Source organism: Pristiophorus japonicus, unplaced genomic scaffold (assembly GCF_044704955.1).
Source record: "Pristiophorus japonicus isolate sPriJap1 unplaced genomic scaffold, sPriJap1.hap1 HAP1_SCAFFOLD_907, whole genome shotgun sequence".
NCBI classification, from domain to species: Eukaryota; Metazoa; Chordata; class Chondrichthyes; family Pristiophoridae; genus Pristiophorus; species Pristiophorus japonicus.
In genome coordinates this window covers 1-128625 of record NW_027254832.1, presented here as the reverse complement: position 1 = coordinate 128625, position 128625 = coordinate 1, and the positions used below count along the sequence as shown (strand labels likewise).

Below are 128625 nucleotides of genomic sequence, written 5' to 3'. Positions count from 1 at the left end.
AAACAAGTTTCTTACAGAGGTGATATAACGTTAACAGTTTGTTGGAGCATAACAAATTGCGTGCTCTATCAAAAGCCCTTTCCTGGCTGTCCCCCCAGACCCAATCGCGACCTTTGCGTAGGAGCACATGTAGCGGCTCTAACAGCGTGCTCAATTTGGGAAGAAAGTTACCAAAATAGTTCAGGAGCCCCAGGAATGAACGCAGCTCCATCGTGTTACGGGGTCCTGGTGCTCTCTGGATCACTTCCGTTTTGGACGCAGTAGGTCTGATCCCGTCTGCTGCTACCCTCCTCCCCAGAAATTCTACCTCTGGAGCTAAGAAGACGCACTTCGCCTTTTTCAGTCGCAGCCCTACCCGGTCCAGTCTGCGTAGCGCCTCCTCCAGGTTGTGGAGGTGTTCTTCAGTATCGTGACCCGTGATGAGGATGTCGCTTGAAAAACCACCGTCCTTGGAATCGACTTGAGGAGGCTTTCCATATTTCGCTGAAAGATCGCGGTGGCCGAGCGAATCCCGAACGGACATCTTTTTATACTCAAACAACCCCTTGTGTGTCATGATGGTGGTCAGCTTCTTCGACTCACTCGCCATCTCCTGGGTCATGTAAGCTGAGGTCAGGTCCAATTTTGAAAAAAGTTTGCCACCGGATAGCGTCGCAAAGAGGTCCTCCGCTCTCGGTAGCGGGTACTGGTCTTGGAGTGACACCCGATTGATGGTGGCCTTGTAATCGCCACATATCCTGACCGGCCCATCCGCCTTGAGCACCGGGACGATTGGGCTTGCCCAGTCATTGAATTCAACTGGCGAGATGGTGCCTTCCCTCAGCAGGCGGTCCAATTCGCCTTCTATCTTTTCCCACATCACGTACGGCACTGCTCTGGCCTTGTGGTGTACTGCCCTGGCGTCCGGGTTTATGTGAATCATTACCTTGGTTCCCATGAAAGTGCTGATGCCGGGTTGAAATAATGAGTCAAATTTGTCCAGAATTTGTGAGCATCATACTTCCTCCACAGAAGAAATTGCATTGACAGCGCTCCATTTCCAGTTCATGACAGCAAGCCAACTCCTCCCCAGTAGTGCGGGATCGTCCCCCGGGACAATCCAGAGTGGCAACCTGTTCTCCGAATCTTTGTGGGTCACGACTACCATGGTGCTGCCTAGCACCGGATTGATCTCCTTTGTGTATGTCCGTAGCTGTGCGTCAATCGGCAATAATTTTGGCCTCCTGGCCTTGGACACCCACAACCTTTCGAACTGTTTGATACTCTTCAGGGACTGGCTGGCCCCGTGTCTAGCTCCATTAATACTGGGATTTCCTCCAGTATTCATTTGGCCTCATAGGGCTTACATCGGGCCCGTCCTCCTCATAAATCAACCTGGCTGCAGGCTTCCTGCACATACGCGCCAAGTGACCATTGACGTTGCAGTTTCTGCAGGTATATTGCTGATACCTGCAAGCTCTGGCTGGGTGTTTGCCTCCACACCTCCAGCATGAGCTGGAGGCCCCATTGTTGAAAACAAAAGGTCCATTACCAGTCGATCGTCTCTGGCTGTCTCTGTAACTGTCCTTAAGCGCATCATTAACAGGTGTTGATGGCCGCATTGTCCATTGCGATGGCATGAATCAGCGTTCAGCTAGCCATTATCTCTGTTGAATTCCCCCTTTGAGTTCGACTACATGCTCTGGCATGTCTGATTGCCCTTGTCTGCCTGGAGAACTGTGTGCCGCGTTAACAATGTTGACTCCCTGGTCGTTTGCTGCATTTGAGCCAAGATTTTTGTCATACATCATTCTGGTCTCTTCCTCCCCTGAGATAATAGTCTGGGCTATCAGAGCCGCCGCTTCCAAGGTCAAGTCTTTGGTCTCAATCAGTTTCCTGAAAACCCCAGCGTGCCCGATGCCCTCAATAAAAAAAGTCTCGCAGCATCTCCGCTCTGCATGCATCTGGGAACTTACATAGGCTCGCCAGTCACCGGAGATCTGCCACAAAGTCTGGAACACTGCTCTTCTCGCCGCCGGTGCGTGTAAAACCGGTGTCTCGCCATGTGCATGCTGCTCGCCGGTTTAAGGTGTTCCCCGATCAACTTACTGAGCTCTTCAAACATCTTGTCCACCGGCTTCTCTGGCGCTAGAAGGTCCTTCATCAGGGAGTACGTTCTGGATCCACAAACCGTCTGGAGATGAGTCCTGCGTTTGTCGGCCGAATCCTGTCCCAACCATTCCTTAGTGACAAAACTTTGCTGTAGTCTCTCAATAAAGTCGTCCCAATCATCACCAACACAGAACCTCTCTTCTGTGCTGCCAGTGGCCATGCTCGCGTGGTTTAAATCCTAGTTTCTCGTTGCCAATGATATATCCTTACTATACAGTATAAATGCACATGAGGCCCATACTTGAGAGAAGGTCGCTCTGTGACCAATTACCTTTATTACCAAGACCTCAATTGATGAAGTGATGGGTGGAGCTTCCCCTTTTATACCTGAAAGTCCAGGTTAGGAGTGTCTCCCACAAATTTGCCCCTTGTGGTCAATGTTCTCAAGGTGTACAACTTAGGTCAGCTTATACGTGGGTTACAATGATAGTTGAATACATGACAAATAGGTTGCTGCCAATTCCATGCACTCCCATTTTTGCTAACAGTCTCTTATGTGGAACCTTATTGAATGTCTTCTGGAAGTCCATATAACTAACATCCATAGACACTTATTTACCTACAACGTTAGTTACCTCCTCAAAAAATTCAACGAGCTTCATTAGACATGACTTATCCTTTTTAAACCCATGCTGGCTCTCTCTGTCAGCTCATAGTTGTCCAAATGCTCAGTCAATCTATCTCTCTCGTAACTTCCCCACAACAGACGTTAGACTAATAGGCTGATAATTTCCTAGTTTATCTCCTACTCTTTGTAAATAATGGTGTGACATTGGCAATTTTGCAATCCAAGGGGACAGTTCTTGAAGAGAGAGTTTTGGAAAATCATGACTAAAGCATCAACAATTTCCTCGCTTATTTTTAATACCCTGGGGTGGAAACCATTGGGTCCTGGAGATTTGTTGTTCTTTAATCCCTTAATTTTCTCCATCACCATTTTCTTACTTGTATCAAATCTAGTTAGTTCCTCCCATTGATGTTTTAGTTTTCCTTGTATCTCTGGTATTTTGTGCTCATCCTCTACTGTGAAAACCGGCAGAAAGTGAGTATTTAGCAAGTCTGTCATTTCCTGATTTTCAATTCCTGTCATTAAGGGGCTCATATTACTCTGAGCAACCCTCTTTCTCTTCATAGATGTGTAAAAACCTTTAGTGTTGTTCCTAATATCCCTTGCAAGCTTTTTCATGTATTCCCTTTTTGCAACTCTCTGTTTGCTCTGTATTCCTTTGCTGTTCTTTATATCTCTCCTAGTTCGCGGGTTATCTTCTGTTCTTTGCATTCGTGTAAGTCCTTTTAGGAACATTGAAATCCATAGAAGTTAAACATGGAACCAGGCCCTGGAATCACGGTGAAACCCAGTACAACTTCTGGACAGGGGAACCTATCCCACACACCATCATCTCCATCATTTTCACTGGACGGTCTCTCCACCTGCTCTCCTGGCTCTGTCTGTTACTAGTCCTGTATGCCCCTCACCACTTGTTGCAGGTCCTGTCTGCACCTCACCACCTGCTCCTTCGATCATCCTCTTCACCTCCTGGAGCGGTCTCCCCCAGGGCCCCAGGCCGGTCTCCCCTGGGGCCACGGGCCAGTCTCCCCCAGGCTCCTGGTCCATGCTGCACCTCTCCTTAGTTGTTTGAATCTTTTGTACTTCCTGCCAGTGCATTAGCGCATCGGTTGCCACCAGCGTTGGTTCCTGGATTCACTCCTTCCCTGGTTGCCTACGAATGGCTCCTCTCGCTGTTGTTGGCTAATCTGGCTTCTCCCACCATCTGCAAGTGTTCCTCATTCCACTGCTATCTCCATTTTAAGAGTCTGGACTGTTTTAGATCTTGTATGTCATTCTGAGTGAGGGTATATTCAATCCACCTTTTGAAAGGAGAATTAAGTGATGGCCTGTCGGACATTCCAGTAGCTGGTATACTGTTACGAACCCTAATTCTTGCGATCGATTACCTGGATATTGAGCAGAAAAGAGTGCACTTCGGTTCATAGGAGACACAAGATCCACTATTGGAAGTGGCCAGTGAGGCTGAACTTGAGATGTTATTAAAGGAAAGTGGATACATTTTTTCAAAGCACAAAAATTGAGAGGGTCTGGGGAATGGGTGAATGGCTCCATTCTGTTGGTCCAAAATCCCTCGGAGGTGCTGGCAATCTCCCACTGTAACTCCACCAGAAGCCCCATTAAAATGACACAGGCTGGACCCAGTGCCGGATCTCTAAATACTAGGCATTCCTGCTCTTGATGCACAGTCTGGTACCAGTGCTTGTGTGAAGGCAGGTAGCCTGACTGAGTGGAGGTGAACCAACCTCTCAAGGGCACGGCAAGCAATCTGGATCTCCAGAGACTTTAACATTTAAAGAAAATCCAAGCACATTGGGCCCCTTGGTCAGGAGAAGGTGGTCCGCGGTGGGGATAAACGGCTGCGTTTTCTTGGGCATGAGGCAGAGAAGCAGCTGGACTCTCTGCCACCATGCTAATGAGGTGCACAAACTGGTGGGGCCAGTACAGGGGGGCACTGGCAACGCAACCGCACCACTGTAACGCAATCAGACTTCATCTCTCTCATCTGGAGGGAGGAGAGCATGCCAGGAGATCTCAGAGATGCAGTGATTGTGACCATTTTTAAAAAGGGGGGCAAGTCCGACTGCAGTAACTACAGGGGAATCTCCCTGCTTTCAGCCACTGGGAAAGTTGTCGCTCGGGTTTCCTCAATCGTCTTCTCCCTGTGGCCGAGGAGCTCCTCCCAGAATCACAATACGGATTTTGTCCCCTATGGGGCACAACAGACGTGATCTTTGCAGCGCCAGTTGCAGGAAAAATGCAGGGAGCAGTGCCAGCCCTTATACATGGCCTTTTTCGATCTTATAAAGGCTTTTGACACTGTCAACCATGAGGGTCTATGGAGCGTCCTCCTCTGTTTCAGATGCCCCCAAAAGTTTGTCAACATCCTTCGCCTGCCTCACGATGACATGCAGGCCGTGATCCTTACCAACGGATCTATTACAGACCCAATCCACGTCCGGACCAGGGTCAAACAGGGCTGCGTTGCTGCTCCAATCCTCTTCTCAATCTTCCTCGCCGCCATGTTCCACCTCACAATCAACTGGAGTGGAACTAAACTACAGAACCAGTGGGAAGCTGTTTAACCTACGCCGTCTCCAGGCCAGGTCCAAGATCACCCCAACCTCTGTCATTGAGCTGCAGTACGCGGACGACGCCTGCGTCTGCGCACCTTCTGAGACTGAACTCCAGGATATAGTCAATGTATTCACTGAGGCATATAAAAGCATAGGTCTTACACTTAACATCCGTAAGACAAAGGGTCCTCCACCAGCCTGTCACCGCCGCACAGCACTGCCCTCCAATCATCAAGATTCACGGCGCGGCCCTGGACAACGTGGACCATTTCCCATATCTCGGGAGTCTCTTATCAACAAAGGCAGACATTGATGCGGAGATTCAGCATCACCTCCAGTGCACCAGTGCAGCCTTCGCCCGCCTGAGGAAAAGAGTGTTCGAAGACCAGGCCCTCAAATCTACCACCAAACTCATGGTCTACAGGGCTGTAGTAATACCCGCCCTCCTATATGGGTCTGATGATGTACAGAAGGCACCTCAAGTTGCTGGAGATATATCACCAACGATGTCTCTGCAAGATCCTGCAAATCCCCTGGGAGGACAGATGCACCAACATCAGTGTCCTTGACCAGGCCAACATCCCCAGTATTGAAGCACTGACCACACTCGATCAGCTTCGCTGGGCAGGCCACATAGTACGCATGCCAGATACGAGACTCCCTAAGCAAATGCTTTATGCGGAGCTCCTTCATGGTAAACGAGCCAAAGGAGGACAGTGGAAACATTATAAGGATACCCTCAAAGCCTTCCTGGTAAAATGCGACATCACCACTGACACCTGGGAGACCCTGGCTGCAGACCGCCCGAGCTGGAGAAAGTCCATCCGGTAGGGCCTTGAGCTCTTTGAGGCTTGACACAAGGAGTGTGAAGAGACCAAGCGCAGGCAGCGGAAGGAGCACGCGGCAAACCAGTCCCACCCACCCCTGCCCCCGACGAATGTATGTCCCACCTGTAACAGGGTCTGTGGCTCTCGTATCGGACTGTTCAGCCATCAAAGAACTCACTTTGGGAGTGGAAGCAAATCCTCCTCAATTCCAAGGGACTGCCTATGATGATGATGATGAACTGCCAGTGTCACGTTCTGAGGAATTTGAGGGTCTTTGGGTGTATATCAGCCTGTGCCCGATTGCCCCTCTCCCTCCCAATCGCCCCCTCTGGGTAGCCCCTCTCCCAGCCAATTACTTCTCCCAGGATCTACATGAGGACCACTATCAGAGACGCAGCAGTTCAAAATTGAAATGTACGTCTCTGGTGAGCTGCCAGGTCTCAGCCTTGTTCAGGTAAAGTCCGTCCATCCTGTACACACCTGCCCCGAACTGGTCCCACTTCCAGCTGTCATCATCATCATATACTTGCTTCCACTCCCAAAGTGAGTTTTTTGATGGCTAAACAGTCCGATATGAGAGCCACAGACCTTGTTACAGGTGGGACAGACATTTGTCGGGGGAGGGGGTCAGTAGGGCTGGTTTGCCACGCGCTCCTTCCGCTGCTTGCGCTTGGCCACTTCATGCTCTTTGCGTTGAGACTCGGTCCAAACTCCCAAGGCCCCACCACACTCCTGGCCAAGAACGGGGAAACACTCATCAAGGACACCAAGGCTGTCAGGGCCCGATGGAAGGAACACGTCGAAGATCTCCTCAATCGAGACTCTGCCTTTGACTCGGGTGTTCTCGATTCCATCCCGCAGCATGCGACCCACCACCAACTCAGTGAAACTCCAATGTTGCATGAGGTAGGCAAAGCCATAAAACAGCTTAAGAATAACAAGTCTATGGGTGCAGATGGAATCCCTGCAGAGGCGCTAAAATATGGCGGAGAGGCAATGTTGGCGCGGATACATGACCTCATCTCTCTCATCTGGAGGGAGGAGAGCATGCCGGGAGATCTCAGAGATGCAGTGATTGTGACCATTTTCTAAACTGTAGGTTCCCTTCCAAACCATGAATGCCCTTCCTTCATCATCGCTGGGTCAGAATCCTAGAATTCCCTATCAACAACACTGGGAGTACCTTTCTCACACGGACTGAAGCGGTTGAAGAAACAAAAGAACAGGAGGAGGTCATTCAGCCGCTCAAGCCTGTTTGACCATCCAACTAGATCACGCCTGATCTGTATTTAAACTCCATTTATCCGCATTTGCTCTGTAATCCTTTGATACCCGTGGCGAGCAAAAACCTATCCGCCTTAACTTCCAGTGATCCCCAGCATTCACAGCCTTCTTTTCAAAGGTGGTCAATAAATGTGGCCTTACCAGCATTGCCCACATCCTGAAAACAAATAAAACAAACTGGTTCTCAGAATTCTTCCTCCACCCTCCCCCACTGCTGCCTTATAATCTGGCGGCTTTGATTATGAAGAATTTTCATCTCTTTGATCCTGCGTATTGGTCTCTGATTTGGAACATGTCTAAATGTGGCAACATTACACTACAATTGGAGCTGTTAACACCCAGGGAATGTTAGCAGTGGGTTTGGAAATAGTGAAATACAAATTTTTAGTTAATTCCAACAGAATGAGTCACATTTTTAAATCAACATGTATGATACAATTACAACCTCAGACAATACTGAAATTAGAGCAGACCTGGAGTTGGGCTGCAGCCTGATTGCAGAGGTAAGTAATGGCAGATCCACTGGAGAAGGCCACACACAGTACCCCCGCCCTCCCCCCGGCACCCCCCCCCCCCCCGCCATGAAAAAGGCTCAAACAGTCACTAGGAATTTGTTTTGCCTTGGCTTAGTGGTAGCACACTTTACCCTGAGTCAGAAGGTTGTGGGTTCAAGCCCACTCCAGGACTTGAGCACATAATCTAGGCTGACACTCCCAGTGCAGTTCACAAAAGAGAGGGACGATGTAGACACTGCTATCAAGGAGGAGGAGTATGAAATATTAGATGAAATAAACATAGTGAGAGAGGAGGTATTAAGGCGTTTGGCAGCTTTGAAAGTGTATAAGTCACCAGGCCTAGATGAAATGTATCCCAGGCTGTTAAGCGAAGCAAAAGATGAAATAGCAGAGGTTTTGACCACTTTCCAATCCTCTCTGGCTTCAGGTGCGGTGCCAGAGGTCTGGAGGACTGCGAATGTTGTACCTTTGTTTAAGAAGGGAGAAAGGGATAGAGCGAGTAATTCCAGGCCAGTCAGCCTAACCTCGGTGGTGGGAAAATTATTGAAAAAAAATCCTGTAAAACAGGATAAATCTTCATTTACAAAGACACAGATTAATCAAGGACAGTCAGCATGGATTTATTAAGGGAAGGTCGTGTCTGACTAACTTGATTGAATTTTTCGAGGAGGGTCGATGTGTATGATGTAGTGTATATGGATTTTAGCAAAGCTTTTGAAAAGGTCCCACATGGCAGACTGGTCACGAAAGTAAAAGCCCAGGGGATCCAGGGCAAAGTGGCAAGTTGGATCCAAAATTAGCTCAGAGGCAGGAAGCAAAGAGTAATGGTTGATGGGTGTTTTTGTGACTGGAAGGATGTTTTCAGTGGGGTTCCACAGGGCTCAGTACTAGGTCCCTTGCTTTTTGTGGTATGCATCAATGATCTAGACTTGAATATAGGGGGTATATTAAGAAGTTTGCAGATGATACTAAAATCGTCTGTTTGGTTGATAAAAAGAAAGCTGCGGACTGCAGGAAGATATCAATCAATTGGTCCGGTGGGCAGAACAGTGGCAGTATTTCATCTGGAGAAGTGTGAGGTAATGTATTTAGGCAGGGCTAATAAGGAAAGGATATACACATTAAATGGCAGAACACTGAGAAGTGTAGAGGAACAAAGGGACCTTGGAGTGTATGTCCACAGATCCCTGAAGGTAGCAGGCCAGGTAGATAAGGTGGTTAAGAAGGCATACGGAATGCTTGCCTTTATTAGCCGAGGCATAGAATACAAGAGCAGGGGGATTATGCTTGAACTGTATAAAACACTGGTTAGGCCACAGCTGGAGTATTGCGTACAATTCTGGTCACCACATTACAGAAAGGACATGATTGCACTGGAGAGGGTACGGAGGAAATTTACGAGGGTGTTGCCGGGAGTGGAGAATCTTAGCTATGAGAACAGATTGGATACGCTGGGTTTGTTCTCCTTGGAACAGAGGAGGCTGAGGGGAGACCTCATTGAGGTATATAAAATTATGAAGGGCCTAGATATAGTGGATAGAAAGGGCCTATTTTGCTTAGCAGACGGGTCAACAACCAGGGGGCATAGATTTAAAGTAATTGGTAGAAGATTTAGAGGGGATTTGAGGGGAAATTTCTTCACCAAGAGGGCGGTGGGGGTCTGGAACTCACAGTCTGGAAGGGTGGTAGAGGCATAAACCTTCACCACATTTAAAAAGTACTTGGACGGGCACTTGAAATGCCATAACCTGCAGGGTTACAGACCGAGAGCTGGAAAGTGGGATTGGGCTGGATAGCTCTTGATCGGCCGGCGCGGACACGATGGCCCGAAATGGCCTCCGTCTGTGCTGTAAACTTGTATGATTCTATGAGGCAATGCTGCACTGTCGGAGGTGCTGTCTTTCGGATAAGACATTAAACCGATATCCTGTCGGCCCTCTCAGATGGACGTAAAAGATTCCATGGCACTATTCAAAGAACAGGGAGTTTTCCCCCAGTGTCCAGGCCAATATTTATCCCTCAGCCAACATCACTATCGAGGCAGTTATCACATTGCTGTTTGTGGGGCTTTGCTGTGCACAAATTGGCTGCAGCGTTTCCTACATTATAACAGTAACTTCATTGGCTGTGAAACACTTTGGGACATCCTAAGATTGTGAAAGGCACTGTATGCAAATGATTTATTTCTCTTTAAAATCTTCACACCAAGCTCGGGGTAGGAACTTTAAAGTTTGTTTGAGGTACGTTTTGATGGGGAAACTATTTTAGGAGGTTGTTTGGATGGATGCTGATGGAGAAGCCACAACCCAGTGCAACTCCAGTGTACTGTCTCACCTAACAACAACAACTTGTATTTATATAGCACCTTTAACGTAGTAAAATCTAGTTTAAAAGGTGTTAAGGGTCTGAAGACCACCCCACCGTGCTTCGGCCCTCGCTCCCTGGGGCCAGGACACAGGGCTCTCTCAGGTAAGCGGGCACTGAGTGTTGGAACACTCTCCACCCAACCAATTGTGGGGACCACCTCCTGCACAAGCACATTACCACTTTAAGGTGAAAGGTCAGAGGGCGTCCTTCCCAACATGGCGGCCCGGGCTCCCCGTTGCCCAGCGAGAGGCAGCGTGTGACCGTCTGCCCGAGCCCGAGCGGAGGCTGCTCGACCCCCGGCACCCTCTCTATGGCTTCAGGCTGGAGCCGGCTGGCGGCCCGGGGGCTGCGCGGGGCCGGGGCCGGGGCCGGAGCCGGAGCCCAGGCCCAGGAGCCGGGCCCGGTGTTCCGCTACATGGGCAAAGGCCGCAGGAGGAGCCGCGTGTTTGCCTGGGGATTCGCCCACACTGGGGCCCTGGGCCTCCCCGCGCTGGTGCTGCCCGCCAGCGGCAGGCACAGGGCCAAAAAAATGCAGCTGAGACCGTGCGGCCTGGAGCTGGAGCAGCGGGTGAGGAGAGGCTCTGGCACCACAATCACCTGCATTTCTATAGCGCCTTTGCCGACCACAGCTTTACAGCCACTTGTAATGTCGGAACACGGGTCGCTCGCGGCCTTCCGCGAGAGGTGGGCGCTGGAGGGACTGGAGTGCATCATCACCCCGGCAACCAAATTTTAATTTGATCCATTAACGTCAAAAGTTTAATTGGTTTATTTTGTCGGTTTTAGTGCCTCCCTTTAATCAGGGGGCACTTGATTTGGGTTCTACCAAAATAGTTGTAATGTGGGCAACGCGGCAGCCAATTTGCGCACAGGAAGCTCCCACAAGCAGCAATGTGATAATGACCAGATCATCTGTTTTTTTAATGTTGATTGAGGATAAATATTGGTCAGGACACCGGGGATAACTCCCCTGCTCTTATTCGAAGTAGTGCCGTGGTATCTTTCACATCCACCTGTGAGAGCAGACAGGGCCTTGGTTTAACGTCTCATCTGAAAGACGGCACCTCTGACAGTGCGGTGCTCCCTCAGCACTGCACTGCAGTGTCAGCCTAGATTTATGTGCTCAAGTTCCTGGAGTGGGACTGGAACCCACAACCTTCTGACTCAGAGGCGAGTTTGCTACCCACTGAGCCACAACTAACACTGTAACACAGTAAAACATCCCAAGGCACATCACAGGAGCGATTATCAAACAAAATTTGATACCGAGCCACATAAGGAGAAATTAGAGCAGATAACCAAAAGCTTGGTCAAAGAGGTAGGTTTTAAGGAGCGTCTTAAACCATAACATGATTGAATTCTTTATTAAGATGGAAAGTGAAGTAGTCCAATCTGAAACTAGGGTCCTAAACATAAACAAAGGGAACTACGAAGGTATGAGGAATGAATTGGCTATGATAGATTGAAAGATTCATTAAAAGGCATGATGGTGGATAGGCAGTGGCTAATATTTAAGGAACGAATGCATGAATTGCAACAGTTATACATTCCTTTCTAGCGCAAAAACACAAAAGGAAAAGTGGCCCAACCATGGCTAACAAAAGAAATTAAGGATAGTATTAGATCCAAAGAGGAGTTATACAAAGTTGCCAGAAAAAGTAGCAAGCCTGAGGATTGGGAGCAGTTTACAATTCAACAAAAAAGGACCAAGATTAAGAGGGGAAAAATAGAGTATGAGAATAACTTGCAAGGAACATAAAAACTGATGGCAAAAGTTTCTACAAGTACGTAAAAAGAAAAAGATTAGTGAAGACAAATGTAGGTCCTTTTCAGTCAAAAACGGGAGAATTTATAATTGGGAACTAGGAAATGGCAGAACAATTAAATAAATACCTCGGTTCTGTCTTCACGGAAGAGAACACAAATAACGTCCCAGAAACGCTCGGGAACCAAGGGTCTAATGAGCAGGAGGCATTAAAGGAAATGATTATTCATAAGAAAATAGTGCTGGAGAAACTAATGGGACTGAAAGCCGATAAATCCCCAGGGCCTGATAATCTGCATCCCAGAGTACTAAAAGTGGTAGCCATGGAAATAGTGGATGCATTGGTTGTCATCTTCCAAAACTATAGATTATGGAACAATTCCTGCAGATTGGAGGGTGGCAAATGTAACCTCGCTATTTAAAAAAGGAGGGAGAGAGAAAACAGGGAATACAGACCGGTTAGCCTAACATCAGTAGTAGGGAAACTGCTAGAGTCTATTGTAAAGGATGTGATAACGCCACACTTAGATAATATCAACGGGATTAGACAAAGTCAACTTGGATTTATGAAAGGAAAATCGTGTTTGACAAACCTACTGGAGTTTTTTAAGGATGTAACTGATAGAATAGATAAGGGAGAACCAGTGGATGTAGTGTATTTGGATTTTCAGAAGGCCTTTGATAAAGTCCCACGTAAGAGGTTAGTGTGCAAAATTAAAGCACATAAGATTGAAAATTGGTTAACTGACAGGAAACAGAGAGTAGGAAAAACGGGTCTTTTTCGGGGTGGCGGGCAGTGACTAGTGGGGTACTACAGGGAGCAGTACTTGGGCCCAGCTAGTCGCAATATATATCAATGATTTGGATGAGGGAACCAAATGTAATATTTCTAAGTTTGCTAACGACACAAAACTAGGTGGGATTGTGAGTTGTGAGGAGGATGCAAAGACGCTGCAAGGCGATTTAGATAGGTTGAGTGAGTGGGCAAACATATGGCAGATGCAGTATGATGTGGATAAATGTGAAGTTATCCACTTTGGTAGGAAAAACATAAGGACAAAGTATTATTTAAATGGTGATGGCTTGGGAAGTGTCGATGTACAGAGGGACCTGGGTGTCCTTGTACACCAGTCATTGAAAGCAAACATGCAGGTGCAGCAAGCAGTTAGGAAGGCAAATGTTGGCCTTCATTGCAAGAGGATTTGAGTACAGGAGCAAGGATGTCTTACTACAGTTATACAGGGCCTTGGTGAGACCACACCTCGAGTATTGTGTGCAGTTTTGGTCTCCTTACCTAAGAAAGGATATACTTGCCACGGAGGGAGTGCAGCGAAGGTTCACCAGACTGATTCCTGGGATGGCAGGACTGTCGTACGAGGAGAGATTGGGTCGACTAGGCCTGTATTCACTAGAGTTTAGAAGAATGAGAGGGGATCTCATTGAAACATATAAAATTCTGATGAGGTTGGATAGACTGGATGTGGGGAGGATGTTTCCCCGGGCTGGGAAGTCTAGAACAAGGGGTCACAGTCTCAGAATATGAGGTAGGAAATTTAGGACTGAGATGAGAAATTTTTTTACTCAGAGGGTGGTGAACCTGTGGAATTCTCTACCACAGAAGGCTGTGGAGGCCAAGTCACTGAATATATTTAAGAGGGAGATAAATAGATTTATAGACACAAAAGGCATCAAGGGGTATGGGGAGAAAGCGGGAATATGGTGTTGAGATAGAGGATCAGCCCATGATCATATTGAATGGTGGTGCAGGCTCGAAGGGCCGAATGTCCTACTACTGGCTCCTATTTTCTATGTTTCTATGAAAGGTTTAGGGTGGGAATTCCAGAGCTTGGGGCCGAGGCAACAGAAGGCACAGCCACCAATGGTTGAGCGATTAAAATCAGGCATGTTCAAGAAGGCAGAATTGGAGGGGGTGCAGATATCTCTGGCAGGGGGGATGTGGGGCTGGAGGAGATTATAGAGATAGGGAGGGACGAGGCCGTGGAGGGATTTGAAATCAAGGATGAGAATTTTAAAATTGAGGCAATGTAGATCAGCGAGCTCAGGGGTGATGGGTGAGTGGGACTTGCTGCGAGTTAAGACATGGGCAGCAGAGTTTTGGATGACCTCAAGTTTACGGAGGTTGCAAGATGGGAGGCCGGCCAGGAGAGTGTTGGAATAGTCAAGTCCAGAGGTAACAAAGGCATGGATGAGGGTTTCAGCAGCAGAAGAGTTGAGGCAGGGGCGAAGTCGGGCGATAACAATCCTGGAGAATTGGCAACCCTGAGTGGGGTCAAAGGCAATGGTTTCGGTCTTCCTAATAGAGGAAATTTCTGCTCATCTAATACTGGATGTCGGACAAGTAGTCTGACAATTCAGAGGCAGTGTAGGGGTCGAGAGAGGTGCTGGTGAGGTAGAGTTGGTTGTTGTCATGTGGAAACTAATGCCGTGTTTTCGATGATGTCAACGAGGGGCAACATGTAGATGAGAAATAGAAGGGGGCCACGGATCCTTGGTGGACTCCAGAACTAACGGTGCAGGAGCGAGAAGAGAAGCTGTTGCAGGTGATTCTCTGGTTACAACTGGATAGATAAGAATGGAACAAAGTGAGTGCAGTCCCAGCCAGCTGGCCCAACGGAGGAGAGATGTTGGAGGAGGATGGTGTGGTCAACTGTCAAAGGTTACAGACTGGTCGAGAGGATGAGCAGGGATAGTTTACCACAGTCACAGTCGGATAGCATGTTATTTGTGACTATGGTTAGGGCAGCTTCAGTGCTGTGACGGGGCGGAAACCTGATTGGAGAAATTCAAACACCAATTTGCGAAAGGGATGGCCACGAATTTGGGAAGCGGCAACACGTTCAAGGACTTTGGAGAGGAAAGCGGGGTTGGATATGGGGCAGTAGTTTGCAAGGACATAAGAGCAAAGGAACATAAGAAATAGGAGGTGTAGGCCATGCAGCCCTTCAATCCTGCTCCACCATCAATAAGATCATGGCTGATCTTCGACCTCAACTCCACTTTCCTGCCTGATCCCCATATCCCTTAGAGTTCAAAAATGTATCGATCTCAGCCTTGAATATACTCAACAACTCGGCATCCACAGGCCTCTGGGGCAGAGAATTCCAAAGATTCACCACCCTCTGAGTGAAGACATTTCTCCTCATCTCAGTCCTAAATGGCCGACCCCTTATCCTGAGACTGCCCCTTGTTCTAGACTCTCCAGCCAGAGAAACATCCTCCCTGCATCTACCCTGTCAATCCCCCTCAGTATGTTATATGTTTCAATGAGATCACCTCTGATTCTTCTAAACTCTAGAGAATATAGGCCCATTCTACACAATCTTTCCTCCAAGGAAAACCCCCTCATCCCAGGAATCACTCTAATGAACTTTCATTGCATCCCCTCTAAGGTAAGTTTATCTTTCCTCAGATAAGGAGACCAAAACTGTGCACGGTACTCCAGGTGTGGTCTCTGTACAATTGAAGCAAGACTGCCTTACTCTTATACTCTTATACTTTGTAATAAAGGCCAACAGGCCATTTGCCTTATTGCTTGCTGTACCTGCATGCTAGCTTTCTGTGCTTCATGTACAAGGACTCCCAGATCCCCCTGAACACAAACATTTAATAGTTCTCACCATGTAAAGAATATTCTGGGGCCGAACTTTCCCTCCGCCTCACACAGGGAGCACTTACTATTTTTTGAGTAGAGAGATATTCAGCTTTAAATTTTTTAGTGTTGGTGTGGTGTTCCAGGCGGCTGCGGGGCCGTCGGGTCGGGTCATCAGCGCCGTGCTGATGTGTCACAACGTCCCCCCCCACTTCAGTTAAAGGGAAGCTCTGCGACCGCTTCAGTAACACCCACTGGGCCGGGGAGAGTATCGGCTGGGCCAGCGGCCCGGTACCCAAGAGGTTGGCAAACCCATAGCTGTCATTGTCGGTCTGACTTTGGAGTCGGCTGGCAATTAAAATATAATGGCGGCTGCGCCCTTTAAGGGCGGATGAGCCACAAGAAGCTTCTCGCCGGGGAAAGCTGTTGGGGGCACCGAGTGGCGGCCGATTCACTATTGCGGGGCGCTCCAAAAATAAAGAATGGCAATTTAGAAAATGTCGGCCCCTCCGCGTCGACCATGGCGGTGACGGCTCTTTAAAAAAAGGGGTCATTTCGGCCCCTCTTTTTCTATTCTTCCTACCAAAGTGAATAACCTCACATTTCTCCACATTATACTGCCACCTTACTGCCCACTCACTGAACCTGTCTATAGCCTTTTGTGTCCTCACAGCTTACTCTCCCATCTAGCTTTGTGTCTTTTTTCAGGATACTTGGATGCATTACACTCGGCCCCCTCATCTATGTCATTAATATAGGACCGAGGGGTCAAGGGTGAGTTTTTTGAGGAGGGGGATGATGATGGTAGATTTGAGGAGAGGGAACCATGAACAATATCGGCTAATGTGGTGCTCATAAAGGGAAGTTGGGTGGTTAGCAGTTTGGTGGGAATAGGGTCGTGGGAGCATGGAGCTCGGAGGGGGTTTGAGGGGAGATAGGAGAGAAACTAGAGAAAGATGCAAGTTCAGGGCTAGGCCAGGGGGCAATTTGGCCCGGCATGAAACATAGAAATTTACAGCGCAGAAGTGTCCGTGCCAGCCGACAAAGAGCAGCACTGCTATTGGTCAGCAGCCCTAAAGGTTACATATAAACCGATGAACAATGACGGAAAGGCAAAGAGCACCCAGCCCAACCGCCTCATACAACTGCGAAACCCCTTATACTGAAACATTCTACACTCCACCTCAATCGGAGCCATGTGATCTCCTGGGAGAGGCAAAAACTAGGTAAAAACCCAGGCCAAATTAGGGAGAAAAAATCTGGGAAAATTCCTCTTCGACTCATCTAGGCGATCGAAACTAGTCCAGGAGATCACCCTGGCCATGTTCTATTCCCTGCAGTACTTACCATTATATCTGCTCTGTCCAACAAAAGGTCATCCAGTCTAATCCCAATTACCAGCTCTAGGTCCGTAACCCTGCAGGTTACTGCACTTTAAGTTCCCATCCAACCATCTCTTAAAAGTGGTGAGGGTTTCTGCATCCACCACTCTTCCAGGCAGCGAGTTCCAGACCCCCACAACCCTCTGTGTAAAGAAGCCCCACCCCCCCTCAAATCCCCTCTAAACCTTCCACCAACCACCTTAAAACTATGCCCCCTCATAATAGACCCCTCCATCAATGGAAATAGGCCCCTCTAGGGGAGGGAGGGAAGCGGCAGCTGAACAGATGATCCCAATCTTAGTGACAAGGAAGTCCATGAGCTCCTCGCGCTTGTTGGAGGTGAAGGTGGAGGAGGCAGGAGTTTCAGAAGACAGTTTGTAGCATAGAAGAGAAGCCGGGGGTTATCTTATTCCAGGATGATCCTACAATAGTGTGCAGATTTTGCAGAGGAGAGCAGGACTCTGAGTTTTATGTGGTCCAGTTAGATCTGGCAACCTGGATGGCGCTGGGCAATGTATGTGTTGGGGGGGGGAGAAGGACCTCTCCCTGGATGGTGCTGGGCAGTGTGTGTGTTGGGGGGGAGAAGGACCTCTCCCTGGATGGTGCTGGGCAATGTGTGTGTTGGGGGGGGGAGAAGGACCTCTCCCTGGATGGCGCTGGGCAGTGTGTGTGTTGGGGGGGGAGAAGGACCTCTCCCTGGATGGCGCTGGGCAGTGTGTGGGGGGTGGACCTCTCCCTGGATGGCAGTGGGCAGTGCCAGGTTCAGTGACCAGACTCAGCCAAGGATGCCAATTCCCACTCAGCGGGTGAGAGCTGGCTTCAGATGGACCAGCCGCACTGAAACTCAAACGGCCTGGCATGGGTAGCCTGTGTGGGCATGGCGATTGTGTTTAAACCGGTTTGATTTAGGTTTTGTGCCATTAATTATTTTATCAAATATGCCGTTAGAAATCGATGTAGCAATGTTAAACTTGGTGAGTTTGCGGATACACAATACAAACTCTGTCTGTCTTGTTAACAGATCTCGTCTGCAGCCTGTGGCTATGGTTTCACTTTGCTGGCTTCACAAACCAGTGACATTACCAAGGTGTGGGGAATGGGTCTGAACACAGATTCCCAGATTGGATTTCACCGGAGTCGGCGGGACAGGAGTGAGTTGCTGTGTTTGGTTCTACGCGATTGGAGACTTGAGTTGGTTGTGTGGTGTTCAGCGGCTCACGGGATTACATCAAATGTACAGCATGGAAACAGACCACTCGGCCCAACGGGTCGGTGTGGGGTTTATGCTCCACACCAGCGTTTATCCAGCTTCCCCTTAAATGCATCGATGCTATTCGCCTTGGTAGCAAGTTCCACATTCTCACCACTCTCTGGGTAAAGACATTTCTCCTGAAATCTTATATTTATGGCCCCTAGTTTTGGTATCAAGTGTTGACTTTCCACACGGTACATTAGCATACCCTTGGCAATCGTCAGTACTCCAGTGTGCTGTCTCCTGAAGGGCTCGTATGAGGTTTCAAGTCCATTAACTGCCGCAGAGGTACTGAACTCGCTTGTGCTGTCGGGAGATGCAATCACTCGTGTTAGACATTTCAGCTCTGCCTCAGATATTGCCTCAGGTTAGTGTCACTGAACCCGGTGAGCAGAATCCCGTCCTTCACGATCAGGGATTTACATTTGCTCCCTAATATACAGATAGTGGATATGACTGCAGAACCCGGGGTGGAACAGAGATGTCGTGATCTTCATTTCTCCCATCCTCAATCGGTGGACTGATGGAACACTCTGGTGAGACGAGGTCCATGTAAAATTGACAAGCAGAATACGCATGACTGGACAAAGTAGCAATCCCAGATCTTTTTAACTTCTATAACATTTCCCATGATGCGCTATCCTGAACAGCAGGCGAATCCTCCCTCTGTTTCCTTTGTGATCCCGTCAGCATCTTGATGTAAAACTATCGGCTATATCGGGCAGCCCAGACCATAACCTGCCTCTCACAGTCTGTCATTGGAACTGGCCTCAACATATTTCACTCTCTTTTTCTTCCTTGTGTTCACAGGAAGGCGGGGAGGGGGGCTCGACCACTGACCACCCCCTGTCCAGCAGTTGGTCAGTACAGCTCATAGCTATACTATCGATAGCAATACCATCCCCCACCCTCAGTTGCGAGCTCCGTAGAACCAACCATTGCCGTTTACTGAAGGAATGTTAATATCCCAACACTCTGAGCTTGGATGGCAGGGAACGATGGTTTAATGATTCCCCCAAGTGTTCCAGACCATCATTCTCATTAACATACCGACCCTTGGTCTCAGTACCTGCATCATTTCCCTATGTAAAAACTGATGGGAGTGCTGAAGCAGAGTTCTTATCAGGAGGGTGCTAAAGTTTATAACACAAATCCCTCCCAGGTGAAATGATCAGTGATTGTGGCAGGGTGAATTCCCTGAGCCAGGGCAGACTGTACCGTGGGGTGACAGTGTTTGGAGTGGCTGAATATGAAAGGATGCCCTACATCTGCTCCAGTTGTACATGTTCTTATCTATCTAATCGTAGCCAGAGAATCACCTGCAACGACTTCTCCTCCCGACCCGCATCGTTACCTCTGGTGCCCCCCAAGGATCTATCCTTGGCCCCCTCCTATTTCTCATCTACATGTTACCCCTTGGTAACATCATCCGGAAACACAGCGTCAGTTTCCACATGTACGCTGACGACACCCAGCTCTACCACTTCTCTCGACCGCTCCTCGGTCTCTAAATTGTCAGACGGCTTGTCCGACATCCAGTTCTGAATTAGCAGAAATGTTCTCCAATTGAATATTGGGAAGACCGAAGCCATTGTTTTCGGTCCCAGCCACAAACTCCGTTCCCTAGTCACCGACTCCATCCCTCTCCCCAACTTTTGTCTGAGGCTCAACCAGACTGTTCACAACCTTGGTGTCATATTTGACCCTGAAATGAGCTTTCAACCACATATCAGCAGCATAACTAAGACCGCCTATTTCCACCTCCGTAACATCGCCCGTCTCTGTCCTTGCCTTAGCTCATCCACTGCTGAAGCCCCCATCCATGCCTTTGTTACCTCTAGACTTGACTATTCCAACGCACTCCTGGCTAGCCTCCCACATTCTACCCTACGTAAACTAGAGGTGATCCAAAATTCGGCTGCCCGTGTCCTAACTCGCACCAAGTCCCACTCACCCATCACCCTCTGTGCTCGCTGACTTACATTGGCTTCCGATTAAGCACCGCCTCGATTTCAAAATCCTCATCCTTGTTTACAAATCCCTCCATGGGCTCGCCCCCTCCCTATCTCTGTAATCTCCAGCCCCACAACCCCCCGAGATATCTGTGCTCCTCTAATTCTGCCCTCCTGAGCATCCCTGATTATAATCGCTCAACCATTGTTGCCTAGGCTGTAAGCTCTGGAACTCCCTCCCTAAATCTCTTCGCCTCTGTCTCTCTTTCCTCCTTCAAAACGCTATTTAAAACCTACCTCTTTGACCAAGCTAATTGGTCACCTGTGCAAATTTCTACTCATGCGGCTCGGTGTTAAAGTTTTAATCTCATAATACTCCTGTGAAGCGCCTTGGGACGTTTCACTACGTTAAAGGCGCTATATAAATACAAGTTGTTCTTACTGTGCTGTTATCACTAATCCCGTTTCAGCTAAGGGTTACGAATACGTCCTGGAACCGTCGCCAGTCCCACTGCCTCTGGAGAAACCTCAGGAGACGCGCGTGGTGCAGGTGTCTTGTGGGAGAGCACACTCACTACTGCTGACTGATACCGAGGGAGGTGAGTACCTGTTCTTGCACCCTAAACACAGTTAGCCTCCATTCTCTTTGCGTAATACACAAATCTAGCAGGGGTTTGTTCTTTGAACCTGTGGCTGCTTGTTTTATTTGGATGGTTTCAGTTTCAGCAGACGCTGTTATTTCATGGAGGAATAATCCCAAACTGTTTTTAAACAGCTGAAGGTGACAAATTCATAGAACCTCAATACCAGGAGCAGTGGAGGCCACTTTGGGTCACATTTACAAACATCACAAACGCAAGAGAGCACGGCACTAAAAAGGACCACAGTCTATCGGGCTGGTCACAGAATGACATCCCTCAATTACCCGCTCCCTCAGATAACCATCCAATTCTCCCCAGCATTTCCCACTTTCCACAGCCCATTCCCACTCTCTGCCCCACAGCCCATTCCCACTCTCTGCCCCACAGCCCATTCCCACTCTCTGCCCCACAGCCCATTCCCACTCTCTGCCCCACAGCCCACTCCCAGTCTCCGCCCCACAGCCAACCCCCACTCTCCACAGCCCACTCCTAGTCTCTGCCCCACAGCCCACTCCCAGTCTCTGCCCCACAGCCCACTCCCAGTCTCTGCCCCACAGCCCACTCCCACTCTCTGCCCCACAGCCCATTCCCAGTCTCTGCCCCACAGCCCATTCCCAGTCTCTGCCCCACAGCCCACTCCCAGTCTCTGCCCCACAGCCCACTCCCAGTCTCTGCCCCACAGCCCATTCCCACTCTCTGCCCCACAGCCCACTCCCAGTCTCTGCCCCACAGCCCACTCCCAGTCTCTGCCCCACAGCCCACTCCCAGTCTCTGCCCCACAGCCCATTCCCACTCTCTGCCCCACAGCCCACTCCCAGTCTCTGCCCCACAGCCCACTCCCAGTCTCTGCCCCACAGCCCACTCCTAGTCTCTGCCCCACAGCCCACTCCCAGTCTCTGCCCCACAGCCCATTCCCACTCTCTGCCCCACAGCCCACTCCCAGTCTCTGCCCCACAGCCCATTCCCACTCTCTGCCCCACAGCCCACTCCCAGTCTCTGCCCCACAGCCCACTCCCAGTCTCTGCCCCACAGCCCACTCCTAGTCTCCGCCTCACAGCCCACTCCCAGTCTCTGCCCCACAGCCCACTCCCAGTCTCTGCCCCACAGCACATCCCCACTCTCCCACAGCCTATTCCCCACTTGTACATCCACCACTCTGCTCCACAGCCCATCTGCCATTCTGCCCCCGCATGCCTCGACAGCCCTGTCTCCATCCCTGGGCAGCCCGTCCCAGGGAGGGGCTGTGGACAATTTCCCTCCCCACCCCCCGCCCCCCTCACTGTCAGCAGCCAGTCACCCCACAGCCAATCCTTGGGCAGCCCACCCCTCCCTGGGCAGGCTGGCTGCTTCTGGCCCCTCCCTGGGCAGCCCACCCCTCACTGCGCAGCCCATCCCCCCGCCCCCTGCCCTGGATAGCTCGCCCCCCCCCCCCCCACCCGGGGCAGCCCAGCCCCTCCCCCCTGCCCCGGTCAGCCCAGCCCCTCTCCCCACCCTCTGCCCCTTGCCCCCTGCCCCGGGCAGCCCAACCCCCCCTGCCCGCCCCGGGCAGTCCACTCCCCACCCCTCCCTGGGCAGGCGTGTTTCACTTGCTCACTGTGCTTCTACCAGTATCCAATCCCAGGCACTTCACCCTCTGCCCAGAGCTTGCTGCCTTAAGCTGGGGAACTGTTTGATTGCCCTTGGAGTAAATGTGTTGGTCCATCCCGACAACAAATAACATCTGCGTGTTTAATCCTTTTTTTCAGAATGCTGTCTAATACTTTACCCACAACAGATCATAGGGATTCATTCAGCCCATCGTGCATGTGCTGGCTCTGTGAAAACGCTATCCAACTAGCCCTTTCCCCACAGCCCTGTAAATTTTCCTGTTAAAGTATTTATCCACTTCCCTTTTTGAAAGTTACTACAGTATTAAATCTGTTTCCACCGCCCTTTTAGGTAGTGAATTTCAAAAAAATAATTATTCTCATCTCCCCTCTGGTTTTTTGCCAGTTGTCCTCTGGTTACCAACTCTCCTGCCTCTGGGAACACTTCCTCATTAATCCTTCATGATTTTGAAAGCCTCTATTAAACCCTCGCCTAAACCTTCTCTGATCTGAGGAGAACAATCCCAGCTTCTCCACTCTCCACGTAACTGAAGTCCCTCATACGATTCTCGTAAATCTCTTTTGCACCCTCCCCAAGCCCTCGACATCTTTCCCAAAGTGCGGTGCCCAGAATTGGACACAACACTCCAGCTGGGGCCTAACCAGTGTTTATAAAGGTTTAGCATAACTTCCGTGCTTTTTTAACAGCCTTAGCAACTTGTTCTGCCACCTGCCCCAGGTCTCTCTCTTCCTGCGCCCCCTTTAAAATTGTGGGGCCATTTAGTTTATACTGCCTCTCCTCATTCTTCCTACCAAAATGGATCACTTCACACTTCTCTGTGTTAAATTTCATCTGCCATGTGCCTGCCCATTTCACCAGTCTGTCTATACCTCCTGAAGTTTGCTATTATCCTCGTTGTTTACATTTCTGGGTTAGACTCTCAAGCCTGTTGTTTTGTAGCTTGTCCCTATCCCTGGGTTACTCTGTGTAAACGTTAGCTGTTTCCCAGTCTTCTTTTTGAATGATTCCTGAATGATTTTACCAGCCACTTCTTTAAGTTCCTGCTGCTGCAGCCTTTTTCGGAAAGGATCCATTGTGCTGATCTATGATCTGACATTTTCCTCCATTAAATACTGAAACCACAGTGCTGTCAGCCGTGGGAAGGATGTATTTATAGGGCTGAAGTAAGGTTATTGGTGTTGGGTTTTGCTGCAAAATTGTTTAAAAGCAGGGACTTTGTAAGGGACGTGCTTGTTTCAAAATTCACTGAGATGCTGAGGAAAGTTGCAGTTCAATGCTTGACAGACGTCTCTGACCCCGACACTTGCACAGGGCTCGATACCAGTCAAAGAGGTGGCTTTTAAAGATGGTCGTAATGGAGCAGAGGAAGTGGGAGAGAATTCCAGAGCTTAGGGTCCAGGCAGCTGAAAGCACAGCGCCAATGGCGGAGAGGGGAGGCAGGGTGGAGGTGGGGGGGAGATGAGGATAGGCCAGAGTCAGTGGAGTAGAGTTTAGGAGGGCGTGGGTGGGGAGTATTGTAAGGCTGGAGTAGATTATGGAGACGGGGAGGAGTGATGCCATGAAGGGATTTAAATATGCGAATGCTTCAAAGGTATTGTATCATTATTTATAATATGAGAGAGACTGAGTACTGGGAATTGCCAGGGGAGAGCTCCCATCACCCATCCTCGTCCCCTCCCCATCCCCCCCGTCCCCCTCCCCCACCCCCTCCTCGTCCCCTCCCCCACCGCCGATGAGAGAGACTGAGTACTTGGGAATTGCCAGGGGAGAGCTCTCCTTCACCCTTCCTGCCTCGTCCCATCCCATCCCCCCGTCCCCCTCCCCCACCCCCCTCCTCGTCCCCTCCCCCACCGCCGCCCCCTCCCTGCCGCCGCTCCCCGCCCCCTCCCTCCCCGTCCCCCTCCCCCCTCCCCCTCCCCTCCCCCCCTCCCCGTCCCCCTCCCCTCCCCCGTCCCTCCCCTCCCCGTCCCTCCCCTCCCGTCCCTTCCCCCTCCCGTCCCTTCCCCTCCCCCTCCCTCCCCTCCGCCCCGCCCGCCCCTCCCCCCCCCCCCCCGCCCCTCCCCCGCCCCCTCCCCTCCCCCCTCCCCCTCCCCCTCCCCCCTCCCCCTCCCCCCTCCCCTTCCCCCTCCCCCTCCCCCTCCCTCCCCATCCCCGTCCCCCTCCCCCCATCCCCATCCCCCTCCCCCCCATCCCCGCCCCCTCCCCCCATCCCCGCCCCCTCCCCCCCATCCCCGCCCCCCTCCCCCCATCCCCGTCCCTCCCCCCCATCCCCGTCCCATCCCCGTCCCTCCCCCCATCCCCGCCCCCTCCCCCCATCCCCGCCCCCTTCCCCCCATCCCTCGCCCCTCCCCCCCATCCCCCGCCCCTCCCCCCATCCCGCCCCTCCCCCCATCCCCGCCCCTCCCCCCCATCCCCGCCCCTCCCCCCATCCCCGTCCCCTCCCCCCATCCCCCGTCCCCTCCCCCCATCCCCGTCCCCTCCCCCCATCCCCGCCCCCGCCCCCCCATCCCCGTCCCCTCCCCCCATCCCCGACCCCTTCCCCCCATCCCCGCCCCCCCATCCCTGCCCCCTCCCCCCCATCCTGCCCCCTCCCCCCCATCCCCGCCCCCTCCCCCCCATCCCCGCCCCCTCCCCCCCATCCCCGCCCCCTCCCCCCCATCCCCGCCCCCTCCCCCCCATCCCCGCCCCCTCCCCCCCATCCCCGCCCCCTCCCCCCCATCCCCGCCCCCTCCCCCCATCCCCGCCCCCTCCCCCCATCCCCGCCCCCTCCCCCCATCCCCGCCCCCTCCCCCCCATCCCCGCCCCCTCCCCCGCCCCCTCCCCCCATCCCCGCCCCCTCCCCCCATCCCCGCCCCCTCCCCCCATCCCCGCCCCCTCCCCCATCCCCGCCCCCTCCCCCCATCCCCGCCCCCCATCCCCGCCCCCTCCCCCATCCCCGCCCCCTCCCCCCCATCCCCGCCCCCTCCCCCCCATCCCCGCCCCCTCCCCCCCATCCCCGCCCCCTCCCTCCCCCGATCCCTCTCCCTCCCCCACCCCCATCCCATCCCATCCCATCCCCCTCCCCTCCGCCATCCTCGGACACTCCTTTAGGGGAACGATTGTTACTCCTGCCACATGTTGGTGTTTTTCTGATGAAGTGTTGGTCGACTGCTGCTGGATCTGGTTTGTGTTTTGTTGCAGTTTTCAGTATGGGGAACAATGCCTATGGACAGTGTGGGAGGCGTATCGTGGATAGTGAAATTTACAGGTGAGCTGCCTTTTACCCCATCAGCCACATTCCACAGTTGGCTGCAGCTTAGTGCTGGTCAGCAGTTGAATGAGCTTAAACTATCAGCAGGAGTTAGGGGAGGTAGAGACTTATCACCGCTCCGGGTGTAAGAGAAGACGTCCAACAGAATCTTTGAATGCCTGCTTGTTACCGGGGCGCAGGGGTTACACGTGTGGAGACAGAGTTCAGAAGTTAGATTTTTCTGGAAGACATGAGAAGGGTAAAGGGCGACGTAATGCAGTGGTTCTGAAACTGGGCTCCTCGGACCCCGGGGCTTCCGCGAAGGCCTCCGGGGGGGGGGTCTGCAAAATGGTGACCAATTATTGTTTGGAGAAGACTGAAAAATTGCAGAGTGTAAAAGTGAACTAGTGAGGGTTGGGGAGGCGGCACCAGAGTGTTCACATTTGGGCTCCTTCCAATGACCTGATTGGTGTCTGTGGGAGGAGAGCAGAGGCTGACTGGCTTATCATCATAGGTGGTCCCTCGAATGAGGATGACTTGCTTCCACACCAAAAGGGATGAGTTCACAGATGTTTCAATGAAGGACCCGATGTTCCAGTCCTGAACTCCAGGGGTGGAAGATGCCTGTGCGTGGATTTTTTTAATGTGTGGTGACCGTTGCACATCAGCCATCACACGGGCTTGACAGAGCTAGGTCTTTATCCAGTGGCAAGGGTTAACCAGGACGACTGGAGACCTGCTCTGCTGCACGGACCTAGTGCACACATAGAAACATAGAAAATAGGTGCAGGAGTAGGCCATTCGGCCCTTCTAGCCTGCACCGCCATTCAATGAGTTCATGGCTGAACATTCAACTTCAGTACCCCATTCCTGCTTTCTCGCCATACCCCTTGATCCCCTAGTAGTAAGGACCTCATCTAACTCCTTTTTGAATATATTTAGTGAATTGGCCTCAACAACTTTCTGTGGTAGAGAATTCCACAGGTTCACCACTCTCTGGGTGAAGAAGTTCCTCCGCATCTCGGTCCTAAATGGCTTACCCCTTATCCTTAGACTGTGACCTCTGGTTCTGGACTTCCCCAACATTGGGAACATTCTTCCTGCATCTAACCTGTCTAACCCCGTCAGAATTTTAAATGTTTCTATGAGGTCCCCTCATTCTTCTGCACTCCAGTGAATACAAGCCCAGTTGATCCAGTCTTTCTTGATAGGTCAGTCCCGCCATCCCGGGAATCAGTCTGGTGAACCTTCGCTGCACTCCCTCAATAGCAAGAATGTCCTTCCTCAGGTTAGGAGACCAAAACTGTACACAATACTCCAGGTGTGGCCTCACCAATGCCCTGTACAACTGTAGCAACACCTCCCTGCCCCTGTACTCAAATCCCCTTGCAATGAAGGCCAACATGCCATTTGCTTTCTTAACCGCCTGCTGCACCTGCATGCCAACCTTCAATGACTGATGTACCATGACACCCAGGTCTCTTTGCACCTCCCCTTTTCCTAATCTGTCACCATTCAGATAATAGTCTGTCTCTCTGTTTTTACCACCAAAGTGGATAACCTCACATTTATAAACCTGGTAATGCTGCGAAGGGCGACTGAGAAATAGAAAAGTTTCGTCAGGAGTTAAATTTTAAAGTTCACCCAAGTTGCGAGTCACCATCGTTCCCCGTGTGTCTCCTGCTGGTTTCGTGCGGTCTGTTCGAAGGCTTTTATTTGTCGTGCAAACTTTTCCCGAAACAGTTGTGTGGGATAATCTTGGATCATTAATGTCCGCGAGTTGAAGCCGCCACGATGCCGAAACGAGCCGAGATCCTGTTACCGCGGCAGCACTAATTTTGTGACCCGGAAAGTTGTGGCAGAGTTGCGCGGTGGAGGGAGCAGGACTGTTGGAGACTCACGGCCCATCCATGTCATTTACTTACCATCTTATTGTTTCTTTTTAACCAGTGGCAGCCAAATTATTCACCGTATTGAAGAATTGGATAGCAGAGTTGTTGAGGTGAGGTCTGAAATCTTTGTTGTCCTCTTAATTTGATGAATGGTCCTATGTGACTATGAAAGAGCACAAGAAAAATGCCTCCAAACACTGATTAAAGATTGTCACAGTTTGTACCTGTCATGTCTAATTGGGATTTAACTTGGATGACAAGCACAAAATGGATGAAGCATTTTTGTCTTGGCAATGGTTCTTTTAATTCAGACACAAAACATAGGATTACGTGGGATATACGGCACAGAAACAGGCCACTTGCCCAACCAGTCCATGCCGGCGTTTATGCTCCACTCGAGCCTCCTCCCATCTTTCCTCATCTAAATCTATCAGCATAACCCTCTATTGTTGGGGGTATGATTAAGAAGTTTGCAGATTACACTAAAATAGGTTGAGACAAATGGGTATGATCTGATAGCCATTACAGAGACGTGGTTGCAAAGTGACCAGGACTGGGAATTAAATATCCAGGGGTATTTGACAATCCGGAAGGACAGACAGAAAGGAAAAGGAGGTGGGGTAGCTTTATTAATAAAAGATGGAATCACTGCAATAGTGAGAAACGATATATGCTCAAAGGATCAAGATGTTGAAACAATAAGGGGAAAAAGTCACTGGTGGGCGTAGTCTATAGCCCCTACCAGTAGCAACTCTGTTGGTCAGAGCATAAACCAGGAAATAGTGGGGGCTTGTAAAAAGGGAACAGCAATAATCATAACTGATTTTAACCTCCATATTGATTGGACAAATCAAATTGGTCAGGGTAGCCTTCAGGAAGAGTTCATTGAGTGCATAAGGGAAGGGTTTCTTGAGCAGTATGTAACGGAACCAACCAGGGGGCAGACTATCTTAGATCTGGTCCTGTGTAATGAGACAGGATTAATAAACAATCTCCTAGTAAAGGATCCCCTCGAAATGAGTGATCATAGCATGGTTGAATTTCAAATTCAGATGGAGGGTGAGAAAGTTGGATCTCTAACCAGCGTACTAAGCTTAAATAAAGGAGACTATGAAGGTATGAGGGCAGAGTTGGCTAAAGTGGACTGGGAAAACAGATTGAAGTGTGGGACAGTTGATGAACAGTGGTGTACATTTAAGGAGTATATTTCACAACTCTCAAGAAAAATATATTCCAGTGAGGAAGAAAGGCTGCAAGCGAAAAGAAAGCCATCCGTGGCTAACTACAGAAATAAAGGATGGTATCCGATTAAAAACAAGGGCATACAAAGTGGCCAAAACTAGTGGAAGGACAAAAGATTGGGAAACTTTTAAAAGCCAGCAAAGAATGACTAAAAAAATGATTAAGAAAGGGAAGATAGTCTATGAAAGTAAACTAGCACAAAATATAAAAACAGATAGTAAGAATTTTTATAGGTATATAAAAAGAAAAAGAGTGGCTAAAGTAAATGTTAATTCCTTAGAGGATGAGACTAGGGAATTAGTAATGGGGAACATGGAGATGGCAGAAACTCTAAACAAGTATTTTGTATCAGTTTTTACGGTAGAGGACACTAACAATATTCCAACAGTGGATAGTCAAGGGGCTATAAGGGGGGAAGGAACTTAACACAATCACTAAGGAGGTGGGACTAAAGGCAGATAAATCCCCTGGACCTGATGGCTTGCATCCTAGGGTCTTAAGAGAAGTAGCGGCAGGGATTGTGGATGCATTGGTTGTAATTTACCAAAATTCCCTGGATTCTGGGGAGGTCCCAGCAGATTGGAAAACTGCAAATGTAATGCCCTAATTCAAAAAGAAGCAGACAAAAAGCAGGAAACTATAGACCAGTTAGCCTAACATCTGTGGCTGGGAAAATGTTGGGAGTCCATTATTAAAGAAGTAGTAACAGGACATTTGGAAAAGCAAAATTTGGTCAGGCAAAGTCAGCATGGATTTATGAAGGGGAAGTCATGTTTGAAAAATTTGCTGGAATTTGGGGATGTAACGAACAAGTTGGATAAAGGGGAACCAGTGAATGTGGTGTATTTGGACTTCCAGAAGGCATTTGACAAGGTGCCACACAAAAGGTTACTGCACAAGATAAAAGTTCACGGGGTTGGGAGTAATATATTAGCATGGATAGAAGATTGGCTGACATGGTTGCCAATCAGTAACGAGTGGGGTGCCGCAGGGATCAGTGCTGGGACCCCAACTATTTACAATCTATATTAACGACTTGGAAGAGGGGATTGAGTGTAACGTAGCCAAGTTTGCTGACGATACAAAGATGGGAGGAAAAGCAATGTGTGAGGAAGACGCTAAGAGGCTGCAGGGTGACTTGGATAGGTTAGGTGAGTGGCCAAATACGTGGCAGATGCGGTATAATGTGGATAAATGTGAGGTTATCCACTTTGGTGGTGAAAAAAGGAGGGCTGATTATTATCTGAATGGTGACATTTGGTAAAGGGGGAGGTGCAACGAGACCTGGTTGTCATGGTACATCAGTCATTAAGGTTGGAATACAAATGGCATGTTGGCCTACATAGCGAGAGGATTTGAGTATAGGAGCAGGGAGGTCTTGCTGCAGTTGTACAGGGCCTCGGTAAGGCCACACCTTGAATATTATGTATAGTTTTGGTCTCCTAATCTGAGAAAGGACATTCTTGTTATTGAGGGACTGCAGCGAAGGTTCACCAGACTGATTCCCGGCATGACAGGACTGACATATGAAGAAAGACTGGAGTTTAGAAGAGTGAGAGGGGATCTCATAGAAACATATAAAATTCTGACGGGATTGGACAGGTTAGATGCAGGAAGAATGTCCCTTATGTTGGGGAAGTCCAGTACCAGGGGTCACAGTCTAAGGATAAGGGGTAAGCCATTTAGGACCGAGATGAGGAGAAACTTCTTCACTCAGAGTTGTGGGCATGTGGAATTCTCTACCACAGAAAGTTGTTGGGGCCAGTTCCTTACGGCTAAAGGGATATGGAGAGAAAGCAGGAATGGGGTATTGAAATGCATGATCAGCCGTGATCTTATTGAATGGTGGTGCAGGCTCGAAGGACCGACTGGCCTACTCCTGCATCTATTTTCTATGTTTCTATGTAAAAGGATAGTATGCAGGTACAGCAAGTGATCAGGAAGGCCAATGGAATCTTGGCCTTTATTGCAAAGGGGATGGAGTATAAAAGCAGGGAAGTCTTGCTACAGCTATATAAGGTATTGGTGAGGCCACACCTGGAATACTGCGTGCAGTTTTGGTTTCCATATTTACGAAATGATATACTTGCTTTGAAGGCAGTTCAGAGAAGGTTCACTAGGTTGATTCCGGAGATGAGGGGGTTGACTTATGAGGAAAGGTTGAGTAGGTTGGGCCGCTACTCATTGGAATTCAGAAGAATGAGAGGTGATCTTATAGAAACGTATAAAATTATGAGGGGGCTTGACAAGATGGATGCAGAGAGGATGTTTCCACTGGTGGGGGAGACTAGAACTAGAGGGCATGATCTTAGCATAAGGGGCCGCCCATTTAGAACTGAGATGAGGAGAAATTTCTTCTCTCAGAGGGTTGTGAATATGTGGAATTCGCTGCCTCAGAGAGCTGCGGAAGCTGGGACATTAAATAAATTTAAGACCGCAATAGATAGTTTCTTAAACGATAAGGGGTTATGGGGAGCGGGCAGGGAAGTGGAGCTGAGTCCATGATCAGATCAGCCATGATCTTATTGAATGGCAGAGCTGGCTCGAGGGGCCTTATGGCCTACTCCTGCTCCTATTTCTTATGTTCTTATAATGAAGAAGAAAGCTGCGGACTGCAGGAAGATATCAATGTACTGGTCAGGGTGGGCAGAACAGTGGCAAATGGAATTCAATCCGGATAAGTGTGCGGTAATGCATTTGGGGAAGTCTAACAAGGAAAGGGAATACACATTAAATGGTACGACACCGAAAAGTGTAGAGGAACAAAGGGACCTTAGGGTGCAGGTCCACAGATTCCTGAAGGTAGCAGGCCAGGTAGATAAGGTGGTTAAGAAGGCATATGGAATACTTGCCTTTATAAGTCGATGCATAGAATACAAGAGCAAGGAGGTTATGCTTGAACTGTATAAAACACTGGTTAGGCCGCAGCTGGAGTACTGTGTACAGTTCTGGTCACCACATTACAGGAAAGATGTGATTGCACTGGAAAGGGTGCAGAGGAGATTTACAAGAATGTTGCCTGGACTGGAGAATTTTGGCTATGAGGAAAGATTGGAGATGCTGGGTCTGTTTTCTTTGGAACAGAGGAGGCTGAGGGGAGATCTGACTGAGGTGTATAAAATTATGAGGGACCTGGATAGAATGGATAGGAAGGACCTGTTTCCCTTGGCAGAGAGGTCAACAACCAGTGGGCATTACATAGAAACATAGAAAATAGGTGCAGGAGTAGGCCATTCGGCCCTTCTAGCCTGCACCGCCATTCAATGAGTTCATGGCTGAACATGCAACTTCATTACCCCATTCCTGCTTTCTCACCATACCTCTTGATTCCCCTAGTAGTAAGGACTTCATCTAACTCCTTTTTGAATATATTTAGTGAATTGGCCTCAACAACTTTCTGTGGTAGAGAATTCCACAGGTTCACCACTCTCTGGGTGAAGAAATTCCTCCTCATCTCGGTCCTAAATGGCTTCCCCCTTATCCTTAGACTGTGTCCCCTGGTTCTGGACTTCCCCAACATTGGGAACATTCTTCCTGCATCTAACCTGTCTAACCCCGTCAGAATTTTAAACGTTTCTATGAGGTCCCCTCTCATTCTTCTGAACTCCAGTGAATACAAGCCCAGTTGATCCAGTCTTTCTTGATAGGTCAGTCCCGCCATCCCGGGAATCAGTCTGGTGAACCTTCGCTGCACTCCCTCAATAGCAAGAATGTCCTTCCTCAGGTTAGGAGACCAAAACTGTACACAATATTCCAGGTGTGGCCTCACCAAGGCCCTGTACAACTGTAGCAACACCTCCCTGCCCCTGTACTCAAATCCCCTCGCTATGAAGGCCAACATGCCATTTGCTTTCTTAACCGCCTGCTGTACCTGCATGCCAACCTTCAATGACTGATGTACCATGACACCCAGGTCTCTTTGCACCTCCCCTTTTCCTAATCTGTCACCATTCAGATAATAGTCTGTCTCTCTGTTTTTACCACCAAAGTGGATAACCTCACATTTATCCACATTATACTTCATTGATTTAAAGTAATTGGGGGGCGGTTTGGAGGAGATATGAGGGGAAATCTCTTTACCCAGAGGGGGGGGGGGGTGGTGGCGGTCTGGAACTCACTGCCTGAAAGGGTGGTAGAGGCAGAAACCCTCACCACATTTAAAAGATACTTGGATGTGCACTTAAAGTGCCGTAACCTACAGGGCTACAGACCAAGAGCTGGAAAGTGGGATTAGGCTGGATAGCTCTTGGTTGGCCGGCGCAGACACGATGGGCCGAAATGGACTCCTTCCGTGCTGTAAATTTCTATGATTCTATGATTCCCTTCTCCCTCATTTGCTTGTCTAGCCTTCCCTTAAATGCATCGCTACTATTCACTTCAACCACTCCTTGTTTTGCATTCTCACCACTTTTTGGGTGAATAATTTTCTTCTGAATTCCCTATTGGATTTCTTGGGTGACGATCTTATATTGATGGCCTCTAGTTATGCTCTTCCCCACAAGTGGAAACATTCTCTCTGTCTCCATTGTATCAAAACCTTTCATAATTTTAAAGACCTCTATTAGGTCACCCCTCAGCCTTCTTTTCTCAAGACAAAGGAGACCCAGCTTATTCATCGTTTCCTGCTAAGTATAACCTCGCATTTCTGGTATCATCCTTGTAAATCTTCTCTGCACCCTCTCCAGTGTCTCTATATCCTTTTTATAATATGGCGACCAAAACTGCACGCAGTGCTCCAAGTGTGGTCTAACCAAGGTTCCATACAGGTTTAGCATAACTTCCCTACTTTTCAATTCTATCCCTCTAGAAATAAACCCCAGTGCTTGGTTTGCTTTTTATGGCCTTGCTAACCTGTGTCGCTACTTTTAGTGATGTGTGTATTTGTATCCGAGATCCCTTTGTTCCTCTACCCCACCCAGACTCACACCCTCCCAGTAATAAGTGACCTTCCTATTCTTCCTACCAAAATATAATACCTCACATTTATCTGTGTTGTACTTCATTTGCCAATTATATGCCCACTCTTCAAGTTTATTAATATCCCCCTGTAATTTATTGCTGTCCTCCTCAGTATTGGCTATCCCCCAATTTGGTGTCATCCGCAGATTTAGAAATTGTGTTTTTGATTCCAAAGTCTAAATCATTAATAGAAATTGTGAACAACAGTGGTCCCAGCACTGATCCTTGTGGAACACCACTACCCACCTTCTGCCACTCTGAACAGTTACCATAGAATCATAGAAGTTTACAGCACGGAAGGAGGCCATTTCGGCCCATCGTGTCCACACCAGCCAACAAGAGGCTATCCAGCCTTATCCCACTTTCCAGCTCTAGGTCCATAGCCCTGCAGGTTACAGCACTTCAAGTGCACATCCAAGTAATTTTTAAATGTGGTGAGGGTTTCTGCCTCTACCACCCTTTCAGTGAGTTCCACACCCCCACAACCCTCGGGATGAAAAAAATTTCCCCTCAAATCCCCTCTAAACCTTCTACCAATTACTTTAAATTTATGCCCCCTGGTTGTTGACCCCTTTGCTAAGGCTATATCTAGGCCTCTCATAATTTTATATACCTCAATGAGGTCTCCCCTCAGCCTCCTCTGTTCCAAGGAAAACAAACCCAGCCTATCCAATCTTTCCTCATAGCTAAGATTCTCCACTCCCAGCAACATCCTCGTAAATCTCCTCTGTACCCTCTCCAGTGCAATCACATCCTTCCTATAATGCGGTGACCAGAACTGTACGCAGTACTCTAGCTGTGGTCTAACTAGTGTTTTATACAGTTCAAGCATAATCTCCCTGCTCTTGTATTTTATGCCTCGGCTAATAAAGGCAAGCATTCTGTATGCCTTCTTAACCACCTTATCTACCTGACCTGCTACCTTCAGGGATCTGTGGACATGCACTCCAAGGCCCCTTTGTTCCTCTACACTTCTCAGTGTTCTACTATTTAATCCGTATTCCCTTTCCTTGTTAGCCCTCCCCAAATGCATTACTTCTATGGATTGTATTCCATTTGCCACTGTTCTGCCCACCTAACCAGTTGATTGATATCTTCCTGCAGTCGATTTTTGTATCATCTGCAAACTTCTTAATCTTACCCCCTATATTCAAGTCTAGATCATTGATGTATACCACAGAAAGCAAGGGACCTAGTACTGAGCCCTGCGGAACCCTACTGGAAACAGACTTCCAGTCACAAAAACACCCGTTGACTATTACCCTTAGCTTCCTGCCGCTGAGCCAATTTACCCTGGATCCCATGGGCTTTTACTTTTGTGACCAGTCTGCCATGTGGGACTTTATCAAAAGCCTTGCTAAAATCCATATACACTGCATCTTACGCACTGCCCTCATCGACACTCCTCAAAAAAGTCAGTCAAGTTAGTCAGACACGACCTTCCTTTTACAAATCCGTGCTGAATGTCCTTGATTAATCCATGTCTTTCTAAATGAAGATTTATCCTGTCTTTAAGAATTCTTTCCAATAGTTTTCCCACCACCGAGGTTAGGCTGACTGGCCTATAATTACTCAGTCTATCCATTTCTCCCTTCTTAAAGAAAGGTACCACATTGGCAGTCCTCCAGTCCTCTGGCACCACACCTAAAGCCAGAGAGGATTGGAAAATAATGGTCAAAGCCTCTGCTATTTCCTCTTTTGCTGCGCTTAACCACCTGGGACACATTTAATCTGGGCCTGGGGACTTATCCACTTTCAAAGCTGCTAAATCCCTTAATACCTCCTCTCATTATGTTTATTTCATCTAATATTTCACACACCTCCTCCTCGATAGCAGTGTCTGCATCGCCCCTCTCTTTTGTGAAAACAGATGCAAAGTATTCATTAAGAACCACACCCAGATCTTCTGCCTCCACACACAAATTACCCTCATGGACTCCAATAGGCTCTACCCTTTCTTTAGTTATCCTCTTGCTCTTAATATATTTATAAAACATCTTTGGGTTTTCCTTGATTTACTTGCCAAGAATGCATATTAAAGTCACCCATGATAACTGCTGCACCTTTATTGCATGCACCCCTAATTTCCTGTTTGATGCCCTCCCCAACATCACTACTACTATTTGGTGGCCTGTACACAACTCCCACTAGCGTTTTCTGCCCCTTGGTATTCCGCAGCTCCACCCATATCGATTCCACATCATCCAAGCTAATGTCTTTCCTTACAATTGCCTTAATTTCCTCTTTAACCAGCAACGCCACCCCACCTCCTTTTCCTTTCTGTCTATCTTTCCTAAATGTTGAATACCCCTGGATGTTGAGTTCCCAGCCTTGGTCACCCTGGCGACATGTCTCCGTGATGCCAACCACATCGTATCCGTTAACTGCTATCTGCACAGTTAATTTGTCCACCTTATTCCGAATACTCCTTGCATTGAGGCACAGAGCCTTCAGGCTTGCCTTTTTAACACACTTAGACCCTTTAGAATTCTGCTGCAAAGTGGCCCTTTTTGTTTTTTGCCTTGGGTTTCTCTGCCCTCCACTTTTACTCATCTCCTTTCTGTCTTTTGCTTCTGTCTCCATTTTATTTCCTTCTGTCTCCCTGCATTGGTTCCCATCCCCCTGCCATATTAGTTTAACTCCTCCCCAACAGCACTGGCAAACACTCCTCCTAGGACATTGGTTCTGGTCCTGCCTAGGTGCAAACCATCCGGTTTGTACTGGTCCCACCTCCCCAGAACCGATTCCAATGTCCCAGGAATTTGAATCCCTCTCTGCTGCACCACTCCTCAAGCCACGTATTCATCTGAGCTATCCTGCGATTCCTACTCTGACAGTTTCTTAAACGATAAGGGAATAAGGGCTTATGGGGAGCGGGCAGGGAAGTGGAGCTGAGTCCATGATCAGATCAGCCATGATCTTATTAAATGGTGGTGCAGGCTTGAGGTGCTGTATGGCCTACTCCTGTTCCTATTTCTTATGTTGTTTCTCTGAGCTGGAGAGTCTAGAACTAGGAGATATAGTCTCAGGATAAGGGGTCGGCCATTTAAGACATTAGATGAGGAGGAATGTTTTCACTCAGGGTTGTGAATCTTTGGAATTCTCTGCCCCAGGGGGCTGTGGAGTATATTCAAGGCTGAGATCAATAGATTTTTGAACACGAAGGGAATCAAGGGATATGGGGATATGGCAGGAAGGTGGAGTTGAGGTAGAAGATCAGCTATTATCTTATTGAATGGCAGAGCAGGCTCGAGGGGCTGAATGACCTACTCCTGCTCCTAATTCTCATCTTACCAGCAGTTCTCTGGTGGCATTGCTCATGGTGAACCCTCTGCCTGGGAAACCTTTTCCTCTCGTGCTCTGTCCCTCCAATATGGTCTCTCTCTCCCTGCAGCTTTCCTTCTCTCTGGGCCTGAAATGTGTCTCCCTATGCCAATCTCAGCAGTGTTTCAAGGAGCAGGGCACGGGAGAGGCAGTGTGTGAATGGCCTGTGTATCTGAGGGAGCAGGGCACAGGAGGGGCAGTGGGTGAATGGCCCAGGTATCAGGGCACGGGGAGGCCCGTGTATTTGAGGGAGGAGGGAATAGGAGGGGGCTGTGGGTGAATTAAAAAAAAATTCATTCAAGGGATATGGGCATCGCTGGCAAGGCCAGGATTTATAAACTGAGATAATAAGGTCTGCTGTTAGTCATGAAGTACCTGTTGAGTGACAGCAGCCAAAGAAAGGTTTTCTGTTCATTATCCTGGGCATGCTGTCAGAACCGTATCTAGATGTCAGATTCAGTGAAGATACAGCCTGCCATTGGGAGCTGAGAATCACCAGCAAGAGCAGCGAAAATATCTGCAGTAAGAAGGCAAAAAAATCTAAAAATGGAACACACCCGACTACCAGGTAAAAGTACAAAAATAACAAGTCCTTCAGATATTATGAAATGAAAAACATTATTTCCCATTCTTTAAATATTCTGATTATACAGAATGACTATATTGAAGTTCCGGTGTAGAAGGGTGAGCACTGTTTCTACAGTTTGAAAGCCATTCACACCATCAATGTGCTGTCTGTGATTTACAGGTTAAATGTGGACAGGATCACAGCCTCTTCAGAACAGAGAAGGGCGAGATCTACGCCTGTGGGTGGGGAGCTGACGGCCAGACAGGTGAGGGTGTCTGATGACCCAGAGTTTGAAGCTCTCCTCAGTTCCACTGCAACTGTATCTTTCAGGCTTCAGCTCAGCAACTTGTGATAGTTGTATATAACAAAGTATCAAATCCAGACATTTATTTATTTACTTACCTACAGAACTCTGAAGGTGGCAGGACATGTTGAGAAGGCGGTTCAAAAAAACATGAGGGATCCTGGGCTTTATAAATAGAGGAATAGAATACAAAAACAAGGGAGTTATGGTAAATCTTTATAAAACACTGATTAGGCTCCTGCTGGACTATTTTGCCCAATTCTGGGCATCACACTTTAGAAAGGATGTCAAGGCCTTGGCGGGGGTGCAGACAAGATTTACTAGAATGTTTGCAGAGATGAGTTATGTGAAGAGACTGGAGAAGCTGAGGTGGTTCTCCTGAGAGCAGACAAGATTAAGCGGGGCTGTTAATGGAGGTGTCCTGCTTCCACTGGCAGAAGGGCCATCAGCGGTGGTCACAGATTGAAGGTAATTGGCAAAAGGTGAAATGAAGATATGTTTTTATGCATCGAGTTGTTGTGATCGGGAATGCACTGCCTGAAAGGGTGGTGGAAGCAGATTGAATAGTAACTTTCAAAAAGATTTGGATAAATATTTGAAGGGGAGAAAATTGCAGGGCTATGGGGAAAGAGCGGGCTAATGCGATGGATACGTTTTCTGAGAACCAGCACAGGCACAATGGGTCGAATTGCCACCTCCTGTGCAGGCCACCTTCCCAACCACGAGGAATGCTAACTCCATGTTCAGCAAGAAATTTGGGAAATTCCTTCCGAAGCCCTAAGCTTCAGGTGCCTGGTGACCGATATGTTAGGAGTAGTATCCAACTCCTTCCCGTAGTATCTAACTCCTCCCCATTTCAGAACATTGGGCCGGCCTCACACTTCAAAACAATATGCTGCTCACCTCCTCCCCGTAGCATCTAACTCCTCCCCGTAGTATCCAACTCCCCTCCCCGTAGTATCCAACTCCCCCCCGTAGTATCCAACTCCCCCCCGTAGTATCCAACTCCCCCCCGTAGTATCCAACTCCCCCCCCCCCCCCCCGTAGTATCCAACTCCCCCCCCCCCCGTAGTATCCAACTCCCCCCCCCGTAGTATCCAACTCCCCCCCCATAGTATCCAACTCCCCCCCCCCCGTAGTATCCAACTCCCCCCCCCCCGTAGTATCCAACTCCCCCCCCCCGGTAGTATCCAACTCCCCCCCCCCCCGTAGTATCCAACTCCCCCCCCCCCGTAGTTTCCAACTCCCCCCCCCCCGTAGTATCCAACTCCCCCCCGTAGTATCCAACTCCCCCCCCCCCCCGTAGTATCCAACTCCCCCCCCGTAGTATCCAACTCCCCCCCTCCCCCCCCCCCGTAGTATCCAACTCCCCCCCGTAGTATCCAACTCCCCCCCCCCCCCCGTAGTATCCAACTCCTCCCCCCCCCCCGTAGTATCCAACTCCGCCCCGTAGTATCCAACTACCCCCCCCCCCCCCCCCGTAGTATCTAACTCCTCCCCGTAGTATCTAATTCCTCCCTGTAGTATCTAACTCCTCCCCAAAGTATCTAACTCCCCGCCGTAGTATCCAACACCCCCGCTCCCGTCGTATCTAACTCCCCCCCCGTAGTATCCAACTCCCCCCGCGTAGTATCTAACACCTCCCCGTAGTATCCAACTCCTCCCCGTAGTATCCAACTCCTCCCCCTAGTATCCAACTCCTACTGGTACTATCTAACTCCTCCCCGCAGTATCCAACTCCTCCCCGTAGTATGCAACTCCCTCCCGTTGTATCCAACTCCCCTCCGTGTTATCTAACTCCTCCCCGTGGTATCTAACTCCTCCCCGGAGTATCCAACTCCTCCTCGTAGTATCCAACTCCTCCCGTAGTATCCAACTCCCCCCCCCGTACTATCCAACTCCCCACCCGTAGTTTCCAACTCCCCCCCCGTACTATCCAACTCCCCCCCCCGTACTATCCAACTCCCCACCCGTAGTATCCAACTCCTCCCCGTAGTATCCAACTCCTCCCCGTAGTATCCAACTCCTCCCGTAGTATCCAACTCCCCCCCCCGTACTATCCAACTCCCCACCCGTAGTATCCAACTCCTCCCTGTAGTATCCAACTCCCCCCCGTACTATCCAACTCCCCACCCGTAGTTTCCAACTCCCCCCCCGTACTATCCAACTCCCCCCCCCGTACTATCCAACTCCTCCCCGTAGTATCCAACTCCCCACCCGTAGTATCCAACTCCTCCCCATAGTATCCAACTCCTCCCCGTAGTATCTAATTCCTCCCGGTAGTATCCAACTCCTCCCGGTAGTATCCAACTCCTCCCGGTAGTATCCAACTCCTCCCCGTAATCTAACTCCTCCCCGTAGTATCCAACTCCTCCTCGTGGTAACCAACTCCCCCCCTTAGTATCCAACTCCCCCCGTAGTATCCAACTCCCCCCGTAGTATCTAAATCTTCCCCATAGTATCCAACTCCCCCCCGTAGTATACAACTCCCCCATCATAGTATCCAACTCCTCCCCATAGTATCCAACTCCTCCCCATAGTATCCAACTCCTCCCCGTAGTATCTAATTCCTCCCGGTAGTATCCAACTCCTCCCCGTAGTATCCAACTCCTCCCCGTAGTATCCAACTCCTCCCCGTAGTATCCAACTCCCCACCGTAGTATCCAACTCCTCCCGGTAGTATCCAACTCCTCCCGGTAGTATCCAACTCCTCCCGGTAGTATCCAACTCCTCCCGGTAGTATCCAACTCCTCCCGGTAGTATCCAACTCCTCCCCGTAGTATCCAACTCCTCCCCGTAGTATCCAACTCCTCCCCGTAGTATCCAACTCCTCCCCGTAGTATCCAACTCCTCCCCGCAGTATCCAACTCCTCCCCGCAGTATCCAACTCCTCCCTGTAGTATCCAACTCCTCCCCGTAGTATCCAACTGCTCCCCGGAGTATCCAACTCCCCCCCTGTAGTATCCAACTCCTCCCCCCGTCGTATCCATCTCCTCCACGTAGTATCCAACTCCTCCCCGTAGTATCCAACTCCTCCTGTAGTATCCAGCGCCCCCCCGTACTATCGAATTCCCCTCCGTAGTATCCAACTCCTCCCCGTAGTATCCAACTCCTCCCCGTCGTATCTAACTCCTCCCGGTAGTATCCAACTCCTCCCCGTAGTATGCAACTCCTCCCCGTAGTATCCAACTCCTCCCCGTAGTATCCAACGCCCCCCCGTACTATCGAATTCCCCTCCGTAGTATCCAACTCCTCCCCGTACTATCCAACTCCTCCTCCGTACTATCCAACTCCTCCTCCGTAGTATCCAACTCCTCCCCGTAGTATCCAACTCCTCCCCGTAGTATCCAACTCCTCCCCGTAGTATCCAACTCCTCCCCGTAGTATCCAACTCCTCCCCGTAGTATCCAACTCCTCCCTGTAGTATCCAACTCCTCCCTGTAGTATCCAACTCCTCCCTGTAGTATCCAACTCCTCCCCGTAGTATCCAACTCCTCCCCGCAGTATCCAACTGCTCCCCGGAGTATCCAACTCCCCCCCTGTAGTATCCAACTCCTCCCCCCGTCGTATCCATCTCCTCCACGTAGTATCCAACTCCTCCCCGTAGTATCCAACTCCTCCCGTAGTATCCAGCGCCCCCCCGTACTATCGAATTCCCCTCCGTAGTATCCAACTCCTCCCCGTAGTATCCAACTCCTCCCCGTAGTATGCAACTCCTCCCGGTAGTATCCAACTCCTCCCCGTAGTATGCAACTCCTCCCCGTAGTATCCAACTCCTCCCCGTAGTATCCAACGCCCCCCCGTACTATCGAATTCCCCTCCGTAGTATCCAACTCCTCCCCGTACTATCCAACTCCTCCTCCGTACTATCCAACTCCTCCTCCGTAGTATCCAACTCCTCCCCGTAGTATCCAACTCCTCCCCGTAGTATCCAACTCCTCCCCGTAGTATCCAACTCCTCCCCGTAGTATGGAACTCCTCCCCGTAGTATGGAACTCCTCCCCGTAGTATGGAACTCCTCCCCGTAGTATGGAACTCCTCCCCGTAGTATGGAACTCCTCCCCGTAGTATGGAACTCCTCCCCGTAGTATGGAACTCCTCCCCGTAGTATGGAACTCCTCCCCGTAGTATGGAACTCCTCCCCGCAGTATGGAACTCCTCCCCGTAGTATGGAACTCCTCCCCGTAGTATCCAACTCCTCCCCGTCGTATCCAACTCCTCCCCCTGGTATCCAACTCCCCCCCCCGTGGTATCTAACTCCTCCGTGTAGTATCCAACAACTCCCCGTCGTATCCAACTCCTCCCCGTCGTATCCAACTCCTCCCCGTCGTGTCCAACTCCTCCCCGTAGTGTCCAACTCCTCCCGTAGCATCCAACTCCCCCCTGTACTATCCAACTCCCCACCCGTAGTTTCCAACTCCTCCCCGTAGTATCCAACTCCTCCCGTAGTATCCAACTCCCCCCCCCGTACTATCCAACTCCCCACCCGTAGTATCCAACTCCTCTCCGTAGTATCCAACTCCACTCCGTACTATCCAACTCCCCACCCGTAGTATCCAACTCCTCCCCATAGTATCCAACTCACCACCCGAAGTATCCAACTCCTCCCCGTGGTATCCAACTCCTCCCGTAGTATCCAACTCCCCCCGTACTATCCAACTTCTCACCCGTACTATCCAACTTCTCACCCGTAGTATCCAACTCCTCCCCGTAGTATCCAACTCCTCCCCGTATTATCCAACTCCTCCCCGTAGTATCCAACTCCTCGCCGTAGTATCTAACTCCTTCTCGTAGTATCCAACTCCTCCCCGTAATCTAACTCCTTCTCGTAGTATCCAACTCCTCCCCGTCATATCCAACTCATCCTCATCGTATCCAACTCCTCCCCGTAGTATCCTACTCCTCCCCGTATTATCTAACTCCTCCCCGTAGTATCCAACTCCTCCCCATAGTATCCAACTCCGCCCCGTATTATCCAACTCCTCCCCGTAGTATCCAACTCCGCCCCGTAGTATCCAACTCCTCCCCGTAGTATCCAACTCCTCCCCGTATTATCCAACTCCTCCCCGTAGTATCCAACTCCTCCCCGTAGTATCCAACTCCTCCCCGTAGTATCCAACTCCTCCCCGTAGTATCCAACTCCTCCCCGTAGTATCCAACTCCTCCCCGTAGTATCCAACTCCTCCCCGTAGTATCCAACTCCTCCCCGTAGTATCCAACTCCTCCCGGTAGTATCTAACTCCCCCCCGTAGTATCTAACTCCTCCCCGTAGTATCCAACTCCCCCCCGTAGTATCCAACTCCCCCATCGTAGCATCCAACTTCTCCCCATAGTATCTAACTTCCCCCCCCCTCCCCCGTTGTATCTAACTCCTCCACGTAGTATCCAACTTCTCCCCATTATATCCAACTCCCCCCCCCCCCCCCGTAGTATCCAACTCCTCCCCGTAGTATCCAACTCCTCCCCGTAGTATCCAACTCCTCCCCGTAGTATCCAACTCCTCCCCGTAGTATCCAACTCCTCCCCGTATTATCCAACTCATCCCCGTAGTATCCAACTCATCCCCGTAGTATCCAACTCATCCCCGTAGTATCCAACTCATCCCCGTCGTATCCAACTCCTCCCCGTCGTATCCAACTCCTCCCCGTCGTATCCAACTCCTCCCCGTAGTATCCAACTCCTCCCCGTAGTATCCAACTCCTCCCCGAAGTATCCAACTCCTCCCCGTAGTATCCAACTCCTCCCCGTAGTATCCAACTCCTCCCCGTAGTATCCAACTCCTCCCCGTAGTATCCAACTCCTCCCCGCAGTATCCAACTCCTCCCCGTAGTATCCAACTCCTCCCGGAGTATCCAACTCCCCCCCGTACTATCCAACTCCCCACCTGCAGTATCCAACTCCTCCCCGTAGTATCCAACTCCCCCCCATACTATCCAACTCCCCACCCGAAGTATCCAACTCCTCCCCGTAGTATCCAACTCCTCCCGGAGTATCCAACTCCCCCCCCGTACTATCCAACTCCCCACCCGTAGTATCCAACTCCTCCCCGTAGTATCCAACTCCCCCCCCGTACTATCCAACTCCCCACCCGAAGTATCCAACTCCTCCCCGTCGTATCCAACTCCCCCCCGTCGTATCCAACTCCTCCCCGTAGTATCCAACTCCCCCCCGTAGTATTTAACTCCCCCCCGTACTATCCAACTCCCCACCCGTAGTATCCAACTCCTCCCCGTAGTATCCAACTCCTCCCGTAGTATCCAACTCCCCCCCGTACTATCCAACTCCCCACCCGAAGTATCCAACTCCTCCCCGTAGTATCTAACTCCTCCCGGTAGTATCCAAATCCTCCCGGTAGTATCCAACTCCTCCCCGTAGTATCCAACTCCTCCCCGTAGTATCCAACTCCTCCCCGTCGTATTCAACTCATCCCCGTGTTATCCAACCCCTCCCCGTAGTATCCAACTCCTCCCCGTGGTATCTAACTCCTCCCCGTGGTATCAAACTCCTCCCCGTAATCTAACTCCTCCCTGTAGTATTGAACTCCTCCCCGTAGTATTCAACTCCTCCCCGTAGTATTCAACTCCTCCCCGTAGTATTCAACTCCTCCCCGTAGTATCCAACTCCCCACCCGTACTATCCAACTCCCCACCCGTAGTATCCAACTCCTCCCCGTATTATCCAACTCCTCCCCGTAGTATCCAACTCCTCCCCGTATTATCCAACTCCTCCCCGTAGTATCCAACTCCTCCCCGTAGTATCCAACTCCTCCCCGTAGTATCCAACTCCTCCCCGTAGTATCCAACTCCTCCCCGTAGTATCCAACTCCTCCCCGTAGTATCCAACTCCTCCCCGTAGTATCTAACTCCCCCCCGTAGTATCTAACTCCTCCCCGTAGTATCTAAATCCCCCCCGTAGTATCCAACTCCCCCATCGTAGCATCCAACTTCTCCCCATAGTATCTAACTCCCCCCCCCTCCCCCGTTGTATCTAACTCCTCCACGTAGTATCCAACTTCTCCCCATTATATCCAACTCCCCCCCCCCCCCCCCCCCGTAGTATCCAACTCCTCCCCGTAGTATCCAACTCCTCCCCGTAGTATCCAACTCCTCCCCGTATTATCCAACTCATCCCCGTAGTATCCAACTCATCTCCGTAGTATCCAACTCATCCCCGTCGTATCCAACTCCTCCCCGTCGTATCCAACTCCTCCCCGTCGTATCCAACTCCTCCCCGTCGTATCCAACTCCTCCCCGTCGTATCCAACTCCTCCCCGTCGTATCCAACTCCTCCCCGTAGTATCCAACTCCTCCCCGAAGTATCCAACTCCTCCCCGTAGTATCCAACTCCTCCCCGTAGTATCCAACTCCTCCCCGCAGTATCCAACTCCTCCCCGTAGTATCCAACTCCTCCCGGAGTATCCAACTCCCCCCCGTACTATCCAACTCCCCACCTGCAGTATCCAACTCCTCCCCGTCGTATCCAACTCCCCCCCGTCGTATCCAACTCCTCCCCGTAGTATCCAACTCCTCCCCGTAGTATTCAACTCCCCCCCGTACTATCCAACTCCCCACCCGTAGTATCCAACTCCTCCCCGTAGTATCCAACTCCTCCCGTAGTATCCAACTCCCCCCCCGTACTATCCAACTCCCCACCCGAAGTATCCAACTCCTCCCCGTAGTATCTAACTCCTCCCGGTAGTATCCAAATCCTCCCGGTAGTATCCAACTCCTCCCCGTAGTATCCAACTCCTCCCCGTAGTATCCAACTCCTCCCCGTAGTATCCAACTCCTCCCCGTCGTATTCAACTCCTCCCCGTGTTATCCAACCCCTCCCCGTAGTATCCAACTCCTCCCCGTGGTATCTAACTCCTCCCCGTGGTATCTAACTCCTCCCCGTGGTATCTAACTCCTCCCCGTAATCTAACTCCTCCCTGTAGTATTGAACTCCTCGCCGTAGTATTCAACTCCTCCCCGTAGTATTCAACTCCTCCCCGTAGTATTCAACTCCTCCCCGTAGTATCCAACTCCCCACCCGTAGTATCCAACTCCCCACCCGTAGTATCCAACTCCCCACCCGTACTATCCAACTCCCCACCCGTAGTATCCAACTCCCCACCCGTAGTATCCAACTCCTCCCCGTAGTATCCAACTCCTCCCCGTAGTATCCAACTCCTCCCCGTAGTATCCAACTCCTCCCCGTAGTATCCAACTCCCCACCCGTAATATCCAACTCCCCACCCGTAGTATCCAACTCCTCCCCGTAGTATCCAACTCCTCCCCGTAGTATCCAACTCCTCCCGTAGTATCCAACTCCCCACCCCGTACTATCCAACTCCCCACCCGTAGTATCCAACTCCTCCCTGTAGTATCCAACTCCCCCCCCCCCCCCGTACTATCCAACTCCCCACCCGTAGTATCCAACTCCACCCCGTAGTATCCAACTCCTCCCCGTAGTATCCAACTCCCCACCCGTAGTATCCAACTCCCCACCCGTAGTATCCAACTCCCCACCCGTAGTATCCAACTCCTCTCCGTAGTATCCAATTCCTCTCCGTAGTATCCAACTCCTCCCGGTCGTATCCAACTCCTCCCCGTAGTATCCAACTCCTCCCCGTAGTATCCAACTCCTCCCCGAAGTATCCAACTCCTCCCCGTAGTATCCAACTCCTCCCCGCAGTATCTAACTCCTCCCCGCAGTAGCCAACTCCTCCCCGTAGTATCCAACTCCTCGTCGTAGTATCCAACTGCTCCCCGGAGTATCCAACTCCCCCCCCGTAGTATCCAACTCCCCCCCCCCGTAGTATCCAACTCCCCCGCCCCGTCGTATCCAACTCCTCCCCGTCGTATCCAACTCCTCCCCGTCGTATCCAACTCCTCCACGTAGTATCCAACTCCTCCCGTACTATCCAACTCCCCCCCGTACTATCCAACTCCCCACCCGTAGTATCCAACTCCTCCCCGTAGTATCCAACTCCTCCCCGTAGTATCCAACTCCTCCCCGTAGTATCCAACTCCTCCCCGTAGTATCCAACTCCTCCCCGTAGTATCCAACTCCTCCCCGTAATATCCAACTCTTCCCCGTAGTATCCAACTCCTCCCCGTAGTATCCAACTCCTCCCCGTAGTATGCAACTCCCTCCCGTCGTATCCAACTCCCCTCCGTGGTATCTAACTCCTCCCCGTGGTATCCAACTCCTCCTCGTAGTATCCAACTCCTCCCCGTAGTATCCAACTCCTCCCAGTAGTTTCCAGCTCCCTTCCATAGTATCCAACTCCCCCCGCAGTATCTAACTCCTCCCCGTAGTATCTAACTCCTCCCCGTAGTATCTAACTCCTCCCCGTATTATCAAACTCCTCCCAGTAGTATCCAACTCCTCCCCGTAGTATCTAACTCCCCCCCCCCCCGTGGTAACCAACTCCCCCCGTTAGTATCCAACTCCCCCCGTAGTATCTAACTCCCCCCGTAGTATCTAAATCTTCCCCATAGTATCCAACTCCCCCACGTAGTATACAAATCCCCCATCGTAGTATCCAACTACTCCCGGTAGTATCCAACTCCTCCCCGTAGTATCCAACTCCTCCCCGTAGTATCCAACTCCTCCCTGTAGTATCCAACTCCTCCCTGTAGTATCCAACTCCTCCCCGTAGTATCCAACTCCTCCCCGCAGTATCCAACTCCTCCCTGTAGTATCCAACTCCTCCCCGTAGTATCCAACTCCTCCCCGCAGTATCCAACTGCTCCCCGGAGTATCCAACTCCCCCCCCTGTAGTATCCAACTCCCCACCCGTAGTTTCCAACTCCCCCCCCGTACTATCCAACTCCCCCCCCCGTACTATCCAACTCCCCACCCGTAGTATCCAACTCCTCCCCGTAGTATCCAACTCCCCACCCGTAGTATCCAACTCCTCCCCGTAGTATTCAACTCCTCCCCGTAGTATCCAACTCCCCACCCGTAGTATCCAACTCCCCACCCGTACTATCCAACTCCCCACCCGTAGTATCCAACTCCCCACCCGTAGTATCCAACTCCTCCCCGTAGTATCCAACTCCTCCCCGTAGTATCCAACTCCTCCCCGTAGTATCCAACTCCTCCCCGTAGTATCCAACTCCTCCCAGTAGTATCCAACTCCTCCCCGTAGTATCCAACTCCCCACCCGTAATATCCAACTCCCCACCCGTAGTATCCAACTCCTCCCCGTAGTATCCAACTCCTCCCCGTAGTATCCAACTCCTCCCGTAGTATCCAACTCCCCACCCCGTACTATCCAACTCCCCACCCGTAGTATCCAACTCCTCCCTGTAGTATCCAACTCCCCCCCCCCCCCGTACTATCCAACTCCCCACCCGTAGTATCCAACTCCACCCCGTAGTATCCAACTCCTCCCCGTAGTATCCAACTCCCCACCCGTAGTATCCAACTCCCCACCCGTAGTATCCAACTCCCCACCCGTAGTATCCAACTCCTCTCCGTAGTATCCAATTCCTCTCCGTAGTATCCAACTCCTCCCGGTCGTATCCAACTCCTCCCCGTAGTATCCAACTCCTCCCCGTAGTATCCAACTCCTCCCCGAAGTATCCAACTCCTCCCCGTAGTATCCAACTCCTCCCCGCAGTATCTAACTCCTCCCCGCAGTAGCCAACTCCTCCCCGTAGTATCCAACTCCTCGTCGTAGTATCCAACTGCTCCCCGGAGTATCCAACTCCCCCCCCGTAGTATCCAACTCCCCCCCCCCCGTAGTATCCAACTCCCCCCCCCCGTCGTATCCAACTCCTCCCCGTCGTATCCAACTCCTCCACGTAGTATCCAACTCCTCCCGTACTATCCAACTCCCCCCCGTACTATCCAACTCCCCACCCGTAGTATCCAACTCCTCCCCGTAGTATCCAACTCCTCCCCGTAGTATCCAACTCCTCCCCGTAGTATCCAACTCCTCCCCGTAGTATCCAACTCCTCCCCGTAGTATCCAACTCCTCCCCGTAGTATCCAACTCTTCCCCGTAGTATCCAACTCCTCCCCATAGTATCCAACTCCTCCCCGTAGTATGCAACTCCCTCCCGTCGTATCCAACTCCCCTCCGTGGTATCTAACTCCTCCCCGTGGTATCTAACTTCTCCCCGTAGTATCCAACTCCTCCTCGTAGTATCCAACTCCTCCCCGTAGTATCCAACTCCTCCCAGTAGTTTCCAGCTCCCTTCCATAGTATCCAACTCCCCCCGCAGTATCTAACTCCTCCCCGTAGTATCTAACTCCTCCCCGTAGTATCTAACTCCTCCCCGTATTATCAAACTCCTCCCCGTAGTATCCAACTCCTCCCCGTAGTATCTAACTCCCCCCCCCGTAGTATCCAACTCCCCCCCCCCGTCGTATCCAACTCCTCCCCGTCGTATCCAACTCCTCCACGTAGTATCCAACTCCTCCCGTACTATCCAACTCCCCCCCGTACTATCCAACTCCCCACCCGTAGTATCCAACTCCACCCCGTAGTATCCAACTCCTCCCCGTAGTATCCAACTCCCCCCCGCCGTAGTATCCAACTCCCCCCCCCCGTCGTATCCAACTCCTCCCCGTCGTATCCAACTCCTCCACGTAGTATCCAACTCCTCCCGTACTATCCAACTCCCCCCCGTACTATCCAACTCCCCACCCGTAGTATCCAACTCCTCCCCGTAGTATCCAACTCCTCCCCGTAGTATCCAACTCCTCCCCGTAGTATCCAACTCCTCCCCGTAGTATCCAACTCCTCCCCGTAGTATCCAACTCTTCCCCGTAGTATCCAACTCTTCCCCGTAGTATCCAACTCCTCCCCGCAGTATCCAACTGCTCCCCGGAGTATCCAACTCCCCCCCCTGTAGTATCCAACTCCTCCCCCCGTCGTATCCATCTCCTCCCCGTACTATCGAATTCCCCTCCGTAGTATCCAACTCCTCCCCGTAGTATCCAACTCCTCCCCGTCGTATCTAACTCCTCCCGGTAGTATCCAACTCCTCCCCGTAGTATCCAACTCCTCCCCGTAGTATCTAACTCCTCCCCGTAGTATCCAACTCCTCCCCGCAGTTTCCAAATGCTCCCCGGAGTATCCAACTCCCCCCCTGTAGTATCCAACTCCCCCCCCTGTAGTATCCAACTCCCCCCCCCCCCCCCCCCCCCCCCGTTGTATCCATCTCCTCCACGGAGTATCCAACTCCTCCCCGTAGTATCCAACTCCTCCCGTAGTATCCAACGTCCCCCGTACTATCGAATTCCCCTCCGTAGTATCCAACTCCTCCCTGTAGTATCCAACTCCTCCCCGTATTATCTAACTCCTCCCGGTAGTATGCAACTCCTCCCCGTAGTATGCAACTCCTCCCCGTAGTATCCAACTCCTCCCCGTAGCATCCAACTCCTCCCCGTAGTATCCAACGCCCCCCCGTACTATCGAATTCCCCTCCGTAGTATCCAACTCCTCCCCGTACTATCCAACTCCTCCTCCGTAGTATCCAACTCCTCCCCGTAGTATCCAACTCCTCCCCGTAGTATGGAACTCCTCCCCGTAGTATGGAACTCCTCCCCGTAGTATGGAACTCCTCCCCGTAGTATGGAACTCCTCCCCGTAGTATGGAACTCCTCCCCGTAGTATGGAACTCCTTCCCGTAGTATGGAACTCCTCCCCGTAGTATCCAACTCCTCCCCGTAGCATCTAACTCCTCCCCGTAGTATCCAACGCCCCCCCGTACTATCGAATTCCCCTCCGTAGTATCCAACTCCTCCCCGTACTATCCAACTCCTCCTCCGTAGTATCCAACTCCTCCCCGTAGTATCCAACTCCTCCCCGTAGTATGGAACTCCTCCCCGTAGTATGGAACTCCTCCCCGTAGTATGGAACTCCTCCCCGTAGTATGGAACTCCTCCCCGTAGTATGGAACTCCTCCCCGTAGTATGGAACTCCTCCCCGTAGTATCCAACTCCTCCCCGTAGTATCCAACTCCTCCCCGTAGTATCCAACTCCTCCCCGTCGTATCCAACTCCTCCCCCTCGTATCCAACTCCTCCCCCTGGTATCCAACTCCCCCCCCGTGGTATCTAACTCCTCCGTGTAGTATTGAACTCCTCCCCGTAGTATTCAACTCCTCCCCGTCGTATCCAACTCCTCCCCGTCGTGTCCAACTCCTCCCCGTCGTGTCCAACTCCTCCCCGTAGTGTCCAACTCCTCCCGTAGCATTCAACTCCCCCCTGTACTATCCAACTCCCCACCCGTAGTTTCCAACTCCTCCCCGTAGTAACCAACTCCTCCCCGTAGTATCCAACTCCTCCCGTAGTATCCAACTCCCCCCCGTACTATCCAACTCCCCACCCGTAGTATCCAACTCCTCCCCGTAGTATCCAGTCCTCCCGTACGATCCAACTCCCCCCCGTACTATCCAACTCCCCACCCGTAGTATCCAACTCCTCTCCATAGTATCCAACTCCCCACCCGAAGTATCCAACTCCTCCCCGTAGTATCCAACTCCTCCCGTAGTATCCAACTCCACCCCGTACTATCCAACTCCCCACCCGTAGTATCCAACTCCTCCCCGTAGTATCCAACTCCTCCCCGTAGTATCCAACTCCTCCCCGTAGTATCCAACTCCTCCCCGTCGTATCCAACTCCTCCGCGTAGTATCCAACTCCCCACCGTAGTATGCAACTCCTCCCCGTAGTATCCAACTCCTCCCCTTAGTATCCAACTCCTCCCCGTAGTATCCAACTCCCTCCCGTCGTAACCAACTCCCCCCCGTGGTATCTAACTCCTCCCCGTGGTATCCAACTCCTCCCCGTAGTATCCAACTCCCTCCCGTCGTAACCAACTCCCCTCCGTGGTATCTAACTCCTCCCCGTGGTATCCAACTCCTCCCCGTAGTATCTAACTCCCCCCCGCCCCCCCCCCCCCCGTTGTATTTAACTCCCCCCCCGTAGTATCCAACTCCTCCCCGTAGTATCCAACTCCTCCCCGTAGTATCCAACTCCCTCCCGTCGTAACCAACTTCCCCCCCCGTGGTATCCAACTCCCCTCCGTGGTATCTAACTCCTCCCCGTAGTATCCAACTCCTCCTCGTAGTATCCAACTCCTCCTCGTAGTATCCAACTCCTCCTCGTAGTATCCAACTCCTTCCCATAGTATCCAACTCCTCCCAGTAGTATCCAGCTCCCTTCCATAGTATCCAACTCCCCCCGTAGTATCTAACTCCCCCCGTAGTATCTAACTCCTCCCCGTAGTATCTAACTCCTCACCGTAGTATCTAACTCCTCCCCGTAGTATCCAACTCCCTCCCGTCGTAACCAACTCCCCTCCGTGGTATCTAACTCCTCCCCGTGGTATCCAACTCCTCCCCGTAGTATCTAACTCCCCCCCGCCCCCCCCCCCCCCCCCCCGTTGTATTTAACTCCCCCCCCGTAGTATCCAACTCCTCCCCGTAGTATCCAACTCCTCCCCGTAGTATCCAACTCCCCCCCCGTAGTATCCAACTCCCCCCCCGTAGTATCTAACTCCTCCCCGTAGTATCTAACTCCTCACCGTATTATCCAACTCCTCCCCGTAGTATCCAACTCCTCGCCGTAGTATCTAACTCCTTCTCGTAGTATCCAACTCCTCCCCGTAATCTAACTCCTTCTCGTAGTATCCAACTCCTCCCCGTCATATCCAACTCATCCTCATCGTATCCAACTCCTCATCGTATCCAACTCCTCCCCGTAGTATCCTACTCTTCCCCGTATTATCCAACTCCTCCACGTAGTATCCAACTCCTCCCCGTCGTATCCAACTACTCCCCGTAATCTAACTCCTCCCCGTAGTATCCAACTCCTCCCCATAGTATCCAACTCCTCCCCGTATTATCCAACTCCTCCCCGTAGTATCCAACTCCGCCCCGTATTATCCAACTCCTCCCCGTAGTATCCAACTCCTCCCCGTAGTATCCAATTCCTCCCCGTATTATCCAACTCCTCCCCGTATTATCCAACTCCTCCCCGTATTATCCAACTCCTCCCCGTAGTATCCAACTCCTCCCCGTAGTATCCAACTCCTCCCCGTAGTATCCAACTCCTCCCCGTATTATCCAACTCCTCCCCGTAGTATCCAACTCCTCCCCGTAGTATCCAACTCCTCCCCGTAGTATCCAACTCCTCCCCGTAGTATCCAACTCCTCCCCGTATTATCCAACTCCTCCCCGTATTATCCAACTCCTCCCCGTATTATCCAACTCCCCCCGTAGTATACAACTCCCCCATCGTAGTATCCAACTCCTCCCCGTAGTATCTAACTCCCCCCCGCCCCCGCCCCCCTCCCCCCCCCCCCCCGTAGTTTCCAACTCCCCCCCCGTAGTTTCCAACTCCCCCCCCGTACTATCCAACTCCCCACCCGTAGTATCCAACTCCTCCCCGTAGTATCCAACTCCTCCCCGTAGTATCCAACTCCCCACCCGTAGTATCCAACTCCCCACCCGTAGTATCCAACTCCTCTCCATAGTATCCAACTCCTCCCCGTAGTATCTAATTCCTCCCGGTAGTATCCAACTCCTCCCCGTAATCTAACTCCTCCCCGTAGTATCCAACTCCTCCCCGTGGTAACCAACTCCCCCCCGTAGTATCCAACTCCCCCCGTAGTATCTAACTCCCCCCGTAGTATCTAAATCTTCCCCATAGTATCCAACTCCCCCACGTAGTATACAACTCCCCCATCGTAGTATCCAACTACTCCCGGTAGTATCCAACTCCTCCCCGTAGTATCCAACTCCTCCCCGTAGTATCCAACTCCTCCCCGCAGTATCCAACTCCTCCCCGTAGTATCCAACTCCTCCCCGTAGTATCCAACTCCTCCCCGCAGTATCCAACTGCTCCCCGGAGTATCCAACTCCCCCCCTGTAGTATCCAACTCCTCCCCCCGTCGTATCCATCTCCTCCCCGTACTATCGAATTCCCCTCCGTAGTATCCAACTCCTCTCCGTAGTATCCAACTCCTCCCCGTAGTATCTAACTCCTCCTCACAGTATCCAACTCCTCCCCGTAGTATCCAACTCCTCCCCGCAGTTTCCAACTGCTCCCCGGAGTATCCAACTCCCCCCCCCTGTAGTATCCAACTCCCCCCCTGTAGTATCCAACTCCCCCCCCCCCCCCCCCCCGTCGTATCCATCTCCTCCACGGAGTATCCAACTCCTCCCCGTAGTATCCAACTCCTCCCGTAGTATCCAACGTCCCCCGTACTATCGAATTCCCCTCCGTAGTATCCAACTCCTCCCTGTAGTATCCAACTCCTCCCCGTATTATCTAACTCCTCCCGGTAGTATGCAACTCCTCCCCGTAGTATGCAACTCCTCCCCGTAGTATGCAACTCCTCCCCGTAGTATCCAACTCCTCCCCATAGTATCCAACTCCTCCCCGTAGTATCTAACTCCTCCCCGTAGTATCCAACGCCCCCCCGTACTATCGAATTCCCCTCCGTAGTATCCAACTCCTCCCCGTACTATCCAACTCCTCCTCCGTAGTATCCAACTCCTCCCCGTAGTATCCAACTCCTCCCCGTAGTATCCAACTCCTCCCCGTAGTATCCAACTCCTCCCCGTAGTATGGAACTCCTCCCCGTAGTATGGAACTCCTCCCCGTAGTATGGAACTCCTCCCCGTAGTATGGAACTCCTCCCCGTAGTATGGAACTCCTCCCCGTAGTATGGAACTCCTCCCCGTAGTATGGAACTCCTCCCCGTAGTATGGAACTCCTCCCCGTAGTATCCAACTCCTCCCCGTAGTATCCAACTCCTCCCCGTAGTATCCAACTCCTCCCCGTCGTATCCAACTCCTCCCCCTCGTATCCAACTCCCCCCCCCGTGGTATCTAACTCCTCCGTGTAGTATTGAACTCCTCCCCGTAGTATTCAACTCCTCCCCGTCGTATCCAACTCCTCCCCGTCGTGTCCAACTCCTCCCCGTAGTGTCCAACTCCTCCCGTAGCATTCAACTCCCCCCTGTACTATCCAACTCCCCACCCGTAGTTTCCAACTCCTCCCCGTAGTAACCAACTCCTCCCCGTAGTATCCAACTCCTCCCGTAGTATCCAACTCCCCCCCGTACTATCCAACTCCCCACCCGTAGTATCCAACTCCTCCCCGTAGTATCCAGTCCTCCCGTACGATCCAACTCCCCCCCGTACTATCCAACTCCCCACCGTAGTATCCAACTCCTCTCCATAGTATCCAACTCCCCACCCGAAGTATCCAACTCCTCCCCGTAGTATCCAACTCCTCCCGTACTATCCAACTCCCCACCCGTAGTATCCAACTCCTCCCCGTAGTATCCAACTCCTCCCCGTCGTATCCAACTCCTCCGCGTAGTATCCAACTCCCCACCGTAGTATGCAACTCCTCCCCGTAGTATCCAACTCCTCCCCTTAGTATCCAACTCCTCCCCGTAGTATCCAACTCCCTCCCGTCGTAACCAACTCCCCCCCGTGGTATCTAACTCCTCCCCGTGGTATCCAACTCCTCCCCGTAGTATCCAACTCCCTCCCGTCGTAACCAACTCCCCTCCGTGGTATCTAACTCCTCCCCGTGGTATCCAACTCCTCCCCGTAGTATCTAACTCCCCCCCGCCCCCCCCCCCCCGTTGTATTTAACTCCCCCCCCGTAGTATCCAACTCCTCCCCGTAGTATCCAACTCCTCCCCGTAGTATCCAACTCCCTCCCGTCGTAACCAACTTCCCCCCCCGTGGTATCCAACTCCCCTCCGTGGTATCTAACTCCTCCCCGTAGTATCCAACTCCTCCTCGTAGTATCCAACTCCTCCTCGTAGTATCCAACTCCTCCTCGTAGTATCCAACTCCTTCCCATAGTATCCAACTCCTCCCAGTAGTATCCAGCTCCCTTCCATAGTATCCAACTCCCCCCGTAGTATCTAACTCCCCCCGTAGTATCTAACTCCTCCCCGTAGTATCTAACTCCTCCCCGTAGTATCTAACTCCTCACCGTAGTATCTAACTCCTCCCCGTAGTATCCAACTCCCTCCCGTCGTAACCAACTCCCCTCCGTGGTATCTAACTCCTCCCCGTGGTATCCAACTCCTCCCCGTAGTATCTAACTCCCCCCCGCCCCCCCCCCCCCGTTGTATTTAACTCCCCCCCCGTAGTATCCAACTCCTCCCCGTAGTATCCAACTCCTCCCCGTAGTATCCAACTCCCCCCCCGTAGTATCCAACTCCCCCCCCGTAGTATCTAACTCCTCCCCGTAGTATCTAACTCCTCACCGTATTATCCAACTCCTCCCCGTAGTATCCAACTCCTCGCCGTAGTATCTAACTCCTTCTCGTAGTATCCAACTCCTCCCCGTAATCTAACTCCTTCTCGTAGTATCCAACTCCTCCCCGTCATATCCAACTCATCCTCATCGTATCCAACTCCTCATCGTATCCAACTCCTCCCCGTAGTATCCTACTCTTCCCCGTATTATCCAACTCCTCCACGTAGTATCCAACTCCTCCCCGTCGTATCCAACTACTCCCCGTAATCTAACTCCTCCCCGTAGTATCCAACTCTTCCCCATAGTATCCAACTCCTCCCCGTATTATCCAACTCCTCCCCGTAGTATCCAACTCCGCCCCGTATTATCCAACTCCTCCCCGTAGTATCCAACTCCTCCCCGTAGTATCCAATTCCTCCCCGTATTATCCAACTCCTCCCCGTATTATCCAACTCCTCCCCGTATTATCCAACTCCTCCCCGTAGTATCCAACTCCTCCCCGTAGTATCCAACTCCTCCCCGTAGTATCCAACTCCTCCCCGTAGTATCCAACTCCTCCCCGTATTATCCAACTCCTCCCCGTAGTATCCAACTCCTCCCCGTAGTATCCAACTCCTCCCCGTAGTATCCAACTCCTCCCCGTATTATCCAACTCCTCCCCGTATTATCCAACTCCTCCCCGTAGTATCCAACTCCTCCCCGTAGTATCCAACTCCTCCCCGTAGTATCCAACTCCTCCCCGTAGTATCCAACTCCTCCCCGTAGTATCCAACTCCTCCCCGTAGTATCCAACTCCTCCCCGTATTATCCAACTCCTCCCCGTATTATCCAACTCCCCCCGTAGTATACAACTCCCCCATCGTAGTATCCAACTCCTCCCCGTAGTATCTAACTCCCCCCCGCCCCCGCCCCCCTCCCCCCCCCCCCCCCGTAGTTTCCAACTCCCCCCCCGTAGTTTCCAACTCCCCCCCCGTACTATCCAACTCCCCACCCGTAGTATCCAACTCCTCCCCGTAGTATCCAACTCCTCCCCGTAGTATCCAACTCCCCACCCGTAGTATCCAACTCCCCACCCGTAGTATCCAACTCCTCTCCATAGTATCCAACTCCTCCCCGTAGTATCTAATTCCTCCCGGTAGTATCCAACTCCTCCCCGTAATCTAACTCCTCCCCGTAGTATCCAACTCCTCCCCGTGGTAACCAACTCCCCCCCTTAGTATCCAACTCCCCCCGTAGTATCTAACTCCCCCCGTAGTATCTAAATCTTCCCCATAGTATCCAACTCCCCCACGTAGTATACAACTCCCCCATCGTAGTATCCAACTACTCCCGGTAGTATCCAACTCCTCCCCGTAGTATCCAACTCCTCCCCGTAGTATCCAACTCCTCCCCGTAGTATCCAACTCCTCCCTGTAGTATCCAACTCCTCCCCGTAGTATCCAACTCCTCCCCGCAGTATCCAACTCCTCCCTGTAGTATCCAACTCCTCCCCGTAGTATCCAACTCCTCCCCGCAGTATCCAACTGCTCCCCGGAGTATCCAACTCCCCCCCTGTAGTATCCAACTCCTCCCCCCGTCGTATCCATCTCCTCCCCGTACTATCGAATTCCCCTCCGTAGTATCCAACTCCTCTCCGTAGTATCCAACTCCTCCCCGTAGTATCTAACTCCTCCTCACAGTATCCAACTCCTCCCCGTAGTATCCAACTCCTCCCCGCAGTTTCCAACTGCTCCCCGGAGTATCCAACTCCCCCCCCCTGTAGTATCCAACTCCCCCCCCCCCCCCCCCCCCCCCCCCCCCGTCGTATCCATCTCCTCCACGGAGTATCCAACTCCTCCCCGTAGTATCCAACTCCTCCCGTAGTATCCAACGTCCCCCGTACTATCGAATTCCCCTCCGTAGTATCCAACTCCTCCCTGTAGTATCCAACTCCTCCCCGTATTATCTAACTCCTCCCGGTAGTATGCAACTCCTCCCCGTAGTATTTATGCAACTCCTCCCCGTAGTATCCAACTCCTCCCCGTAGTATCTAACTTCTCCCCGTAGTATCCAACGCCCCCCCGTACTATCGAATTCCCCTCCGTAGTATCCAACTCCTCCCCGTACTATCCAACTCCTCCTCCGTAGTATCCAACTCCTCCCCGTAGTATCCAACTCCTCCCCGTAGTATCCAACTCCTCCCCGTAGTATCCAACTCCTCCCCGTAGTATCCAACTCCTCCCCGTAGTATCCAACTCCTCCCCGTAGTATGGAACTCCTCCCCGTAGTATGGAACTCCTCCCCGTAGTATGGAACTCCTCCCCGTAGTATGGAACTCCTCCCCGTAGTATGGAACTCCTCCCCGTAGTATGGAACTCCTCCCCGTAGTATGGAACTCCTCCCCGTAGTATGGAACTCCTCCCCGTAGTATGGAACTCCTCCCCGTAGTATGGAACTCCTCCCCGTAGTATCCAACTCCTCCCCGTAGTATCCAACTCCTCCCCGTAGTATCCAACTCCTCCCCGTCGTATCCAACTCCTCCCCCTCGTATCCAACTCCCCCCCCGTGGTATCTAACTCCTCCGTGTAGTATTGAACTCCTCCCCGTAGTATTCAACTCCTCCCCGTCGTGTCCAACTCCTCCCCGTCGTGTCCAACTCCTCCCCGTAGTGTCCAACTCCTCCCATAGCATCCAACTCCCCCCTGTACTATCCAACTCCCCACCCGTAGTTTCCAACTCCTCCCCGTAGTAACCAACTCCTCCCCGTAGTATCCAACTCCTCCCGTAGTATCCAACTCCCCCCCGTACTATCCAACTCCCCACCCGTAGTATCCAACTCCTCCCCGTAGTATCCAGTCCTCCCGTACGATCCAACTCCCCCCCCGTACTATCCAACTCCCCACCCGTAGTATCCAACTCCTCCCCATAGTATCCAACTCCCCACCCGAAGTATCCAACTCCTCCCCGTAGTATCCAACTCCTCCCGTAGTATCCAACTCCACCCCGTACTATCCAACTCCCCACCCGTAGTATCCAACTCCTCCCCGTAGTATCCAACTCCTCCCCGTAGTATCCAACTCCTCCCCGTCGTATCCAACTCCTCCGCGTAGTATCCAACTCCCCACCGTAGTATGCAACTCCTCCCCGTAGTATCCAACTCCTCCCCTTAGTATCCAACTCCTCCCCGTAGTATCCAACTCCCTCCCGTCGTAACCAACTCCCCCCCGTGGTATCTAACTCCTCCCCGTGGTATCCAACTCCTCCCCGTAGTATCCAACTCCCTCCCGTCGTAACCAACTCCCCTCCGTGGTATCTAACTCCTCCCCGTGGTATCCAACTCCTCCCCGTAGTATCTAACTCCCCCCCGCCCCCCCCCCCCCGTTGTATTTAACTCCCCCCCCGTAGTATTTAACTCCCCCCCCGTAGTATCCAACTCCTCCCCGTAGTATCCAACTCCTCCCCGTAGTATCCAACTCCCTCCCGTCGTAACCAACTTCCCCCCCCGTGGTATCCAACTCCCCTCCGTGGTATCTAACTCCTCCCCGTAGTATCCAACTCCTCCTCGTAGTATCCAACTCCTCCTCGTAGTATCCAACTCCTCCTCGTAGTATCCAACTCCTTCCCATAGTATCCAACTCCTCCCAGTAGTATCCAGCTCCCTTCCATAGTATCCAACTCCCCCCGTAGTATCTAACTCCCCCCGTAGTATCTAACTCCTCCCCGTAGTATCTAACTCCTCACCGTAGTATCTAACTCCTCCCCGTAGTATCCAACTCCCTCCCGTCGTAACCAACTCCCCTCCGTGGTATCTAACTCCTCCCCGTGGTATCCAACTCCTCCCCGTAGTATCTAACTCCCCCCCGCCCCCCCCCCCGTTGTATTTAACTCCCCCCCCGTAGTATCCAACTCCTCCCCGTAGTATCCAACTCCTCCCCGTAGTATCCAACTCCCCCCCCGTAGTATCCAACTCCCCCCCCGTAGTATCTAACTCCTCCCCGTAGTATCTAACTCCTCACCGTAGTATCTAACTCCTCCCCGTATTATCCAACTCCTCCCCGTAGTATCCAACTCCTCGCCGTAGTATCTAACTCCTTCTCGTAGTATCCAACTCCTCCCCGTAATCTAACTCCTTCTCGTAATATCCAACTCCTCCCCGTCATATCCAACTCATCCTCATCGTATCCAACTCCTCATCGTATCCAACTCCTCCCCGTAGTATCCTACTCTTCCCCGTATTATCCAACTCCTCCACGTAGTATCCAACTCCTCCCCGTCGTATCCAACTACTCCCCGTAATCTAACTCCTCCTCGTAGTATCCAACTCCTCCCCATAGTATCCAACTCCTCCCCGTATTATCCAACTCCTCCCCGTAGTATCCAACTCCGCCCCGTATTATCCAACTCCTCCCCGTAGTATCCAACTCCTCCCCGTAGTATCCAACTCCTCCCCGTAGTATCCAACTCCTCCCCGTAGTATCCAACTCCTCCCCGTATTATCCAACTCCTCCCCGTATTATCCAACTCCTCCCCGTAGTATCCAACTCCTCCCCGTAGTATCCAACTCCTCCCCGTAGTATCCAACTCCTCCCCGTAGTATCCAACTCCTCCCCGTAGTATCCAACTCCTCCCCGTATTATCCAACTCCTCCCCGTATTATCCAACTCCTCCCCGTAGTATCCAACTCCCCCCCGTAGTATCCAACTCCTCCCCATAGTATCCAACTCCCCCATCGTAGCATCCAACTTCTCCCCATAGTATCTAACTCCCCCCCCCCCCCCTCCCCCGTTGTATCTAACTCCTCCACGTAGTATCCAACGTCTCCCCATGGTATCCAACTCCCCCCCCCCCCCTTAGTATCCAACTCCTCCCCGTAGTATCCAACTCCTCCCCGTAGTATCCAACTCCTCCCCGTATTATCCAACTCATCCCCGTAGTATCCAACTCCTCCCCGTAGTATCCAACTCCCCCCCTGTAGTAACCAACTCCCCCCCGTAGTATCCAACTCCCCCCCCCCCCCCTAGTATCTAACTCCCCCCCGTAGTATCTAATTCCCCCCCCCGTCGTAACCAACCCCCCCCCGTAGTATCCAACTCCCCCCCCCGTAGTATCTAACTCCTCCACGTAGTATCCAACTCCTCCCCATGGTATCCAACTCCCCCCCCCCCCCCGTAGTATCTAACTCCTCCCACCCCCCCCCCCCCGTAGTATCTAACTCCTCCCCGTAGTACCCAACTCCTCCCCGTATTATCCAACTCCCCCCCCCGTAGTATCCAACTCCTCCCCGTAGTATCCAACTCCTCCCCATTTCAGAACATTGGTCCGGCCTCACACTTCAAAACAATATGCTGCTCACCACCTCTATCCCTTAACTCACCTTTTCAGTAAATACTCGTCCAACTCCTTCTTAGAATTCCTGATGTTATCAACAACTATCAGCTCCCAAGACAGTCCTCTTCTCTGTGTACAGTAGTTCTATCTGATCTGTCCATTCCCTGTGTACAGTAGTTATATCTGATCTGTCTATTCCCTGTGTACAGTAGTTCTATCTGATCTCTCCATTCCCTGTGTACAGGAGTTCTATCTGATTTGTCCATTCCCCTGTGTACAGTAGGTCTATCTGATCTCTCCATTCCCTGTGTACAGTAGTTCTTTCTGATCACAGATAAGGCTATCTCTGATCATTTCCTTATATCGCTCTCCACCCACATTCCACTTTTCCCTCCCAACCCCAATTCCGTCTTTGACTGCCCCTGGAGAAAACTCTTCCCAAATCACTTACAACGGCATTTTCAAATTCACATCGTCTAGCCTTCGGCCCTTCATTAATCGTGACAGTTCTGCAGCTTCTAATCTATTCAATCACACCTTCACCATCACTTTCGATGCCCCTGTCCCGATTAAAACCATTACCCTCTCTCACCCATGCTGCTCTTTCTCCTGGTATGGCCCTCATGTGAAATGACCATATTATGATCACTCTTCCCCAGAGGATCCTTTACTGTGAGATTACTAATTAACCCTGTCTTGTTTAAGACATTCTTGAAATCCTTCCTCTTTGACCTCATCTGTCTTGATATCTCCTTATGTGGCTCGGTGTCATGCATTTGTGCAGCGCCTTGGAACGTTTTACTATGTTGAAGGCACTATATAAATGTAAGTTGTTGTTGGTCTCTACTGCCCCTCCTTCCCCTCTGTGCATAATAGCTCGATCTGATCTTCCATCAGCCTTTTCTGAGCTTCATCCAATGTCCTTTATTGTCATTCCGGGGCCCATGGTTATCAGTTTCTCAGGGTTCAACTTGTTGATACCCTCAATAAGATCCTTCCACAGTCTGCTCTGGAAGGATTGACATCTTTTGCAGTCTCTCTTTCAAGTGTCTGACTCCCAGTGCTGTGATGTCTTTCCTATATTGTGGCAATGAGAACTGTACACAGTAGTCCCAGTGCACCTTGATAGTTGGCCACTGAAGTTGTATAAACTTGATATCGGTTTTACACAAGTCCAAGTGCCAGCTTCTAAGTGAATCTGACCCAATAAACCAATCACTCGGTCCTCGGGTTATGTTTGTAACTTGAATTACAGGCCACAACCGTGGACTTTGGTAATGCTCATCCTGACTGATCCGGCCTCATCCCTACTTTTGTGAAGAGGAGAGTCACAAACTGCCCCCCTGCAGTCCTCTGGCACAATGTTCTTTTCTGAAAAATTGTTTCCCCAGCTTCCCTCGGGACCTTGGGCTGTAATTCATCAGGTCCCGGTGATTCGTTCAGTAGTTTCTTCAGTCCCATTTCTCTTTGAATAGTAGCCTCCACAAACTGTTCTCCACCCTTCTTGGTGCTTCCACAGGTCGAATGCCCACCTCCGCCCTGAAAATTGAGGCAAAGTCCTTGCTTAGTATCTCTGCCGTTCCAAGTCTTTACAAGTTCACCTCCTTCACCATCAGCCCTGTGCTATCTGTGATAACGAGGTTACCCTAACCACCAGCGTGCCTGTAGAAAGCATTTTATTGCCTGTTTAAAAACAAGAAAAAGCTACCCTGACAATTCTTTACTTAGGTCTGGGTCACCATGGTACAAGCTGTAAACCGACCAGGCTGATGGGGGATGTATCTGGAGTCAGTATTGTACAGACAGCGACATATGGAGACTTCTGCTTGGCCGTATCCGAAGATGGGGATCTGTTTGGCTGGGGCAACTCCGAGTATCTGCAGCTTTCTGCAGTTACTGAGGCCACACAGGTAGGCATGGGGATTCCCTATCGATCGGGAGAGAGGGATCTACAGTGTCAAAACCCACACACGGTGACCCAGCATATCAACACACCAATAGCACGGAGTGAAGATCTCTAGTCTGGTCACACGCCCTGCTGAATTCCTAACCTCGGTTCCCACACTCGGCTACCTGCTTTCCACAGCAGAAATAACCCGGTGTCAGTAATAACCCGGATTCTCGGCTGTTTTGTGTTACGACCACAGGCTGTTGCAGTTACAGACAAATGATCTGATCTATAACTGGGGGTCTATTTTCAATCCTTGCTTTCAAAGGGACAGTTTGTTTTTAGATTTTAAGATATTTAAACATAATTGCCTCTCTAGGAAGCTGCTGCTTATTGATTGTCATACGTGTTCTGTTTTGATGGCATAAACATTAATTCAATGACTTTTCTCTCAAATGAAAGCACCAAAAAGGAATTTGTTTCCGTATTCTATCTACAACATTATCAAAGTGTAAATCTGAATGAAAAATGTGCTTTGTAGCTGTTTCTTTGTCTCCGTCAAAGAGGCAAATGCACAAAACTCTGGATTGACCCTGTTTTCTGAGAGGCGCTGTCTGACTCCAGGCAGGATGGTGGGTCTGTGAATCAGTTGGAAGGCAGGTACTGGATGAGATCTTTGGGTCCAGTACATGAAATTCCCTGAAAGTGTGAGTGCAGGTAGATAACGGCCAACCGATGGTTGTGTTTGATAACCAGGCAGGGTCCAGGGTGGCAAGCTGATGATAAATGGTGCAGGGCCGAGGTTACAGTCCAGTCTGGGTCCCATTGGTGGTTGCGGTAAAATCTCACAACAAAGTGACGATGACGTTCCTTCTTTGTAAATTTATATTTTTATTGCAGGTGAATGTTCCAAAGCACCTCCCATTTAAAGGCGTTGGAAAGATAAAGCAGGCAGCGTGTGGTGGGACTCATGCTGCAATCCTTAACCGTGAGTCCTCATCCCTTTAACAATGTGCTCTGTTCCGATCTTTACGTTCCGGATACTTGCCTCCGTAATCCCAAACAATGAGATTAGATGTCACAGCCTGCCATACACCTGCCCCTGGGCAGAGCGGTTCAGGGTTCACCCTCTGGTTGTATGCCATTCAAGATAGATTGCCATGTTAGCCCAAGATTTCTCAAAATAATGGTGAGGCTAATGGCGCGTTATTTATGTGCAAAGGCAACAGCAACTTCAGGCGAGGGAAGATGCACAATTAAAAGCAGAAACATTGTTGTCGTTGGCTTCTCGGATCGGCCAGTCGCTGTGGCTCACCATTCAAATGCTTTGAGTGGTGTGAAGTTGCTGTATTTATACATGGAAAGTTAAGTCAAGTCATTTCAGTCTAAGTACTCATTTAACAACGTGATAAGTGTTAGTTACTGACAGTCAACCTATCTGGCACCGAAAATTAACTATTATACGTGTGAAGTCTCATTCCTTCAGGTTTTAATTTTTGTTCGAGATTTAAAAAAAAATTAAGATAACACCTTTTTCTATTTTTCTCTCTCACAACACGATCTTTCTATCCCTCTCTTTATTTCTCTCTCTCTACCTGATTTGACATTGAAATCACCCAATCTAACTGACACTTCCTTCTCAGACCTTGCAATCGGACTGGTTTGGGAGATACACAGTTGCTTGCCATGTTCACTCGGGTCCGAGCGCACTGTTTCCAGCCCCCACTTACAGCAATGTGCAGCGCAAAATATAGTGGGGTTTAATCGGGTATAGGCCGTCTAACTAACACTAACGGGGGCGGGGGGGGGCGCTGTTTGTTGACGGTTACAGCAGATCTTGGGTCATTAACTCCATGGGGCCACATGGGCTTCTAGCTCCACACTGCAGCTCCCTATTATATACTGCGGAGGGGGGGGCGCAGTCCCCGGATAGCCCCCCCCCCCGCCAAAACCTGCCACCTGGACAGACACACCTCTTCCCCCCCCCCCCCCCCCCATCCTTCCCCCTGGACATGCACCCTCTCCTCCACCCCCACCCCCGCCCCAATCTTGTCCCCTAGACAGACATCTACCCTCCCCCCCCATCCTTCCCCCTGGACATGCCCCCTCTCTTCCCCCCCACACACCCCCCCCCCCAAAACCTGCCCCCTGGACAGACACGCCCCTCCCCCCCCCCCCCCATCCTTCCCCCTGGACATGCCCCCTCTCCTCCCCCCTCCTCCAATCTTGTCCCCTGGATAGACATCTACCCTCCCCCACCAAATTGCCCACTAACAGAATTGTGTTACGATCCCTCTCCCCATGTTGACTGTATTTGTGTAAAAATAACTAGAGGCCCAACCTGCCATGATCTGAGAACAGCTTTAACATTAACTTCATCTTGGATTGAAAATCAGATATTCTTTCAAGCAGCAAGACCCATCTGCATGATTTCTTAATCCCAGGCTTTCCTGACTTTTCCTTCCGGCATCTTCCGCCACTTCCTTGAGAAGCTTCCCTGCTCCCGTGCTCCTAGTCTCGTGTGTCTGCTCCTTGCTCCAGTCCTGAAATCTACACCGTAACTCTGCCCTCTGTGTAAGAGGCGTTGTCCCGATGTTCTAATACTTGCAGCCTCCTCCCTCACACCCCCCCCCCCCCCCCCATTACAGGTCATTGGTTTTATCCAGGGATCCTTTGCCTTGTAACAACTATTTTGATCTTAGTATTGGTGAATAAGATCTCCAACCCTGCTGCTTACAGCAATATTTGACCGTGACTGTATTTGAGCCCCGTTCTGTCACCGCCCTGCATTGGTGGCTGTGAGCGTCCGTAGGGAATGGCACATTTTTGGGAGATATATTAGCATTCACCTCTTTTAAATATGCAGAGAATGCCTGTGGATTGAGAGAAACTGCCCTTGACACAAAAACGGGCAATTACAACAAGTTTAACTTCCTCATCCTTTTTTCTGTTCCTGATCTTTCCCTCCTTTTAGTTTTTTCTTTCCAAGCTTAACAAATTATCCTTGAAGCCTATTTGTTTTTCTGAAGATGCCTCTGCTTTCTTTGAAACGGCTGCACCTGCATACCCGGGTGTGACTCTCCTTCAACCCTCGGGGCTTCCACTGTGGCCATAATGCTCTCTGTCCACTCTCTACCTCCACCGTCTCCACCATTCTCCTCTCTGTTCCCTCCCTCTCCATCCTTCCTGTTATTTTGCTTCTCCTGGTTTTTGCTTTCTGTAATCTCTTCCTGGGAGGTCCCCTCCAATTCGTTGAAGAAAACAATCCTCTTACAAAACCTCAAAGTAGTTCCAGCCCATGATCCACTGCAGTCATTTCTCCCTTGGATTGAAATCACATTCTAATCTCCAATCCTTTCCCGGTCTAGAGACCAGATTGCTGCCACTGAGCCTGGAATGTTTCTACTCTGCACAGTTACGCTTTCTCAGTTGAATCCCTGATTCTCATTCTGTGTTGCTATTTATCTGAACATGGTCACGGGAGGCCCAGCCCTGTCTGAACATAGCATATCCGAATTTGCCGAGCATGAGCTTGTGTTGTTTTGTCAATTCCAGGTGAAGGCAATGTGTTTGTCTGGGGTTATGGAATTCTGGGAAAAGGATGCAATCTGTCTGAATCCAGGGTGCCGGAGATGATCCCATCGACGCTGTTTGGCTGGTCTGAATTCACACCTCAGGTCCAAGTTGACCGTATCAACTGTGGCCTCAACCATTTTGCTGCCATTACCAGTAAGTGTCTACGAAGAGCTTTAGGAGGTGCTGAAGGAGCACCGTTTGTTTCAGGGGATTGCTTTTGGTTTGGTTTTGTGGCATCTTATCACAGTACCATTACCGGTCCACTCGTACTCACATCTCTCGGCTAATCCCACTGAGGCCCAGTCAACTAAACTGGTGGTTCTTGGAAACATGGTCATATTCAGGACTGGAAACGACTGCAGTCAGTCCCACTGTCCAGGAAACATCATACCCCACAATACCTCTCATAGCCTTCTATCCAATGCTTATCCAGGTACTTGCTCTTGAATTGTTGATACACTAAGTCCCCACTGCCTCCCGAGTCAGTCCATTCCACACATTCCCCACTAGTTACCTCTTCCATGACAACACAGCTCCATCTACAACCACCCTTCAGCCAATTTTAGATTCATTTTTGGAGAACTCCACCTACTATGTGGTTCCTTATGGATTGACCTCCTGAGTGGCACTGGATCAAAAGCTTTGCTGAAAGCTGAAAAAACATCACCTGAACTCCCCCTGCCCCCAAATACACAGAAGTTACAACACAGAGACCAGCTATTCTCCCAACCAGTCCACATGGACATTTACCCACCTCACGAGCAAACTGTCTTAGTCACATTTATCTGCCTGTTCCCCAAATCTTACAGCACAGAGGGAGGCCATTCGGCCTATCGTGCATGTGAAACAGCTATCGAACTAATCCCACTCCCCCGCTCTTTCCTGTTGCCTTGCAATTATTTTCCTTTTTAAGTATTTATCCAATTCCCCCTTTTGAAAGCTATGGTTTAAAAAAAAATCTGCTCATATTTTGCCTGAAGTCTGTGCCCTCTGGTTACCAACCTTCCTATCACTGGAAACAGTTTCTCCCTAGTTTTGAACACCTCTATTAAATCTCCCCCTAACCTTCTCTGCTCTAAGGAGAACACCGCCAGCTTCTCCAATCTCACCACTTCATTGAAGTCCCTCATCCCTGGTACAATTCTGGTAAATCTCTTAATTTTCTGCACCCTCTCCCAGGCCTTGACATCCTTCCTAAAGGAGGTGCCCAGAATGAGATGCAATACTCCAGCTGAGGCCTAACCAGTGATTTATAAAGGTTGACCATAACGTCCTTGCTGTTGTACTCTCTCTCTCCATCAATAAAGCCCAGGAGCCCACATATTTTTTTTTAAACAGCTTTCTTGACTTGTCCTGCCACCTTGAAAGGTTCATGTATGTGCACCCCGAGGTCTCTCTCTTCCTGCATGTTAGATCTCTTAATTTTCAATGAAATGCGAACTCCGGTTGTAGTTTTAACATAACTTTTATTTTGGCAGCAGCAACAAGCGTCTGGCTGATTGCCAGTTCCTTTGTCTTTCTGAGAACACATGGCCAAAATGGTTGTTCTTATACCTGGCTCAGTTTACAGAAAAGAACCCGCCTTCTTTGACCTTATTGGCTCAATTGATATACTGTTAACCTTTAATTGGCTCGCTAACAAAGGTCCTAAAATGTCAAGTTGATTGATGACTTAATGCAACATGCTCCCACTCACGTAGCAACTCTGGTTGGGAAGTCTGTGAATTCTCACAGCCTGTCTGAATGCAGCCTGTTTGAATTCTCTATCAATCCCCCCTTTGATTCTTTCACAAACTGAATCATAAAACATCAGCTATCACTGGTTAAACATTCTACAAAATAATTTCATACATGTTAATAGAGTTTCCTTCTAAAATTTGTTGATGTGTTTCACCACATGTCCAGACTAGTAGCTTCCACACAAATTTACACCAACCCGAGTTCCATCGTGGCCACAATGGAAGTCTGGTTTTAGTAGGTTAATTAACCTTATTCCAATTTAATCCAAATCAATATCTTAATTCAACCAGTAAACAACCTTCCCTTAAGCATAACATGCCCCTGTGCCACGTACAGACGGTCTGCTGGGACATGCAAGGTGTCTCACCTGCGGGACAGCAGCTACAGCCGCCTGGTCGCAACAACATTTAATCAACATAAACAAACAATATAAAAGTAAAACAATTACAACAAATAGAATTAAACCTTCCACCAATGAAGTTCCTAATGAACCTAGCCATTCAGTGGCTCCACTCCACAAAGTGAATGATGGGGGTTGCTTCAGTTTTTCTACCTCCTTTTGGATATGCTCCGCTAAGTGGGTAATTTCTTCGGAGCTATCTGGGATATATGTGCAACACTCAGTTCAGAGTAGGGTGCAAGTACCTCCCTTTTCAGCCAGGATGTAATCAAGGGCCAGTCTATTCTGTAGGGCTACTGTGCGGATTGCTACCATTTCTGCATTGAATTTAACTAGGGACTCTGAGGTTTCATTGGTTACCCGTTCCACAACGGGTGCCAAGTTAATGGATTCCCTTGCCAGTCTGGCGGTCCCATACCTGGGGATCAGAATGGCAAAGAACCTCTCTGTTTCTGTGATAGCTCTCTTAGGACGGTGTAAATGTTCTGACAGTGACTTTATATGATACATATATGGCACAATATAGGCTAAATAGCAGGATCCCGTCCAATTCTGGGGCAGCCAAGGGTAGGCCTTGTGGCCACACACCCAATAGGTGCCATCATAGGCAATGAAGGTTCGCTGTTTCTTTGTCAGCAACACTCCGGGGTCTGTCCAGGCTTTCTTTCCTTGGACTTTAACAGCTGCCTGGGTGGTCAATAACACTTGATAAGGTCCCTCCCACTTGGCACCCAAAGATTCTTTATGCAACGTTTTCACATACACCCAGACTCCCGGGATGATGTCGTGTCCTCCTTCGGGTGGATTACCCCAAGCTGCCGATACCTGTCGGGAAACGGAACTAATAGCATTGGTTAGGTCCTGACAGTATGATAACAAAGTGTCACTCATTGGGCCCAAGTTTCCACAAGAAAAAAAACGGGCGCCCCTCCGAGCTGGGCGCCCGTTTTTCGCGCCTAAAACGGCGCCTAAAAAAATCCTCGGTATTCTCCACCGACTTACAGGTCCTGTGGCACTCGGCGCAGCCGGCACGAGCTGTGGGGGGGGCGGAGCCAGGTCCCTGCGCTGAAAACAGTGCCGGGACCTCTGCACATGCGCGCTACAGTCGGCACGCAAGTGCAGTAGCTCCAGGCGCCGAACTGTGTGGGAGGGGCCCGAAGCACGCAGCCCCTAGCCCCTGGCCCAATGGCCTCACTGGGGCTCCTCCCACGGCCAGCTCCTGCTCCCCGCCTGACCAGACCCGACACTCGCTCCCCCCGCCGACCCGACCCGACCCGACACCCGCTCCCCCCCCCGACCGAGACCCGCTCCCCCCCCCCCCCGCCCCGACCCGACACCCGCTCTCCCCCCCTCCCCCCCCCCCCGCCCCGACCCGACACCCGCTCTCCCCCCCCTCCCCCCCCCCCCCCGCCCCGACCCGACACCCGCTCCCCCCCCCCCCCACCCCGCCCCGACCCGACCGAGACCCGCTCCCCCCCCCCCCCCGCCCCGACCCGACACCCGCTCTCTCCCCCCCCGCCCCGACCGAGACCCGACACCCGCTCCCCCCCCCCCCCCCACCCCGCCCCGACCCGACCGAGACCCGCTCCCCCCCCCCCGCCCCGACCCGACACCCGCTCTCTCCCCCCCCGCCCCGACCGAGACCCGAGACCCGCTCCCCGCCCCGACCCGAGGCCCGCTCCCCCCCCTCCCGACCCGACACCCGCTCCTCCTCCCCCCCCCCCCCCCGACCCGACACCCGCTCTCCCCCACCCCCCCCGACCCGACACCCGCTCCTGTTCCCCGACCCCCCCCTTCTTCCCTCCCTCCCCCCTCCCCCCCTCTCCCCTTCCCTCCCTCTCCCTCTCCCTCCCTCTCTCCTTCCCTCCCTCTCCCCTTCTCTCTCCCTCCCTCTCCCCTTCTCTCTCTCCCCTTCTCTCTCTCTCTCTCCCCTTCTCTCTCTCTCTCCCCTCTCTCCCTCCCTCTCTCCCTCCCTCTCTCTCTCCCTCTCTCTCTCTCCCTCCCTCTCTCGCTCAGCGGCACGAACGGCTGCAGAATAATCCCTGGCTGAAGCACTTTCACACAGGTAGGAAGATGGTTTATTTAATCTTTTCTTGGCTTATAAATGTTTATTCAGGTTGGATTTATTTGTATAATATTTGTAGAAGTATAAATAAGGATTTATTGTCGAATTTAATGAGTTCCCTCCCCCCCCCTCCCCCCACCTCGTTCTGGACGCCTAATTTGTAACCTGCGCCTGATTTTTTAATGTGTAGAACAGGTTTTTTCAGTTCTACAAAAATCTTCACTGGCTCCATTCTACTTTAGTTTGGAGTACATTTTCACTGTGGAAACTTTCAAATCAGGCGTCAGTGGCCGGACACGCCCCCTTTTGAAGAAAAAATTTCTGTTCTAAACTAGAACTGTTCTACCTGACTAGAACTGCAGAAAAAAAAATGTGGAGAATTGCGATTTCTAAAATAGTCCGTTCTCCACCAGTTGCTCCTAAAAATCAGGCGCGAATCATGTGGAAACTTGGGCCCATTAAGTGAACATCAGCTTTCCGTAAATCGATAGTTCCTGGCAGCAACATGGGTCTTCCTGTTATAATTTCAAATGGGCTTAGACCTGTAGTTCTGTTTGGGGTTGCCCTAATACTACATAGCACTATTGGTAGTGCCTGGGGCCATGGTGTTCCTTCTTGGTGATATTTGGCAAGCCGTTGTTTCAGAGTTCGATTAATTCGCTCTACTTGTCCTGATGATTGTGGATGATAAGGACAGTGTAAATCCCACGTAATGTTCAGTAACCTACAGACTTCTTGGCAGACAGCACCTGTGAAGTGTGTTCCCTGATCTGAGTCAATGATACTCGGGACTCCCCATTGGGGAATGTAATCCTTACACAAGACATTTGCAGTGTGATTGGCTGTGGCTTGTTTAGTTGGGACAGCTTCTACCCATCTAGAGAATCTGTCGACCATGACAAGAATGTTAGTGTATCCTTGGCATGAAGGAAGAGATATATAATCAACCTGCAGATACTGGAATGGTCCGACAGGGGCAGGGGACCTCAGTTGGGGCATTACCGTGATGGGTCCAGAATTATTTTTCTGGCAGACCACTGCTACCAGCTGGGCATGTTTTTTAAATCCCCGACCCCACCAGCTTTTCTGGAACCGTGCTGTCATCTGTTGTGATGCCAAGTGTCCCCACGAGTGGATCTTTTGGGCTAAAAAAGGCATAAGCGCTTGTGGCGCGACTGGCTTGTCGGTAACTCTTTGTCTCCAGACACCATCTTCGCATAGCTTCATTCCTGCCTCAATCCATGTCCATTTTTCCTCTCGGGAGCACTCGCCTGGCATTGTTTGAAGGTCTCGTGTCAGAGTCCTGAGTGCTTTCAGTCTGCACATCTGTGTTGGTTCTTCTGGAGGAACGCCCTGTGAGGTGGCATCTTTAGCTGCCTGGTCGGCTAGGGCATTTCCCTGAGCTTCTGTGGTATTTTCCTTGGTATGGGCCTTACACTTCAGGATGGACACTTCCTGAGGTAATTGTATGGCCTCTAGTAAGTCTCGGACTTCTTTTCCATTTCGGACAGGTGTACCAGCAGCAGTGAGGAATCCTCTTTTCCGCCATAACAGACCAAAGTCGTGAGCGACTCCAAAAGCATAACGCGAATCTGTGTAGACATTAGCTGTCTGTCCTTCTGCTATTCGACATGCTTCTGACAGGGCCCGTAACTCGGCCTGTTGTGCTGACATTCCTGAGGGTAAACATCCTTTTGCCACTACCTCATATAAGGTTGTAACTGCCCATCCTGCTTTTCTGGTACCATTGTCAACAAAGGAGGAACCATCTGTAAACAGGATGAGGTCTGGGTTGTGCAGAGGCTCCTCTGCTGCTAAGGCTGCTTCTTTTGTTTCTTTTAAAATCTCCACGCAGTCATGCTCTTCACATTCTCCCCCCTCTTGCTCCCTCGATTTTGACATCGGGAGCATAGTTGCGGGATTAACCGGGCTGGCCCGGACGATATGGAGATTAGCAGCTTCCAAAACTGCCGTCCAGCGGGTCCATCTAGCTGCCGTCACCTGAGACATTCTATTCATAGACAGCAAAGCGTGTACGGTGTGGGGACACGTGACAATCAGGTTTTGATCGAGGACTAGACCCGCAGTGATCATTACCGCTCGACATGTAGCTTCCATGGCCCTTAGGCAACTTCCCCATCCGAGGGCTACCGCATCCAGTTTTGCCGAATAATAGCCAATAGGTCTTTGCCGATCCCCATGTTCTTGTGTCAGTATAGCTGTCATATATCCTTCTTTCTCATGGACAAACAGGGTAAATGGCTTACCACTGTCGGGGATTCCCAGAGCCGGTGCCGAACACAAAGCCTTTTTCAAACTCAGGAAGGCCTCTTGCTGTTCCTTAGTGAGGGTGATGGCTGCTTTAAGATTCCCGCGATGGCAGTTGGACTGATGGGCTACTGTTTAGTGCATGGAGGCTTGGTCCCGGTAAATGACACAGGCTCCATCTGGAGTAGGCCACAATCGTTCTTATCTTTAGCCCATATCGGGTGTTCCTTCAATTCTTCTTTCTTCAAAGTTCTAATTGACCATGTCACCCGACCATTCTCAAAATGCAACGATGAATCTATTTGGATTAGAACGTCCATTCCCAAAAGGGGTTGATCTACTGGGCCTATCCAGGCCGGCGTGGTTAGTTCATGTGGACCCAGCCCTATACGTACCGGTGTTGTCCTTTTAATTTCCACTTTATGGCCCCCAACTCCATAGGCTGTACGTGCCCTAGCATCCAACGGCAAAAAGTCTCCATATTGTAGGGGTAAGCATGTTAATTCTGCCCCTGTGTCTAAAAGACAGTCCACATCCTTATCGCCCACCCTCACAGTTATATCTAGCCCATCTCCCCTCTGTTGTATTAGTGCAAGGAGGGGGGCCAGGGTGGGCTCTAATTGTTTTTTGCTAGCCCAAGTAACTCCTTCTGTTGTTGTATTGTCAGTCGCTTAAATGCTTCTATGAGGTCGTTATCTTGTGACAAGCCTGGCTTGTTGGCTGAATTGTATCCCTGGCTGCGTCCTCTTCCCCAGCCGCGACCTTTCTGTTTTGCCCTGCACGTCTTGGCCCAGTGACCTTCTTTTCCACAATAATGACATTTTCCGGGTAATTTTCCTAATAACTTTATCAGAATCCTGGGATTTCCATCCCATAGCCTGTACAGCTCGGACTTTAGCTCCCATATTCCGATCTAATTGGTTACATCGATCCACCAATGCTGCAAAGGTAGTTCCTCTACCTTCCCAGTCCGGTAACACTACCTTAAGCATTTTGGACAGTTCTGGCTTTAGACCTGCCACGAAAGCTGCTTTCAGGGGTCCAAACGCTTGTTCATCCATTTCCTCATCTATATTATTCATACCCGAATGTTCTAGCCACGTACATCTAAACCGCTCGTCATACTCCAGGACCTCCTCTGTTCCTTTCTGTTGGCAGGCTGCAATTTTTCCCCAGTCTGTTTTAGCTGGACTGAAGGCTTGCAGCCAGTGTTTAATCGCCTCCCATCCTGCGTCTAATTCTTGCTCATCCTGCCCCAAAGCTACTTCTACCTTGTCGTGCAATTTTCTTCCCTGTGTTTTTGCCACCATTATGGTCAAAATTTGCACTCCGTCCCAGGGATGAAGTTGATATATATTTCTTAAGCGGTCCAATTGGTCCCACGTTTTCACTCCCCCTTTCTTTGGATTGGACAACTCCTTGGACCATTTATCAATTTTCTCTGGGTCTGCCGGATCATGAACTAAATATTTTGCATATACCCTTTTCCTCGTTTTTTTGGTTCCGTCCTCATCCGCAGTCTCGTCTGATTTGACTAAAACTCGTCTTTTTTTAAAAGGGGCAAAGCGCACCCCTAATTCTTCATCCTCCGACCCTGTATCATCGGAGGACTCAGAATTCGTATCTATTGGTCGTGTCTTCGGGTTTGCGCTTTTAATTTATCCAAACATGGGTACCCTGGGAATTGACCGATACATTTTCCTTTTCCTATTATTGTCTTTTGACCTAATGATTTTTTTCCATTCTTTAATTTCACCTTTAAGATCTTTAACTTCCGCTTCCGACCTTTCAAGTTCAAGTTTTTTCTGTCGCAGCTGTGCACAAACTGCTTGCAATTGATCCTTTGTACCGGTCAGTTCTCGATCATGTTGGGAATGCATTATAATTTCATTCCGCTTTCGGATCTATACCATAATGGTTAGGGACCATCGGGTTCGCTCTTTATTTTTCATACGGGTCGTTTTTCTCCAGACCCTTTTGATCTCGTCCAAGGACCATTGTCCTTTGGAGGTTCCGTACTTTTGTTCGATCTTAATACAGGTTTTAGATAAGTTGAATTGTTGCTCTATGTATTCTTTCAACTGTTCGAGGATTTCATCTATCGAAACCTCAGGTGGTGCCCGCCCGCCTTTAACAGTTGTAGGCAATTCTTTGCTCTTATCTCCTGCTGCCATAATACTGGGGTCTCAAGTCGTAGGCTTTCCAGCCGATCAGTAGGTCGATGATTAATTAACTAACACACCGCCGAAGTTTAGACGTCTATGGGAGCCCGAGCCGACTACCAACCGGAGGGTTCGCAAACCGGAGACTTTCGGAATCGCGTAGAAGGAGAGGCAAATTTAGACTTTTGACCGAGGACTTTTATAAAGAGGAGTCCTTACCTCAGTATGTAGGTCCGATGTCCAAAATTCAGTTTCTTTCCTTAGTGATCCTGTTCGCGACGCCAAAATTGTTAGATCTCTTAATTTTCAATGAAATGCAAACTCCGGTAGTTTTAACATAACTTTTATTTTGGCAGCAGCAACAAGCGTCTGGCTGATTGCCAGTTCCTTTGTCTTTCTGAGAACACATGGCCAAAATGGCTGTTCTTATACCTGGCTCAGTTTACAGAAAAGAACGCAGCTTCTTTGAACTTCTTGGCTCAATTGATATACTGTTAACCTTTAATTGGCTCGCTACCAAAGGTCCTAAAATGTCAAGTTGATTGATGACTTAATGCAACATGCTCCCACTCACGTAGCAACTCTGGCTGGGAAGTCTGTGAATTCTCACAGCCTGTCTGAATGCAGCCTGTTTGAATTCTCTATCACTGCATCCCCATCAAAATTATACCCTTTAGTTTATATTGCCTCTCCTCATTCTTCCTACCAAAATGCATCACTTCACACTTTTCTGCATTGATCAAATGTCACCCTGAGGTTATTCCACTTTTCCTCAGTACTGCTTCCTTCGAAAGGTTTTGTTCAATCTATACCCCTCAGCTCGCTCCTTATTGGTGAGTCTGTGTAGCTCTTCCTCCGTGTAGTGTTTCCATTGCCATTTCTCATATTTCTGCTTTGTGAACATGATATTCGCCCAAGGGGAGTGGTGTTGTGGAATGCAGGCTAACCCGTTACACCGACCGTCCGAACATATTTACCAAATGGGCCTGTGGTACGTACTGCAACACCAGCCTCACTGGGAATGGCAGTCCATTCTGGAAAACTTTTCCCCGTATCGCCAGAAGAGAACTTGCTGAACTGCAGCTAGTATCGCAAAGCTACCCACACTCACGGCAATCAAGGCTTCGCCACCTTCACTTTTAATTCCAGACAGTCTCGCAACAACTCCCAAAAAAGTGTGTGGCTTCATGAGGAATTTTTACATTTCCATACTCTTCCTGGCAACTTTTCCCATTGTCAATTCCTGTGTTTACCTCAGCTCAATTAATAGGCTCTTGCCGCTGAGTCAGAGAAATGTGGGTTCCAGTCCCACTCCAGAGACATGAGCATATATTCCACGCTGACATTCCCAGTGTAGTACTGAGGGAGTGCGGCACTGTCAGAGGGTCAGTACTGAGGGAGCGCTGCACTGTCGGAGGGGCAGTCCTGAGGGAGTGCCGCACTGTCAGAGAGGCAATACTGAGGGAGTGCCGCACTGTCAGAGAGGCAGTACTGAGGGAGTGCCGCACTGTCGGAGGGGCAGTACTGAGGAAGCGCTGCACTGTTGGAGGGGCAGTACTGAGGGAGCGCCACACTGTCTGAAGGAGTGCCGCATTGTCGGAGGAGCAGTACTGAGGGAGTGCCGCACTGTTGGAGGGCAGTGCTGAGGGAGCGTCACACTGTTGGAGGGGCAGTACTGAGTGAGTGCTGCACTGTCGGAGGGGCAGTACTGAGAGGGTGCCGCACTGTCGGAGGGTCAGTACTGAGGGAGCGTCACACTGTTGGAGGGGCAGTACTGAGGGAGTGCCGCACTGTCGGTGGGTCAGTACTGAGGGAGCACCACACTGTTGGAGAGTCAGTACTGAGGGAGCACCGCACTGTCGGTGGGTCGGTACTGAGGGAGCACCACACTGTTGGAGGGGCAGTACTGAGGGAGTGCCGCACTGTCGGTGGGTCAGTACTGAGGGAGCACCACACTGTTGGAGAGTCAGTACTGAGGGAGCACCGCACTGTCGGTGGGTCGGTACTGAGGGAGCACCACACTGTTGGAGAGTCAGTACTGAGGGAGTGCCGCACTGTCGGTGGGTCGGTACTGAAGGAGTGTTGGATTGTCGGTGGGTCAGTACTGAGGGAGTGTTGGATTGTCAGAGGCAATGTTCCCCCTAATTTTTTGGGGTGTGCGGTCCCTGTAACAGGCTGCATGGCCTATTCAAAGTTTCGAGCATGTGTGAAATTCCACATTGGACAGGCTGGTCCCAGTCTGCGCGGGACAGGCAGGCAGCTGCAGCCGTACTGCTCAGAGGGAACATTGGTTGGAGGTGCTATTTTTCGGATAAGACGTTTAAAAAGATCATGTGACATTATTTGAAGAGGAGCCAGAGAGTTTTCCCAATGACTTGGCCAATATTTATCCCTCAAGCAACATCACCAAAACACATCATTGCTGTTTGTGTGATCTTGCTCTGTGCATATTTCACAATCACTTGATCAAACCTTCCCATGGATTTGCCTGTTTTAATGCTTTCAGTGAAATCTGTACTCAAAGGCCTCAGGTTCTCTTAAAAACCTGAGCTTGGCTTGTGACATTGTTAGTTGAATTCAGATTGTGCAGTGCAAGTATACAGCATTTACCAGCATCAGTACTCTGCTGTCGGAGATTAACCCGATAAATCCAGCTAAACCCCCACACTAGCTTCGCTTTATCGTCATGTTCCTCTTGTGTTATGCTGCACATTAGCACGATTGTTTTGTTTGTATAACATCTACGTCTTATTTATATTAAATTTATGTAAAGTAATGAACCCTCTCGTTTAGCCAACCGTTGAGCTTCTACATTAGGGGCTAGGGAGGAGAAAGGAAAGTTTTTGATTGTTCACTCAGTAAAGTTATCTTCATGTTGCAGATCGTGGCGAGCTCTTTGTGTGGGGCAAGAACCTGCGAGGCTGCCTCGGCATTGGGAGAATGGATGATCAGTACTTCCCCTGGAGGGTAGGTCCTTCAGGTTCACAGAAATTTGGTGTTACAGTTCCGACAATTTCCACAACACAACACAACTTAGCAGACAAACTGGACTAAAGTTGAACAGCTGGGGGCAGTTTCTTCAAAACAAAATCTTGAATGGAATATTAACTATCTTCCTCCCAGGCCTTTCTCTTGGGTCAGTCATCAGGGACAATACATTCATTGATTTCCTCTAGTCTGCAGACTTGCATATATTAACATTACAAAGATAGACTGTCCAAAGGAGACTTTGATCTCATTATTTTCAAAAGACGGGCAGTGGCATCACCAGAGCTGGTTAGCTGACTCCTGTAAATGTGGATGGTTTTGTTCAGTATTGTGTCTTGGTCACTCTCCAGCTATGGAAGCAACAGTCAGGCTAACTGAGACCTATTGCTATTTCACATTTACATTGCTATCTAAAATCACCTCAAAATATAACACACAAATCCTCCATCTTGTCACACTTCGACCTTGTGCATCTGATCTGTCTTGTTTTTCTCCACTTGTTTGGTATCTATGATGGACTACAGAATGGAGCCCATTACTGGGGTCTGTGTCACTTACTATTCGTAATTTAACTCTTAGAGTCCAGGTTTCATTCTGGTGAATCTACGCTGCACTCCCTTTAAGGCCAATATATTCTTCCCAGAACTAATAGAGAAAGCAGCTAATTGTATCTTGTCTGTTTCAGGTAACGGTTCCTGGTGAGGTTGTGGACATGGCTTGTGGAGTGGACCACATGGTGGCTATTACAAGAGCCTTCATCTGAACTGACACTTGCTAAACACGATGAGAGATTAGAACGGGAATCCCCTCGGATTCTGGATCAAATCAGCTGTTGCTGGTTCCAGAGCTGGGCTCCAGCATCCAGAGAGTGTATGTGGATAAGAGTTCTCTTTTTAGGTCACAGTGTAGGTCTGCTTTGAACTGGTTATTGAAGTGAGACCTGGGATGTTATCACGATCAATTATTGGCAGTGAAGTAGAGCTGCCAGCCTCGTCGTATATTGATCTTTTAAAATGTGTTGTGTTTTCCTTCCATTCTCTAACCAATCGCTCTCTCTCTCTCTCTCTCTGGCTTTCCAGCTCTCCTTTCTTAACAGCTCTTCCATTTTGTCGCATTGTCTGTGATTTATTTTTTTCCTCTCTTCCTTTAGTTTAAAAATGGGTAGCAGTGCCATTCTAACTATGTCTATATGAGTGGCTGTGATGTTGTTACAGTTGCTATGGTAACAGTTGTGACCATTGATGTGAAGGTTGTCAACAGATCCAGGAATGTTCCTTCACCTAATCTCAGTCTGGGACATTCTCCCAACCAGTCACACTGAGGAACCCACTTTATTGTTCTTTGGGGAAGCAATGTTCTGATGCGATGGGCTAAAGATCTTTGCTCATGTTTCTGAATGACATTGTTTCAACCACCAGCACCTTTCCCAATCTCCCGTTACCTGGCCGTAGCAGAACTGTTGCTCATCTTCTCATTGTGTTTTTTATATAAAAATATTTGCAGTACAGGTATTTCAAATGACCATCATTGATAATCACAGCCCCTTTAACTCCCTGTGTGTGTTACTGTATCACAAGATACCACACACTTAGTGTAACATGCTGCTGTGATGTCACAATCCCCTGGGGCAGTGAACAGAATAACTCCAATCCAATAATACATGTTTAAGAGATGTAGAAATTCATTGGAAACAGATAGTTTGTACTGAGACAAGAATCCCGGATTTGCGGGTGTAAGTCTACTCCTTTCTGTACTGTCAGTTCCAAACTTCGACATGTCTAATTTGTGTAATTTTTTTTAAGTTAATGCGAGAAATAAGTAAAGGTTGTTCAGTCTGTGGACCATGAGGGATCTGATGTATCTGCCAATCCCTCCCCGGTGACAGTGACACTCGCTGCTCGTTGAGTTTCAATCCCAGCTTCACTGGCACGTTTCCACAAAGACTTTCCCTGGGACTTTTCAGAGAGAGAAAATGAACTGTTTCGAGTGAGACGTTGATGGAACTACTCGACAATTGTCCATGGATATTTATACAGCCTGGGCCAGTGACAATGATGTGGATACAAAGCTGGAAGTGATTGTGTGAGGGGCTTATCTTTCCGTGGTTTGCAGCAGGTTTGAAACGGTCATTGTAATGTGCTTTACAGAAGGACAGTGAACAGATAGCAGGATTTAATGAAGGGCCTGAAAAAGGTCAGCTCAGTCATGGCAGAAATTACCTGTGGCTTTTATTTCTGGTTTCTGCTCCTGGCCATCAGCAGTGACCGGTGGGAATAATATTAATAAATTGATTGTAAAAGATGATAAATGACAATGTATGGTAAATTTGATTGAGTTTAAAGTTCTGGCGATCTCTGGACAGGTCTGTGCAGCGGGATATTCAGAGCCAGAATTCCTGCTCCCAAGCACCAGCCTCCGGGAAAGTGCAGCTATATGGATGAAGGTGGAACTATTAGTAGGCTTGGTGATGGAGCGGATATGGGGTCGGAAGCTCATTTCGGGGTCAGATACGACACCAAGGTTGCGAACAGTGTGGTTCAGCCTCAGACAGTTACCTGGGAGAGGGATGGAGTCAGTGGCTAGGGAACGGAGTTTGTGGCGGGGACCGAAAACAATGGCTTCGGTCTTCCCAATTTATTTGGAGGAGATTTTGGCTCATCGGCTGTAAAGAATGTTGGTTCATCCTCAGGATGTGAACAGCACTAAATAAATCTCTTTTTTCTTACTTTACGGTAGTCTGAAGTTTGCCTCAACCCTCGCCCCGGTACTTTTCCAGCTCAGTCCTTTATGTACCGCCGGCAGCTTTTCAAACTACTGTGCTTACCCCTCTCCCCACTAAAACTCTCGACAACACAAACACCTGGCAGGTGCGGTATAAACCGATAAATCCCCGGGGCCTGATAGTCTGCATCCCAGAGTACTTAAGGAAGTGGCCCTAGAAATAGAGATGCATTGGTGATAATTTTCCAACAGTGTATTGACTCTGGATCAGTTCCTATGGACTGGAGGGTAGCTAATGTAACACCACTTTTTAAAAAGGGAGGGAGAGAGAAAGCGGGTAATTATAGACCGGTTAGCCTGACATCAGTAATGGGGAAAATGTTGGAATCAATCATTAAGGATGAAATAGCAGCGCATTTGGAAAGCAGTGACAGGATCGGACCAAGTCAGCATGGATTTATGAAAGGGAAATCATGCTTGACAAATCTTCTGGAATTTTTTGAGGATGTAACTTGCAGACTGGACAAGGGAGAACCAGTGGATGTGGTGTATTTGGACTTTCAAAAGGCTTTTGACAAGGTCCCGCACAAGAGATTGGTGTGCAAAATCAAAGCAAATGGTATTGGGGGTAATGTACTGACGTGGATAGAGAACTGGTTGGCAGACAGGAAGCAGAGTGTCGGGATAAACGGGTCCTTTTCAGAATGGCAGGCAGTGACTAGTGGAGTGCCGCAGGGCTCAGTGCTGGGACCCCAGCTATTTACAATATACATTAACGATTTAGATAAAGGAATTGGGTGTAATATCTCCAAGTTTGCAGATGACACTAAACTGGGTGGTGGTGTGAGCTGTGAGGAGGATGCTAAGAGGCTGCGGGGTGACTTGGGCAGGTTAGGTGAGTGGGCAAATGCATGACAGATGCAGTATAATGTGGATAAATGTGAGGTTATCCATTTTGGGGGCAAAAACACGAAGGCAGAATATTATCTGAATGGCGGCAGATTAGGAAAAGGGGAGGTGCAACAAGACCTGGGTGTCATGGTTCATCAGTCATTGAAAGTGGGCATGCAGATATAGCAGGCGGTGAAGAAGGCGAATGGTATGTTGGCCTTCATAGCGAGGGGATTTGAGTATAGGAGCAGGGAGGTCTTACTGCAGTTGTACAGGGCCTTTGTGAGGCCTCACCTGCAATATTGTGTTCAGTTTTGGTCTAATCTGAAGAAGTTCGTTCTTGCTATTGAGGGAGTGCAGCGAAGGTTCACCAGACTGATCTCTGGGATGGCTGGACTGACATATGAGGAGAGACTGGATCAACTGGGTCTTTATACACTGGAGTTTAGAAGGATGAGCGGGGATCTCATAGAAATGTATAAGATACTGACAGGACTGGACAGGTTAGATGCGGGAAGAATGTTCCCGATGTTGGGGAAGTCCAGAACCAGGGGACATAGTCTTAGGATAAGGGGTAAGCCATTTAGGACTGAGATGAGGAGAAACTTTTTCACAGAGAGTTGTTAACCTGTGGAATTCCCTGCCGCAAAGAGTTGTTGATGCCAGTTCATTGGATATATTCAAGAGGGAGTTAGATATGGCCCTTACGGCTAAAGAGATCAAGGGGTATGGAGAGAAAGCAGGAAAGGGGTACTGAGGGAATGATCAACCATGATCTTATTGAATGGCGGTGCAGGCTCGAAGGACCGAATGGCCTATTCCTGCACCTATTTTCTATGTTTAAACCGCTGCACGTTCCTGTAAATAAGCAAAATCCTGTTGATGCTAGAAATCAAACAAAACCAGAAGAAGCTGGAACGAGTGGGTTGGTCTGTCACAGAATCAGCGTTTCTGGGTTGGTACCCTTCATCAGAACTGGAAAATAAGAGATAGAAAGGAGAGGGGAAATACAGACACATGTACCCGGGGAGAGTATCAGTGAATCATTGTCGGATGATACAGATCCTCTCAGTTGTAATGGAATCATTAAAGAAACAAGACATTTGTGAGTAGCTGAGATGGGAAGAGAGGTCAGACTGGGACTGGGAGGGGGAAGTTACAAAACGTGGTGAGTCACAGGGAGCTGAGAATTAGAGTTGAGATGTTCAGGAAAGTGATCATCTCATCTGCATTTAGTCTCCCAATGTGGAGGAGATGCACTGTGAGCCACACAGGATACAGAGAGAGGAATACACGTGAATCGCTGTCTCAGTATTTGGAGTCCGGAACAGTGGTGTCCAGAGGTGAATGTTGCATTTCCTGTAGTGCACAGGAAGGTGCTGGGGGAATTGCTGTTGGAAGGGTGGAAGATATGTTTGGTGGTGGGGCCAGAAAGGGCAGACAATGATTACTGACTGCAGCAGTTGATGGTTTGGAAGAGGAGAATCAGTGGAGAGGTCAGTGCAGAAGCACGAGAGATGGGACAAGGATCCTTGGAAGAGGAGAAGCCTCAACTGAATTAAAAGGAGGATACAGAAGGTAAATCATCAGATGCAATGGAGATGGAAAACTGGAGAATGAAATTTAGTCCTTGTAGGAAGTGGGGTGGAAAGAACCATAATCCAGGGAATTGCAGAATTGGTGGGTGTAGTACTGGGTCTAGCGAGAAGGAGGGACTGAGGGAAATACTTATTAGTTAGGAAATGGTGTTAGGGAAATTGATGGGATTGAAGGCAGATAAATCTCCAGCGCCTGATAGTCTACATCCCAGAGTACTTAGGAAGTGGCCCTAGAAATAGTAGATGCATTGGTGATCATTTTCCAACAGTCGATAGACTCTGGATCAGTTCCTATGGATTGGAGGGGAGCTAATGAAACCCCACTTTTTAAAAAAAGGCGGGAGAGAGAAAAAACAGGAAATTATAGACCGGTTAGCCTGACATCAGTAGTGGTGAAAATGTTGCAATCAATTATTAAAGATATAATAGCAGAGCATTTGGAAAGCAGTGAGAGGATCGGTCCAAGTCAGTATGGATTTATGAAAGGGAAATCATGCTTGACAAATCTAGAATTTTTTGAGGATGTAATTTGTAGAGTGGATAAGGGAGAACCAGTGGATGTGGTGTATTTGGACTTTCAAAAGACTTTTGACAAGGTCCCACACAAGAGATTAGTGTGCAAAATTAAGGCACATGGGATTGGGGGTAATGCATAGAGAACTGGTTGGCAGACAGGAAGCAAAGAGTGGGAATAAATGGGTCGTTTTTTGAATGGCAGGCAGTGACTAGTGGGGTACCCCAAGGTTCAGTACTGGGACCCCAGCTATTTACAATATATATTAATGATTTAGACAAAGGTATTGAATGTAATATCTCCAAGTTTGCAGATGACACTAAGCTGGGTGGTAGTGTGAGCTGTGAGGCGGATGCTAAGAGGCTGCAGGGTGACTTGGACAGGTTAGGTGAGTGGGCAAATGCATGGCATATGCTGTATAAAGTGGATAAGTGCGAGGTTATCCATTTTGGTGGCAAAAACAGGAAGGCAGATTATTATCTGAATGGTGACCGATTAGTAAGAGGGGAGGTGCATCAAGACCTGGGTGTCATGGTACATCAGTCATTGAAAAGTAGTAATCTCAGGATTGCTACCAGTGCCACGTGCTAGTCAGAGTAGGAATCGCAGGATAGCTCAGATGAATACATGGCTTGAGCAGTGCTGCAGAAGGGAGGGATTCAATTTCCTGGGGCATTAGAACCGGTTCTGGGGGAGGTGGGACCAGTACAAACCGGACGGTCTGCACCTGGGCAGGACCGGAACCAATGTTCTAGGGAGAGTGTTTGCTAGTGCTGTTGGGGAGGAGTTAAACTAATATGACAGGGGGATGGGAACCTATGCAGGGAGACAGAGGGAAATAAAATGGAGTCAGAAGCAAAAGATAGAAAGGAGAATAGTAAAAGTGGAGGGCAGAGAAACCCAAGGCAAAAAGCAAATAGGGCCACATTACAGCAAAATTCTAAAGGGGCAAAGTGTGTTAAAAAGACAAGCCTGAAGGTTCTGTGCCTCAATGCGAGGAGTATTCAGAATAAAGTGGATGAATTAACTGCGCAGATAGCAGTTAACGGATACTCTGTGATTGGCATTGGGGGACCAAGGAACTCAACATCCAGCGGTATTCAGCATTTAGGAAGGATAGACAGAAAGGTAAAGGAGGCGAGGTGGCGATGCTGGTTAAAGAAGAAATTAATGCAATAGTAAGGAAGGACATTAGCTTGGATGATGTGGAATCGGTATGGGTGGAGCTACAGAATACCAAAGGGCAGAAAACGCTAGTGGGAGTTGTATACAGGCCACCAAATAGTAGTAGTGAGGTTGGGGACCGCATCAAACAAGAAATAAGGGATGTGTGCAATAAAGGTACAGCAGTAATCATGGGCGATTTTAATCTACATATTGATTGGACTAACATAACTGGTAGCAATGCGGTGGAGGAGGATTTCCTGGAGTGTATTAGGGATGGTTTTCTAGATCAATATGTCGAGGAACCAACCAGAGAGCTAGCCATCCTAGACTGGGTGATGTGTAATGAGAAGGGACTAATTAGCAATCTTATTGTGCGAGGCCCCTTGGGGAAGAGTGACCATAAAATGGTAGAATTCTTCATTAAGATGGAGAGTGACAAAGTTAATTTGGAAACTAGGATCCTGAATTTAAGGAATGGTAACTTCGACGGTATGAGATGTGAATTGGCTGGAATAAACTGGCAAAGGATACTTAAAGGGTTGACGGTGGATAAGCAATGGCAAACATTTAAAGATCACATGGATGAACTTCAGCAATTGTACATCCCTGTCTGGAGTAAAAGTAAAACAGGGAAGGTGGCTCAACCATGGCTAACAAAGGAAATTAAGGATAGTGTTAAAGCCAAGGAAGAGGCATATAAATTGGCTAAAAAAAGCAACAAACCTGAGGACTGGGAGAAATTTAGAATTCAACGAGGAGGACTAAGGGTTTAATTAAGAGGGGTAAAATAGAGTACGAGAGGAAGCTTGCAGGGAACATAAAAACTGACTGCAAAAGCTTCTATAAACATGTGAAGAGAAAAAGATTAGTGAAGTCAAACGTAGGTCCCTTGCAGTCGGATTCAGGTTAATTTATAATGGGGAACAAAGAAATGGCAGATTAATTGAACCAATACTTCGGTACTGTCTTCACGAAAGAAGACACAAATAAGCTTCCGAATGTACTAGGGTACTAGGTCTAGTGAGAAGGAGAAGCTGAAGAATATCCTTATTAGGTGGGAAATTGTGTTAGGGAAATTGATGGGATTGAAGGCTGATAAATCCCTGTGGCCTGATAGTCTGCATCCCAGAGTACTTAAGGAGGTGGCCCTAGAAATAGTGGATGCATTGGTGATCATTTTCCAACAGTTTATTGACTCTGGATCAGTTCCTATGGACTGGAGGGTAGCTAATGTAACACCACTTTTTTAAAAAAAAAGGAGGGAGAGAGAAAGCGGGTAATTATAGACCAGTTAGCCTGACATCAGTAATGGGGAAAATGTTGGAATCAATCATTAAGGATGAAATAGCAGCGCATTTGGAAAGCAGTGACAGGATCGGACCAAGTCAGCATGGATTTATGAAAGGGAAATCATGCTTGACGAACCTTCTGGAATTTTTTGAGGATGTAACTAGCAGAGTGGATAAGTGAGAACCAGTGGATGTGGTGTATTTGGATTTTCAAAAGGCTTTTGACAAGGTCCCGCACAAGAGATTGGTGTTCAAAATCAAAGTGCATGGTATTGGGGGTAATGTACTGATGTGGATAGAGAACTGGTTGGCAGACAGGAAGCAGAGAGTCGGGATAAATGGGTCCTTTTCAGAATGGCAGGCAGTGACTAGTGGAGTGCCGCAGGGCTCAGTGCTGGGACCCCAGCTATTTACAATATACATTAACAATTTAGATGTAGGATTTGAGTGTAATATCTCCAAGTTTGTGGATGACACTAAACTGGGTGGCGGTTGAGCTGTGAGGGGGACGCTAAGAGGCTGCAGGGTGACTTGGATAGGTTAGGTGAGTGGGCAAATGCATGGCAGATGCAGTATCATGTGGATAAATGTGAGGTTTTCCATTTTGGGGGCAAAAACACAAAGGCAGAATATTATCTGAATGGCGGCAGATTAGGAATAGGGGAGGTGCAACGAGACCTGGGTGTCATGATTCATCAGTCACTGAAAGTGGGCATGCAGGTACAGCAGGTGGTGAAGAAGGCACATGGTATGTTGGCCTTCACAGCTAGGGGATTTGAGTATAGGAGCAGGGAGGTCTTACTGCAGTTGTACAGGGCCTTAGTGAGGCCTCACCTGGAATATTGTGTTCAGTTTTGGTCTCCTAATCTGAGGAAGGACGTTCTTGCTATTGAGGGAGTGCAGCCAAGGTTCACCAGACTGATCCCTGGGATGGCAGGACTGACATATGAGGAGAGACTGGATCAACTGAGCCTTTATTCACTGGAGTTTAGAAGGATGAGAGGGGATCTCATAGAAACGTATAAAATTCTGACGGGACTGGACAGGTTAGATGCGGGAAGAATGTTCCTGATGTTGGGGAAGTCCAGAAGCAGGGGAAATAGTCTTAGGATAATGGGTAGGCCATTTAGGACTGAGATGAGAAACTTCTTCACTCAAGCGAGTTGTTAACCTGTGGAATTCCCTGCCGCGGAGAGTTGTTGATGCCAGTTCATTGGATATAATTAAGAGGGAGTTAGATATGGCCCTTACGGCTAAGGGGATCAAGGGGTATGAAGAGAAAGCAGGAAAGGGGTACTGAAGGAATGATCAGCCATGATCATATTGAATGGTGGTGCAGGCTCGAATGGCTTGCTCCTGCACCTATTTTCTCTGTTTCTATGTGTGGAAAGCTCATCCCTGGAAATAGAGAGAGGTCCAGGAAACGAAGAGTCAGAGATGGATCACATTGAAAGGGAACACAAATAGGTCATTCAGTTAGATCCAGGCTGATCAGTATCTCATTTACCCACCTTGGCTCCATATCCCGTGATACGCTTACCCAACAAGCTCCAACTGACCCTCAGCATTCATCGCTTTTTTGGATGAGAGAGTTCCAGATTTCCGCCACCCTTTGTGTGAAGAAGTGTTTCCTGATTTCACTTTAATGTTAAGGTCATGCCCCCTAGTTCTGGACTCCCCCCAGAAGAAATCATTTCTCTATCTACCCGACTGAATCATCATTTTAAACACCTCAATCTTCTAAACAAATGGGAATACAAGTCAAGTTTATGCAACCTGTCCTCATAATTTACCCCTCTAATCCCTAGTATCGTTCTGGTGAGTCTGCATTGCAGCTCCTCCAAGGGCAATATATCCTTCCTGGGGTGCTGTGCCCAGAACTGAACATGTTTGCAGCGTAGTAAATAAAACTCTACGGGTGAGCGCATCATCAACACTCAGCAGTGCAGTGGAAGAGGAGGCCATTGAAGGGAGCAGTGTTCAACATCAATAAGACAGGAATAGCGACTCCTTCACATGAAAGAAGTGAGTGGAGTTAAAGGAAAAACTGTTGCAGGTGAGACAAGGCAGAGTGTCGTTGTTCAAGGAGATGTCCTGCTAGAGGGAAGGAAAAAAAGGCAAGACTTGCACTTATATAGCACCTTTCATGGCCACCAGACAACTCAGTGCTTTACAGCCAATGAAGTACTTTTTGAAGTTTAGTCACTTGTTATAATGTGGGAAACGCAGCAGCCAATTTGTGCATAGCAAGCTCCCACAAACAGCAATGTGATAACGACCAGATAATTTTTTTTATTGATGTTCATTGAGGGATAAACATTGGCCAGGACACAAAGGGGATAACTCCCCTGCTCTTCAAAATAGTGCCATGGGATCTTTTACATCCATCTGAGAGGGCAGACGGGGCCTCTGTTTAACATCTCATCCGAGAGATGTTAGCCTAGATTTTTGTGCTCAAATCTCTGGAGTAGGGATTTGAATCCACAACCTTCTGACTCAGAGGTAAGAGTGCTGCCCACTGAGACACAGCTGACAATGACATCACGGAGAAACTATACAACGGTGAACTGAAGAAGGGCAAGGGAGCCTGTGTGAGGTGTAGAAGGTCGACAGGCGGTCAGGGTCAGAGAATCAAATTGTTTCTGTTCATCTGGTAACATTAAATCCCAGTCTATTTCTCAACCTGTAACCAGGGCTGTAGTAATACCCACCCTCCTGTATGGCTCAGAGACATGGACCACATACAGTAGACACCTCAAGTCGCTGGAGAAATACCACCAATGATGTCTCCGCAAGATCCTGCAAATCCCCTGGGAGGACAAATGCACCAACGTTAGCGTCCTCGACCAGGCCAACATCCCCAGCATTGAAGCACTGGGCACATTGTCCGCATGCCTGACACAAGACTCCCAAAGCAAGCGCTCTACTCTGAACTCCTTCACGGCAAACGAGCCAAAGGTGGGCAGAGGAAATGTTTCAAGGACGCCCTCAAAGCCTCTCTGATAAAGTGCAACATCCCCACTGATACCTGGGAATCCTTGGCTAAAGACCATCCTAAGTGGAGGAAGTGCATCCGGGAGGGCGCTGAGCACCTCGAGTCTCATTGCCGAGAGCATGCAGAAAGCAAGTGCAGGCAGCAGAAAGAGCGTGCGGCAAACCAGTCCCACCCACCCCTTCCCTCAACGACTATCTGTCCCACATGTGACAGGGACTGTGGTTCTTGTATTGGACTGTTTAGTCACTTAAGAACTCATTTTTAGAGTGGAAGCAAGCTTCTTTGATTCCGAGGGACTGTCTATGATGAACCTGGTGACTTAATAGTTAACCAAAACCAGGAACGGTCTTGAAAACCAAATCAATCTGTCGCTCTGACAACTTAAACACCACACCTCTGAAAACTGCTTCAAAAAGCAGCCTGTCCCACCCTGCCCTGACATCACAGTCAACCAATGAAGGCATACAGAGTGAGTAAGCCCAGTCCAGCCCAGCACAGCACAACTCACAAGGCAGCTCCCAGTCCCAGCTCCGACCTCCCTCCAGACTGTGAGCCCCGGGCACCATGTCCAGCGATAGCCTGGAGTCCTTTGAAGAAATGCATTATGATGAGTACGAGTATTACAACCTGGCGGATTACCCGGCCCACAGCGGAGGGAAGGGAAAGAGCAAGAAGGAGATGGGTCGGAACACCAACCGCCACTGCCCAGCAGGGCACGAAAGGAAAATTACGGAAAAACTGTACAACAGTGAGCTGAAGAGGAAGAGAGCCCGGAGCCTGGGACAGGTAGGCAACCAGGGGGCCCCCAGGTGCGCAGCCTCCCTTCCCTCCCTCCACCCCCCCAGGTATGCAGCCCCCCCCCCCCCCAGGTATGCAGCCCCCTCCCTCCCTCCCTCCCAGGTGTGCAGCCTCCCTTCCCCTGCGGCTGCCAATATGGGGAAGCTGGAAGGAAACGCTGATAAAGATGAGTTGTGACAACCCAACGTAAATGAGAACGGGCGGTCTCTCTCCTACCAGCCCCTGTTGGGGACTTACCTCCAGGGAGTTTCTCCTTTCTGCTCATTGTTTGGACACAGCCGTTGCCCCTCCTCTACCTACTAAGTTGGATTTATCTCTTTTAAACTAGTCGGGTGCTCCAGGTGTGGTGGGGAGCAGGGTTTGATTCCCAGTCTGTGCTGAATTAGGGGAATTAATAGGGTTTGCGGTCGGTCTCAGGAGGGGGAAATCAGCAGGGTTTCTGTTCCTGATCATCCGTGACAGGTATGTGGATCTGGAATGAGGGCATGATCAGGCCTGACTCTGATCACCCCTAGTCAAATAGCCTATTGACGGTAACTGGCTGGGTTCACACATGAAGATTGGCCTTGTGGATGAGGTACAGGAGAGCAGCCATTGTGTGAAAGTGGGGAGAAGAAAATGGGGAAAATGCAAATTTTATAAACTGAGTATCCACAGCTTATCAGAGGCCATTCAGCCCCTCGAGCCCGTTCCACCATTCAATTACATCATGGATGATGTCTCCATTTTCCTGCCTTTAATCCACATCTCGATACCGTTACCCAACAAAACTCTATCGCTCTCAGTCTTGTAAATTTCAATTGACCCCAGCATCCACAGCCTTTTGAGGGATTCCCACAGCCTTGTGTGTGTGAAGTGCGTCATGATTTCACCCCTGAACGGCCTGGCTCTAATTTTAAGGTTGTGCCCCTAGTTCTGGATTTCCCCCACCAGAGGAAGTAATTACTCACTATCTACCCTATCGAATCTTTTCATCATTTTAAACATCTCAATTCGATCACCCCTCCACCTTCTAAACTCGAGCAATTTCTGATTTAGGCACTGCCCAGTCTGGCCTCCATGGGGATTCCAGTCCAGTCCCACACGATGTGATTGGCTCTCAGTATATACAGGGCAGCTGGGGGTGGGCAATAACTCCTGCCAATGTTCCACACATCCCCAGTGTAAACAAAGTCTGATCAAGGATTGACATTATTTCAGCCCATGGCCATATTAAAGAGAAATTGTTTCTGTGCTTTGCCTTCACAGATTCGCACCTTGATGGTGAGACCTGCTTCCTGAGTACGGCCTCTTGCTGTTTCGTGATGTTTTCCAACCATCGTCTCACTACTTTCCCAGTGCTGGCTAAAGATAATTGTTTATTGAGGCAACTTTCGATAATGTTCGGGGAAGTGAATAGTAACCTTTGATAAAGCTCCCGTTGTGGCAAATCTGACATCAGGCATTAAAGTAGTCGGGTCAGTGTGTAATGTGAAGAGGTGTAGTGCTGTTTGTTACTAATAGAAAATGTAGCAAGAGTGAAACTGTACAATAATGTGGTGATTGGCATTATTGATTTGTTAAAATGTTTTCCTGTATTAAACGAAGCTGTAAATGAAAATGAGACACAAGTCCTGCCCGTTTTATTTGTAGTATGACTTTTTGTAGAGTTCTCGGTGTGGGGGGAATAGGTTAAAGCAAGAAACTGTTGGCAGTCAACATCACAGTGATTGGAACAGTGATAAAGAACGACACAATGCGCGTGCGCTGAAAACCAGCTTTTCCGATCCGTCATGCTCCGGCATCTTGGGAGCGAGGATATTTGCAAGGGCAAGATTGTGATATTTACCCATATTATCTTGCCCAGCCACTGTCCTCAAAACTCTTGCGCCTGATAAAAGCAGGTGCAGAGCCTACTTATACAGGCATAAGAGTTTTAAAACACACTTAAAACATAAAAAATAAAACCCTGCGTTAAATTTATTTTAAACCATAATTAAAAAAACTTTTTAAAAACTCAAAAAAAAATTTTTTCTATTTATTACCTTTCATTTCAATTAATTTTATTTATGTGAGGTGTGTTTTTTATTTTTTATTTGGTGTTATTGTGTTTGCTATTAATTGAGAAAAAAACCCCAATGAGAACTGGTATTACGGAGTTTCCATTACTATTAATTGAGAATACTAAACCTGATTGGCTGAGCACTCACATGTGACTGCACCATCTCCGTGGGAAGATGCAGCGCAGGAAGAGAAGGCCTCCCCACCAGAATCCCACACTCCTCCCGGACCACCAGGTACTTTTGGAAAAAGTCTCCGGCTGCAATTTCAGGGCCACTATGAATGAGAACCTTCTCCCCCCCCCCCAAACACACAAAACTCTAATAGAAAAAATACATCACATTTTTATTAATTTAAATTAGTTATTTATGTATTATAAAAAATATATATTTTTCTGATTTAAAAAAAAGTTTTTAAAATTATGGTTTAAAATACATTTAACACAGGATTTTAAAATATTATTTTTTATGTTTTAAGTGTGTTTTAAAACGCCTGTATATGTAGGCTATGCCCCTGCTTTTATTAGGCGCAAGAGTTTTCAGGACATCCGCTGGGCAAGATATGGGTAAATCCCGCAAATTTGGCCCATGCAAATGTCCTCGCTCCCGAGATGCGGAGGATCTGTCCAGCTTGATAGATCGGAAAAGCCGGTTTTCACCGCATGTGCATTGTGTGCTGAAAACCGGCTTTTGCAATACGGACCGGGAGGCCGGAATTTCTGGGCCAACTTACGGAGTTCCCATTATTTTGAATGAGTATATACTTTACCTGGACTGGCTGCCGATAGCCATGTGACTGCAGCTCCAGTCCTGCCCATGACCTGACGTGCACGCGCTCCGACGCGCAGTCAGTGGAGGCCTCAGGAAGGAGAACCCGCGTGGGCGCAGCAGGAACAGGTAGGTGCAAGTCTTTTTTTACCCGATCGCTGGCAGGAAGCAGCCGGCCGGGATTTCTGGGCCATTACACCTTAAATGCTAAGATTTGAAATGAAGCTGAGGAGAGTGAACTTGCTGAGAAGCTGCTTGGGTCACTAAAGGTGGCAATGCAAGGAGATAAGGCCACATAACAAATTGCACCAAATGGTGGTTTTATCTGGAAAGCAGACAGCAGAGAGGCGAGGAGGTAATGTTGACTTCAATGGGAAAGCAACCCGGGCGATGTAGATCTTCTGCCGTTTCGCCATCACATGTTTTGTGACTCCCATTAAGTATTAGTTTCTATAACCTAGTGAAATCTAGCCTGCTTGTTCAGAGTTACTTCTTAATAACCCTGATTGCAAGTTTGTAGCCTGAGGTACACAGAGTAGCAGGTTTGTCTGGATATAAAAGGTGTCCATACTATTTATGGTGAGCTGATCAGCAGCATTAGTGGGTCATTCAACACCTCGGAACTGCTATGTTGTCAGATAATTTGTGTCTGTCCATGGGGATGAGAATTGCTCCAGGGACTGGGGTCAGGGATCAGGGGACTGGGGTCAAGGGATTAGGGTCAGGGGACTGGGGGGTCAGGGAATGGGGACAGGGATCAGGGGACAGGACAGGGGTCAGGGACTGGGGACAGTACTGGGGTCAGACTGGGGGCTCGGATCTTTGTCCCTTACTGTTCCCGAGTTCTGGTTTTATCGGTTAACTTGTCCAGCCTGGAGCTCCATGAGTTGGACCGAAGGTTACTGGGATCAACCATTTTAATTCCTGGGAATATATATAATTGGGACCACGAAAGGGCAACAAAGTTGTACTATTAGACTGAGTTCTCATCTTGGTGAGAAATTCCTGGAGTTTGATTTATTTGCTGGGTTTTCAGGAGATGGGGATGGGTAGGAACAGTCCATTGCCGATTATATCCAGGCTGGTCGATCCTGTCTTGCTCTGTATCTGTGGTGGGGTATCTGACAGTACGAATTTATAGTGTTTGATTAGAACTGTGCATCTTAATTCACTCGAGTTGACGATGGATAAAGTCTGATTTGACTGCCTCTTTAATATTAATAGTCACTGATTTGCAGTCAGTCCTAACACGTGAGGTAAATTCATGTAATTTAAAGGTAATTGTCAACAGAATCATCAAGTGCACAGACACCTTCAATCATATCGTAAACGCAGAGAGTGAGGCTGAGATAAAGTGGGGCCGATTTTCGTCTCGTGGTGTAGTGGTTATGGCCTGGTGATGTACTCACAGCTCCGTCTGTGTGTACAGTTCACAGAGCCAGGGACAGGTCTGGTTGACAGATTCACAGAACCAGGGACAGGTCTGGTTGGCAGGTTCACAGAGCCAGGGACAGGTCTGGTTGGCAGGTTTACAGAGCCAGGGACAGGTCTGGTTGGCAGGTTCAGAGAGCCAGGGACAGATCTGGTTGACAGGTTCACAGAGCCAGGGACAGGTCTGGTGGACAGGTCTGGTTGGCAGGTTCACAGAGCCAGGAACAGATCTGGTTGGCAGGTTCACAGAGCCAGGGACAGATCTGGTTGACAGGTTCACAGAGCCAGGGACAGGTCTGGTTGGCGGGTTCACAGAGCCATGGACAGGTCTGGTTGGCGGGTTCACAGAGCCAGGGACAGGTCTGGTTGGCGGGTTCACAGAGCCAGGGACAGGTCTGGTTGGCGGGTTCACAGAGCCAGTGACAGGTCTGGTTGGCAGGTTCACAGAGCCAGGGACAGGTCTGGTTGGCAGGTTCACAGAGCCAGGGACAGGTCTGGTTGGCAGGTTCACAGAGCCAGGGACAGGTCTGGTTGGCGGGTTTACAGAGCCAGGGACAGGTCTGGTTGGCGGGTTCACAGAGCCAGGGACAGGTCTGGTTGGCGGGTTCACAGAGCCATGGACAGGTCTGGTTGGCGGGTTCACAGAGCCAGGGACAGGTCTGGTTGGCGGGTTCACAGAGCCAGGGACAGGTCTGGTTGGCGGGTTCACAGTGCCAGGGACAGGTCTGGTTGACGGGTTCACAGAGCCAGTGACAGATCTGGTTGGCAGGTTCACAGAGCCAGGGACAGGTCTGGTTGGCGGGTTCACAGAGCCAGGGACAGGTCTGGTTGGCGGGTTCACAGAGCCATGGACAGGTCTGGTTGGCGGGTTCACAGAGCCAGGGACAGGTCTGGTTGGCGGGTTCACAGAGCCAGGGACAGGTCTGGTTGGCGGGTTTACAGAGCCAGGGACAGGTCTGGTTGGCGGGTTCACAGAGCCAGGGACAGGTCTGGTTGGCGGGTTCACAGAGCCAGGGACAGGTCTGGTTGGCGGGTTCACCGTGCCAGGGACAGGTCTGGTTGGCGGGTTCACAGTGCCAGGGACAGGTCTGGTTGGCGGGTTCACAGTGCCAGGGACAGATCTGGTTGGCGGGTTCACAGTGCCAGGGACAGGTCTGGTTGGCGGGTTCACAGAGCCAGGGACAGGTCTGGTTGGCGGGTTCACAGTGCCAGGGACAGATCTGGTTGGCGGGTTCACAGTGCCAGGGACAGATCTGGTTGGCGGGTTCACAGTGCCAGGGACAGGTCTGGTTGGCGGGTTCACAGAGCCAGGGACAGGTCTGGTTGGCGGGTTCACAGTGCCAGGGACAGATCTGGTTGGCGGGTTCACAGTGCCAGGGACAGGGCTGGTTGAGTGCGGAGAGCACACTGGTGGTAGAAGTGGAAAATTGCATGACAAAAATCCTGAAAGCCTTTCGAAAGTCTCAAGAAGCATCTTGTCCCATTAGCAATCTTTGTGAAGGCTGGGAGGATCATGGGATGAATAAGTGAGGGATAAATGAAGGGACAGGAAGACCAAGGCAAAGCAGGAATCTGCGGGCAATGGAGAGAATGAGGGAGCCCCTGACTCCTGTTTGACGGGAGCTGAAGTGGGGGACTATCTCCAGAAATCCACATTGCAGCATGTCGGGGGGAGTGGGAGCTGGGTTTGAGGCTGTCGGGGGGATGGGGAGCTGGGTTTGAGGCTGTCGGGGGCAGTGGGAGCTGGGTTTGAGGCTGTCGGGGGAACGGGGAGCTGGGTTTGAGGCTGTCGGGGGGGATGGGGAGCTGGGTTTGAGGCTGTCGGGGGATTGGGAGCTGGGTTTGAGGCTGTCGGGGGGAGTGGGAGCTGGGTTTGAGGTTGTCGGGGGATTGGGAGCTGGGTTTGAGGCTGTCGGGGGCAGTGGGAGCTGGGTTTGAGGTTGTCGGGGGATTGGGAGCTGGGTTTGAGGCTGTCGGGGGATTGGGAGCTGGGTTTGAGGCTGTCGGGGGGAGTGGGAGCTGGGTTTGAGGCTGTCGGGGGGAGTGGGAGCTGGGTTTGAGGCTGTCGGGGGGATGGGGAGCTGGGTTTGAGGTTGTCGGGGGATTGGGAGCTGGGTTTGAGGTTGTCGGGGGAACGGGGAGCTGGGTTTGAGGTTGTCGGGGGAACGGGGAGCTGGGTTTGAGGCTGTCGGGGGGAGTGGGAGCTGGGTTTGAGGCTGTCGGGGGGATTGGGAGCTGGGTTTGAGGCTGTCGGGGGGAGTGGGAGCTGGGTTTGAGGTTGTCGGGGGAACGGGGAGCTGGGTTTGAGGTTGTCGGGGGATTGGGAGCTGGGTTTGAGGCTGTCGGGGGGATGGGGAGCTGGGTTTGAGGCTGTCGGGGGGAGTGGGAGCTGGGTTTGAGGTTGTCGGGGGATTGGGAGCTGGGTTTGAGGCTGTCGGGGGGATGGGGAGCTGGGTTTGAGGTTGTCGGGGGATTGGGAGCTGGGTTTGAGGTTGTCGGGGGATTGGGAGCTGGGTTTGAGGTTGTCGGGGGGATGGGGAGCTGGGTTTGAGGTTGTCGGGGGAACGGGGAGCTGGGTTTGAGGCTGTCGGGGGAACGGGGAGCTGGGTTTGAGGCTGTCGGGGGGATGGGGAGCTGGGTTTGAGGTTGTCGGGGGATTGGGAGCTGGGTTTGAGGCTGTCGGGGGGAGTGGGAGCTGGGTTTGAGGCTGTCGGGGGATTGGGAGCTGGGTTTGAGGTTGTCGGGGGGAGTGGGAGCTGGGTTTGAGGCTGTCGGGGGGAGTGGGAGCTGGGTTTGAGGCTGTCGGGGGATTGGGAGCTGGGTTTGAGGCTGTCGGGGGGAGTGGGAGCTGGGTTTGAGGCTGTCGGGGGATTGGGAGCTGGGTTTGAGGCTGTCGGGGGGAGTGGGAGCTGGGTTTGAGGCTGTCGGGGGGAGTGGGAGCTGGGTTTGAGGCTGTCGGGGGATTGGGAGCTGGGTTTGAGGCTGTCGGGGGGATGGGGAGCTGGGTTTGAGGCTGTCGGGGGATTGGGAGCTGGGTTTGAGGCTGTCGGGGGGAGTGGGAGCTGGGTTTGAGGCTGTCGGGGGAACGGGGAGCTGGGTTTGAGGCTGTCGGGGGAACGGGGAGCTGGGTTTGAGGCTGTCGGGGGGAGTGGGAGCTGGGTTTGAGGTTGTCGGGGGGAGTGGGAGCTGGGTTTGAGGCTGTCGGGGGAACGGGGAGCTGGGTTTGAGGTTGTCGGGGGGAGTGGGAGCTGGGTTTGAGGTGGTCACTGGAGTCCCGTGGTACAGGAGAGCAGTTGGTTTCCTGACAGCACGTGACACCATCACTGCCCCCAGCTCTCTGCTGGCCCAACCCGAAGCACAGGCCAGTAGAACGGTGAATGTGTCTGTGCCACAGCCCCACTGTTACAACCCGGCTTAACATCGGAGCCTGTGCTGCACTCACCGCCCATCAGGGCAAGCACCGAGACCACTATCTACTGAGGGGGTCAGAGCTCTTCTGCCACAGAGAGCATCGTTCTCCTCCCCCAGCACCACCGATAGATTCCCACTGCAAACCCACTGGAGACATTCATGGTGCTGGGAGTGAATCAAATGAAAACAATGTCCACGCTTTGGAACTTGAGTGGGGAAGAAAAAAAATCAGAAAAACAGGTCAGAAATGGCCTAACAACTATTGACTGGATCTTCGAGCTGTCCCGGCAAACCACACAACCTCTGCATGCCAGTGAAATGCCGAGGGACGAGAAGTGGCGTGTTATTCGAATGTTATAATGCGGCTCCTGCTCCTTACAGGTGTGATCTTTCTCTGCGCCTCACTCAAAGTTGCTTCATCCATGGACTCTCCCCTGTCCTATCATGTCCTGTGCACTGGTCTATGAGACGAAAATTGGCCCCTCTAGTTACATTCAGTCCTAAACATCAAACTCATTTACAACAGTCAGGCGTTACAGGAGCAATTTTATAAAAACACATTCAGCATCTAAGAGAAAGACGGAGAATAAATGAGCACTGGTGGTCCTTGAACCCAATACCCTGAAGCATCAAACACAGAGCAGCTGCTCTCTGTTCTCTCACTGCACCAGGAGGCTCAGCTTCCCACACTGTCGAGCTCCAGTACCTGGGGTGTGCACTAGGGGAGACTCGGATTCCTCACGGCCAGCCTCGCCTGCTCGGGGACAAGAGCTGGGTCCGATAGGATCGAGCTGGAGGTGCTCAGTTGTCGAAGGGAGTTCAGTGCAGCTGTTGACAAATAAAGACTGATCAGAAATGAATTAAAATCAGGGCAATAATCAATAAATAGGTCACTCAGTCAAACAGTACATTACGCTGGGCAGGTAACCTCCAACAGGTGCCAACTTCAGCCCAGCTCCGAAATCACTGGTAACACTTAATGCTTGTGCTTAATGTGAAAAATTTAAATGTACCTTTTTCCAAATTCAGATTAAAACTAGCATTAAATAAACCGCCACAAATGGCAGCTTTCATCAAGTTGCAAAGGGTGGGTGGGTCCCGAACAAGTGCCAAACCACAACAGGAGCTGAAACCCAGCCATCTTACAATAACTTAGTTACAAGGTGACTTTAACAGTGAGTATCCCAAGGGGAATCCAAGACTGAGCTCGCGCTAGAGAATTACAAACACAGTCAAAGAGATGGGGAAAAAAGCTGCAAATGAGAAGGGGGTCTAAGAGAGAATTCCCAAGAGTAGGGTGTAGAATGAAAGGCCACAGGCTGGTATATAAAGGAGAAGGGTAGTTCTCCTCAGCTGGATGGAGGTGGGTCTCTTTATTCTTGTTATATATGCAGACTATAGATATACTCTTTGTGTAGTCACTGTATAGTTGCATAAGATGGAGACTTGTTACCTGATGTACTATCAATAAGGTTTACACTATGTATATACTATGCTGGCACCACTAGAGGGTGCAACTGGTGGAGACCAGGGTTTCCTGCCCCTGTGGCAGAGGCTGTCCACCAGAGGGCACTGTGGTGGGAGACCTGAGGGTCACCTGCATAGGTGTGCAGGGCCCAGTATAAAAGGCTGCCTCACTTTGGAGTTATGAATCAAGGACCAAGGTCACTACAGTTTGAGTACAACACATTGCCTCATGGAGTCATTCATAAGTGCATTACAGACATAACTATTCTGGTAAGTCGATGCCACTCACACAGTTTTCAGGGAGTCACAGGTAGCCATGTTGTCTGAAGTGGGGTCATAACTTGAGGCAGCTTAACACCCACTACAGCTCTCCCTTCCATTCCAGGCATACTCAACACCTCTTTCCCCAAGAGTCTGTTTTGTGGAGGTCATTTTAACTCAAGAGAACGAGGACCAGCACCCACGGGAGGTGGGATAACGCTAAAACTTTGCAGTTTGGGAAACACAAAGCTACTAATCAAGACAGGAAGACCTGTGGGATATTGTGGGTGAAGGGACTATACTACTGAAAATACCAAAAATAAAATAATCACATTTTTAGTTGATTATTATTGATAATTCAATAATTGGCAAAATATCCTGGGAGGAGTTGTTAATTTTGTTATGAAAGTTATGATCGGGAACGCACTGCCTGAAAGGGTGGTCAGATTCAATAACAACTTTCAAAAGGAAATTGGATAAATAGTTGGAAAGGAAACATTTGCAGGGCTGTGGGGAAAGAGTGGGGGAATGGGACTAATTGTACAAGCTCGTTCAAAGAGACGGCACAGACATGATGGGCCGAATAGTCTGTGCTGTATAATTTTATTATTTCCCTTTCGTTACTATATTAGGTGCCTGAACATGGCACTGAGCAGGGAGGGAGGGGCAGCTGTCCCTCAACACTCACTCCACCCACAATAGTCAGCCCTTTCTCTGCACCCACCTCTCTGACCAAAGGATCTGCCACTGCTCCCTGGGTAGGAACCGTGGGAGACCCCACCCGCCCCCGCCCCCCCCCCATTACCTCCCCATTACCTTCCCCTCCCCCGCACTCCCCCTACCACCATCACCTCCCCCGCCCCTGCCCCCCCACATCCCCCTCCCCCACCCCCACCCCACAGCTCTTTCCCCCCTGCACCCGCACCTCCCCCTCGCACCTCTCCCTCCGCCTCCCCGCACCTCTCCCTCCCCCTCCTCCCTCCCCCCCGTACCTCTCCCTCCCCCCACCTCTCCCCCCCACCCCGCACCTCTCCCCCCCCGCCCCCCGCACCTCTCCCTCCCCCCCCCCGCACCTCTCCCTCCCCCCCCCCCGGCACCTCTCCCCCCCCCCGCACCTCTCCCTCCCTCCCCCAGCACCTCTCCCTCCCCCCGGACCTCTCCCCCCCCCCCGCACCTCTCTCTCCCTCCCCCCCCACCTCTCTCTCCCTCCCTCCCCCCACCCCCCGCACCTCTCCCTCCCCCCACCCCCCGCACCTCTCCCTCCCCCCCCCGCACCTCTCCCTCCCCCACCCCCCGCACCTCTCCCTCCCCCCACCCCCCGCACCTCTCCCTCCCCCCACCCCCCGCACCTCTCCCTCCCCCCACCCCCCGCACCTCTCCCTCCCCCCCCCCGCACCTCTCCCTCCCCTCCCCCGCACCTCTCATTCCCCCCCCCGCACCTCCCTCCCCCCCGCACCTCTCCCCTCCCTCACCTCCCTCCGCACCTCTCCCCTCCCTCCCCTCCCTCCCCCCCGCACCTCTCCCCTCCCTCCCCCCCCGCACTTCTCCCCTCCCTCTCCCCCCGCACCTCTCCCCCCCCGCACCTCTCCCCCCCCCGCACCTCTCCCCTCCCCTCCCTCCCTCCCCCTCTCCCCCCGCCTCCCCGCACCTCTCCCTCCCCCTCCTCCCTCCCCACACCTCTCCCCCCCACCCCGCACGTCTCCCTCCCCCCCCCGCACCTCTCCCCCCCCCCCGCACCTCTCCCCCCCCCCCCCCGCACCTCTCCCTCCCTCCCCCCGCACCTCTCCCTTCCCCCCGGACCTCTACCCCCCCCCCCCGCACCTCTCTCTCCCTCCCCCCCCCACCTCTCTCTCCCTCCCTCCCCCCACCCCCCGCACCTCTCCCTCCCCCCACCCCCCGCACCTCTCCCTCCCCCCACCCCCCGCACCTCTCCCTCCCCCCACCCCCCGCACCTCTCCCTCCCCCCCCGCACCTCTCCCTCCCCCCCCCGCACCTCTCCCCCTCCCCGCACCTCTCTCTCCCTCCCTCCCCCCACTCCCCGCACCTCTCCCTCCCCCCGGCACCTCTCCCTCCCCTCCCCGCACCTCTCCCTCCCCCCCCGCACCACTCTCTCCCTCCCCCCCCCCACCTCCTCTCCTCCCTCCTCCCTCCCCCCCCGCACCCCTCCCCCCGCACCTCTCCCTTCCCCCCGCACCTCTCCCTCCCCCCGCACCTCTCCCTCCCCCCACCCCCCGCACCTCTCCCTCCCCCAACCCCCCTCACCTCTCCCTCCCCTCCCCCGCACCTCTCATTCCCCCCCCGCACCTCCCTCCCCCCCGCACCTCTCCCTCCCTCCCCCCCGCACCCCCGCACCTCTCCCTCCCCTCCACCCCGCACCTCTCCCTCCCCTCCACCCCCGCACCTCTCCCTCCCCTCCACCCTGCACCTCTCCCTCCCCTCCACCCCCATCCCCTCCCCTCCACCCCCTCCCCTCCCCTCCACTCCACCCCCTCCCCCTCCCCTCCACCCCCTCCCCCTCCCCTCCACTCGCACCCTCCCCTCCACCCCCTCCCCTCCCCTCCCCCTCCCGCACCTCTCCCTCCCGCTCCCGCACCATTCCCTCCCTCTCCCGCACCTCTCCCTCCCTCCCCGCACCTCTCCCTTCCGCCCCCCGCACTTCTCCCTCCCCCCCCCGCACCTCTCCCTCTCCCTCCCCCCCCACCTCTCCCTTCCCTCCCCTCCCCACCCATCCCCTCCCCACCCCTCCCCTCCCCCCCCACCCACATCTCTCCCTCCCCCCCACCCACACCTCTCCCTCCCCCCCCCCACCCACACCTCTCCCTCCCCCCCCCCACCCACACCTCTCCCTCCCCCCCCCCCACCCACACCTCTCCCTCCCCCCCCACTCCTCCCCCTCCCCCCCACTCCTCCCCCTCCCCCCCCACACCTCTCCCTCCCCCCCACACCTCTCCCTCCCACCCCACACCTCTCCCTCCTCCCCCCCACACCTCTCCCTCCTCCCCCCCACACCTCTCCCTCCTCCCCCCCTACCTCTCCCTCCTCCACCCACACCTCTCCCTCCCCACCCCACCTCTCCCTCCCCCCCCCACCTCTCCCTCCCCCCCTCTCCCTCCCCCCTCCCCACCCCCCACACCTCTCCCTCGCCCCACCCCCCACACCTCTCCCTCGCCCCACCCCCCACACCTCTCCCTCGCCCCACCCCCCACACCTCTCCCTCGCCCCACCCCCCACACCTCTCCCTCGCCCCACCCCCCACACCTCTCCCTCGCCCCACCCCCCACACTTCTCCCTCGCCCCACCCCCCACACCACTCCTCCCTCCTCCTCGCCCCAACCCCCCCTCCTCTCCCTCGCCCCAACCCCCCCTCCTCTCCCTCGCCCCACAACAGGGTGCACTGTGAATACGACAGGTACTTACTGAGTCGCAGTGCTGGGAGGGAGCAGTGTTGCTCCAGCCAAGCCAGAGCTGTTTGACACAGGTCGTCCACACTGCCTGTGGAAACCATCCCATTAAATGACTCAAACAGCGGGCGGATAATGATGCTGAACTATGGAAATCTGTTAAGGATAAAACAGGCAAGTAGCCAAGGATGACTCGTTGGAGGCTACATCAAACTTGTTTAACAAAGGATTTTTATACACCTTAATTGCCATTTTGAAGGAATGAACTGAACGTTGTCATGACTGTAAGAGGTAGAAAGTGCCCCCAACCCTGTTTCCATGGTTTTTACTGCAGCTGCGGTTTAGGTGGCCTCTTGAGTGACATTCGGCTCTTTGGTTTTTTTTGTTTTGATCCGGAGGTCAATGTAAATGGGGTGGTGACAACACCGGAGGGCAGAAGCTGGTGGCGGAGCAGAGTCGCTGCCGCAATGATGTCACCACGGGTCTCCCCTTCACTTAAAGGGTTTTGGCCGGACCAGCGGCCTGGCACCCGAGGTGGGGTGTTGGGTTGCCTATTGGCGGCCCGGCCAAACCCGGGGGCATAACTGTCGGGCTGACAAAATAAACATGGTGGCCGCGGCAGTGAGCCCTCCCCTTTAAGGGAAGCCACCGTTGCAGAAGGCCACAGCCTCCCTGGACCACCGGGTGAGAGCTTGTTTTGGCAGCACCGGGCGGGGCGAAGCTGTTCAGAGGGGAATGTCCCGTCAAGGGAGTAGATTGGCGGTGCGCACGGTGATGATGAGCTTACCACAGATCAGCAGCAGCGGAGTGATAGCGGGTGATCGGGGCACCGCCGGGAAACCTCGGATAGGTTAGTGGGCTAGCAGTGGCCACTCCACTCCGCAGCGTGGGCGCCGATTTGCGGTGGTAGCAGGCCTTCAGGAGAGGGGCAATTTCAGCCCCTAATATTCTTAAAGTCACATTTCTTTATTACCTTAACAGATTTCTTCCTCGTGCTTTATACAGTCCATTGCTGGACTTCTCAGCCATTGTAAAGATCTCTGAATACAAAACCACATACGGGAGTGAGTTACACGCTGTAATCTAACCGGGGGGTTGATGAAGAGAATAACGGGTATCCTGGTTCCCAGTCATGCAAAGAATTAGCCAGTGAGACCAGGCATGAGCGTAGCTCACATTGATTGGATGGGTGAGCAGGCTTCCAGTCGGAGAGGGGGGTCGTGGGAAGAGTGCGAGTCGATGAGAGGGTGAGTACCACTGACCCCAGAGCGGCCCTGACCCCAGAGTGGCCCTGACCGATAAAATGTCGTGACCCCGGAAGGTTACCACCTCCAAGCGGGATGTGGGCCAATTTCGCCCCCTCTGTATCCACTCTATCAAAACTTTTCATAATTTTAAAGACCTCTATTAGGTCACCCCTCAGCCTTCTCTTTTCAAGGGAAAAGAGACCCAGCCTGTTCATCCTTTCCTGATATGTATATCCTCGCATATCTGGTATCATCCTTGTAAATCTTCTCTGCCCCCTCTCCAGTGCCTCGATATCCTTTTTATAACATGGTGACCAGAACAGTTATGTATGCAACCTAGGCAGCCTGAATCATACCGCCACCAGAGGCTTTACCTGTTGGAGTCCCAAGGGATCCCAGCATCCCTTGGCAGCACTGTATATAAGCAGGCCTCCCATGCTGTATTGGCACTCTGGAGTTTGAATAAAGGAGCGAAGGTCATACTTACTCATTGTCTACAGTATTCAGTTGCATTACTTTATTATGAGCATAACAAGGACTGTACGTAGTGCTCCAAGTGTGGTCTAACCAAGGTTCGATACAGGTTTAGCAAAACTTCTCTACTTTTCAATTCTATCCATTTAGAGTCACCCTCCATGAAACACTGTGCCTCTCACAAGGAGCTAAAGTGAACCAGTTGGGTTTACCCGAGACCGGAGATGTCACAATGGAGAACGGTGTAACCAGGTCGTGGAATGAAACCTACCGCCTCCGCACTGCCACATCCAGTGTGAAGCCAGCTGTCCAGTGCAATTATTTTAGTCACAATGTGATTAAAGCAGGGATGGCTGATAAAGGGTTGATAAAGGATACAATCCAGAACTTCCAGTTACGCAGTGTCCGCACTCGCACATACTCATTGAACATCTCTTTGGTCTGTCGGAAGCGTTGCCGGCTGATCGGCACTCCTGTGGCTGGAAGCTGCTGCTGACACACGCTGGCAATGAGAAGATAAAAGACCACTTTCTCAGCTGCTCCACTGACCATGTCCATCCAGCCATGCTACAACTAAACACCACCAGCCCCAGTGCTCCTAACCTCGCGAGAGAGGCAACATACATCATAAACCTCAGGCCAATTCAGGGTGAAAACAACTCTGGGAAATTCCTCTCCAATCCCCGACGGCGATCAAAGCAGGTTCGAGAAGACCACGAGCCAAATCACTCAATACCCAGGGCAGGTACGGCATGGATTAGATACAGAGTAAAGCTCCCTCTACACTGTCCCATCAAACACCCCCAGGGCAGGTACGGCATGGATTAGATACAGAGTAAAGCTCCCTCTACACTGTCCCATCAAACACTCCTGGGGCAGGTACACGGGGTTAGATACAGAGTAAAGCTCCCTCTACACTGTCCCATTAAACACTCCCAGGGCAGGTACAGCACGGGGTTAGATACAGAGTAAAGCTCCCTCTACACTGTCCCATCAAACACTCCCAGGGCAGGTACAGCACGGGGTTAGATACAGAGTAAAGCTCTCTCTACACTGTCCCATCAAACACTCCCGGGGCAGGTACACGGGGTTAGATACAGAGTAAAGCTCCTCTACACTGTCCCATCAAACACTCCTGGGGCAGGTACACGGGGTTAGATACAGAGTAAAGCTCCCTCTACACTGTCCCATCAAACACTCCCAGGGCAGGTACAGGGGGTTAGATACAGAGTAAAGCTCCCTCTACACTGTCCCATCACACACTCCCAGGGCAGGTACAGCACGGGGTTAGATACAGAGTAAAGCTCCCTCTACACAGTCCCATCAAACACTCCCAGGGTGGTACAGCACGGGGTTAGATACAGAATAAAGCTCCCTCTACACTGTCCCATCAAACACTCCCAGAGTAGGTACAGCACGGGGTTAGATACAGAGTAAAGCTCCCTCTACATTGTCCCATCAAACACTCCCAGGGCAGGTACAGCACGGGTTATATACAGAGTAAAGCTCCCTTACACTGTCCCATTAAACACTCCCAGGGCAGGTACAGCACGGGGTTAGATACAGAGTAAAGCTCCCTCTACACAGTCCCATCAAACACTCCCAGGGCAGGTACAGCACGGGGTTAGACACAGAGTAAAGCTCCCTCTACACTGTCCCATCAAACACTCCCAGGGCAGGTACAGGGGGTTAGATACAGAGTAAAGCTCCCTCTACACAGTCCCATCAAACACTCCCAGGGCAGGTACAGCACGGGGTTAGACACAGAGTAAAGCTCCCTCTACACTGTCCCATCAAACACTCCCAGGGCAGGTACAGCATGGGTTAGATACACAGTAAAGCTCCCTCTACACAGTCCCATCAAACACACCCAGGGCAGGTACACGGGGTTAGATACAGAATAAAGCTCCCTCTACACTGCAGTTGCTGAAAGAGCTGCACGGAAACTCTTACTTGATTGCAGCGTTGATCTTCTCGATATCTTCCCGAATTCTGTGTGCCTCTTCCTGTGCCTGAGCCCGTTCCTGCTGTAGTTTGGCAATGTACTCGACTGTCTTCTGCAGTGTAGTGGCCTTGCTCACCTACAAGAACCATACAAGAGCAAGAATATGCCCGAGTGTAATAAAACCAGCTCTTCATTTGGATTTGAAAAGCAGCAGAAGGGCGATGGAGGCTACTTTAGTGAAAAGAGACTTGAGACACAGAGACTATCTCCACTGGAGCTGAGAAGGCCAAGAGGGGATTTAATAGGGGACAGATTCTAAAGAGGAGATGCAGGCCTGGACTGGAAATGCTGGAAGTGGTTTATCGAGAAAGGAAGATAATGCCAAAACAAGAATCAGGCACAGAGGGGCAGGTTTTATTTTATTGTAATGTCTGTAAGCTTGTAATGTTTGTAGCTCCACACTGTGGATGTGGACGTATTGTGTACTGCAACTGCATAGTTAATAATAAACAGAACCAGGCAGATTTCCAGAGGCTTCCGAGAGAGCTGCCTGTCATGTTGGAAGCTGTGTGCTGTGCTCTGTGAATATATCACATTTGGCAATTGAGATGGGATTTTTCAGATGATTTAAAGCTTAAATTCTGTTGGTGAAGGATTCAGCCAGCCGACAGAGAGACTTTGGAAGTTTCTGTCTTTGGAAAAAGCTACAAAATCGGGGGTAAAATACAGCACATGGTGTGAACAGCTAGAGATTAAAATGGCAGGTGTAATGGGACATTTGGGGAAATATAGACACGACCAGGAACGTTTTAAAGTGTATGTGGATCGGCTAGAAATGTATTTCACTGCAAATAACATAATCGAAGTTCCAGACAATGCAGTCCAGAACCGGGCTGTGTTGGAACGTAAGAAAGCGATCTTCTTATCGGTGGTGGGTCCGGCATTGTACGAAACCCTTGTAAATCTGCTTGTGCCTGACGAGCCAAAGGACACAATGCTTAAAGAGATTTTAACGAAGCTGGAGCAGCACTATAACCCCAAACCGTTAGAAATTGCTGAAAGCTATCGTTTCAGGATTCGGAATCAAAAGGCTGATGAAAGTATCAGTGATTACATCGTAGCATTAAAAAAAGCTACTGATGCACTGTAATTTTGGAACCTTTCAAAACCGCGCCTTATGGGATCGTTTTGTTTGTGGGGTGAAAAATGATACGATCAGAAGGAAGTTATTGACGACGGATGACTTGACCTCTGAGATTGCTTGTCAGACAGCGAGATCGATGGGCATGGCCGAAAAATATTCCCGAGAATTAAATAATAATTACGGTCGTCAGTCAACCGAGGTAAATCACCTGCAGGTTCAAAGTAAAAGACGGGCATGACTGAAAGTCTCAGAAACTGGAAATTCTACCAGAGCGTCGAAGTCGTGCTATAGGTGCCTGGGACAACACATTGCTCAAAGTTATCCATACGTGAAGGCAGAGTGTTTCTTCTGCAGAAAGACTGGGCATCTTGCGAAGGCATGCCGACTGAAGGGTAAACCAGTTTTTAAAGCTATGAGTCCAGCGTTCAAAATTATGAGTAGAAATCCCAAGGGACTACATAGCATGGAAGAACAACAACAGGACGAGGAGATGTTAGAGTTACACGTCATCAGGACCATGAGGTTAACGGACAGCGATTTGGGAAGCATCAAAATCCACATAGATGTTGCAGGATTCAAGATACTAATGGAAACTGACATGGGTGCATCCGTGAGTGTAGTACCGGAGTCACTATATCGCGACAAATTGCGTGATTTTCAACTGGAGAAATCCAAGATAGAGCTTCGAGGCTACTCGGGAGAGAAAATTCCTGTGGTAGGTCATATCACCGTACCGGTGAAATATAAAGATCAATTTCAGAACTTGCCTCTAATAGTAGTGAAAGGAGGCAAGCCTGCCTTACTAGGAAGAAATTGGTTGAGTTCACTGAAGCTGGATTGGAGTAAGATTTTCTGTGTGGAAGCGAGATTTTCATCAACAGATGAAGTTATCAAGAAGTATCCGAAGGTGTTCTGCGAAACGGGCAATCCGATCCAAGGCTTCAAGGCGAGTGTCAGGGTACAGAAGGATGCTAGATCGGTTTACTACAAGCCACGTTCCGTACCATATGCACTCAAGGAGAAAGTTGAGCAAGAACTCAAAAGACTAGAGACTCAGAACATTATTTGTAAGATAGATCGATGTAATTGGGCTACACCCATTGTTGTTGTACCTAAGTCCGATGGTAAGGTAAGATTGTGTGGTGATTATAAAGTAACCGTAAACCAGGTTCTAGAGGGTAATGTCCCCAATACATTGCCGAATATAGAAGATTTGTTCACAACACTGACAGGTGGTCAGATCTTCTCAAAACTGGATCTTACGAATGCCTACTTACAACTTGAACTAGATGAGGAGTCCAAGTCATGTTTGACTATAAATACTCATCTAGGCCTATATCAATTTAATAGGCTACCGTTTGGAGTGTCTTCCGCCCCTGCCATATTCCAAGGGGTGATGAACCAGATATTGCAAGGTATTGAAGGGGTAGTATATTATTTGGATGACATACTAATTTCAGCACCAAATAGGCAAATTCATAATAACATATTGAATTAAGTCCTCAAACGGCTAGAGAAGCACAGAGTACATGTGTCTGCTCGTAAGTGTGAGTTATTTAAAAGCTCAGTGAAGTACTTAGGGTACAGAGTAGACAAAGATGGTTTACATCCAACCACGGAAAAATTGGATGCAATCAGAAATGCACCCACTCCCAGGAATGTCACTGAACTTCGTTCATTCTTGGGTCTTTTGAACTATTATGGGAAGTTCCTACCAAATTTGGCTACAGTATTACATCCACTGAATGAACTTTTGAAAAAACAGGTCCATTGGAAGTGGTCAAAAGAATGCGATACAGCATTCAAGGAGTGTAAAAGCAAATTAGTAGAGAGCACCATGTTAGTTCACTGTGACATATCTAAGGAGATTAAGCTAGCATGTGATGCCTCTCCGTATAGAGTTGGGGCAGTAATCTCTCATGTATCACGTAATGAGGAGGAGAGACCAATTGCTTTTGCTTCACGCACTCTCACTGGCACCGAGAGTAATTATGCGCAAATTGAAAGGGAAGCTTTGGCATTAATTTTTGGGGTCAAGAAGTTTCACAAATACTTGTATGGTCGTAAGTTTACCATCGTTACGGACCATAAGCCCCTAACAGCAATCCTCCATCCAAAGTCCCCAGTTCCAACATTAGCTGCAGCCTGAATGCAGAGATGGGCTTTGATTTTGTCAGCATATACATATGATATTGAATACAACCGATCAGCTGATCACAGTAATGCTGATGCAATGTCTAGATTGCCTTCCCCATCACAAGTTACACCCGATAGGGAAGAAGTGTTTTATTTTTCATACATTGATGAACTGCCAGTCACAGCTGAAGAGATTGGTAGAGCAACCAAACGTGACCCAGTGATGTCAAAGGTGTATGAGTATATTACAAATGGATAGCCAAACCAGGTAACAGACAAAGATAAACATCCATTCTTCATTCGCAGGAATGAATTATCAGTCGATAAAGATTGTATCATGTAGGGTGCAAGAGTGGTTATACCAAATAAATTCAGGTCCAAATTATTAGGAGACCTCCATGACCAGCATCTGGGAATGTGCTTGACCAAGAGTTTTGCACGCAGTTATTTATGGTGGACAGGTCTTGATAAAGATACAGAGTACATCGTGAGTCAGTGTACGACATGTCAATTGGTAAGCAAGCAACCACCAGTATCATTACAGCCATGGAAATGGCCTCCCAGGGTGTGGCAAAGACTATATATTGATTTTGCTGAGTTGGAAGGACAACAATTGTTCATTGTGATTGATAGCCATTCGAAGTGGGTTGAGGTGTTTCCAATGTGGAAAATAACAAATAGTAAAACATTAGACATTTTACGAAAATTATTTTCTTCATTTGGCCTCCCTGAAGAAATTGTTTCGGATAATGGACCACAATTTCGTTCAGAAGAGTTTGCACAATTCACGAGCAAAAATGGTGTGAAACACACCAAGGTTCCACCATACCATCCTGCTTCGAATGGTGCAGCAGAGCGCACTGTACAAATTGTAAAACGTGCCTTCATAAAACAAATATTAGATCCAAATCCAAGGAAACGACAGTTGTCATTGGATCACAAATTGGCTAATTTTTTGATTTGATTACATATCGAAATACTCCTCATACTACTACTGAAAGAACACCAGCAGAGTTGTTTCTCAAACGACAGCCACGAACCAGATTCTCGTTGTTAAAGCCAAATTTGAGACCCATTTAAGACAGAAAGAGAATCATGATAGAGGTAGAGTAAAAGAGAGAAATGTGAAATTAAACCAGAAGGTGAGAATGAAGAACCATCACCATAAATGGTTAAAGTGGTTACCAGGAAGAGTGGTGAAGATATGTGGTCCTCGCACATATTTGGTAAAGATGTTTGATAATGGACAGGTTAGGTTTGTTCATATTGATCATATTTTACCTACAGACATGGAAGGAGTTGAAGGTGGGAATGATTCAATTATTTCTGACTCATCAGATAATTTTGATATACCAGTAGCAAATCCTAAATCCAATGTACTGGAAACAAATCCAGGAGAGAATCAGAATGAAAGTTTGAGTCCGAGTCAGGAAAACAAAGAGCCTGAAGTTAGAGTGAGTTCAAATGAAAATCAAAGAAAATCTGTGGAGGAAAACATTCCTCAGGATGAACCTCGAATGAGTGTGAAATCGACACCATGTTTGGAAGGTTCTGTTCGAGAGCGAAGGTATCCTCTTCGAAACAGAAAACAAGTGGTAAAGTTAAATTAGTAAATATGGAAAAAAAATAAGTTTATATCCTGTGTTATGTATAAACATGAAAGTTATGTATGATGTTTGTTATGATGGCTTCTTCATTAAGGAGGGAGAAGTGTAATGTGTGTAAGCTTGTAATGTTTGTAGCTCCACACTGTGGATGTGGACGTATTGTGTACTGCAACTGCAGAGTTAATAATAAACAGAACCAGGCAGATTTCCGGAGGCTTCCGAGAGAGCTGCCTACCATGTTGGAAGCTGTGTGTGCTGTGCTCTGTGAATATATCACATATATATATATCACATATATATATCTTTTAATTTTGCTGTTATACCCTTATACTCTGCTGACGTCTGTAAACAAAAAAGCCCAAGAGACCTGGGGTGTATGTACACAAAACTTTGAAGGTGGCAGAACAAGTTGAAAAAAGCGTACGGGATCCTTGGCTTTATCAACAGAGGCACAGAGTACAAAAGCAAGGAAGTTAGGTTAAACCTGTATAAATCACTGGTTAGGCCCCAGCTGGGGTATTGTGTCCCATTCTGGGCACCGCACTTTAGGCCTTGGAGAGGCTGCAGAGGGGATTTATGAGAATTATACCAGGGACGAGGAACTTCGGTTATGTGGAGAGATTGGAAAAGTTTGAATTGTTCTCCTTACAGCAGAGAAGGTTAACTGGAGATTTAATGGAGGCATTCAGAATCATGAAGGGTTTTGATAGAATAAATGAGAAACTGTTTCTACTGGCAGAAGGGCCAGTAACCAGAGGACACAGATTTAAAGTAATTACTTGGCAAGAGAGCCAAGGGCGAGATGAGAATTATTTTTTAATCAGTAAGTTATTACGATTTGGCATTCACTGCCTGAGAGGGTGGTGGAAGCAGATTGAATAGAATCAGAGGGCTGAACTTTCCATTTAGATCGCTAGGGCCCAAAAAATGGGCGATGTTCCAGCCTGAATGATGTTTCAGCTTTCAGGGTCGCTGGAAGAGTGTCCATTTTTTGGATCGCTACTTTCGGCTTTTTTTTGGGGCGATAGCTCAGCGATGTGAAATTAACCATACCGATGTGGAAGGCAAGGTGTCCCTAGCAACGGCCTTTCTGTGCATGTGGTTTTTTTTGCAAATAAGTTTTCCCGCGATTCAAGAGTTCAGGGATCATCCACACATGCGCAGAAGGTAAGGGGAGAGAGAGAAAGGCAGTTGAGAGGAGATAGAGAGAGAGAGAGAGCGAGAAAGAGAAAAGTGAAGTTAAATGTGTCAGGGCACGAGTCTGCTGTGAGTGGGCAGGAGATGGAGGGGAGGAGGAGGAGGAGGGCAAAGCCTTTTACTGATGAGGCCAACGAGGCCCTCGTAAGTGAGGTCCATAGCTGGTGGGGCCAACTAACTCTGAGTGGGCGTGGGAAACCTCCACCCCGGGCAGACCGCAAACTGTGGAGCGAGATCGCCGATGTGGTCTCAGCGGTGGCCAATGAGGCAAGGGGTTCGGACCAGTGCCGCAAGCGCTGGAACAGCCTGGTTGCTTCGGCAAGAGTAAGTATTAAATAGATTTTAAATTTACATAATATGTAAATCTCCTGGATTGAAATTAAGCTGGTTATTCTTGCATAGATTCCCTGCTAAGATCTGGGTAGGGCTCACAACCTGAGCCCTTTTTAAGTCTTTTTAAGTCTAAATTTGGATAGTACAGACAGAAGAGTAACTTCCAAAAAATAATTGGATAAAAAAAACTGCAGGGACATGCGAAAGAGCAGAGGAGTGGGACTTTAAAAACATTTGTTCCTGGTATGTGGACATCGCTGACAAGGCCGGCATTTATTGCCCATCCCTAATCGCCCCTTGAGAAGGTGGTGGTGAGCCACCTTCTTGAACCGCTGCAGTCCGTGTGGTGAAGGTGCTCCCACAGTGCTGTTAGGAAGGGAGTTCCATGATTTTGACTGAGCGACGATGAAGGAACGGCCGATATATTTCCAAGTCAGGATGGTGTGTGACTTGGAGGGGAACGTGGAGGGGATGGTATTCCCATGCGCCTGCTGCCCTTGACCTTCTAGGGGGTAGAGGTCGCGGGTTTGGGAGGTGCTGCCAAAGAAGCCTTGGTGAGTTGCTGCAGTGCATCTTGTAGATGGTGCACACTGCAGCCACGGTGCGCTGGTGGTGGAGGGAGTAAATGTTGAAGGTGGTGGATGGGGTGTCAGTCAAGCGGCTGCTTTGACCTGGATGGTGTCGAGCTTCTTGAGTGTTCAGGCAAGTGGAGAGTATTCCATCACACTCCTGACTTGTGCCTTGTAGATGGTGGAAAGGCTTTGGGGAGTCAGGAGGTGAGACACTCGCCGCAGAATACCCAGCCTCTGACCCGCTCTTGTTGCCACATTATTTATGTGGCTGGTCCAGTTGAGTTTCTGGTCAATGGTGACTTCCAGGATGTCTATGGTGGGGGATTTGGCGACGGTAATGCCGTTGAATGTCAAGGGGAGGTGGTTAGACTCCAGGTCTTGCTGCATGCGGGCATGGACTGCTCCATTATCTGAGGAGTTGCGAATGGAACTGGACACTGTGCAGCCATCAGCAAACATCCCCATTTCTGACCTTATGATGGAGGGAAGATCATTGATGAAGCAGCTGAAGATGGTTGGGCCTAGGACACTGCCCTGAGGAACTCCTGCAGAGATGTCCTGGGGCTGGGATGGTTGACCTCCAACAACCACAACCATCTTCCTTTGTGCTCGGTATGACTCCAGCCAGTGGAGAGTTTTCCCCCTGATTCCCATTGACTTCAGTTTTACTCGGGCTCCTTGATGCCACACTTGGCCAAATGCTGCCTTGATGTCGAGGGCAGTCACTCTCACCTCACCTCTGGAATTCAGCTCTTTTGTCCATGTTTGGACCAAGGCTGTAATGAGGTCTGGAGCCGAGTGGTCCTGGCAGAACCCAAACTGGGCATCGGTGAGCAGGTTATTGGTGAGTAAATGCAATGTCGATGACACCTTCCATCACTTTGCTGATGATTGAGAGTAGAATGATGGGTCGGTAATTGGCCGGATTGGATTTGTCCTGCTTTTTGTGGACAGGACATACCTGGGCAGTTTTCCACATTGTTGGGTAATGCCAGTGTTGTAGCTGTACTGGAACAGCTTGGCTAGAGGCACGGCTAGTTCTGGAGCACAAGACTTCAGCACGACAGCCGGGATGTTGTCGGGGCCCATCCAGTGCACTCAGCCGATTCGTGATACCACGCGGAGTGAATCGAATTGGCTGAAGACCGGGTTCTGTGATGGTGGGGACCTCGGGAGGAGGCCGATATGGATCATCCACTCGGCACTTCTGGCTGAAGATGGTTGCAAATACTTTAGCCTTGCCTTTTGCACTCACGTGCTGGGCTCCACCATCATTGAGAATGAGGATATTCATGGAGCCTCCTCCTCCCGTTAGTTGTTTAATGGTTCACCACCATTCACGGCTGTATGTGGCAGAACTGCAGAGCTTTGATCTGATCCGTTGATCGTGGGATCGCTTAGCTCTATTTATAGCATGCTGCTTCCGCTGTTTAGCATTGGTGCCTCATTTTTAGGTCCGCCTGGTGCTGCTCCTGGCATGCTCTTCTACACTCCTCATTGAACCAGACTTGATGGTAATAGCAGAGTGAGGGATATGCCGGGCCATGAGGTTACAGATTGTGGTGGAAGACAACATGGCCCACAGTGCTTCATGGATGCCCAGTTTTGAGCTGCTAGATCTGTTCTGAATCTATCCCATTTAGCTCGGTGGTAATGCCAGACAACACAATGGAGGGTATCCTCAGTGTGAACATGGGATTTGTCTCCACAAGGTCTGTGCGGTGATCACTGCTACCAATGCTGTCATGGATAGATGCATCTGCGACAGGTAGATATACTCAAATCCTCTTGTAATAAAGACCAACATACCATTTGCTTTCTTAATTGCTTGGTGTACCTGCATGTTAGCTTTCAGTGATTTGTATACACAGCCACCCAAGTCCCTCTGAACACTGTAGAATTTACCAATATTTCGCAAAGATTCCTTGTACCTTTCCCCTGCAGAGGAAAAGAATCCCTTTGTGGACTTTTAAAATGGAAGGACAAACCTCGGGACACAAATGAGTTTAAAGGGGCAGACGAAGCCTGCAGGGGATAAAAGGGTTGCATTCATGGAGACCACCCCCCCAGTGTTTGGACTCATAGGAAAGGGAATTTCATTTGGAACTCGATGAACATTTTGGTATCCGAGGAAAAACTCTGAGGAAGACACCTAAGAGCTTTACAAGTTTAAGATCTCTAAAGGAACATTTTGGAACAGACTGCCAGAACAGAGGGTGGGACTTCACTCAGGAATTGGGTATTGGAGCTAATTCAATCTGTCTGGGAGAATGAGTCGATCGATAACTAACAAGAACTGTGAGACATAAAAATTCGCTCCCTAGTGACAATAAAGGCATCAAGAGCTATCAGGCTAATCACCGGAGATCATTAGTGGTATGCATGTGCAAATAGACCTATAGAAATCACGGGCCCAGCCAAACGGCCCAAGAGTTTAAACACTGCTTCAACAATGCCAACCGGTGATTTTCTACATTAACACATCATAATCAAATTACTGCTGAACGAGCCCGACAAATTCTGACAAAGAAGAGCTCAAAACTAATGAGCAGCTCCCTTGAAACAAAGAGCTGGGCCAGATTTGGTGGGAGATAAGGAAGCCTTTTTGGGGTATATCTATTCCCAGTTTTACAAGGGAAAAAAAAGCAGCAGGAGGTGGGGAGTGAAGAAATGTAGTAATGGAGAAAACTGCAAGAAATCAAAGATCGACTGAGCACACCAACAGCAAGAGGCCCATGAAATGGAAGGTTGTCAGCAACCAAATTGACAACCCGGGCCACCACAACCAGCGAAACGACCAACCGAAACCAACTCAGCAAAAACCAAAGACTCGACATTTATTTCCACTCTACAATCTACTTCTGAACGACCAATAGGTGAGAAATTACCAAAAAGGACTGACTAAAACTATTCCTAACTAAAGAAATTGGGTACTTACCCCATACATCCAAAACGTGACTTACCGCATCAGCGGACTCACCCCAACTGAAGACTACGCAGTCCGAAGTCCTCTCCTCTGTCAGGGGTACAGCTCGCCTAAAAGGCAAAGTGCAGAGAACCCCGAAACTGCGATTCACCGGCAACTGTCAAAAGGGATTGGTGAGCATAGCCCCTGAACCCGCAGAGCTATAACTTAGTTAGTTAGGGGAATTGGGAGGGGAAGGCTGGGATAACTTGTGTAAATGTATCTGCATTCTCCTCTTTACCCCATTTAGAAATTAAGCTGTATTCTGTTCCCCACAGGTTGTATTTTGACAATTTATTCAATGTGTTGTACCCCTCTGTGTGTATTGGTATCACTATTCTGTGTGTGTTATTAAAGGTGTGCCTTTTACTTCTTTTTAAACACAATAAAGCCATTCCTGCTTCCTATCTCGAAACCGATTGTCTGTCCAAGTCTGTCACAGTCCCTTCATAATTCCAGAGTCTAGAACCAAGGGTGTGGGAGCAATTCGAAACCGCTCATATAAGGTCAGAAGGGAATGCTGACCCCCTGAAAACCACCCCTTACACCACCAACATTTCCCAATCTCTCACCATTTAAAAAATACTCTGCTTTTCTATTTTTCCCACCAAAGTGGATAACTTCACATTTCCTCCACATTTGCCATGTTCATGTCCATTCACTTAGTCTGTCTATATCCCCTTGAAGCCTCTTTGCATCCTCCTCACAACTTACATTCCCACCTAGCTTTGTATCATCAACAAACTTGGATATATTACATTTGGTCCCCTCATCCAAATCGTTGATATAGATTGTGAATAGCTGGGGCCCAAGCACCGATCCTTGTGGTACCCCACTAGTTACTGACTGCCAACCTGAAAATTACCCGTTTATTCCTGCTCTCTGTTTTCTGTCCGTTGACCAATCCTCAATCCATGCTAGTATATGACCCCCAATCTTGTTTAATAACCTCTTGTATGGCACCTTATCGAATGCCTTCTGAAAATCCAATTTCTCTGCCATTTCTTTATTCCCATAATAATTTCTCCTGTCTCAGCCTGAAGGGACCTGCATTTACTTTCACTAATCTTTTCCTTTTTACATTTTTTAAAAGCCTATACAATCTGTTTATAAGTCTCTCGCTAGTTTACTCTCATATTTTATTTTCCCTTTCTTCATCAATTTTTGGTCCTCCTTTGCTGAATTCTAAAACCCTCCCAAACCTCAGGATTACTGCTCTTTTTGGCAACATCATAAGCCTCTTCCTTTGATCTAATACTGTCTTCAACTTCCCTTGTTAGCCATGGTTGGACCACATTTCCTGTGGGGTTTTTGTGTCTTAAAAGGAATGTATATTTGTTGTAAATTATGTATTCATTCTTTAAATGCTCGCCATTGCTGGTCTACCATCATACCTTTAATGTGGTTTCCCAACATACCTTAGCCAACTCGCCCCTCATACTTTCGTAGTTTGCTTTATTTAGATTTAAGGCCCTAGTTTTGGATTTAACTAAATCACTTTCAAACATAATATAAAATTCTATCATATTATGGTCACTCTTCCCCAAGGGCCCCTTTACTACAAGGTTATTAATGAACCCTTTCTCATTGCACAATACTAGATCTAAAATAACCTATTCCCTAGTTGGTTGCTCAACATACTGATCTAGAAAACCATCTTGTATACATTCCACAAATTCGTCCTCCACACTATTACTGTATATTTGGTTTGCCCAGTCTATATGTAGATTAAAGTCCCCCATGATTACTGTATTACCCTTGTTGTATGCACCTCTAATTCCCTGATTTATACTGTGTCCTACATTACCACTACTGTTTGGGGGCCTATAAACAACTCCCACCAATGTTTTCTGTTTCTTAGCTCCACTCAAACTGACTCTACTTCTTGATTTTCCGAGCTATGATCCTTTCTCTCGACTGTCTTTATCCCATCCTTTATTATCAGGGCTAGCCCTCCTCCTTTTCCATTTTGCCTATCACTTCTAAACGTTAAGTATCCCGGAATATTTAGTTCCCAACCTTGGTCACTTTGCAACCATGTCTCCGTGATGGCTATTAGATCGAACCTATTTGCACTATTAATTCATTTATTTTGTTGAGAATGCTTCGCGCATTCAGATATCGTGCCTTTAGCTGACTTTTTTCTATTTTTCCCTGATGTCACCTTAGTCACTGATGCCCTATGACCTTTGTTACTCTCTGTCCCTTCCTGACCCACACTGTTTATTTTTACCCAAATCTCTGCTCTGCTCTAAGCCTTGACATTTCTCTTGCTGCTTTTAAATTTACTCTTTCCTGAATCCTCCCACCCCCTCCTTCATTAAACCCTGTCTAATGCCCTAGTTATTCGATTCGCCAGGACACTGGTTTTAACGGTTCAAGTGGAGCCCATCCAAACAGAACAGCTCCCTCTTTCTCCAGTACTGGTGCCAGTGCCCCAGGAAGCAAAACCCCAGCCTCCCACACCACTCTTTGAACCACACATTTAACCTGCTAATCTGCTTGTTCCTGTGCCAATTGCCGCATGGCTCAGGTAACAATCCAGAGATTATTACCTTTGAGGTTCTGCTTTTTAATTTGGATCCCAACTTCTCTCAGCAGACCCTCATTCCTAGTTCTACCTATGTCATTGGTTCCTACGTGGACCACCACAACTGGATCCTCCCCTCCCACTCCAAGTTCCTCTCCAGCCACGAGGAGATGTCTTTAACCCTGGTCAGGCAACACAACCTTCAGAACTCCCGGTTGGGGAGGCTGCAGAGAACAGTACCTATCCCTCTGACTATACTGTCTCCTACCACAACTACATTCCCTTTCACTCCCCCCAACTTGAATGGCCTCCTGTACCATGGTGCCCTGGTCAGCCTGCTCATCCATCCTGCAGACTTTTCCCTCACCACACAAGCAGCAAGAACCTCATGCCTGCTGGATAAGGACAAATGTCGAGGTTCCTCCAGTATTGCACCTGGGGTCCCCTTACCTGCCTGAGTTGCAGTCACATGCAATCTCATGTCCTTGGCCACTAACCAGACCTGTACCACTACCTAACCTAAGGAGTGTGACTGCTTCCTGGATCAAAGTGTCCAGGTAACTCTCCCCCTTCCTGATGCCCCACTATTTCTGCACCTCAGACTCCAACTCAACAACTCGGAGCTGAAGTTCCTCAAGATGTAGGCACTTACTACAAACGTGGTTGTCCGGGATCACAATGCTCTCCACAAACTCCCACATGCTGCAGTTGTGGCACACCACCTGCCCTGCCAGCCCTATATCACCTATTTAATTAAATACAATTAAATTTGTATTTAGGTAATGTCGTTCACAGTTTAGTTTCTTGACTACTTGCTTGATCTAGATTAAGTTATGGGCAATGAAATTAAATATCTACCTGCAACACAAGGACTACAAGGAGTGTAGGTAAAAAGCAGCAACTCCTTGCCCCTCTTCTCCGAATTCCCACTCGATCCAAATAAAACGCTCTGGGGGACAAATTTGCATTGTTTGCACCTCCCGTTAGCACCTCCGGGGGGCGGTAACAGGATGCAAATCCCTTTGTTTAAGTGCACTCTGTTTAATGCCGCTCTGTGCAGAACCTCTTGTCCTACCCAATCAGTGGTGGAAATAGGATCCAGAATAGTAGCTTTTATAAGGGAAGTGGATAAATGTTTGAAAAGGAAATATTTGAAAGGATGTGGGGAAGGGTATGTGAACAGGACTAAGTGGGGAGCTCTTTCAGGGAGCTGCTTCTGTCAGCTGTGAACCGAATGACCTCTTAAGATTCGGTTTTATGGTAGAGTTGGTTATGGGAGTATTGCTGTATGATATACGGGTGGCCTTCCATATTATTCTGTAACATACTCGTTGGCCCGGCAGTATTGTATTATCTCTCCGTTCACTTGTTTACCATCCTTTCTATCTCTCTGCCCAGATGTTTGCCGTACTTTATATCTCTCTATGCAGCTGTTTACTGTCTTTCAGCATTAAAATTGGTCTCTTTAGCGCCTCCCTTTATCGCCTCCGGGGTCGATAACGGCGCTAACCAGGGGTGGTGATAACATCGACTCGCGCCATATTCGGCGAGAGGTTTGCGGCGGCGGTGCGGCATTGCGCCCCGATCTCCATCGCCCTGAGATCATGACGCCATCGCCCTGTGCATTGCCCTGGACCCGAACTTGGTGACGCACCGGCAGGTGCAGGAAGCGCCCATCGGGAGGCCAGCCGCTTCAGGGGCAATGCTTAAAGGCGAGAGGGCCGAGGTAAGTTAAAAAAAATTACCTTCTCTCTTTTAGGTATCTGACCGGTCTTCTTTATCCAGGATCGATCAGCCCGGCACTCTGCTGATGGAGCGAGATCGCAGCTGCCGTCGGGGACAAGGTAAGTATTTCCCTTGCAGAGCCAGCAGCGATGGCCATTCCCTTTAAGGGAGAGAAGGAGCCTTCCATCGTGGCAACGCTGCATGGCCCAGTGTGCATTGTTGCACACCTACTGCCCCACCTGCACTCCAGGAGCGAAATGGAGAGCCTGATTTAACGATACACTTCCTTCCAGGAACGCAAACTGCAAATTTTTTAAGAAGTTTGAAAACATTAGTGCCCCCAATTTCACTCCAATATCTCTCTCTGTCCAGATATTTCCATCTTTCTATCTCTATATCCAGCTATTTACTGTCATGAGAACATAAGAAATAGGAGCAGAAGTCGGCCACCTGGCCCCTCGAGCCTGCTCCGCCATTCAATAAGATCATGGCTGATCTGATCATGGACTCAGCTCCACTTCCCTGCCCGCTCCCCATAACCCTTTATTCCCATGTCGCTCAACAATCTGTCTATCTCTGCCTTACATATATTCAATGACCCAGCCTCTCTCCAGGGCAGAGAATTCCACAGATTTCCAGCCCTCTGAGAGAAGAAATTCCTCCTCATCTCAGTTTCCTGTCCTCTCTCGAGTCCGTGTGTCAGTCGCTCCAGGTACACTCACTAGCCCCTGCCCCACTTGCTGTCCTTCAAGGCTCACTTACTATCTGTATATAATGAGGACACCACTGCTGTGACTGTTCCATTTTTATGATTTAATTTATAATATAAAAATCATAAAATAAAATTTATCATCAAACCAGACCCAGATGAAAGGAATAAATGCTTCAGTCACCTGGAATATGGAAATAGACCGTTAAATAAGAAACAAGCATCACACACGTACTATTCATCATCACTATCTTCAATATGAATAGCAGTACGAATGAAGACAGGAATTGTAAAGGGGTAGAGGGCTCTCACCTTCACTGCCGGCTGGGTGTCGAGCGATGTCACCAGACTGTGCAATGTGTTGAAGCCTAGCTTGATGTTGAAACGCCTCTTCTGCTCAGCAGAAATGTGAGTGATCCGCCTATTCTCGGCCTACCAGAGACAAGAGACAAGGAGACCAAGAATGTTTAACAGGTCCAGATGATTGCTCAGCTGAGGCCAGGGTTAGTGCCTGGGAAAGCTGCACGTGCTCACTCTGACCTGTATCAGACGGCAGCTCCTTCACTCAGCTCCTCAATAGATTATTGTCTTTATTCCGCATCCTATCACTCGAGTGCGCCCACAGAGCTTGTGATAAAGACAGCGGGGGAGAAATGCAGGCCGTTTACGCCTCCCGTTACTACCCCCGGGGGGTACAAACCATTTCTCGGGCGGGGCAAGGCACTGCAACCTGTTTTCGCTGCGGGCAATACATGGGCCAGCTTCACGGGGCACATGCTGGGCTTTAGGCTGCTCGCGGGGCGAAAATTAAAGGGGAGATGCGGTGCTGACAGTTTTAAAAATATCCGACTTGCCGGTTGCGGCCTCTGATCTTCACGGTGCGATGTTGCAGCCCGCCACTCCGCTTCTGTGCCTGGCTGCTGTCATGGCCGCCCGCTCTCCAGTGGTGCAAGGGTGGCCCCGTCTCCCTAAAGCAGAGTGCCCTCCCCTTTAATGGAAGGGGAGGGTCCTGCCTATCGCCTTTCCGCGTAGCGCTGGAAAATTCGTGAATGTTAGCGTCCCAGTCCCCCGCACCAAGCCCAAGTTAACTGCCATGGCGGAACCTCTGTGTCTGCCACACAGCTGTTACCGGCAACAACCAGGGGGGGTGGGAGGGGTACGCAATTTCGCCCCCAATATTTCTACAAGATACCAAGCAGTGACTGTGGGAGATACCATAGAATCATACAATCATACAAATTTACAGCATGGAAGGAGGCCATTTCGGCCCATCGTATCCGTGCTGGCCGACAAAGAGCTATCCAGCCTAATCCCACTTTACAGCTCTAGGTCCATAGGTTACTGCACTTCAGGTGCACATCCAAGTACTTTTTAAATGTGGTGAGTGTTTCTGCCTCTACCACCCTTTCAGGCAGTGAGTTCCAGACCCGCACCACCCTCTGGGTGAAGAAATTTCCCCTCAAATCCCCTCTAAACCTCCCCTAATTACTTTAAATCTATGCCCCCTGGTTTAAGGCCCCTCTGCTAAGGAAAATAGGTCCTTCCTATCCACTCTATCCAGGCCCCTCATAATTTTATACACCTCAATCAGGTCTCCCCCTCAGCCTCCTCTGCTCCAGAGAAAACAAACCCAGCATCTCCAATCTTTCCTCACAGCCAAAACTCTCCAGTCCAGGCAACATCCTTGTAAATCTCCTCTGTTCCCTCTCTAGTGCAATCACATTCTTCCTGTAAAGTGGTGACCAGAACTGCATGCAGTACTCCAGTGTTTTATACAGTTCAAGCATAACCTCCCTGCTCTTGTATTCTATGCCTCGGCTAATAAAGGCAAGTATTCTGTATGCCGCCTTAACCACCGTATCTACCTGGCCTGCCACCTTCAGGGATCTGTGGACATGCACTCCCAAGATCCCTTTGTTCCTCTACACTTCTCAGTGTCCTACCATTTAATGTGTATTCCCTTTCCTTGTTAGCCCTCCCCAAAATGCATTACCTCACACTTCTCCAGATTGAATTCCATTTGCCACTGTTCTGTCCACCTGACCAGTTGATTGATATCTTCCTGCAGTTTTCTTCTTCATTATCAACCACGCAGCCTATTTTAGTAATATCTGCAAACTTCTTAATCATACTCCCAACATTCAAATCCAAGTCATTGATATATACCACAAAAATAAGGGACCTAGTACTGAACCCTGTGGAATCCCACTGGATACATCCTTCCAGTCACAAAAACACCCATCAACCTTTGCTTCCTGTCTCTGAGCCAATTTTGGATCCAACTTGCCACTTTGCCCTGGATCCCATGGGCTTTTACTTTCGTGACCAGTCTGCCATGTGGGACCTTATCAAAAGCTTTGCTAAAATCCATATACACTACATCATACACACTGCCCTCATCGACTCTCCTGGTTACCTCCTCAAAAAAAATTAAATCGAGTTAGTCAGACACGACCTTCCCTTAACAAATCCATGCTGACTGTCCGTAATTAATCCATGTCTTTCCAAATTAAGATTTATCCTGTCCTTCAGAATTTTTTCCAATAATTTTCCCAACACCGAGGTTAGGTTAACTGGCCTGTAATTACTCGGTCTATCCCTTTCTCCCTTCTTAAACAAAGGTACAACGTTAGCAGTCCTCCAGTCCTCTGCACCACACCTGTAGCCAGAGTGGATTGGAAAATGATAGTCAGAGCCTCTGCTATTTCCTCTTTTGCTTCTCTTAACAGCCTGGGATACATTTCATCCGGGTCTGGGGATTTATCCACTTTCAAGCCCCTTATACTTCCTCTCTCAGTGTTTATTTCATCCAATATTTCACACTCCTCCTCCCTGATTGCAATGTCTGCATCGCCCCTCTCTTTTGTGAAAACAGACACAAAGTATTCATTAAAAACCACACCCACATTTTCTGCCTCCACACACACCTTACCCTCATGGACTCCAATAGGCCCTACCCTTTCTTTAGTTATCCTCTTGCTCTTAATATATTTATAAAACATCTTTGGGTTTTCCTTGATTTTATTTGCCAAGAATTTTTCATGCTCTTTGCTTTCCTAATTTCCTTTTTAATTGCACCCCTGCACTTTCTATACTCCTCTAAAGATTCTGCAGTATTGAGCCTCCATTTTTTTCTTTATCCTACCCTGTATATCCCTTGAGATCCAGGGCCTGTAGATTTGTTACTCCCACCCTTTTTCTTTAAGGGAACATAATTGCTCTGAGCCCTCAGGATCTCCTCCTTGATTAACCTTCAAGTAGCTGTTTCCAGTCCACTTTGGCTAAATCGCATCTCAGCTTAGCAAAGTTGACTTTTCCACGATTGAGAACTTCTATTCCTGGTCTATCTTCGTCCTTTTCCATAACTACCCTAAAGCTAACTGAATTATGATCACTAGCACCTAAATGCTCTCCCACTGATACCTCTTCCAACTGCCCAGCTTCATTCCCAGAACCGCCCCATCCCTTGCTGGGTTTGTTATATAACTTGCTGAAAAAAGTTTTCCTGAATGTATTTTAGGAATTCCACACCCTCTATACCTTTCACACAAATGTTATCCCAGCTAATATTAGGGTAGTTGAAATCCCTACTATTACTGCACTTCTCAGAAATTTGCCCACATATTTGCTCTTCCAAGTCCCTCTGACAGCTTGGGGGTCTAGAGTATACTCCCAGCAGTGTGATTGCCCCTTTTTGTTCTTCAATTCAACCCATATGGTCTCATTTCATGATCCTTCTAACATCATATCCCTCCTCACAGCTGTAATTGTTTCTTTAATCAATACTGCGATCCCATCTCCTTTTTTATCCCCTCTCTATCCCGTCTGAAAACCCTGTAACCAGGAATGTTGTGTTCCCATACCTGCCCTTCTTTCAGCCATGTCTCAGTACCAGCAGTGACTGTGGGATAGGCCAGGCAGCGACTGTGGGATAGGCCAGGCAGTGACTGTGGGATAGGCCAGGCAGTGACTGTGGGATAGGCCAGGCAGTGACTGTGGGATAGGCCAGGCAGTGACTGTGGGATAGGCCAGGCAGTGACTGTGGGATAGGCCAGGCAGTGACTGTGGGATAGGCCAGGCAGTGACTGTGGGATAGGCCAGGCAGCGACTGTGGGATACACCGGGCAGCGACTGTGAGATACACCGGGCAGCGACTGTGGGATAGGCCAGGCAGTGACTGTGGGATAGGCCAGGCAGTGACTGTGGGATAGGCCAGGCAGTGACTGTGGGATACACCGCGCAGTGACTGTGGGATACACCGGGCAGCGACTGTGGGATACACCGGGCAGCGACTGTGGGATACACCGGGCAGCGACTGTGGGATAGGCCAGGCAGCGCAGACCTAGTGCGCGCACATATCACAGTGTGGGCTAGTCCGTGCTGCCCCAGGGCCCTCGCCTCTTCTGGGCCCCGAACTCTCGCCTCTCCTGGGATCCGAACTCTCGCCTCTTCTGGGCCCCGAACTCTCGCCTCTCCTGGGCCCCGATCACGCCCCTCTACAATGGCCTAAGCACGGCAGGAAAGGCGAGTACAATTGAACATTCACCGACATTCTGCTGTGTGCACTGCCCCAGCTTTTCATGCCTACTCCACCACTTCACTGCTCACTTTCCCGTACCTTGCAAACACACCCATCATTGACCAAGGCCGCTCAGACTCTGGATGCTAACATGTCTGGTGCCTTAAATAGGATAACAGACACCCATGAGAAGGATAATGGTGGAAGGGGATATAGAAGTGGGAACTCTATTCATACTGCTCCCACTTCTCACCCGTTAATCCCCCCAGTCAGTACCCAAAACACTGCCTCGTGTCCCAATGGCCGAGTCTGCCCCTGCACATGTGTAGGTGGAGCAGTCTTTGGTGGGACCCCATCGGGCTCCAACAGCCAGAGACCAAGACCCAGAGGTCGTCGGCCAAGAGCAGTCAGAGCAGGGATCGGAGCAGCCTGCCTCTACCTCTGCTGAAGCCACAGGGGTTGTACCATGTAGGAGTGGGAGGAAAATGATGAGTAAAACTTTGTGTGTATGAGAAAATGTTATTTTGAGAAGTTTCCGTTATTTAGTAGAATCGCATAAAATGTATTACTTTGCCCCACTTTCCTGTACTGGCCATTCTTGGTTGCTGAGGGGCAAGTCGCCTTTCCAGTTGTTTGTTGATGAATGGGAAGGCATGAATTGACGGGGACCAATGGGGGAGGGGGATGTGAAATGTGTGGTTGGTTGGTTACAGGACTGCTTTGTGCCAGTGGCCCTGGGGCGGCGGGGGGTGTTGAGCGTGGCCATTGAATGTGAATGTTACATTGGTCCAGTGGTGGTAACTAACTGAACATTACAGCTATAAGGGAATCCCTGGCAGCAATGTGAGTGACAGAGAGAGAGAGAGAGGGGAGCGACAGAGAGCGAGAGAGAGAGAGCGAGGAGAGCGACAGAGAGAGAGAGCGAGAGAGAGAGAGCGAGGAGAGCGACAGAGAGAGAGAGAGAGAGAGAGAGGGGAGCGACACAGAGAGAGAGAGGGGAGCGACAGAGAGAGAGAGAGAGAGAGAGAGGAGCGACAGAGAGAGAGAGAGAGGGGAGCAACAGAGAGAAAGAGAGAGAGAGAGGGGAGCGACAGAGAGAGAGAGAGAGAGAGAGGGGAGCGACAGAGAGAGAGAGAGAGAGAGAGGGGAGCAACAGAGAGAGAGAGAGAGAGGGGAGCGACAGAGAGAGAGAGAGAGAGAGAGAGAGAGAGAGGGGAGCGACAGAGAGAGAGGGGAGAGAGAGAGAGGGGAGCGACAGAGAGAGAGAGAGAGAGAGAGAGAGGGGAGCGACAGAGAGAGATTGAGAGAGAGGGGGGAGCGACAGAGAGAGAGAGAGAGAGAGGGGAGCGACAGAGAGAGAGAGAGGGGAGCGACAGAGAGAGAGAGAGAGAGAGAGGGGAGCGACAGAGAGAGAGAGTGAGAGAGAGAGGGGAGCGACAGAGAGAGAGAGAGAGAGAGAGAGAGAGGGGGGAGCGACAGAGAGAGAGAGAGAGAGAGGGGAGCGACAGAGAGAGAGAGAGAGAGAGAGAGGGGAGCGACAGAGAGAGAGAGAGAGAGAGAGGGGAGCGACAGAGAGAGAGAGAGAGAGATAGGGGAGTGACAAAGAGAGAGAGAGAAAGTGGAGCGACAGAGAGAGAGAGAGAGAGAGAGAGAGAGGGAGGGGAGCAACCTTCATCCTTCGCCAACTCCTCCTCGTCCTTGTCCTTCACATCCTCATCGTCATCCTCCTCATCATCACTGGAATCACACGCAGACAATGTGCGCTCAGTACCTTGGTCCTCCAAACCTCGCTGCTGCGCTGTGTTGTGTGGAGCACAGCAGACCACGGCCATCCTGTCGACCCTGGCTGGAGCATATTGAATGGTGCTTCTTGAGCATGCCGATCACTGCACAATGACACATCTGGTTGTCATACGGCTTTCCTTGAACCACACTTGGGCTTCCTTCGTTGGGCTTCCTCATGGGTTTCATCAGCCATGTATGAAGGGGTATCTTATGTCTCCTAGCAACCACCCCTTAAGTCTGCTTGCAGGTCCAAAGAGGTTGGGGAGCTTGAACTGCCGCAGGATGAAAGCATCACGGCAGCTCCCCGGGAAAACATGCATAAATCATTTCTTGTGGTTAC

General features: G+C 50.0%; 3 protein-coding genes across 6 annotated transcripts; 2 read left to right on the top strand and 1 right to left on the bottom strand.

Annotated features, from left to right (window-relative positions):
• The first annotated feature begins 10510 nt into the window (after positions 1-10510).
• Positions 10511-92219, top strand: rcc1l (RCC1 like). Of its 4 annotated transcripts, XR_011592322.1 has the most exons (12): positions 10511-10856; positions 18067-18196; positions 20720-20848; positions 25679-25745; positions 27678-27729; positions 37893-37977; positions 63288-63469; positions 64348-64435; positions 67003-67176; positions 78540-78625; positions 79332-79516; positions 91868-92219. XR_011592322.1 is itself a non-coding variant. In XM_070874611.1 (11 exons), exons 1-11 carry the CDS (start codon positions 10599-10601, stop codon positions 79407-79409), a joined length of 1329 nt encoding a protein of 442 aa, XP_070730712.1. In that variant the 5' UTR covers positions 10511-10598; the 3' UTR covers positions 79410-80954. The 4 variants fall into 4 exon arrangements, 3 of the variants coding, with proteins under 3 accessions (XP_070730712.1, XP_070730714.1, XP_070730713.1); XM_070874611.1 differs by lacking the exon at positions 91868-92219 and having other exon boundaries at positions 79332-80954; XM_070874613.1 differs by lacking the exons at positions 10511-10856; positions 91868-92219 and adding an exon at positions 11521-11606 and having other exon boundaries at positions 79332-80954.
• nupr1b (nuclear protein 1b) lies at positions 89725-94755 on the top strand. Its single transcript, XM_070874614.1, has 3 exons — positions 89725-90607; positions 93447-93555; positions 94718-94755. The coding sequence occupies exons 1-3, from the start codon at positions 90386-90388 to the stop codon at positions 94753-94755; spliced, it is 369 nt and encodes a 122-aa protein (XP_070730715.1). The 5' UTR covers positions 89725-90385.
• A 2973-nt stretch (positions 94756-97728) lies between these two features.
• On the bottom strand, positions 97729-128332 carry LOC139257747 (carbohydrate-responsive element-binding protein-like). The gene is made up of 6 exons (XM_070874610.1): positions 128183-128332; positions 122294-122413; positions 107072-107199; positions 105497-105620; positions 103414-103543; positions 97729-99096 (listed from the first exon to the last, which is right to left on the bottom strand). Exons 1-6 carry the CDS (start codon positions 128330-128332, stop codon positions 98987-98989), a joined length of 762 nt encoding a protein of 253 aa, XP_070730711.1. The 3' UTR covers positions 97729-98986.
• Positions 128333-128625: the final 293 nt, after the last annotated feature.

Bases quoted from the DNA above. Each gene is read 5' to 3' on its own strand.
- rcc1l (XM_070874611.1), top strand. From the start codon at position 10,599: ATGGCTTCAGGCTGGAGCCGGCTGGCGGCCCGGGGGCTGCGCGGGGCC. The intron at 20,849-25,678 runs GTGAGTACCTGT...GTTTTGTTGCAG, and splicing joins GCTGACTGATACCGAGGGAG to TTTTCAGTATGGGGAACAAT. The intron at 78,626-79,331 runs GTAGGTCCTTCA...TGTCTGTTTCAG, and splicing joins ATCAGTACTTCCCCTGGAGG to GTAACGGTTCCTGGTGAGGT.
- nupr1b (XM_070874614.1), top strand. From the start codon at position 90,386: ATGTCCAGCGATAGCCTGGAGTCCTTTGAAGAAATGCATTATGATGAG. The intron at 90,608-93,446 runs GTAGGCAACCAG...GGCTGCCGATAG, and splicing joins GAGCCCGGAGCCTGGGACAG to CCATGTGACTGCAGCTCCAG. The intron at 93,556-94,717 runs GTAGGTGCAAGT...AATTGTCAACAG, and splicing joins CGTGGGCGCAGCAGGAACAG to AATCATCAAGTGCACAGACA.
- LOC139257747 (XM_070874610.1), bottom strand. From the start codon at position 128,332: ATGGCCGTGGTCTGCTGTGCTCCACACAACACAGCGCAGCAGCGAGGT. The intron at 122,414-128,182 runs GCGAAGGATGAA...TGTCTCTGGTAG, and splicing joins ACAAGGACGAGGAGGAGTTG to GCCGAGAATAGGCGGATCAC. The intron at 103,544-105,496 runs GTATCCTTTATC...AGATTTCCATAG, and splicing joins GTAACTGGAAGTTCTGGATT to TTCAGCATCATTATCCGCCC.